The sequence below is a fragment of the Phyllopteryx taeniolatus genome, unplaced genomic scaffold, assembly GCF_024500385.1.
Source record: "Phyllopteryx taeniolatus isolate TA_2022b unplaced genomic scaffold, UOR_Ptae_1.2 contig_24, whole genome shotgun sequence".
Taxonomy (NCBI): Eukaryota; Metazoa; Chordata; class Actinopteri; order Syngnathiformes; family Syngnathidae; genus Phyllopteryx; species Phyllopteryx taeniolatus.
Window position 1 is genome coordinate 1504252 of NW_026903162.1, and position 142970 is coordinate 1647221.

The following is a 142970-nucleotide window of genomic DNA, read 5'->3' on the forward strand; positions in this document are numbered from 1 at the left end:
ATCCTCCTCTCTTAATTACCAACAAACTCACCTCATGTCTTCCCTCACTACATCTATCAACCTTCTCTTTGGTCTTCCTCTAGCTCTCTTGCCTGGCAGCTCCATCCTCATCATCCTTCTACCAATATACTCACTATTTCTCCTCTGGACGTGTCCAAACCATTGAAGTCTGCTCTCTCTAACTTTGTCTCCAAAACATCAAACCTCGGCTGTCCCTCTGATGAGCTCATTTCTAATTTTATCCAACCTGGTCACTCTGGTACAGCTGCCGCCAAGCCAAGCAAACACAGTATGTAGTAGTGTACATGTGTTGTGTTTTAAAATGTTTCAAAATGTGTGGAAGAGATGAACCCCGCAATTTGGTTACGTGGATGTGATTGAATGGGACCCGCTTCTCAAAATATCCTCTGTCATGATCCATGCCCTGCAGTTCCTCCTTCGGCGCTTGGGTGGCGCCTTATCTCTCTCTTTCTCAGAATCAGAATCATCTTTATTTGCCAAGTATGTCCAAAAAAAAAAACACAAGGAATTTGTCTCCGGTAGTTGGAGCCGCTCTAGTATGACAACAGACAGTCAATTGACAGAGAACACTTTTGAGACATAAAGACATTGACAAAAAAAAAACAGTCACTGAGCAATAAAGGGATAATAGTTATCTGGTAATGCCGGTACATTTTTATTTTATTTTTTTGACAATTGTGCAAAAGATCAGAATCAGAATCATCTTTATTTGCCAAGTATGTCCAAAAAACACACAAGGAATTTGTCTCCGGTAGTTGGAGCCGCTCTAGTACGACAACAGACAGTCAATTGACAGAGAACACTTTTGAGACATAAAGACATTGACAAAAAAAAAACAGTCACTGAGCAATAAAGGGATAATAGTTATCTGGTAATGCCGGTACATTTTTATTTTATTTTTTTGACAATTGTGCAAAAGATCAGAATCAGAATCATCTTTATTTGCCAAGTATGTCCAAAAAACACACAAGGAATTTGTCTCCGGTAGTTGGAGCCGCTCTAGTACGACAACAGACAGTCAATTGACAGAGAACACTTTTGAGACATAAAGACATTGACAAAAAAAAAACAGTCACTGAGCAATAAAGGGATAATAGTTATCTGGTAATGCCGGTACATTTTTTTTTTTTTTTACAATTGTGCAAAAAGATGCAGAGTCCTCTAGCACTGAGAGCAGTTCGAATGACTAATATTGCAATAGTCCGGTGCAATGATCATTGTGCAAAGGGCGCCGAGACTTCAAGGAGTGTATGCGGTTTAAAGTGACGAGTAGTGCAATAATCTGGGACAATGTTGGTTGTGCAAATGTTACAGATACTCCTCAATCAGTGTGCAAATGGAGCAGATGCTGCTCTGGCATGAGTGGCCAGTATATGCAAATAGTGCAGCATGGCGAAACAACTACAGTGAGTGCACGAGTAATACATAATTGGCCCCACAGAAATGTGACAACGAACTCAAGTCAAAAAATTGCCAGCATGTTGTAATGGAATTGTAGGTCAGGCGTTTAAGAAGTTGATCGCAAGAGGGAAGAAGCTGTTGGAATGTCTACTAGTTCTAGTTTGCATTGATCGGTAGCGCCTACCTGAAGGAAGGAGCTGGAAGAGCTGGTGACCGGGGTGGGGAGGGCCCGAGAGGATTTTGCACGCCCTTGTCTTAGTTCTGGCAGTGTGCAAGTCCTCAATGGTGGGTAAGGGGGTACCGACAATCCTTTCAGCAGTTTTGATTGTCCGTTGCAGTCGGAGTTTGTCCTTTTTTGTAGCAGCACCAAACCAGACTGTGATGGAAGAACACAGGACTGATTTGATGACCGCTGTGTAGAACTGTCTCAGCAGCTCCGGTGGCAGGCCATGCTTTCTCAGAAGCCGCAGGAAGTACATCCTCTGCTGGGCCTTTTTGAGGACGGAGTTGATGTTGGTCACCCACTTCAGGTCCTGGGAGATTGTAATTCCCAGGAACTTGAAGGTCTCGACGGTTGACACAAGGCAGCTGGACAACGTGAGGGGCAGCTGTGGCGAAGGATGCCTCCTGAAGTCCACGATCATCTCTACAGTCTTGAGCGTGTTCAGCTCCAGGTTGTGTCGGCCGCACCACAGCTCCAGCCGCTCCGCTTCCTGTCGATATGCAGACCCGTCCTTGATGAGGCCGATGACAGTGGTGTCATCTGCAAACTTCAGGAGTTTGACAGTCGGGTTCGCTGAGGTGCAGTCGTTCGTGTAGAGAGAGAAGAGCAGAGAAGAGCCCCCTCTCTTCCCAGCAATCAGCATCACCTGGGCCGCGCATCTGTCTTCAAGCGGCACTCATTACTGCCTGCATTTAAGCCTGTCAAGTCCAGCAAGCCATCGCCTGAGTATTGACACTTGATTGTGGTACACCGGCCGACTCTCGTACCTCCAGGTTTTTGCTTTATACAAGTAACTATCCGATGACCCGCATCTGTACTCACCCGATCATGTTCTTCTTCGTCTCCGGTGCACCTCCCGTGCCCACCGCCTCGCCGTCCGCTACCCCACCTGCTCACGTCCCCGCTTCCTGCTCGCTCCTTGTCCCGACGGTCCACCATCTCGCCTTGGATATCCTTACCCTGGCCCAACCTTCAATAAACCCTCCTAAACCTATTCCCACCGCTTCAGTCTGCTTTTGGATGCAGTCTAAGCTGACACGATTAGTATCGTGACATACTCCCCTCTTTTACTTCACCCACATCCCTCCTCTTTGGGGTTGTGAGTAGAGACGAACAGTCCCATGCTTGGTGAATTCTGCTTCACTATGATAGCGAGACTCCACATTGAATGATCCCAACGTGAGTGTCATGGTCTGTGTTTTGGTTTGGGTTGTGTTTAGTTTTGTTCCATGTTTTCCTGTGTTCCATGTTTGTCGTGTGCTCATTGAGTTATTGTGTCCCCCTGTTAACGTCAACCTTCTACCTTGTGTCGACCAATCAGCTCTCTCCAGCCACTCGTGTCTTGTCCTGGTGTTCCTCATTGTCTCGTCAATCTGTTTGTATTTAGTTCCCTGGTTTCTTTCAGTTCTTGTCGGGTCATTGTAGGATGTCATTGTCTCCGTCTGTGCCACGTGTTAGTTATACAGTTTGTTTCCATTTTTGGTTTATTCAAGTCTTTCTTTGTTACTTTGGTTTTCTGTTGTGGGACTTTGTTAAGTTTTCTTTATCCATGTTCCTTGTTTGCCCTTTTTTGGAGATTAAATATTATTTTTTGAGACTCCTGCACTCCTGCCTTGCCTCTCTGCTTCCCTGCACTTGGGTCCTCCACGTTTTTGCCTTGCCTTCCTCGCCTTCAAATAACCTAATCGTGAGAGTGAGGTCGCTCTGTACACTTGTCAACCGAGATATCTCCAATAAGAGCGAAGGTTTTTTTCATATTTACATTGAGAACATGAGCGAGCCAATCAGAGCAAAGCTTATTTACATGTCGCATATTAATGAGATATCTGGCCATCTCCACCCTTGCTCTCTTTTCTCCCTGTAGCCTCACTCTTCCCCACCACCCCTCTCATTCATGCACATATATTGTCTTACTTCAGCTAATCTTCATTGTTCTCCTTTCCAGTGCATGCATCCACCTTTCTAACTGTTCTTCCACCTGCTCCCTGCTCTCACTGCAGATCACAATGTCACCTGCAAACATCATGGTCCACGGGGATTCCAGTCTAACCTCATCTGTCAGCCTATCCATCACCACTGCAAACAGGAAGGGGCTCAGGGCTGATCCCTGATGCAGTCCCACCTCCACCTTAAATTCGTCTCTCACACCTACAGCACACCTCACCACTTTTCTGCTGCCCTCGTACATGTCCTGTATTATTCTAACATACTTCTCTGCCACTCCAGACTTCCGCATGCAGTACCACAGTTCCTCTCTGGGTACTCTGTCATATGCTTTCTCTAGATTACAAAGACACAATGTAGCTCCTTCTGACCTTCTCTGTACTTTTCCATCAACATTCTCAAGGCAAATAATGCATCGGTGGTACTCTTTCTAGGCATGAAACCATACTGTTGCTCGCAAATACTCACTTCTGTCCTCAGCCGAGTTTCCACTACTCTTTCCCATAACTTCATTGTGTGGCTCATCAACTTTATTCCTCTATAGTTCCCACAGCTCTGCACATCACCCTTGTTCTTAAAAAATGGGAACCAGCACACTTTTCCTCCATTCCTCAGGCATCTTCTCACGCGGTAGAATTCTATTGAACAAGCTGGTCAAAAACTCCACAGTCACCTCTCCTAGATGCTTTCATACTTCCACAGGAATGTCATCAGGACCAACTGCCTTTCCATTTTTCATCCTCTTTAATGCCTTTCTAACTTCCCCCTTACTCATCATTGCCACTTCCTGGTCCACCACACTTGCATCTTCTACTCTTTTATTTTCCTCATTCATCAACTCCTCAAAGTATTCTTTCCATCTATCTAGCACACTACTGGCACGAGTGAACATATTTCCATCTCTATCCTTAATCACCCTAACCTGCTTCACATCCTTACGATCTCTATCCCTCTGTCTGGCCAACCTGTATAGATCCGTTTCTCCTTCTTTAGTGTCCAACCTGGCATACATGTCATCATATGCCTCCTCTACCTTTTTCCTATGTCGCATCTCAATGTACTCCTTTCGCCTCTCCTCGGTCCTTTGAGTGTCCCACTTCTTCTTAGCTAACCTTTTTCCTTGTATGATTTCCTATTCTGTACTTCCTGCCAGAAGATACACCAACTACTCTCCTGCCTGCCTCTCTGTTCACCTTGGCTGCAGTGGTCCAGTCTTCTGGAAGCTCATGCTGTCCACAGAGAGCCTGTCTCACCTTTTCCCGAAAAGCTGCACAACACTCGTCCTGTCTCAGTTTCCACCACATGGTTCTCTGGTCTGCCTTTGTCTTCCTAATCTTCCTCCCCACCACCAGAGTCGTTTTACACACCACCAGCGTTGATTAGCTTACCGCAGGACAAAACGACAAAAAACCTCATGGAAAAATCTTTTTCTGAAGGCGTTTCCACAGTTATTTATAGAATTAGTTCTTGATTACAGAGGCCAATATCTTGACTCAAAACACACACAGAACAAAATAGGATGTTTAATATCGAGAAATTTTAATGGCAACTACAGGTGAATTTGGGGACAAATGCAGAGGGACTTTACTACAAAAGTCAAAAGCAAACACACGTAACACAACAGGCTATACCATGATGGGCTGAACTTCTGAGATGAGCGTGAATGAATTGAAGCATGTTGAGAGAGAATAAAGTTGGGACTTGTGTGAGATCTGTACCTTGTTTGTTTTGTGTTGGTCTGTGTTTTATCCTGTAAAAGCCCCTTTTTATTATTACATTTTCTATCAAATTCACCACTTGCATTGATTGTGTGTGTGTTTGGGTTCGGAACGAAACCTCTGGAAAGTCTAGAACTCAAAGTTTCTAAAATGTGGCCACCTTCCGATAAGAGACTGATTAATTATCGTCATTTCACCTCAAGTTAAACTTGTGAAAATATGACATGGTGCCCCTCATATATATCAAATACTTTGATTTATAATGCTGTAATTTAAAATTACGATAACGACGCTCACTTTGTTGGCATAGTTCCTGCTCCCGCCCACTCCCGATGACCTTCGCTTCCACTCCTGCCGAATCCCGTGATTAATAGTTAAATTTACTCCCATCCTGCAGGAATCCCGCGTGACCAATGGGACCCGGTGGGAATCCCAAAAAATCTCAGCCCTCAATGGAAGCTCTGAATGTTAGGGCAAGTGAGCAGGATGTGACAAACGCAGTTGGCATATAGGTTGGAGGGCACAGTTTAATGTGCTAAATATATTAGCTATTGTCAATTTTCCATCTTCGAGTCCAGGAAATTAATCGTCAGCCTCTGGGTTCCAAGTAGCTTGTGTGCTAATGAGCTCCATACTGCGCTCTCCAAAACATGCATCCATCTCTCTGGTTTCGGTTTAGTATCCAGTTTTGCAGAGGACACTGTTTGAGTTTTCAACCACTTGCGTATTTGCACAATAATTATCAAAAATACTTGCAGATTCACTTCGAAAATTGTGCGGGACTGTTCCACAGCAACATGTAGGCCTATGCAGTACGCACCGGCCAAACTCTTTTTTTTTTTTTTTTTCAGTCAGGCCGTGATAGGCTGTTGCAGATTAGGTTCCTATCAATAAAAAAAATAAAAAATAAAAAAACTCTGCATTAATATTTCTGAAACAAACATAGCTACTAAGATGAAATAAAAGACAAATAAAATAAAATGTTTTTTTTACATATCTGTGTCTCAACTGGGGGGCACAAGCATCTTGGTGGGCAGGCAGGCAGGCCCCCCTACGGATTCGGAGAAGATATTCCCCATCCAAGGCCTTGTTGAAGAATGGATTGATGTGGTCTTCTACAAGAATGATTCGTGGCTTATGTGTTGTACCTGCCTAATAAACCACCAGCCTAATAAACCATTAACTGATGGTTAAGTAGGGCCGGTGCAATGTGACTCAGTTTTGAAATCAAACGTCTTTGTTTAAAAATCAAAGCCCTCAGGTATAGTATGGCACTGCAGGACAAGAGTAAGCTAAATAGATGCTCTCCCTTACTGATTAAAATTGTAATATATATATATATATATATATATATATATATATATATATGTATATGTATATGTATATGATCTGATATGAGTCCCTGGATGCACATGTTATGGAAACAAAGAGTCCCAGCACGGGAACAATGAGTCCCTGCAATTTATCATCACGGAATACAGATACAGTAATGCTCAACTACGTCACAGTTCTTGCTCCGCCGTCCCGCTTTGTTGCAGATTTTTATTGCAGTTGTTACGCTTTTTTATACTGCTTGTACAATATTCTTGCTCTCCCTCAATATATTGTTTAGGCCTGCCAAGAGAGCAGTTTTTTAAAGAAAAATACAGTATATTTTCCGAAAAACCTTCACAATAAATGATAGTATTGTTGATGTATGACCCCATGACCCTATGGTGTGCACAGGAGTCTAAAATAAGAAGATATGATTTGGTCATATTATATTACATTTCTGTGTGACATTCTTTCCCAGGCAGAAAAGAATCAAGTTTCATTTTAATGAAAGGTGACCAGTTTTTCTTAAAGTTATGCATTTGGTTTTTACATTTAGCAGAGATATTTTCTACTGTTATATACTCTAGACAAGATTTTGCCATTGGTTAATGTTGTTAGCTTTTTTATCTTTCCACTTTTTAATAATGCTGTTTTTTTAGCGATTGCTAAAATTACAAGCATTGGTTGAGCGTGTTTATTTGGAAGATCTATGCCTTTTATTCACCCAATAGACAAAGATTAGGAGAAATTAGAACCCTACAGTTCAAAAGTGAGGAGAGTTTCTGTGTAACTAATGACCAGAAGTGCTGCACAGGTGTACAATGCCAAAGAGCGTGAAAGTAAGTGTCTGGAGTGTTTTCAGTAACCCTAACCCTGTTACATTTTGAATAGTCCATTTTATGCATACTATATTGCGTAATGTGTGATCAGTACAGACAAGGGCAGTACTACATAATACTTTGAACTTGATTAGCTGTAAATTAACTGTTTTATGTCATTGAGATTATATTTCTGCAGATTTGCTCCCAGTATTCATTGTCAGTAGGCACTGAGAAGTCTTTTTCCCATTTTGCAATTGGTAAGTATATTGAATTAGTACTTGAGATTAATTTGTGTACTTTTGAAAGGAGTTTTTTTGTTTTATGGGAGTAGTTCAACTATTTTCTGAGCAAAGACGGGTAGTTGTAAAGTATTCATGTGTTGGGAATCTTTTTAGGATTGCTTTTTTTCATATTGCAGTGGGATGCGTCACCAGAGATCTTAAGTTTGAGAGAACAGCTACAGACACGGGAGAAGCAGTACGCTTACTAGCTGGTACTTCCCAGGTCTTTATCTCTCCAACTCAAGATCTCTGGTTCCTCGGGTTGACCGCGCAATAGTGCGATGTCCTGTCCCGCTCATAGCCGTCCATGCCGACGACCCTCCTTCCCCCGCTGATGGTATTTTGATAAACATGGAAACTTTGCTTCACCCGAACATATGCAATCCCAACATGTAGAAAGTCAGCCTTTATAAAGTGGGAGGCATAAACACAAACTGTTGTAATTCCTACACCGTTTTACTGATTTGGATGTAAATACCTTCAAATTAAAGCTGAAAGTCTGCAGCAAGCCCATCTTGTTTGTTTCATTTCAAATCCATTGTGGTGGTGTTTTAGCCAAAAAGATGACAATTGTGTTGGTGTCCCAATACTTATGGACCTGACTTGTAGCATATATCAATGCTGCTAGTAACATAAAGATGAAGGTTATAGAGTGAACTTTATGCATAAGCCAAGCTCATTCACGTATGATCAGTAGACGTTTGAGCCAAAGCACCTATTTTACATTTGAAAAATCTCATGGTTAACCACCAAACAAAAATGTATGAATACTGAAAGTTTAGTCACAAATGTACTTTACTCATTGTGAAATCTGGGCTTGTTTCGTTGAACACAATGCTGCTGATATATTTGCAGAAAGCCAACTTATTCTGTTGTATGAATAGCAACAGGTTGATACAGAGCTTTATTGTACCTCAATGGAAGAGTATTTGATTGTTCTGCTTGTTTCTAAAGGCCGCTTTCATGGATAGATGAACCAAGATATATTACTGAATATTTAAAAATTTAATTATAATAATAACAAATATACAAGACATAATTAACTTTCTTTCATTTTTTTTTTAACTTTCTGCGTGTCACGCACATGCACACACACACACACACACACACACACACACACACACACACACAGAGTCTGTCCGCTGCAACTCAGCGTGTTGTGGGTGGTCATTGTAGCCTACAATGAAGGCAATGAAACCCGGCGTGGAAGTTGAGTTAAAGGTGGAGAAAGGCCATTATGAAACAAAACATAAAGGTTTTGACCAAACATAAACTCTAAAACGTTTCAGTTGTTAATATTTGTTCAATTCAAATATGTCAAATTGTTTCAGACTTAACTGCTGTGTCAAGATGCCAAACGGAAAAGGGGAAACTCAAACGTTTTAATTTTTCTGAAGTTAAGCACTTTATTTGAAGACGAAAACTTTATTTTTATTTACTTACTCTTATTGTGAAATGCAGCCCGACTTTTATTTAGTAATTGGGAGAACCAGGGGCGTTGCTTGGCATAACGTTCTACTGGGGCACAGGCCCCCGACTATCGTATATGGGTCATTCTACTGAGGTGGTACGCAGTTTTTGACAATCATTTTGTTGAAAATATGTTAGTACAATTGCTTTGAAGTATACCAGTTACATTGAGGGGTTCATGGGATAAAAACATACATAGTTTACTTAATATGACCATTATTGACCAGTGGTCGCTTGGAACACTGACTCTAGATATGAACATGGAAAGCTGTTTATTTTATGAAAACCTTTGGAATTTTTCACACAAATACTAGGGTTAGAGTAGGTTCACAAACCAAATTATGTCCAACTTAACTAACTTAATGCACCGCAAAGTATCGTGTAAAACATTTACTTAAGGCAAATATAGATGTGTATAACATTGAGTAAAAATACAACATGAAAAATGAAGGACCTGAATATTAATAGGTATAAGTGAACGAATTCAGTGGATATCCGAACATAATAGGACTAGTGAATTTTTCAATATCACTTTCCTTACTTGGTATGATACCCTTCACAGTTAGACCATCAACTTGAAGCTTGAACGTTGACATGTTCCATCACTTGCCATTTTTAACTTCCAATTCAATCATTTGACCAACTATGTTTATGTAATTGTTTGTACATGATAAACAATGTAAAGTCAACATTTTAGATCATAGGGAACATTAAGGTTGTTTATATTTTAATTTTTATTCAGGTTTAACTATTGCCATTTTTGACTGCTAAAACCAGAGATGTACCTTTTCAGTGTTATGCAATGAATCTTTTTCTATTTGTGTAGCTGTAGCAATAGATTAGAAACATACTTCTTGTTATTCAGCTGAAGTGCACCCTTCTGTTGTAAGTGTTGTGAGCTTTGTAAAGGTAGACTACTTGTAAATAATAAAAATTATATTTAATACTTGTCTTAGCTTGTTTTTACTTCTGCATGTTTGCATTATTGTTTCTCACTAGTACATTTGCATTGTGTATGTCATAACTGTTTTGTGTGATAAGAATGTTTGCATGTGTGCATATATTGTTAGTAAACGATAATACGGCCATTTAGACCTGTGCGTAATTGTAACACCAGCGGTCTTTGCCAGTGCCCATGTCATGTTACAAGTACCAGTAAAAATCCACAATAAAGCATAAAGCAGGTACATCTCAATTAGTGACAAAAGCTTAATTCATTCAGGTACCGGTAGTTCAATTAAAAAACTAATTCCATACCGGATCGGTCGTGGCCGAGGTTAACAACGTCCGCCACCGGCGCCGTCAACCTGCAAGGTGCCGCTGCTGTGGGTCAAAGTCGAAGAAGAAGAGGTGGAAAGCGGGTTCTTCTGCAGAAAGAGAAGTGGAAAGCACAGAGCCTAGAACTGAATGTGGGGACTTTGAATGTTGGGACTATGACAGGAAAATCCCGGGAGTTGGTTGACATGATGATTAGGAGAAAGGTTGATATATTATGTGTCCAGGAGACCAGGTGGAAAGGCAGTAAGGCTAGAAGTTTAGGGGCAGGGTTTAAATTATTTTACCATGGTGCAGATGGGAAGAGAAATGGAGTCTGGGTTATTTTAAAAGAAGTGTTGGCTAAGAATGTCTTGGAGGTGAAAAGAGTATCAGATCGAGTGATGAGGCTGAAATTTGAAATTGAGGGTGTTATTTGTAATGTGATTAGTAGCTATGCCCCACAGGTAGGATGTGACCTAGAGGTGAAAGAGAAATTCTGGAAGGAGCTAGACGTAGTAGTTCTGAGCATCCCAGACAGAGAGAGAGTTGTAATTGGTGCAGATTGTAATGGACATGTTGGTGAAGGAAATAGGGGTGATGAAGAAGTGATGGGTAAGTTCGGCATCCAGGAAAGGAACTTGGAGGGACAGACTTTGCAAAAAGGATGCAAATGGCTGTAGTGAACACTTTTTTCCAGAAGAGGCAGGAACATAGGGTGATTTACAAGAGCGGCGGTAGAAGCACGCAGGTGGATTACATCTTGTGCAGACGATGTAATCTGAAGGAGGTTACCGACTGTAAGGTAGTGGTCGGTGAGAGTGTGGCTAGACAGCATAGGATGGTGGTGTGTAAAATGACTCTGGTGGTGGGGAGGAAGATTAGGAAGACAAAGGCAGAGCAGAGAACCATGTGGTGGAAGCTAAGACAGGAAGAGTGTTGTGCAGCTTTTCGTTAAGAGGTGAGACAGGCTCTTGGTGGACATGAGGAGCTTCCAGAAGACTGGACCACTGCAGCCAAGGTGATCAGAGAGGCAGAGGAGAGTACTTGATGTATCTTCTGGCAGGAAAGGAGAGAACAAGACTTGGTGGTGGAACCTCACAGTACAGGAAATACAGTACAGGAAATACAAGGAAAAGTTAGCTAAGAAAAAGTGGGACACTGAGAGGACCGAGGAGAGGCGAAAGGAATACATTGAGATCCGACATAGGGCAAAAGTAGAGGTGGAAAAGTCCAAACAAGAGGCATACGATGACATGTATGGCAGGTTGGACACTAAAGAAGGAGAAAAGGATCTATACAGGTTGGCCAGACAGGGATAGAGATGGGAAGGACGTGCAGCAGGTTAGGGTGATTAAGGATAGAGATGGAAATATGTTGACTGATGCCAGCAGTGTGCTAGCTAGATGGAAAGAATACTTCGAGGAGTTGATGAATGAGGAAAATGAGAGAGAAGGGAGAGTAGAAGAGGCAAGTGTGGTAGACCAGGAAGTGGCAATGATTAGTAAGGGGGAAGTTAGAAAGGCATTAGAGAGGATGAAAAATGGAAAGGCAGTTGGTCCTGATGACATTCCTGTGGAGGTATGGAAGCATCTAGGAGAGGTGACTGTGGAGTTTTTGACCAGCTTGTTCAATAGCGCGGGGTTTGTGGTGCTGTGTTCCGCTGGGGCAGCTGGTCATTGATTTTGGCGGGGGTGGGGTACGCTTTTGTTCGCTGCCGTTGGGCGCGGGCGCGTCTTTGTGCGTGTACTTCTTCGTTGGTTTTCGCCGCTTCTTCGTTGGTTTTCACCGCTTCTTCTTCGGGGTGGGTGGACTGTTGGCGTCAGGGCCGGGGTTTTGGGGTTTGGGCGGTTCTGGGGGGGCTGGGGCGTTGGTCCTGGTTCCAGTCGGTTCTCGATTCTCGATGCCCAACCCTACTCACGACGAGCGCTTAACTTGGGCTTGCTTAAGCGGGCTATGACGTTTTTTTTTTTTTTTTTTTAATTAAAAAATCAGGTCAGCAATCACTTATAACAACACAGGTTATATTAACATATCAACTCACAGGTTCTTACAGTTGTTCAGACACTAAAAAAGAATCCCACTGCACCACTCGACAGTAGCACTGCCTTGCTCATTTTCCCACAACCTATCCTGCCCTTTTCTGTCCTCTCTTGTCTGTTTCTCTTGGTTAGTTATTGCATGTCTCCCCCCCAATCTACAAATAACTGTTGTAATGTTACTTATGTTCAAATATCTAGACTGTCTCACTATTGTTCTGCTGTGGTTTGCACCCCTATTCTCCTTGTCCACTCTGTCCCTCTGTCTGTCCCCTAAAACCCTTTTCTGTCCGGCTGCCTTTTCAATAAACGTCACAATCCATCCATCCATCCATTTTCTTCTCCTCACTAGGGTCACGGGCGTGTTGGAGCCTATCCCAGCTATCATCGGGCAGGAGGCGGAGTACACCCTGAACTGGTTGCCAGCCAATTGCAGGGCACATACAAACAAACAACCATTCGCACTCACTTGCACACCTACGGGCAATTTAGAGTTGTCAATTAACCTAGCATACATGTTTTTGGGATGTGGGAAGAAACCGGAGTGCCCAGAGAAAACCCACGCAGGCACGGGGAGAACATGCAAACTCCACACAGGTGGGGCCGGGGATTGAACCCCGGTCCTCAGAACTGTGAGGCAGATGCTCTAACCAGTCGTCCACCGTGCTAAGCATCACAATAATTAAAACAATTAAAAATAAGCAGAGGGAGTATTTCAAACTCCCCTGTTGCAAAGCAAAACTGTTCCAGCACAAAGGCATACAGATCCACCATTCTGCAAGGCTATGCAGCTGAACAGGACAGCTTTAAAGGTGGGGGCAGGGGGGTCGTTATCGAATCGCAACCTAAAGAATCCAAATCGTTTCGAATCCTCAGGTTCTTAATAATGCCCAGCCTGAATATAAATGTATACATACATACATTTCATGGACTTGTATTTCAGCTTTTTTTGTTTGTTTATTTTTTGTGCTTTTATTTCCAGAGTGTTTTTCTGTGCAAAGATCACGAGAGTTACTCCTTCTCATTAATGGGGACAAATCAGACTTGGAAGACCTTTCTGACAATTTACAACACTTGACAGGTAAACGTTCGTAATATGAGACAATGCCAGATGCCACACTCCCAGACGTTGCTGCCAGCAGATTGAGACTGATGGGTCAAATGATGACCCAGAAGAGCCAACATCAGGGCTAAGAACTCAGGGACAATCCAGTTAAGGTAACTGTTCTTATTTTGGCACACCTTGAAGGTAAATCTTCAAATTTCATAAAAACATTCACTCAGATTCTACTATGTTATGCACCAATACACTTCAGTAAAACTGCTTGCATGAGTAATTGTGTGAGTGACTTTGCCATAATTTTATTTTTATTATATCCCTGATTTTGCAGGACGTGGAATGCGTTGGAGGATTTCTCCATTGGAATCAGACCTTGCCAAGTTTGAGCCTAAGGACGAAAATGAGCAGGACAGACATGGCTGGACTCCACTAAACTATTTTAAACAGTACATACTGTAGATAGAGATTTGATGAAACGTACAGTATTTCGGATTGCTCAAATGCCATGACACTGAAAATACAGTGGGTACGGAAAGTTTTCAGACCCCCTTAGATTTTTCCACTCTTTGTTATATTGCAGCCATTTGTTAAAATCCATCCATCCATCCATCCATTTTCTGGGCCGCTTCTCCTCACGAGGGTCGCGGGCGTGCTGGAGCCTATCCCAGCTGTCATCGGGCAGGAGGCGGGGTACACCCTCAACTGGTTGCCAGCCAATCGCAGGGCACATAGAAACAAACAACCATTCGCACTCACAGTCATGCCTACGGGCAATTTAGAGTCTCCAATTAATGCATTTTTTTGGGATGTGGGAGGAAACCAGAATGCCCGGAGAAAACCCATGCAGGCACGGGGAGAACATGCAAACTCCACACAGGCGGGGATGGGGAATGAACCCGGGTCCTCAGAACTGTGAGGCTGACGCTCTAACCAGTCAGCCACCGTGCCGCCTTTGTTAAAATCATTTAAGTTTATTTGTCCTCATTATTGTGCACACAGCACCCCATATAATTTTAGTGTTGAAATTATAGCTGATTTATTAAAAAAGAAAAAATGAAATATCACATGGCCATAAGTATTCAGACACTTTGCTGTAACACTCATATTTAACTCAGGTGCTGTCCATTTTCTTCTGATCATTCTTGAAAATGGTCCAGGTGTGTTTGATTATACTGATTGGACTTGATTAGGAAAGCCACACCCCTGTCTATATAACACCTTACAGCTCACAGTGCATGTCAGAGCAAATGAGAATCATGAGGTCAAAGGAACTGCCTGAAGAGCTCAGAGACAGAATTGTGGCAAGGCAAAGATCTGGCCAAGGTTACAAAAAAAAAAAAAAAAAATTATCTGCTGCACTTACAGTTCCTAAATGCACAGTGGCCTCCATAATCCTGAAATGGAAGACGCTTGGGACGATCAGAACCCTTCCTAGAGCTGGCCGTCTGGCCAAACTGAGCAATCGGGGGAGAAGAGCCTTAGTGAGAGAGGTAAAGAAGAACCCAAAGATCACTGTGGCTGAGCTCCAGAGATGCAGTCGGGAGATGGGAGAAAGTTCTAGAAAGTCAACCATCACTGCAGTCCCAACAGTGAAGCATGGTGGTGGCAGCATCATGCTGTGGGTGTGTTTTACAGCTGCAGGGACATGGAGACTGGTTGCAATCGAAGAAGAGATGAATGCGGCCAAGTACAGGGATATCCTGGACGAAAACCTTCTCCAGAGTGCTCAGAACATCAGACTTGGCCAAAGGTTAACCTTCAAAAAAGACAATGACCCTAAGCACACAGCTAAAATACCAAAGGAGTGTCTTCAGAACAACTCCGTGACTGTTTTAGAATGGCCCAGCCAGAGCCCTGACTTAAACCCAATTGAGCATCTCTGGAAAGACCTGAAAATGGCTGCCCACCAACGTTCACTATCCAACCTGACAGAACTGGAGAGGATCTGCAAGGAGGAAAGGCAGATGATCTGTCACGTGTGGGGAGTAGCTGGAACCAAGAGCAGGCGGAGGCCGCAAGGTGCTGAAAGCGGTTTTCCATTCATCCCCCTCTCGGATATGGATGAGGTGTTAGGCGTTCCGTAGATCCCACTTGGTGAATATCTGGGCGTCACAGAGGGGTTCAAACGAGGGGTCGATGAGGGGAAGCGGAGATTCATTTTTGACGGTGATGTCATTGAGACCTCGGTCGATAAACATGGGCGGCGAGTGGTGTCTTTCTTCTCACCAAAAAAGAAGCCGGCACCTACAGGAGAAGAGGAAGGTCGTATGAGTCCGGAAGCCAGAGAGTCCCATTAAAAAGTGAACGAGGAGTTATTTGGCTTACTTGAGTACGGTACGCCATGGTACCGCGAGTAGAGGCTGCAATACTTTGGCGAGGATTTCTGGGAACAGGCAAGCTTATATACACTGGTGGTGATGAGGCTGATTGAAGACAGGTGCTGAAAACAGCGAGAGGAGGGGGGAGAGAGAGGAGGAAAAGCGCCCTCCTGGCTCCAATAATGGAACTGCAGGGCAGTATATGACATGATCCTCAAATCCAGGTGTGAAAAGCTTGTTGCATCATTCCCAAAAAGACTCATGGCTGTATTAGCTCAAAAGGGTGTTTCTACGAAATACTGAGCAAATGCTCTGTATACTTATGGCTGTGTGATATTTCAGTTTTTCTTTTTTAATAAATTGGCAAAAATAATGTCAATAATTCCGTTTTTTTCTGTCAATATGGGGTGCCATGTTAATGTGGGGAAAAAATGAACTTAAATGATTTTAGCAAATGGCTGCAGTATAACAAAGAGTGAAAAATTTGAGGGTGTCTGAATACTTTCCTTACCCACTGTAAGTGGGGCCCTACTCAACACAACAGTAGATGAGGTTTAATAAATTTTGGGTGCTTGTAAATGCACATCTTTCAGGGATGGCCAGGCTAAACAACGTACTGCAAAGTAGTAGGCTGCACTGGGAGAACCCGAGTGCGTTGTGTGACCTGCAAGGTCTTCTTGTGCTTGTAAACTGATCGGAACTGATCACAACCTTTCACATAAAATGTGTGTACATAAAATGCTGTAAAATGCTGTCAATGTTACTGTGAATTTTCCAATATAATTCTGGATTTTCTTTACTACGATGACAAATCTTGTTCAAATATGTGTAATTATATCGTTTGTATTTCTTACTAACACATATAGTACAATGTGTGTGCATATTGGAAATAATGTTTTGCACCCAATAACATAACATCCCATACAGACCATTAGTCCGCACCACATACAGTATGTGGACATAATTTTTTCTCTATAACTACATCATGTCAAAAGATGATCCTTTATACTTATTGGGTTCCAACAAGCCCAAAAGGCAAAGACAAATTTAAAAAATGCATATCAAACCAGAGCTCTGGGTCTTAGGAGGGTAATTATTTCATGGAGTGTCGTTTATGTAAACGTATTGAACTGGTGCGTGGTGTTGGTGTTGGGCGAAACACTGCCACCTAGCGTTGTGCTGGGAAACCAAGATTTTTGATTTCTTTCCAGTTCCTCGTCGTCTTTTGTTTTAGCTTGTTCTTGTGACAAACCGTGTGAGTCGTTACTCGCTCTGTCCACCCGTAGCTGTTTTCGTCCACCGTGGTGGAGCTGCCCGGTGGCGCGGCTGCGGTCGTAGCTCAGCTCCCTGCGTGGTTTCCGGTGTTCATCCGTCTGCAGGAGGATGGCGTCTGGTTTCTACCGCATCCCCTCTCCCGCCGGTCCTCCGACCCCCACTCACGGCCGAATGTTGTCGGTTCCGGTCCGAAGACAGCAGTGAAAAACATCATTAAGCGACACGGGTACGTTTTGGCTAATGAGTGTTTGCAGAATGTGACCTATGCAGATGTGAGAAGCTCGGTCTGCAAACGACGAGTTTCCCCCCGCGGCTCGGCGGAGGCCTAGTTTAGATTCGGGGTCAGTTCTCCATGGAGGCTCCCATCCGACGTTAGACCATGCAATCTTATTGTGGCCTTTCATAAAACGCTATATCGGGCAAAGCGACGAGAGCTTTTCGGCGTCGAAACTGTCGCTCTTATGCTATGCCGTAAAGGACAATGAATTGTTACGAAACGGTAACTAGTGAACAGACGGAAGAAAGCGGTAGTTATTTGAAGATAGCATGTGATAAGAGAGAAGGAGGTTCACTTGTTAAGTAACGTTAAGGGTGCATACTAGCGGTTAGCTGTTAGCTGCCGCAGCTATTAGCTACAGCTATCTACGGCTTGCTTCAAAATGGTGTAGATTACGATTCCTAATCGTTAGCAGTTTTGTATGTGCAGCGAGTCTGCTAGAGAAATGTAGTTGTGTTTAAAAAAGCGCACATGATTTACATGCTAATACATTTTAGGTGCATGAAGACTGAGTTCAGGAAATAGACTGCGCCCGGCTTGGTCAGAAACGCTGCTGGTTTACAGCTGCATTTTAGCGACGTTCTCCGATGTATAAATTCGCCATCCTTTCATACCACCAACATAACAATACACCATCGGTAAGTTATATTTTCTAAAAGAGTATGTTGTCTATGCATTAATTGTTAAGTATTGTGTGAAGAAAACATGATTTAAAGTCCTTTACACTTTTTGATGTTTAGGTGCTTTACTTTTTACTTTTATTCAGGCCAAAACTGTGTTATTATTCATGCATTCATATATTATAAGTCTATTTATGTGCAATGTGATGAGTATGGGCAGTTGAGCAGCATGCATCCCACATCTATTCAACAATCATGTTTGTATCCTAATTCTTTGGTTGTTTTGTGTCCCTCCAGGTGTTCATGTTTAGCACTAAGAACGTGTATAACCTACACAGAGCTCACCATCCGGATTACCATTTCATAAACTCCATCAATCTGCTGTGTGTGGCATTAAAAACCTCATCTCCTGAGTTCTGATTCCTAAAGTGGAAGAATGACGGAGGCGTGGCAGCAGCAGCAGCAGCACACAGTGGCTCCACCTTCTGTAGTGCACACACTTCCCCAGACCACGGACACTCTGTCCTGCACTGTGTATGGTGTTGTCCTACAACCAGATTCCTCTCTGCAGCAGCAGCTGGGCCAGCAGCATGTTGTGCAAACTCAGCAGGCGTCCATACAGCTAGGAGGTGAAAGAGTGCACAAGTGTGGCGCCTGTGGACATGACATATCTCACCTGGCCAACCCCCACGAACACCAGTGCATGGTGACCCAAGACAGGTCTTTCCAGTGCACACAGTGCATGAAAATCTTCAGCCAAGCCACAGACCTCCTGGAGCATCAGTGTGTGCAGGTGGAGCAGAAGCCTTTTGTGTGTGGCGTGTGTAAGATGGGTTTCTCGTTGCTCACTTCCTTGGCCCAGCATCACAATTCCCACGGCAATGGAAACAACCCAATGAAGTGTTCCATTTGTGAGAAAACATACCGTCCCGGATCCGGAAATGTCACTCCCACCTCGTCTGCGGCCAATCCTCAGCAGCCCTCCACCGGAGAGACATCAGGTGGCGGCGCAGCAATGAGTGCCTCATCCCCACCTGCTTTTGAGGCGTCTGCACCAGATAGGCCATACAAGTGCTCAGTGTGCCATAAGTCCTTCCGGCATTTGTCCGAGCTAACCCGCCACGAAAGGGTACACACAGGTGAGAAGCCGTACAAATGCGACACATGCGATAAAAGCTTCAGCCAGTCTTCCCATCTGGCTCACCACCAGCGCACACACAGCTCTGAGCGGCCTTATAAGTGTGCTGTGTGTGAGAAGAGCTTTAAGCACCGTTCTCACCTTGTGCGCCACATGTACGCCCATTCGGGCGAGCACCTATTCAAGTGCAACTTGTGTGAAATGCACTTTAAGGAGTCATCAGAGCTCCTGCACCATCAGTGCCAGCCAGAAGGAGAAAGGCCTTTCCGATGTGGTTCGTGCGGGAAGAGCTTCAAGCGGCCGTCGGACCTGCGACAGCACGAACGCACTCATTCCGAGGAGCGCCCGTTTCAGTGCGAGGAGTGCCAGATGAGCTTCAAGCAGCAGTACGCTCTCGTACGACACCGTCGCACTCATAAAAATCCGGCTGACCGACCTTTCAAGTGTAATCTCTGCGATAAAGGTTTTCTTCAGCCGTCACACCTGCTTTACCATCAGCAGGTGCATGGTATGGAAAGCTTGTTCAAGTGTGCATCTTGCCAGAAGTCTTTTAGCCAATCCGGAGAACTGCTGAGGCACAAATGTGGAGGGGAAGTAGAAAAGCCGTACAAGTGTGATGTGTGCGGCAAAGGTTACAAAAAGAACTCCACGCTGCAGCGCCACCAAAACACTCACTGCACAGAGAAGCCGCTGAAATGCTCTCTGTGTGACAAGCGCTTTGTGTCATCCTCAGAGTTTGTCCAGCACCGCTGCGACCCGACACGCGAGAAACCGCTGAAATGTCCCGACTGTGAGAAACGCTTCAGGTACTCGTCCGAGCTACAGCGCCATCGCCGTGTCCACACTGGGGAGAAACCTTTCAAGTGCGCCAGCTGCGACAAGAGCTTCAAACAACGCGAGCACCTGGCCAAGCACCAAAGTGTGCACTCGCGGGAGACGCAGTTTAAATGCGTGTGGTGCGGCGAGCGTTTTGTCGACCTTGCTGCTCTGCAGGAACACACGGTCCAGCACACCGCCGAAGGGGAGAGTTTCCCGGAAGCGCCCTGTATCCCGTGACCGCTGTCATTCTGCAGGCTTTTGGACAGCAAACAGCAATGTTTTGCAGCCTCCTCACTCACCTTTGTTGCTTCAAACACGCACCCATTAAAGAAGATCCCTGATTTGTAGTAAAGTATACATTGTGTTAACACTCAATTATCCTTCCTTGAGTAAAAGGTCAAACTCAGGATCAGGAATCCTTTCGTAAGTTTATATTTGAGGTAAAGCGGAAAAAAAGGGTTGTGATGTAAAAAGTGGAGAGAGCTCGTGGGACTTTTTCTTTTCTGATGTTGCATGTGATGTGATTGCATCTATTTTTTAATTGTTTACTCTGTTGTGGATCGCAAGACTGCTGTCATGTGTGCTCATGTATATTGCTCCTGACATCTATGTGCCTTTTTTTTTTTTTTTTTTTTTAACAGATCTTGTTTTATTGAGTTGTAGACCAGTAATAGCTGACTCACTCCCATCCATGCAGTGTCTGCCCTGTGCAGCAGTATATGTCCACATAATACACATTAGATAGTATTATCTGTGCATGAATATTTATCACAATATCACTGTTGTATTATAGGTTTGTTTTATTTAGAAAAATACCATAAGAAGAAAAAAAAATGAGTAGATTTGTGAAAAGTGTATAGCTTATGTCCTATAAAATGTGTTATTGCATCTTTGTATTAAACAAATGACATTTGGTAACTTAACATACCTATCATGTCACGAGAAGACTTGACGTGCAATAGAAATGCACAATGTAATATAACTACTGAGTCATTGCAGTTCTACCCTGTTATAGATGGTGTGTATGCTCATGTAAACATTGAAAATGTGTAGTGCTTCTGTTACCTTTTGTTTTTACGATTAAGCTTGCTAATACTTTGCAAGGATTTAAGTTTCTGTTTGACTTATGACATTCTAATGAACTATCAAATATTATAATGTTCACTTGTAAAAAAAATAGCTAATTACTGTGGTAGATAAAAATGAAGTCATGGGGCCTGTTAAATCCTCCCAGGATTCCTCATCTGTACTTGAGTACTTGACTCACAACAGCTTCACGCTGCAACATGTACATTTGTTTGTACTGAGGATAAAGTGGGAAAATGTATGAGTTAGTTTACAGTGTGATATTTCTATATTATGTCAAACTTTTTGCAGTATATTTAAAAGAAATGGTTTGAGAAATTCTGCAATCTTGGACACAGGGACTTGCAGAGCGTAATCACTTCACACTGAATTTGGCTTAAAAACTACACACACACATATATATATATATATATATATATATATATATATATATTAGACTCCTGTATACAGGCAAGTAAAATAAACCACCTTGAGGAATATCCAAGTGTATATGGATTTTATAAATTGTAATTATTTCCTTTTTTAATCACAAATTGAGTATACTTTTGTGGTGTGTAGTTTTACAATGAATAGTTCTAAATCCAGAGGCACATCTTGCCACAGATAAATTTGACCATTTACAACCCCAATTCCAATGAAGTTGGGATGTTGTGTTACACATAAATAAAAACAATACAATGATTTGCAAATCATGTTCATCCTATATTTAATTGAATACACTACGAAGGCATTTAATGTTAATACTGATAAACTTGATTGTTTTTAGCAAAAAATTAACTTAAATTTTATGGCTGCAACACGTTCCAAAAAAGCTGGGACAGGGTCATGTTTACCACTGTGTAGCATCACCTTTTCTTTTAACAACATTCAATAAATGTTTGGGAACTGAGGACATTAATTGTTGAAGCTCTGCAGGTGGAATTCTTTCCCATTCTTGCTTGATGTACAGCTTTAGCTGTTCAATAGTCCGGGGTCTTCGTTGTTGTATTTCATAATGTAGCACACATTTTCAATGGGAGACAGGTCTGGACTGCAGGCAGGCCAGTCTAGTACCCGCACTCCTTTACTACGAAGCCACGCTGTTGTAACGTGCAGAGTGCGGTTTGGCATTGTTTTGCTGAAATAAGCAGGGGTGTCCATGAAAAAGACATTGCTTGGATGGCACCATATGTTTTCTCCAAAACAGTAGTAGTGTACTTTTCAGCATCAGTGGTTACTTCACAGATGTGTAAGTTACCCATGCCATTGGCACTAACAAAGCCCCATACCATCACAGATGCTGGCTTTTGAACTTTGCGTCCATAACAGTCCGGATCGTTCTTTTCCTCTTTTGCCCGGAGGACACGACGTCCACAATTTCCAAAAACAATTTGAAATGTGGACTCGTCTGATCACAGAACACTTTTCCACTTTGCATCAGTCCATCTTAGATGAGCTCAAGCCCAGAGAAGCCGGCAGCGTTTCTGGGTGTTGTTGATAAATGGCTTTTGCTTTGCATAGTAGAGTTTTAAGTTGCACTTAGGGATGTAGCGCCGAACTGTATTTACTGACATTGGTTTTCTGAAGTGTTCCTGAGCCCATGTGGTGATATCCTTTACACATTGATGTCGGTTTTTGATGCAGTGGGAGGGATCGAAGTTCACGGGCATTCAATTTTGGTTTTCGCCCCTGCCGCTTACGTGCAGTGATTTCTCCAGATTCTCTGAACCTTTTAATAATATTATGGACTGTCAATGATTATATCCCTAAATTGCTTCAATTGTACGTTGAGAAACATTGTCCTTAAACTGTTCGACTATTTTATCACACACTTGTTCACAAAGAGGTGAACCTCGCCCCATCTTTGTGAATGAGCAATTCAGGGAAGCTCCTTTTATACGCAATCATGGCACCCACCTATTCCCAATTATCCTGTTCACCTGTGGGATGGTCCAAACAGGTGTTTGATGAGCATTCCGTCTACTTTCTCAGTCTTTTTTGCCACCTGTCCCAGCTTTTTTGGAAAGTGTTGCAGCCGTAAAATTCTAAATTCATGATTATTTGCTAAAACAATAAAGTTGATCAGTTTGAACATTAAACATTATCTTGTCTTTGTAGTGTATTCAATTAAGTATAGGTTGAACATGATTTGCAAATCATTGTATTCTGTTTTTATTTTTGTTTAACACAACATCCCAAACGGCATGGTGGGCGACTGGTTAGAGCAGCTGCCTCACAGTTCTGAGGACCGGTGTTCAATCCCCGCCCCCGCCTGTGTGGAGTTTGCATATTTCTCCCTGTGGCTGGGACGGGGTTTTTTTCCGGGCACTCCGGTTTCCTCCCACATCCCAAAAACATGCATAGTAGGTTAATTGAGCACTCTAAATTACCTGTCGGTGTGAATGTGATTGCAAATGGTTGTTTGTTTATGTATGCCCTGCGATTGGCTGGCAACCAGTTCAGGGTGTACCCCGCCTCCTGCCCGATGACAGCTGGGATAGGCTCTATGTGAGGATAAGCGGCTCAGAGAATGGATGGATGGACGTCCCAAATTCATTGGAATTGGGGTTGTACAATTCTCACTTGCTTTGATGCATAGATTCCACAGCTGTGTATTTTGTCTTGTAAATCACACAAGACAAATAAGCAATATACTGAAGAGTGGCTCAATGGTCTTTCTACCCCATGAGAGCTTTGGGGTTCGATGCCTTGCTCTGGAGCACCTCAGCAGTGTTTGTGTATACAGTAAAATTCCTTTTGGGGTTTTAGAAGGTACTGAATGTCAGAGTGTTGTTATTTGATGGCCTTAGAGGAGTTGAGGTTGCACAACAAAAGGGTTGCTTTTTTTAATCAGTAGCTCATAATCTGCAGAGGGGGCAATGCTGTTGATGCTGCCCTGTGGGCGGCGTGGCGCAAAGGGTAAGGTGTACGCCTGCAACCAGAGGGTTGCTGGTTTTTCTACCTGCCTGAGCCCCATGTGTTTATTGTGTCCCTGGGCAAGACTCTTAACCCACATTGCCTATGAATGGCTGTGGTTGGGTTTATCGTGGTGGTGGTGGTGATCGGAGGGGCCATAGGCTCAGAATGGAAGCCATCCTTCAGCAACGACGATATATAGGTATAAGAGCGAAGGGAATGGAGGGAAAAGGGACAATCCTTTTGAGGTAGTAGGTACAAAAAAAAGCAAAGGATGACAAGGAATTCTGAGGTGGGAAAAAATGTGGTGGGGAGGAAATTTAAAGTAATCAGTAAGTTGTTTTTTTCTCTCATGATTAATTACGTTTTTGCTGAAATAGATCTACATATAGGAAAGTGACTTTTTGCAGATGATAGAGCTTTATGGAGGAGAGGCAAAAATAAATGTATTCAAAAAGCAGTAGGGCTGGTTGAGAAATGGTCATGGAGAGGTAATTCAAGTTTTATGTTGAAAAGACAAAGGTAGTGTTGTTTACTAGGAAATGGACAAAAGATGTGTTTATAAAGATATATGGAAAACAATTAGAAGTTCAGTTTTTTTCATTTTCAGGCGTTATATTTGCAGAGCTTCCAACCTATACAAATTAACTTCCAGAACAATCTGTCCAAATTTGTCTGAATTTCCATATTTTCAAAATCTTGTGAAGAACATGAGCGGACAACAGTTATTCCAGTATATTATATAATAGGATAAAAGTAATTCTGCATACTGTTCAATTGCACAACATAATTATTACGCTATAATCATAATCGTTAATACATTACGGCTTCAATATTTGTTATTTAAACATTTCTCGTGCATCAACCTTGCAATGGCGGTCGCAGTTGCCGCCCGAATCAACATTTATGAGATTTTGACGTGCCATCGTCAAAAATATCTGTATGTATTAATTCGCCTTTACAATTTTGTTTTCAACCGTAGTTTAAAAGAAAAAGCCTATTAAATCAAGAACTCAAAGTCAATTCAAACTTAGCATTCTGTTTTGCAAACAAACAAATAACTTAGATAGATAGATAGATTGAACTGGATTGTTTATGCATGGATAATAGTTTAGATCTCTAAGTTTGGGAATGTACTTGTAGATGTCTTCTCTTGCATGCTATTTATATTATACATTTATATTTCCTACATCCACTATTGCTGCTTATATGATGGAAATTTCCCCATTATGGGACTAATAAATGTTATCTTATAATACAAATATTTATTATTAATAATAATACTTTTAACCTGACCCCGTTCTCAGATGACGTCAGAGGGCGTCTTGTGAGGCTGTAAAGTATTTTACATTGATATCTCCACACGCGTATTAATGGGCTTATTTTGTTGTTCAAGCTTGGTTACTTTCTGCTATAGTGCGGTTCCACCCAGACGTATGTGTAATGTATCACCCAATCACTTATTTCGGTGTTTTGCAACTTCATGACACAAAAGCTTAGCCATTAGCATCATGCTTTTGCGTCTTTTCCTACTCATTCCGCGCCCTCCCTTTGTGATAACGTAAACAATACGTGTAAGAAGTGTAGTTTATTCGCTACCATGGAGGCGAGGATTACTGACTTACAATGCGTTGACACCGGAAACAAAAAGAACGTTAGCCTCTGCGGTTTGGCAGCCGGGGGCCTAATAAAATAGTGTACCCCCAAGCAGCATTTTTTTGTTTGTTTTAAACAATACAGTGCTTATTTCATCGAATTAATTTATGAAATGTTCGTCACGGTGGCCGGACACAGCGCCGTATTGACCGGTAATGTCGGACGCTTGATTTCCCCACGTTCCTTAACAACTGGCAGCTCTGTATTTGACTCAAAGATGACATGGAGTTAACTTGTAAAAAAAGGTTGATGGGGGGGGGGATGCAACATTTTCATAAATATGTCTCGCGGGGTCAAATTGTGGTGCAAGTAAAAATGCTTTAAAGAACATTTATGTTAGTTTAATACGATCAGTATTGGACTATGGAAACTTAGTCTATAGATGGGCATCAAAAACATTTGAAAAAAAATAGACATCATGCAGAACTATGCATTAATATTACAGTATATAAAGATTTCTCCAACTAATGCAGTACAGATTGGAGAAATGCCTTTGCAACTAAGAAATAAACAGCTTATGATGAACTACTGGGCAAAATTACAGAGCCACGAAGAAAAGCAGCATCCAACTCTGAAGGTTCTTCCACCATGCTCGGAGAGTGGCAAATCAAAATCATGGTTATGTATGGACAGCAAATAAGATGGCAAATCAAATGGGACTAATAACAAAAACATACAGTTCAGCAGTTTATTGTTCAGCAACACCTTTTTGGCTATACCCACCTGTGGAAATAGATCTTCATATACAAGAGAGATTACACAGTGATAAAGGAAAAGGAACCAGGGCAGAAGTAGTAAATATCCAATGTCATGGGTGAGGCCAAGGCCTATGTTAAACACAACAACAACAAAAACAATCAAAACGGAATGGCAACAACTTTGGAATGGAGTTTACACAGGACGGCATCTCTATCAAATACAGCAGCAGGTGGGAGGCATGAAGGCAGTGGGTGGAGACAGAAGGGAACAAACAATTAAAACAAGATTAAGATTAGGACATAAAGGGCTAAATGGAACAATGCATTTTATTGGGAAACATGGAACAGGTTTGTGTGAATGTAGAGTAGAGGAGGAGAGTGTTGAACATGTTATTTGTCATTGTCAAACGTAAAAAAAAAAAAGTAAACGATCACTAAGTGATAAAGAGTTAAAGAAAAGTGGGGGTTGCAGTATTTACATTTAAAAACGTATTGAACGCTGATGAAATTAAGTTCAAAGCGCTGTTTCAGTTTTCAAGAGAAACAGGATTGATAAAGAGAATCTAGTTTCTTTTGTTTGTTTTTTTGTTTTGCTCCTTAGTACTGTACATAGGTACATACTGTATGTACTCTGACCTACACTCCAGCACAGCAGGTGGCGGCAAAGCACCGTAAATGTTAGATGTCACCAGCCAACCAACAAAAAGAAGAAGGTTTACTTCTGGTAAAGAGAAAAAGGGGTTTTTGTTTGTTTGTTTTTTAATTGAACAATTGCATACAAGTAGGTTCTGGTACATTCAAAATTAAAGAAATTAAAGAAACAAAAATGAATTAAAAAATATATAATAAAATTGGCTAGCGCTTTTCACATAATATATTTTTCAATTATACAAGAAAGATTAATAGCATTTCTATGTTTTATCACTCTGAAGGCTTTGGAAAAAGAAACAAAATCATTGTGAAATTGTGTTTTTCACCTTTAAAACTTTGCCTTTATGTAGAAAAAAAAATACAGAGAACAGCAATAGCATTTACCAAACAGTCATTATTTATTAATATTATTAGTCATTAGTATTGCATATAATGTGACCAAAAGAAATGTCCTCAAGAGAAAAAGTTTAAGTTGGAAAACCTTTGGGTAAAGCCAGTCATGTATATCAGCCCATAAGGCTTTGGCCCACATACATACATTCAAAGAAGAGATGGACAGTAGTTTCAACATCGTCACAAATAGTGCATTTATTAGTTTCAATACCAAATCATCTTACAAAATCATTGGATTGATACACCCCATTCATATCTTTAAAGTGAATTTTTCTGTCTTTGGGAATAACAGGAAATTTCAAGTATTTGTCTTTGGAAAATGATTGTGAGATTGGATTTCCATATGAGTGGATTAGAGCTGTTGTTAAATAAAGTTTTAATTACATTGTTAGAAATCTTGACAGCACTAAAATTATGCCTTCCAACCAAAAGAAGCGGAATATGGGGGCTAGTTATAACAGGGCCACCTACAATGCCTTTAATCAAACCAATACAAGAGTTGCGGATTACTTTAGTTATGCATTTAAATAGTTTGTGATTATCATACAAATTATACTTAAGACAGAAAAAGCACTGACCGAATCCTATTTTTAGAAAAAGAAAAGACACTTGGACATGTCAGCCTGGAATGGACCGGCCATTCGGCAGTTGTCACAAAATTCCCAATTGCCACCCTACCCCTGGTATATGTTAACTTTTCTGAATAAAAAAGAAGGGGGTGGGGGGAAGGATGTACACAGGGCCTCTATATTTATCCAAAGATATTTTTGCTTTTATTTCACATTTCCTTTGACAACCTGAACTCCTTTTTCCCATACCAAAAAAGCTATTTAGAATGTGACTTATTGATATATATATATTTTTTCATTTTATTTAGTTTATGGTGTGCATCTAGTACTATTTCCAGTACCAAGGATCAATTCTAGTTCAATACCATTCAAGTTCAATACAAAAAAAAAAAAAAAGAACATTATTGATAATAGGAACACGTTGGTGGAAACATATTTGTCCCATTTGTTTTACTTTTTTTTCCTTTTACTTATCCTAGCGTTTATTTTTTTTATTGTACTTGTCATAGTCTGCTTAAGTTTTGATTATATTTAGTTTTGTTTCATTTTTCCCTGTGTCCCATGTTGTTCATCTCTTGTGTGCTTGTTTGGTTATTGGTTTGGTTTGGCTACGCTACCCTGTGCCAACCAATCAGCTCCCTCCAGCCACGCATGTCTTGTCCAGGTGTGCCTCGTTGTCTTGTCAATTTGTATTTAGTTCCCTGCTTTCTTTCGGTCTGTGTTGCTGCATTGTCGATTGTTGTTGTTGTTGAAATCCCAACATGAAGTCAAAACATTTACCATTATATTATGTTATATGGTGGCACGGTGGCCGACTGGTTAGAGCGTCAGCCTCACAGTTCTGAGGACCCGGGTTCAATCCCCGGCCCCGCCTGTGTGGAGTTTGCATGTTCTCCCCGTGCCTGCGTGGGTTTTCTCCGGGTACTCCGGTTTCCTCCCACATCCCAAAAACATGCATGAATTGGAGACTCTAAATTGCCCGTAGGCATGACTGTGAGTGCGAATGGTTGTTTGTTCCTATGTGCCCTGCGATTGGCTGGCAACCGGTTCAGGGTGTACCCCGCCTCCTGCCCGATGACAGCTGGGATAGGCTCCAGCACGCCCGCGACCCTAGTGAGGAGAAGCGGCTCAGAAAATGGATGGATGGATGGATTATGTTATATAATTTAAGAACCTCATTACAAGTTAACTTTAACAGCTGGTTTAACAGCAGGTCCCAACCCTGTACATAGCATAGAAAGCCTTTCGGTAGGATGTGGAAAACCTGCTCCATGTAGCAACACCTTCGGAAAACAAATTGTGAACCAAAAATATTTACATTTCCACAGAGCTGGTAAAAACACGCTTAGGCAGCTTAACATTGTGTAAACACTACCAGTCAGAGCTTCCCCTGATAGCTGGAATACAACTGTTCATCTAATGTAGCAGGAAAACACAACATGCATTTTGAGTGTATGTGTAATTTCTGGTTACATTTTGAATAAATGCAGCTCCAGAAACATTCATGTGTTGAAAATATGAATTGAAAAGGAGTCAGAAACGTAACGTTAAGTCAAACAGTAACTTTTAACTGTGTAACTTTTGGCTCTCAAGTCATTAAGGTAGTAGTCTGACTATCGTAAGTGTCTTTCGATAATGATAGCTAATGATAGATGTATTCGTAAAATTCGTCCATGTTTTCTCATAAGAACTACAATTCCCATCCTGCAAAATGGACCGACCACAGTGTTCTGCGACATCAGTGTCAGCCAATCATGTAACCAACGTCATAAATACGTGAAAGACCCGGATCTAATCTTGCTGCCAGATCGCTTCTGGTGCGGACACCGGCCGTTTGATAAATTTTGCTACATTTTTTTAAATTAATAATTTACAATTTTATTTATATATTTTTTTTATTTCGCCAATCCTGAAGTTTTGTTCCTCGTGTCCGCCTGGTGGTAAAATATTGCCTCGTGAAGGGAAAAGTTCTTCTGTTCTTCACAAGCTAATGTAGATGTCGGTTGGAATCGACACTTCCTTGACGAGGTTAGCCGGCTAACTTTAGCTCTGTTGCAGATTTTACTTTGGACAAATAGTCAGCGGGTGTGTTAACACCTCAACATCCTAAACGAGGCGTAAACAATATAAAGTAACCCACTAAACCCCCCCCCCCCCCCTAAATAAAGTAAATTTATCTCTCTCAAAGCATGTGTGATGATCATAAAAAAAAAGAAAAATCAAAACCACACACACACGCAAACATTGTAACGTCATCTTTCAGCTAAATACAAACATTCATTTTGATCGGTGAAAAGAAATGCTGATGAGTATCCAAGAATTTTTAGCGACGTTGGTTTCTTCTGCCAAACGTTGTAGTCAGTGTTATTCAATTAATTTAAAATTAAAAACGTCAGTGTTAAATTACGTTTTAGTTTGGTATCCAGTTGTGAGGGATCTGGTCTTGTTTTAAATGGTAAAAATCAATGAGATTGTCAAGTTACACTTTGTTTTGATGGAAAGGAATCAATTCTATTGGTTCTCTAATAGAATCTGGATGCATTTGTTACATTGTAGGTCGTTTTCAGGAGATATGCTCATTTTTCTTATATAGTCACATGAAAGGAAGAACAGGATCGCTGTGAGCACAATTCTATTCATTTTTTTGTGATATTGTGTCAACTGTCTTTTTAAAAAAATATATATATTTTTTTAGCATAACCAAAACGTTATTTATTGCAACTAACATTTAATGCCTGTCGTTTATATGCCGTTCTAGTTTCAATTTTATCCCATGTGCCTATGCAGCTGGCGGCTCTTCATCACATACTGCCCAACATCCTGCTCAGAGGTGCCACACATTCTGTCATCGTAGCGCTCTCCTTCTGCACAACAGCTGTGATAGGTCAGCCCGGCACTTCACAATCAGTCAAAACCAATGGTAAAGCCAATAAAGAGGTCTCAAAGCCACTTATTCTGGAGAATCGGTGCGCTGCCTTCCAGTACCGGGGCAACCAAAATTCAGCGGAAAGTCTGCACCACCGAGCATCAAAGCTTGCAATGCCTGCATCCTCGCCGGTCAGCAGCAAGGCTCGGGTGTACACGGGTGTCAACACGTGGAAGAACAGAGATTATTGGGATTATGACACGCATGTGGCAAACTGGAGGTACTATTTTACACCAAACATTCTATGATAAACTGAGTGAGATGTGAGACTTTATGGACTTATGCACAGTGGAACCTCCCAAGTTCCTCTCAAAATGCCGTGAGGCTTGTACAATTTGGAAACTGAACACATTTTCTGGCGGCACGGTGGCCGACTGGTTAGAGCGTCAGCCTCACAGTTCTGAGGTGCGGGGTTCAATCCCCGTCCCCGCCTGTGTGGAGTTTGCATGTTCTCCCCGTGCCTGCGTGGGTTTTCTCCGGGCACTCCGGTTTCCTCCCACATCCCAAAAACATGCATTCATTGGAGACTCTAAATTGCCCGTAGGCATGACTGTGAGTGTGAATGGTTGTTAGTTTCTATGTGCCCTGCGATTGGCTGGCAACCAGTTCAGGGTGTACCCCGCCTTCTGCCCGATGACAGCTGGGATAGGCTCCAGCACGCCCGCGACCCTAGTGAGGAGAAGCGGCTCAGAAAATGGATGGATGGATGGAACACATTTTCTGTGGGTAATATACCACTCTCAATGCACTAAATCTCAGATGTCGAACAGTCTTCATGTGCGACGTCATGCAAGACTTCTGTAGGACTTCAGATAAGCGAGCATCAAAGCAGGAGTGTTGAACTCATAGTAGTTAAGGGGCCATATAATGTGATGTCAAGTGGGCCGGACCAGTAAAATAATTGTATAATATATTGTACTGTATACAACAAAGTGTTTCCTTTGTTTTAATGCAAATGAATACATGTACATTAGGAACTTTTTTATGCAGTATTTAATGAACTGTTCTTCTATAAAATGTTAAAAACAACCTCAGTTTTTGAGGAAAAACGGCCATATTCTCCCATATGCTTAAATCAGAAAATGTGCGCAGCTCCGCACTTTTCTGACTGCGCCCATTCCGCAGTCCACTTAATTATATCATTTGCGCACCTTCTGGCCATTTGTGCACTGTGGGATGAGTAACCCTGAAGTGTGGGCATTCCTTCTCATAAGCGCATTTCCTCATCTACACTCCTGAGGCATGTAGTAATCTAGCGCCCGGGGAAGATGAAACATCAATTGCACGTTTACATTTTTATTTAGTTAACTGCTCCCATGCTCCGACAGCCAGTGCGGCAGCTAACCCACACCTGGTCCACTCACAAATCGCTCAACGGCCATAATGGGTCCCTACCACATTATGCCGAATGTCGACAATTTATCAGTATTATAAGAAAATCAGTATTAGCTGACTTTTTCTTTTCACCTGCGAGCAGCATTTACGTTTCATTGCAGCTTGCATGTTGGAGTTTGTCTGAAAGCACCCCTCATAAAAAATACAAAAATACTGCAGTCATCTTAATGGCGCGATGATGAGTTACTTTGAATCTTTTTTTTTTTTTTGTTATCTATCATTGTCGGTCTTGTGATCAGTTTAAGTGATGCCAGCATGGTTGCTGGGCAACACTGATCAACAAAAGATGGTTTCACTCGCTTTTCTATTGATGAGACGGCTCGAAACATGCGTTCAGTCATGAGCACAGTAATCTGATTCATTACTAAATTGCTTTTATTGGATTTATTAAAAACAGAATTGAAAACCATATGCTTCTTCAAAATATCCTGTTACATGAGCGGTGGCCACGTCTCACTTGATCGATCCAGGAATTCCTGCAAGCCTCAGACTTCAACGAGTCACGCCTTTTGTGTCAGTGTGCACATTTTCGTTGGGTATACACGGTGGGTCTGTCATTAGTCACTAAAGGAGAATCAGCGTACATTGACTGCGTACAAGCCAGGTACGTAAAATACAGACTTACGCACCAATGGGAGAATATGGTCCTTAATGAATTAGATCAAGTTACAAAGATCTAAGAAATGTTTAACTCCATTTCCTACGTGTGCATCATAATTCTCAAAGCCTAAATTCATTCCCAAACTGTAAAAAACAGTGAGAACTATTTTGAATGAAAATGTAATGTTTTAAATGTAAAAGTGGTCACCTGCCCTGTAAATGTATAAACTTTATACATTGAACGTACATAAAAAAAATAACTATATCTTATGCCAATGCATGAATAAGAGAATTCCACTGTACCAAATTCTTGTAGTGAAGCTCTTGACTAACATTTAATTGCACATTTTATTGCAAGTTTTATAACAGCAAGAATTCATTTTCACAGAAGTCTATTCTTTAGAATGCAAAAAAGTGTCTTAAGCAGAATTCTACAGGAGGAGTACTAGTAGGCTAGTCTTAGACTACTTTGTTTTTGCTCCTAAACCCTGGCCATCTTTAACCTGCATGTGTGCTTTAATATCAGAACGTCATTTAAGTGACAGTTTTGAGAGTTTGTGTATCATCTTTATCCCCCATTTTCAACGGGAGTAAAACATGTTTCTATTTTCACAATGCGTTTTATGTATTGTAGCGTCTGACCAGACATGGATGACAAAAGAGTTGGTCGATCAACAATCTCTTTTATACACGCAAGGATGGGTCACAGTCGGCTGTAACCACGACAAAATAACAAAGAGGAACTTGGCTTTCTCTTCAACCTTCTGCTTTCTTCCATACACATAGGCTCTCTGTACCCTACCTCGCATTTACACCGTTGGTTTTCTCATCAATTCACAAGTCAAGACTCTACCTCACAGTCGGAAATTTTACACTTGTATGGTAGTTAATTGTGTTAGATTGGAACTTAAACCGTTGCGTGCACAGTTTTAATGGTTGTCTGGTGATGACATTTTGACAGTGTTGCCATAGTTGCATTGAAAAAGTAACTTAGTTACTTTACTGATTACTTGAGCTTAAAGGTAACTTAGTTACTTTACAGAGTACTTGATTTCAAAAGTAACTAAGTTAGAAAAAAGTAACGTTTTAGTTACGTTCAGCAGCTGCTAAGTGTCAGGAACATCACTTATCCACAGTACTGTCACGTACGTGGTTAGGGCGAAGGAGAGGAACGCAAGGCAAGAACATGGTGGACCCAATTGCAGGGAAGCAGGGAGGCAAGGCAGGAGTGCGGGAATCTCAAAATAATAATATTTAATTCCAAAAACAAAGGAAAACAAAGATCATGAAGAAGTCTAAATGCTAAATTAACAAAGTCCAAAATCTAAACACAAAGTAACAAAGAAACACTTGAGTGAACCCAAAACAAGAAACAAGACATGACTGGTGAAATACCTGAGCGACAATGACATGGCAAGACATGTGACAATGACAATAAACCGACGAGAACTGAAAGAAACCAGGGAACTAAATACAAACAAATTGACGAGACAACGAGGAACACCTGGACAAGACGAGTGGCTAGAGAGAGCTGATTGGTCGACACAAAGTAGACGAGAACAGGTGGACACAATAACCTAATGAGCACACGACAAACATGGAACACATTGAACAAAACTAAACACAACCCAAACCAAAACACAGACCATGACAAGTACAAAACAAAAAAAAAGCACAAGCTTAACCGTACTCATTACTTGGTAATGTACGCCACTTAAGTTACATAATGATGTCATCAACATGAACCAGTAACTTAGTGTAGTTGAAGCCACATTAATCAGAATCAGAATCATCTTTATTTGCAAAGTATGTCCAAAAAACACACAATGAATTTGTCTCCGGTAGTTGGAGCCGCTCTAGTACGACAACAGACAGTCAATTGACAGAGAACACTTTTGAGACATAAAGACATTGACAAAAAAAACAGTCACTGAGCAATAAAGGGATAATAGTTATCTGGTAATGCCGGTAAAAACAATTTTGGGACAATTGTGCAAAAAGATGCAGAGTCCTCTAGCACTTAGAGCAGTTCGAATGACTGATATTGCAATAGTCCGGTGCCAATGACCATTGTGCAAAGGGCGCCGAGACTTCAAGGAGTGTATGATGCAGTAGTATAAAGTGACGAGTAGCGCGATAATCTGGGACAATGTTGGTTGTGCAAATGTTGCAGATACTCCTCAATCAGTGTGCAAATGGAGCAGATGCTACTCTGGCATGAGTGGCCAGTATTGGTCAACAACAGATATGCAAATAGTGCAGCGTGGCGAGACTACTACAGTGAGTGCACGAGTAATATATAATTGGCCCCACAGAAATGTGACAACAAACTCAAGACAGGCCGATCAGATCGGTCTAAAGTCTAGTATAAGTAAAAAAGTAACAATCAAATACAGTTTTTACTAAGGAAAATAACAAAAATAGTGTGGTGACACTTTTATGGTACTGCACCGTCACTGTACATTGTGTAATAAACAATCACTTCCCAATGGCGTTCTTCTATTTGTTTAAAAAAATTAAATAAAAAAACAGCGGTCTCGCTGACCTTGAAGAAGTAACTGTAGTCTAATTACTTTTCCGGGAAAAGTAATGTGTTACTTTGCTCGTTACTAAAATGGTGGTATTTTGGGGTAACGCGTTACTTACCGGCATCAGTGCATTTTGACTCAGATTCTTTTTTTCGATTGTTTTCTGTGGAAATTTTTTTTAATTCAGAGGTATCATAGGTCAAGCAGCATCCCAGAATGGATTCTGTTTGACATTAACGCTTCCACTCTATCTATAAAGCAGATGATGGCATGATATTTTTTCTTTTTCTTTTTCCCCAGCAATCAAGACAACTACCAATTGCTGCGCAAATTAGGTAGAGGGAAGTACAGTGAAGTTTTTGAAGCCGTTAATGTGACCAGCAGTGAAAAAGTAGTGGTAAAAATCCTCAAGGTGAGTCTTATTTTCCTGAGCCTCTCGCCTCACTCCTTTTTGTTGTTTACCATCCATACAGCGCCTTCTCTGTTTTGATGTCAACAGAATAAAGGCTGTAACGATTCTGAATTGAAACCGAAAATCGCGGTCCTCAAATACACGACTTTGAAAGTGCAGAACCGCGATACACCCTTACAACTGTGTGCCTCCGTTGCACATACTGTACAACCACTTGAGCTGACTTGACCTACCAAACTGAATATATGAGGACATCCCGATCCGATCACCTCGAAAATCAGGGTCGATCACGTGACTTTAAGTTTTCTTCATTTTCTGACATTTTAGATGTCACAAAGAGGCAAAATAATTCCAAGGTGCGAAGATCTTGCGAAATGGAACAGTAATAGCTTAATTTGTATAGTACACAATGTGCCAGTACACAATGTAGCTTTTTGTTTTTTTTTAGTACGTGTTCAGTGTCTGTGAAAGAGACAAGCTCCGTGTGTGCGCAGACAGTCTGCCTTGATTCTATTGGCCCGTTGCACTAAAGATTAATAAAAAGCCACCGCGCTGAACGCCGTCGTCAACAAGTTGAGAGAACGTCAGACAGGTTAGCAATTGTGACACATTCAAGCAACTTCAAATAGAAGTTTAACAAGTGTGAATCATTTTGTTATTGTTTGTTTGTTTAATTTTTGAGAAAACGTGTGGTCATAAATCAGTAATTTTGTTGGAAGATTAGTGCAATGATGCACGTGACGTATACCACAAACTCTGTAGCTACCTGGATGGTAATTATAACCTAAGAGACACACTAAACTAATAAATAATGACGTGAATATATTGTTTACCATGCACTCAGACCAATCCCCCATACTATGTTAAAGTTTATATGCCATTCCACATGTAAATAATCCTTATCGTTATGTTTGTGCATTTTCTGCACTCTCAATAAGAAATCCATCCATCCATTTTCTTTACCGCTTATCTACACTAGGCTTGTGGGCAACTGGAGCCTATCCCAGGTATTTTCGGGCGGGAGGCGGGTTACACCCTGAACCGGTCGCCAGCCAATCTCAGGGCACATAGAAACAAACAACCATTCACACTCACATTTGCACCTATGGGCAATTTATAGTCTTCAATTAACCTATCCTGCATGTTTTTGGGATGTAGGAGGAAACCGGAGTGCCCGGAGAAAACCCACCCAGGCGATGGGAGAACATGCAAACTCCATACAGGCGGGGCCGGGATTAGAACCCCGGTCCCCAGAACTGTGAGGCAGATGTGCTAACCAGTCGCTCACTGTGCCGACTCAATAAGAAATACATAAGAAATATGTACATACAAGAATAACAGCAAAAACCTTTGTTGTGTATGCCAAGATTCCCAGTAGGTGGTGCTATGACTAAAAAAAATTGTTTGTAGATGTGTTCCGACCTGGATTCTCATCAAGTGTGTGACATTTTGGAAAGATATGAGCCATCTGTGGTCAAGTTAAAATGGTTTGTTGCATCGCCATGGCAACAGCATTCAGGAAAATAAAAAGCTTTTAATTTCGTTTCACCTTCAACATCCTCTGAGCAAATATAAGGTAGATATGATTATCCTGCTAGCAGGAGAACATCAAAGCTGGTAGCGCTATGACTACGATGAATTTTTTTCCATAGATATCTGACTGCCATTGAGTTTTGAAATTTTGAAAGGATTATGACTATCTGAAGTCAAATTCCAACAGCTTTTGTTGTCATGGCGAATCATCAGGATTCGACCTGCCACGACGGCCACACCCTCTGCCGAAACGTCACGATTTTTAGTATAAAATAGTGTTGTGCGATATGGCCTAAATTTTATATCACGATTCCCCCGCCCCCCTAATGTCGATATTCGCTATGACTCCATATTTATTGTATTAAACTTCATAAATGTATAAAACCGGAACAGACCAAATTTATTTACAGTGTAAAGCAGGTTCATTTAATAATTATAAACATCACAAAGAAATAAATTATTTTTCGCTGCAAGTATTTGAAAACATAATCTCAAAATTTGTGATGCACGGAAACGGATGACCGAAACACAAAAACGAAAAATGAGAAACCCAAGGCTGAAAGCCGAAAACTATGAGTAAAACTGCATTTATTGCTATGACTGTAGAGCTGCCACCCTATAGAAATTAAATTCCAGAACAATTTGTCTGAATTTCCGTATTTCCTAAATTATGTCCAGAACATTACCGCTGGACAGTTATTGTATTGTCATTATCCATCCATCCATCCATTCTCAATACCGCTTATCCTGTTCAGGGTCGCGGGAGCCTATCACAGCTGACTTCTGGCGATAGGCAAACTACACCCTCAACTGGTTGCCAGTCAGTTGCAGGGCACATATAGACATGGACAACCACTTGCACTCACATTCACACCGTCACTGAGTGGGAACTGAACCCATGCTGCCTGCACCGAAGTCGGGCGAATGCACCACTACACCATAAGCGACTCGCAGTATATTATGTAATAGGATAAAAATTAAATCAGATGTTCAATTGCACAACATACTTATTAGGGCTACTCTATAATTGTAATTCTTAATAAATTATGGGGGCAGCATGGTGGAAGACTGGTTACCACATCTGCCTCACAGTTCTGAGGACTGGGCTACAAATCCTTTCTTTCTCCATACTTTGCCCTTTTTATCACTTTGATAGAGGTTAATCTTGGTCTCATCAGTCCTTAAAACTTAGTTCCAAAACCTTTGTGGCACATCCCCATACTACTTTGCAAAATCCAATCTGGCCTTCGGATTCTTTTTGCTGGTGAGTGGTTTGCATCTTGTGTTATGTCCTGTATATTTCTTCTCTCAAGGTTTTCTTCGAACAGTGGATTGTGATACATTCACCCCTGCCCTGTGGAGGTTGGCAGTGATGTCACTGACTTGTCTTTGGGTGTTTCTTCACAGCTCTCATAATGTTTCTGTCATGTCCCCGGGCGCTTCAGCTGTCCTCTGCTCCAGTGTGTTCCACTAACGTGTGTATGTGTTCACTGTGATGGGTAAAATGCAGAGAACAAATTTCGTGTGCATGCATGCATGTTCATGGCAATAAAGGTGATTCTTCTATCAACTGCTGTTGATACTCTTGGCCGACCTGTTGAATTTCTGTTCTTTAGTACACAAGTAGTTTGTTTTTCATGACATTTCAAATTGTTGTATTGGCTATGCCCAATGTTTGTGCAATAACTCTGATTGATTTTTCCTCTTCTGTCAGCGTCAAAATAGTTTGCTTTTCTCCCATAGGCAGCTCTCTGGTGTTCATGTTTGCTAACACCCAATCCAGTTTTCACAGGTGAAAGCCAAAAACAAGCACTATCTATAATGTTTAAGCAATCAATCTAAAAGGCAACACCTGAGCAATTAGAAACACCCGTCAATCACATGTTCCGATACTTTTGCTCACTTGAAAATTGGGTGGGTTCAAACAAAAGGTGCTCTGTCCTGAGTTGTTTAACTCATCTAGATGTAAATACCATGAAAAGCTGGAATTCTGAACTTTTGTCTCATATTCATCTTTTGATCTGAAGCCCAATTGTCTTCAGTATACAACAAAAACAAAGGAATTGACCTTGCTGTTGCAATACTTTTGGAGGGGACTATATGTGATCATGTGGCGCGAATAGTTCAATGTCTGGTGTTTCGCTTGTTTGCATGATTCACATCGTGTCACGTCTTTCTTGTCGCCCGGTGCCATTTTGCGCCAACACACGCCGTTTGCATTGACTTCACTGTAATGAAACTGAAACATCCAATTTGTGTCCTGTGTGAATGCAGCCTAAAGGTGCTACACATGCCTCCCAAGGGCTTCACTGAACATCTGTAGGAGGCGCTACAGAGCCAATTTTTTTGTCAACATACGTGACAATTTTAAAATATCGAATTATTCGCTATGCACCAGGTGCGTGCAAAGTTTTGTTCGTTTTAGTGCATGTTTAGGCCCACTAAAATGCGATTCATTCTGCGTAACAATAATAATGTAAAATAAGAATTTCTACAGATACAAGAGGGACCTCACAGCGGTCGCTGCTTGGGCCATAAAAATAATGGAAAGAAAACCTGAAAAAAATCCTGTCAGGCTCCCATGAGTCAAGTCGGTGGTGGCCCTGTGAGAACTTGTACTGGCCCCGTATATTCATGATATATTGTGTGTGTTTGTGTGTAAGTATGTATGTATATCCATCTATCCATCCATTTTCTGAGCCGCTTCTCCTCACTAGGGTTGCGGGCGTGCTGGAGCCTATCCCAGCTATCATCGGACAGGAGGCAGGGTACACCCTGAACTGGTTGCCAGCCAATCGCAGGGCACATATAAACAAACAACCATACGCACTCACATTCACACCTACGGGCAATTTAGAGTATTCAATTAACCTACCATGCATGTTTTTGGGATGTGGGAGGAAACCGGAGTGCTCGGAGAAAACCCACGCAGGCACAAGGAGAACATGCAACTCCACACAGGTGGAGTCGGGGATTGAACCACAGACCTCAGAACTGTGAGGCATATATATATATATATATATATATATATATATATGATTAGTTTTTTGCGCCGTTATACTGTATTTATGTCAGACCCTTTAAGAAATGATTAGTACAATTGAATTCCTGGCAATGACTCTTTTCCAACCTCACTAAAATCAAGGCATTGTAATCACACAATGAATAATAATGCTTCAAAGAATAAATCTATTACAAAATTATTCAAATATTTACTTAGCACTGACATTCCAACAGTGCTTTATCTTGTATTGATGTTGTGCACACTATGTTTAATTAGGGGTGCTCCGATCAGGGTTTTCTGTTGCCGATTCCGGTACCGGTAATCCATTCGTGAGATCTGACGATCACTGCCGATACCGATCATACAGATTAGCTGAAAATTTTCAATGTATTTATGGTGAGTGCTATTGACTTTATGATCTCTCATGTTTGTTTGCGTTTGGTGTGCAGCTTTTGCACACTTGCAAAGTGTGAAGGAGGGAGGGGAGGCCACACTAGGGCTGTGCGATTCCGGAAAGAATAATCATTGTTGCATCGATTGCGATGCGATGATTGTTTTGATTTGTATTGAAATCATGATTTATGAACATTATTCATTGATTTTCATTGAACATGATTATTCATTGATTTTCAATTATTTATTTATTAATTGTTTATTGATTATTTATTGAATTACCAAAACTCAACTTTAAATATAACTTAAAAGAACAACCAGAAAATAAAGTGGTAACAAGTAAAATAATAGCATATTGAAATAATAGAAATTGAAAAAAAACAACAAAGGAAAAAATAAAAGAAAAGCTGTCGGTGACTTGCAGCGGGAGAGGTTTACCTGTTTAGCCGACTTTACAAGGTAGATGCGGGTTAGCTAGCTTGCGCACTAGTAGTTCATATGAGTTGAGGGCTCACACTTGTCACTTAAAATGAATAAGTAGCGGGCCAGCGTCAATGTACTGTAGGTATGTGGTGGCCACTCTACTGTATGCGACAGTGCCGTTGTAATAGCGCACCCTATCTGGAAGAAGCAGTTAATTATGTTGCCGCAGGCAGCCAATTTTATTGCAGCGGGCAAGATTAATTTTTTTAATCGCACAAGCTGAAAAAAAGGTTGCGTATGTGACTAATTTGGTCGCAGTCTCGAGCCCTGATTTGGAACGCTAGTATTTTTTGCAGTAAACAGCACTTAAGACCTTAACATGTGCCAAAGTGTTATGCTCTGATACTTTGATGTCTTTCTTCTATTTTAAAACACACTAAAACATTTAAAGCATTTTATGTCAGAAGTTTTTCTCTTAAAGAACTGGCAATTTTCATTTCATTTTTTTAAATTAATGATGGACCAGGCCAACACCAGTTGCAAGATAACCAAAAATCACTTTTGACAAATTCTGGCGAAATGTCTTTTGTTTGTTGTCTCAGAGCTGCTTTAATCAATCACTTAAAAACAGTTGTTTTGAACACAGCCTGTCAAGTGGAAGAAGATCAAACGGGAAATTAAGATACTTGAAAATCTGCGTGGGGGAACCAACATCATCCGCCTGATTGACACAGTTAAAGACCCAGTGGTATGTTTGATTTCTGCATTCTTCGCTGCACGGCGGCCTACTTGCAGTCGTAATGCAATGCAGGTTGCGCTTGCAGTGTGTTCATATAATGGTGTATTGTATGTGTTTATGTAGTGACTACTTGATGCTCTTCTCATTTACGGTGGATATAAAAAGTCTGCACACCATTGTTGAAATATGTTTTTTTATAAGACCAAGATAAGTCATTTAAAAACTTTTTCCACCATTATTGTGACCTATAACCTCTACAACTGAACTACAACTGGGAAAAAAAAAAATTCTGGAGGAAAAGTAACAATAAAGAGGTGAGGTAGTAGTTCAACTATATGCACACAAGTTAAGAGATGTGACTTTAGTTCAGAATCAACCCTTCACATTAAAACTCATGATAAATGGGAGTCAGCACACACCTCAAATAACATTTAGCTGTTCTAGTAGGCTTTTCTTGAATTTTTTTTGGCTTTCTAGCAGAAGCCTGAAGATTATGTGCTAAGTGACTGGGATTTGGAACTGATCGTAATTCCCTCCACCTTGACTAAGGCCCCAGTTCTAGTTGAAGAAAAACAGCCCCAAAGCATGATTATGCTACCACTATGGTGTGATGAGGAGCCAGAATTAAGGCTTAAAAGTTCAACATTGGTTTCACCGGACCATAGCCCATTTTCCCACAAGCGTTTTGGGAGATTTCAAGTGTTGTTATTTATTTATTTATTTTTTCTCCTTCAGAATGTAGTCAGCCTTGGATGTTTTTCTCTGTAAGATAAGACCTAATTAGGTCTTGCCAGCCTACCCCATAGCCCAGACATATGAAGGTGACAGAGAAGTTGATCTAGACCTTGGCAAGCCTCCCTGACCAGGTTTCTTCTTGTCTTTTCATCAATTTTGAAGCGCCGTCCAGTTTTTGGTCATGTCACTGACACCGTTGTCCCATATTTTCTCCACTTGATGACGACAGTCTTCACTGTGTTCCATGATATACAAACCCTAATTCCAATGAAGTTGGGACGTTGTGTAAAACATAAATTAAAACAGAATAGAATGATTAGTTGGAAATCCTTAGCAAGCTACATTCAATTGAATACACGAAAGACAAGGTATTTGTTTTAACTGATTTACTTTGTTTTTATGTGAATAATCACTCATTTTGAATTTAATGACTGCAACACGTTCCAAAAAAACTGGGACCACCATGTTTGCCACTGTGTTACATCAGCTTTTCTTTTAACAACGCAATAAGCATTTTGGAATTGAGGACACTACCGGTAATTGTTGAAGCTTTGTAGGTGGAATTCTTTCCCATTCTTGCTTTATGTGCAACTTCAATTGCTCAACTTTCCGAGGTCTCTTGTATGTCATAATATGCCACACATTTTCAATGGGAGACAGGTCTGGACTGCTGGCAGGCCACTCTAGTATCCATACTCTTTTACCACGAAGCTATGCTGTTGTAACACGTAGAATGTGGCTTTGCATTGTCTTACTGAAATAAGCAGGAACGTCCCTAAAAAAGATGTTGGATGGCAGCGTATGTTGCTCCAAAACCTTTCAGCATTAATGTTGCCTTCACAGATGGTCAAGTTACCCATGCCATGAGCACTAACACACTCCCATACATCACAGTTGCTGGCTTTTGAACTTTGTGCTGATAATAATCCAGATGGCCCTTTTCCTCTTTGGCCTAGAGGACACGGCGTCTATGATTTCCAAAAATGATTTGAAATGTGGACTCGTCAGACACAGCACACATTTTCACTTTGAGTCAGACTATCTCAGATGAGCTCTGGCCCGGAGAAGCTGGTGGCGTTTTTGGGTGTTGTTGATATACAGCTTTTGCTTTGCATCGTAGAGTTTTAACTTGCATTTGTAGATGTAGCGACAAACTGTGTTAAACTGTGATAAAAGCTTTCTGAAGTGTTCCTGAGCCCACGTGGCAATGTCTTTTAAGGGATCGAAGGTCACAGGTATTCAGTGTCGGTTTTCAGCCTTGCCGCTTACGTGCAGTGATTTCTCCAGATTCTCCAAATCATTTGATCATATTAAGGACTGTCGATGATGAAATCCCTGAATTCCTTACAATTGTATTTTGAGAAATGTTCTTAAACTATTGGACTATTTGCTCACACATTTGTCCACAAAGAGGTGAACCTCCCCCCTTTCTTGCTTGTTAACAACTGAGCCTTTCCTGGATACACTGGCCATGTGTCTCACAGTGGTTAAATCACTGAGCAAAACTTTTGCCAGTGTTCTCTTTTCTGCTCAGTCTGAAATTATCACACACTTTGGGAATTGTGTCTTCTTTTCTCGCATTTGTTTTCTGATGTCATCACCATCTTCTTCTTTTGTTGTGTTTAACGGCGGCTTGCGAAATACCGCGTAGTCCCCATTTATTTTGTGCTCCTTGAATCAAAACACCCACAGTATGCCCCGCTTCTGCCACCTTCACTCGCGTTGATGATGTAACCATGTTGCGCTAGTCTGTTACTTCACAATTTACTGGCAGCTACTGTATATACTAATAGTATCAAACTGGGAGATTTCAATGCAGCCCTATGGGGGGGCTACCAAGCCCGGATAAATGCAGAGGTTTGAGTCAGAAAGGGCATCCAGCTTAAAACTTTGCCAAACAAATGTGAGCGTTCATTCAAAAATTCCATACTGGATCGGTTGTGGCCCAGGTTAACAACATCCGCCCCTGGCGCCATTAACCTTCAGGGTGCCGGTGGAAATTTTGCTACTCTGGATCGAAGTCGAAGGAGAGGTGGAAAGCGGGTTCTTTCACAGAAAGAGAAGAGGAAAGCACAGATCCGAGAATTGAATGTGGGGACTTTGAATGTTGGGACTGACAGGAAAAGCTTGGGAGTTGCTTGACATGATGATGAGAAGAAAGGTTAATATATGTTGTGTCCAGGAGACCAGGTGTAAAGGCAGTAAGGCTAGACGTTTAGGGTCAAGGTTCAAATTATTTCACCATGGTGTAGATGGGAAGATGAATGGAGTAGGGGTTATTTTAAAGGAATATTTAGCTAAGAATGTTTTGGAGGTAAAAAGTTATCAGATTGATTTTTATGTATAATGTGATTATTGGCTAAGCCCCACTGGTAGGATGTGACCTCGAGGTGAAAGAGAAATTCTGGAAGAAGCTGGATGAAATAGTTCTGAGCATCACAGACAGGGAGAGAGTCGTGATTGGTGCAGATTTTAATGGACATGTTGGTGAAAGAAACAGGGGTGATGAAGAAGTAATGGGTAAGTTTGGCATCCAGGAAATGAACTTGGAGGGACAGATGGTGGTAGACTTTGCAAAAAGGATGGAAATGGCTGAAGTGAACACTTTCTTCCAGCTGAGGCAGGAACATAGGGTGACCTACAAGAGCGGTGGTAGAAGCACGAAGGAGGATTACATCTTGTGCAGACGATGTCGAGACGATGAGGTTACTGACTCTAAGGTAGTGGTAGGGGAGAGTGTGGCTAGACAGCATAGGATGGTGGTGTGTCAGATGTCTCTGGTGATGGGGAGGAAGATGAAGAAGACAAAGGCATAAATGTAAAGAGGTTAGCTAAGAAGAAGTGGGACAATGAAAGGACTGAGGAGAGGAGAAAGGAATGCATGGAGATGCGACGTAGGGCAAAGATAGAGGTGGCAAAGGCTAAACAAGAGGCATATGATGACATGTGTCCCAGATTGGACACTAAAGAAGGAGAAAATGATCTATACAAGTTGGCCAGACAGACGGATAGAGATGGGAAGGATGTGCAGCAGGTTAGGGGGCTTAAGAATAGAGATGGAAATGTGTTGAATGGTGCCAGTAGTGTGCTGGATAGATGGAAAGAATACTTTGAGGAGTTGATGAATGAGGAAAATCAGAGAGAAAATAGAGTAGAAGAGTGTGGTGGACCAGGAAGTAGCAATGATTCGTAAGGGGGCAGTTAGAAAGGGACTAAAGAGGATGAAACATGGAAAGGCAGTTGGTCCTGATGACATACCTGTGGAGGTATGGAAGCATCTAGGAGAGGTGGCTGTGGAGTTTTTGACCAGCTTGTTCAACAGAATTCTAGCGGGTGAGAAGATGCCTGAGGAATGGAGGAAAAGTGTACTGGTGCCCATTTTTAAGAACAAAGGTGATGTGCAGAGCTGTGGGAACTATAGAGGAATGAAGTTGATGAGCCACACAATGAAGTTATGGGAAAGAGTAGTGGAGGCTTGACTCAGAACAGAAGTGAGTATTTGCGAGCAGCAGTATGGTTTCATGCCTAGAAGGAGTACCACAGATGCATTATTTGTATTGAGGATGTTGATGGTGAAGGACAGAGAAGGTCAGAAGTAGCTACATTGTGTCTTTGTAGATCAAGAGAAAGCCTCTGGCAGAGTACCTCGAGAGGAACTGTGGTACTGCATGCGGAAGTCTGTAGTGGCAGAGAAGTATGTTAGAATAGTACAGGACATGTATGAGGGCAGCAGAACAGTGGTGAGGTGTGCTGTAGGTGTGACAAAGGAGTTTAAGGTGGAGGTGGGACTTCATCAGGGATCAGCCCTAAGCCCCTTCCTGTTTGCAGTGGTGATGGATAGGCTGACAGATGAGGTTAGACTGGATGGTCCCCATGGACCATGATGTTGAAATTGAGGATTTTATGTATAATGTGATTAGTGGCTATGCCCCACAAGCAGGATGTGACCTAGAGGTGAAAGACAAATTCTGGATGGAGCTAGATGAAGTAGTTCTCAGCATCCCAGACAGAGAGATAGTCGTGATTGGTGCAGATTGTAATGGATATGTTGGTGAAGGAAACAGTGGTGATGAATAAGTGATATGTAAGTTAGGCAACTAGGAAAGGAACTTGGAGGGACAGATGGTGGTTGACTGCAAAAAAGATGGATATGGCTGTAGTGAACACTTTCTTCCAGAAGAGGCAGGAACATAGGGCGACCTACAAAAGCGGAGGAAGAAGCACGCAGGTGGATTACATCTTGTGGAGACGATGTAAACTGAAAGAGGTTACTGACTGTAAGGTAGTGGTCGGGGAGAGTGGCGAGACAGCATAGGATGGTGACGTGTAAGATGACTCTGGTGGTGGGGAGGAATATTAACAAGACAAAGGCAGAGCAAAGAACCATGTGGTGGAAGCTGAGAAAGGAAGAGTATTGTGCGGCTTTTCAAGAAAAGGTTGGACAGGAAATCATTGGTAGTGGGACGCTGAGAGGACTGTGGAAAGGAGAAAGGAATACATGGGGATGTGACTTAGGGCGAAGAATATAGAGGAATAAAGTCACATAATGAAGTTCTGGGAAAGAGTAGTGGAGGCTAGACTCAGGACAGAAGTATTTATGAGCAACAGTATGGTTTCATGCCTAGAAAAAGTACCACAGATGCATTATTTGCCTTGAGGGTATTGATCAGAAGGATCTATATTGTGTCTCTATAGATCTAGAGAAAGCCTATGAGAGGAACTGTGGTACTGCATCCGGAAGTCTGGAGTGGCAGAGAAGTATGTTAGAATAGTACAGGACATATATGAGGGCAACAGAACAGCGGTGAGGTGTGCTGTAGGCGTGACAGAGAACTTTATGGTGGAAGTGGGACTGCATTCCTGTTTGCAGTGGTGTTGGATAGGCTGACAGAGGAGGTTTGACTGGAATCCCCAAGGACCATGATGTTCACAGATGACATTGTGATCTGCAATGAGAGCAGGGAGCAGGTGGAGGAGTTAGAAAGGTGGAGGCATACACCGGAAAGGAGAGGAATGAAGGTTCGCTGAAGTAAGACAGAATATATGTGCATAAATGAGAGGGGTGCAGGAGAAAGAGTGAGGCTACTGGGAGAAGAGAGAGTGAGGTTGGAGGACTTTAAATACTTGGGGTCAACAGTCCAGAGCAATGGTGAGTTTGGTAAGGAAGTGAAAAAATGGATCCAAGCAGGTTGGAACGGGTGAAGGAAGGTGCCAGGTCTGTTATGTGACAGAAGTCTCTGCTAGTATGAAGGGCCAAGTTTATAAGACTGAGGTGACTCCAGCCATGATGTACGGATTAGAGACAGTGGCACTGAAAAGACAACAGGAAGCAGAGCTGGAGGTGGCAGAAATGAAGATGTTTTAGGTTCTCTCTTGGAGTGACCTGGAGACAAAGTTAGAAAGAGCAGACTTCGATGGTTTGAACACGTCCAGAGGAGATATAGTTGAGTATATTGATAGAAGGATGATGAGGATGGAGCTGGCAGGCAAGAGAGAGCTGGAGGAAGACCAAAGAGAAGGTTGATGGATGTAGTGAAGAGAAGACATGAGGGCTGTTGGTGTTAGAGAGGAGGATGCAGGAGGTAGGCTTATATGGAAAAGGATGACACCCTGTGGCATCCATAACAGGACAAGCTAAAAGGAAAAGAAGCTCAAACTGGGAGGTCTGGCAGTGAATGAATTAAATAATCATATCCCCGAGGAAGAAAAAAATCCTCAAGCATTTTTTTTCTACTGAAAATACTCGATACATTTACTCTAGTGATGGGCACGGCAGTTCTTTTGAGTGTACTGAATAATTCGGATCAGAATGATTTTAAAGGTGGGGAGATTATTAAAAAAAAAAAAAAACTTCGGCTAAATGATCACCTACCTATCGCTCTATCAGCAAGTTTTTGAACACCCGGCTTCGGTTGTGAGTCGTGAGCATGCGTGCAGCGAGCTCAGCTACTGACCATCCTTCCACATCCCCTGACGTTCCAGTGGGGCCGGCATGACTTTTCTGCATTCCACCGCGGTGGACGTCGTCGCTGACACTGGCCCCCGCCAGGCGGGCTTCCTGCTCACTCACCTTACTGTTTATTGTCATCTGATTAGTGGAAAGCGGCTTTGAGTGGCTTGAGAAGCGCTATCGACGTTCGTGTTGTTTTTATTAATATTATTAAATAAAAAGCTTTAATAATGGCATTAGAGAGACAGAGGGAAGGATATGTATGTGTACGTAAAAACATATTATTAATTTACATTTATTTTAAATATGTGCTTGTTTTCATGTGCTTGACTGACTCAACATTAGCCTTTAGTTTGAAGAAACGGCTGCTCATGAAAGCTAACCCCACGAGGATGTCAGGACTTGGGGTTAAAATCACTCATGAGTACATTCACTGCGTAGTATGTCGTTCCTTGCGCAAACGAATCAATCATCGTACTAGTACATCGCTCCTTTGCGGATCACAAACGAAGAAGTTCCACGAACGAATCACTCGTGTCTAATGGATCGTGAACGCTAAGTTCCACGAACAAATCACTCTTCAGTTCTTCAGTTCCTCAGTACACCAGTTGACTGTATGAATCACTCTGTTCACTTAAGACCCTCCCCTGAACAAATCACTCTTCAGTTCTTCACCTCCTCAGTACACCAATTCACTGAACAAATCACTCAGTTCACTTAAGTCCCTCCCTGAACGAATCACTCTTCAGCTCCTCAGTACACCAGTTCACTGAACGTATCACTCAGTTCACTTAAGTCCCTCCCTGAACGAAACACTCTTCAGTTCCTCAGTACACCAGTTCACTGAACGAATCACTCTTCAGTTCCTCAGTACACCAATTCACTGAACGAATCACTCAGTTCACTTAAGTCCCTCCCCCGCCTGCATGGCGCTGCCTGACGCTGGCTGCTCATTGGTCACGCGCCGAAGTGAGTGACAATGCTGGGGAATTGCAAATCACATGGCAGTATGTTTAATGAAGTCCCGCCCCCGCCTGCACAGTGGCTGCTCATTGGTCATTCGCCGAAGATTTAGAAGTGAGTGACAGAACGCTTCAGCAGTTCCGTTTCCGCTCCCAGCCGACACGCTTGCCTGGCGGCGGGTGGTGGCCAAGATAAAAGAACGAATCATTTCATAAACTGATTCGGTTCAGTTCGTTCACTAAAAATATTCGTTCTTCTGAACGAAACAACACTAGAGTACTCGTCGTAGACCTAGTGAGAACACTACCTGATTCACATTTAACGTGTTTAAATGTTAATTTTGAACACAGCCACATCACGAGTTGTAAAAGGGTGGGCACACTTGTGCAACCACATTATCTCAGTTATTTTTACCTCTCCTCCTAAAGAGTTTTCTTTTTTTCCCAATTTGAGCAGGTTATAGGTCACATTAATGGTGGAATGAGTTTTAAAATATTTTATTTTGTTTTCATTTTTTTATATCACAAAACTGACATTTGAACAATGGTGTGTATACTTGAAATATGTCGTTCTCTCTTTTCAGTCCAGAACACCAGCACTCGTCTTTGAATGCATCAACAATACACATTTTAAGGTACTTACTTACTCTTGGCTTTATAAATATATGCTCTCTTTGATGACCATTATTAATAGCATACATGGCTCCCCAGGTACAGTAAGTTTGACACCTAAATTGCTGACTTTGTCCATGTTCCACAGGAGCTTTACCACAAGCTGACGGACTATGATATTCGTTACTATGTGTATGAGCTTCTCAAGGTAAGCTCTTGTTGTCTCAAACAACACATTGACCAGACTAAGTAATGTATTTGAAGGTCCCATATTTGGGCTATTTAGACCTCCATATAGTGAATCTCTAACATGGACTTGGTATAAAAGTGTGAATTTCATTTAAAAACAAAACAAAACCTTGGTTTTGTCATACGAGTGTCCAGAAAAGGCCCCTCTGACAGCTACTTCTTTTTGACCCAGTTTTATACCCGCTTTCTCCATATTTGGCTAAGACCGCCCCCTCTCCTCTGATTGGTTGCTTCCGTGTCGAAGAGCCAACCGTCACTACTTGTGAGAGCACGTGTTCATGTCGTGGATGATTTTAATTCATACAAACCCAATACCAATGAAGTTGGGACGTTGTGTTAAACATATAAATAAAAACAGAATACAATGATTTGCAAATAATGTTCAACCTATATTTAATTGAATACACTACAAAGAAAATATATTTAATGCTCAAACTGATAAACTTTATTGTTTTTAGCAAATAACCATTAACTTACAATTTTATAGCTGCAACACGTTCCAAAAAAAAAAGACTGAGAAAGTTGAGGAATGGTCATCAAACACCTACTTGGAACATCCCAGAGGTGAACAGGCTAATCGGGAACAGGTGGGTGCCATGATTGGGTATAAAAGGAGCTTCCCTGAATTACTCAGTCATTCGCACGCAAAGATGGGGCGAGCTTCACCTCTTTGTGAACAAGTGCGTGAGAAAATAGTTGAACAGTTTAAGGACAATGTTCCTCAACGTACCATTGCAAGGAATTTAGGGATTTCGTCATCTACGGTCCATAATATCATCAAAAGGTTCAAAGAATCTGGAGAAATCACTGCATGTAAGCGGCAAGGCTGAAAACCAACATTGAATGCCCGTGACCTTCGATCTCTCAGGCGGCGCTGCATCAAAAACCGACATCAATGTGTAAAGGATATCACCACATGGGCTCAGGAACACTTCAGAAAACCAGTGTCAGTAAATACAGTGCAGCGCTACATCCGTAAGTGCAACTTAAAACTCTACTACGCAAAGCAAAAGCCATTTATCAACAACACCCAGAAACGCCGCTGGCTTCTCTGGGCCCGAGCTCATCTAAGATGGACTGATCCATCCATCCATCCATTTTCTGAGCCGCTTCTCCTCACTTGGGTCGCGGGAGTGCTGGAGCCTCTCCCAGCTATCATCGGGCAGGAGGTGGGGTACACCCTGAACTGGTTGCCAGCCAATCGCAGGGCACGTACAAACAAACAACCATTTGCACTCACATTCACACCTACGGTCAATTTAGAGTCCCCAATTAATGCATGTTTTTGGGATGTCGGAGGAAACCGGAGTGCCCGGAGAAAACCCACGCAAGAGTGCGGGTACCACACTGGCCTGCCTGCAGTCCAGACCTGTCTCCCATTGAAAATGTGTGGCGCATTATGAAGCGTAAAATACGACAATGGAGACCCCAGACTGTTGAACAGCTGAAGCTGTACATCAAGCAAGAGTGGGAAAGAATTCCACTTACAAAGCTTCAACAATGAGTGTCCTCAGTTCCCAAACGTTTATTGAATGTTGTTAAAAGAAAAGGTGATGTAACACATTGGTAAACATGACCCTGTCCCAGCTTTTTTGGAACATGTTGCAGCCATAAAATTCTAAGTTAATGATTATTTACTAAAAACAATAAACTTGATCAGTTTGAACATTAAATATCTTGGGTTTGTAGTGTATTCAATTAAATAAAGGTTGAACATGATTTGCAAATCATTGTATTCTGTTTTTATTTGTTTAACACAACGTCCCAACGTCATTGGAATTGGGTTTGTATTTCAAGTTTACTGAGGCACCATAGAGGCAATATAACATCCAAAATACTAGAAGTTGGTTTGATAAAATATGGGATCTTTAAGTGTTAACAATGCTACAAATCAAAGACTACAGGTAGAAGTACAGTGATGTGAAAAAGTGTTTGCCCCATGCGTGATTTACTGTATTTCTTTAAGTGTTTGTCACACTTAAATGTTTCCCATCATCAAACAAATTTAAATATTAGTCAAAGATGACACCAGTAAACACAAAATGCAGTTTTTAAATGGTTTTTTTTATTATTAAGGGAGAAAAAGAATTCCAAACCTACAATGTTATGAAAAAATGTTTGCCCCCTTTCTGTTGTTTTTTTATTTTTATTTTATTTGTAAATTTTTTCTTTAACCTGTCCTCTGCAGCTGCATGGCTATGCAGAATGGTGGATCTGTATGCCTTTTGTGCTGGAACAGTTTTGCTGTGCAAAAGGGGAGTTTGAAATACTTCCTCCGTTTGTTTGTTTATTTATTTATTTATATTAATCATTCGGATGTTTATTGCAAATGCAGCTGGACAGAAAAAGGTTTTAAGGGACAGAACAGACAAGGGAAATAAGGGTGCAAACCACAGCTGAACAATAGTTAAGATAGTCTAGACATTTGACTACAAGTATCGTGACAAAGTCAAATCATGTTCTTATTTGTGGACGGGGGGCACATAACTAACCAATAGCACAAGATGAGAGAGGCCAGAAAAGGGCAGGCCAGAACAGCATGTGGAAAATGAGCAAGACAGTGCTACTGATGAGTGGTGCGGTGGGATGCTTTTATAGTGTCGAAAAACCTGTAAGAACCTGTGAATTTATATCTTAATACAACCTGTGTTATGGTTAGTTGTCAGCATAAGAAATTCAAGCTTATAGCATGTCTAAGGTTTTTATTATTAACCCTCCTGTTATGTTCATTTGTCAGGGACATCAATGATGTTCCCGGGTCAATTTTACCCGGTGCATGTTTAATTATCCAAAAGATGTCCGAAACCCAAAAATTCCCAACAAGCGTTGTCAATATTTCATTACTAACTCCATTACTAACTATTCTATCAATATTAAATGCAATCGTGTTCCTTACCGCTCACAGCTATCAGTTTAATTAGGATAATTCACTCATTTTTCATTAAAAAAAACATTTTCAAACTTTTTTTATTGTTTCACCACTATATTACTTTTGAAAGACCAACATATAAAACACAATAGTTTTACATAAAATTGAAATATAACATTTAAATTTAGTTTGACAGACATGCACTGTTTGTGAACCAGAAATGAACAATATAACAAGCAATAGCAATATAACAAGGTGTGTGTGTGTCTGTCTGTACATCTACACAGCACACGAGTGACATGTCATCACAATGTGTTTTGTGCAAACTCATTTTGCACAGGTCATGCTTGTCTTGACATCATCAGATGGCCTGCAGACATGGCACCTATTCCTCTTCCTTTTCCCCCCCAGCAGCAACCTAGAAACAAGAGGACCATGATTACTTTACTATGGTGTCTTTTTGGTGATCCCAAGACACACACAACACACTCTCATACACTTATACACACACGCACACTTACCTCACCTTCTGGTGTACTAGGTGCAGTCCTCCGGATCTCCCTCAATGTGGCTGCAGCGGCTACGGTCCTTGGAAAGTGCTGCCTCCGTTGGATGGGCGGTGTCACAGGTGCCTTCCTCAGCTCATCGAGAAAGATGCGCCTCTTGTACAGCTTTGAGACATTCCAGTCAGGAAAGATCTCAGTCCAGATGACAAACCCATCATACGCTGATACATTGATCATGTTATGAAAGATGACCAATGGCCAGCGCGCAGTCATTCGCTTGGTGCTGTAGGACCGTGTTACTTTGTTCAAGTAATCCAGGATCATGCTTGGTTTTTTGGTCCTCTCGTGCTGATTTCAGCAGTTTTTTGCAGTGCTCATGAGCACAACATCTTTTCCCTTTTTGGGGCAGTAAGACACTAGGGCTGTGGTTTCTGTGAAGGCAAACATGGAAGATTGACTGACATATTTGGGGATGAAGACCACTCTATTTCACCATTTTTTTGTCTTGCTTGGAGGAATAGGAATATCAATTCCCTCATCTGGTTCAAAATCAGAATCATTCGAATCAGAATTTAGCTCAAGATAGTCTGCATCTTCAGGCACATCCTCCTATATTTCACTGTCATGATCAAAGATGACTTCCAGAGCCTTCTGGACCGTCATCCTTTTGCTTCTGTTGCTCATTTTGGAAAGGTCTGCCTGATAGAGTGTAATGTTGGTAGGACTCCCATGCAGAGAATCTTTTATATGTTTTGCCCCTCCCCTGTTGTGTCCACTGAATGTGGGTGGAGAACATAAATGGTTCCCGTCAAAAGTCATCGCACTTGTGTGTGTGTGTGTGTGTGTGTGAGTGAGTGACACTAAGTCTCACAGTTACAAAGAAAGAAATAGTCTGACATTTCTGACACCCTTCAAATTGACCCGAACAGTATCTATGTGATATAAACATGCAGGGGGTGGTTACAAATATGTGAGATGAACCATTTTCATTTTATATGTTGATTGCACTAATTAAGGCAAGCAGAAGAAGTTTCATCCTGCAAAAATATTTTTAACTACAACCCCAATTCCAATGAAGTTGGGACGTTGTGTTAAACATAAATAAAAACAGAATACAATGATTTGCAAATCATGTTCAACCTATATTTAATTGAATACACTACAAAGACAAGATGTTTAATGTTCAAACTGATAAACTTGATTGTTTTTAGCAAATAATCATTAACTTAGAATTTTATGGCTGTTTACCACTGTGTTACATCACCTTTTCTTTTAACAACATTCAATAAATGTTTGGGAACTGAGGACACTAATTGTTGAAGCTTTGTAGGTGTAACTCTTTCCCATTCTTGCTTGATGTACAGCTTCAGCTGTTCAACAGTCTGGGGTCTCCATTGTCGTATTTTACGCTTCATAATGCGCCACACATTTTCAATGGGAGACAGGTCTGGACTGCAGGCAGGCCAGTTTAGTACCCGCACTCTTTTACTACGAAGCCACACTGTTGTAACACGTGTAGAATGTGGTTTGGCATTGTCTTGCTGAAATAAGCAGGGGCGTCCATGAATAAGACGTTGGTTGGATGGCAGCATATGTTGCTCCAAAACCTGTATGTACCTTTCAGCATTAAGGGTGCCTTCACAGATGTGTAAGTTACCAATGCCATTGGCACTAACACAGCCCCATACCATCACAGATGGTGGCTTTTGAACTTTGTGTCCATAACAGTCCGGATGGTTCTTTTCCTCTTTGGCCTAGAGGACTCGACGTCCACAATTTCCAAAAACAATTTGAAATGTGGACTCGTCGGAACACAGAACACTTTTCGACTTTGCATCAGTCCATCTTAGATGAGCTCGCGCCCAGAGAAGCCGGTGGCGTTTCTGGGTGTTGTTGATAAATGGCTTTTGCTTTGCATAGTAGAGTTTCAAGTTGCACTTAGGGATGTAGCGCCGAACTGTATTTACTGACATTGGTTTTCTGAAGTGTTCCTGAACCCATGTGGTGATATCCTTTACACATTGATGTCGGTTTTTGATGCAGTGCCACCTGAGGGATCGACGGTCACGAGCATTCAATGTTGGTTTCCGGCCTTGCCGCTTACATGCAGTGATTTCTCCAGATTCTCTGAACCTTTTGATGATATTATGGACCGTATATGATGAAATCCCTAAATTCCTTGCAATTGTACCTTGAGGAACATTCTCCTTAAACTGTTCGACTATTTTCTCACGCACTTGTTCACAAAGAGGTGAAGCTCTTTGTGAACAAGTGCCCCATCTTTGCTTTTGAATGACTGAGCAATTCAGGGAAGCTCCTTTTGTACCCAATCATGGCACCCACCTGTTCCCAATTAGCCTGGTCACCTGTGGGATGTTCCAATCAGGTGTTTGATGAGCATTCCTCAACTTTCTCAGTCTTTTTTGCCACCTGTCCCAGCTTTTTTGGAACGTGTTGCAGCCATATTCTAAGTTAATGATTATTTGCTAAAAACAATCAAGTTTATCAATTTAAACATTAAATATCTTGTCTTTGTAGTGTATTCAATTAAATATATGTTGAACATGATTTGCAAATCATTGTATTCTGTTTTTATTTGTTTAACACAACGTCCCAACTTCATTGGAATTAGGGTTGTATGTGTCCTCGATCTTCAAACCTTAAAATGGGTCAATTTGACCCGTAACATAACAGGCGGTTTAAGGGAGGGAACAAAAATACAAACCAACATGGCCCTGTGTGAAAAGTGATTGCCCCCTAAACATAATAACTGGTTGGGCCACCCTTAGCAGCAACAACTGCAAGTGTTTGCGGTAACTTGCAGTGAGTCTCTTAGAGCGCTGTGGCGGAATTTTGTCCCACCGTTCTTGGCAGAATTGTTGTAATTCAGCCACATTGGAGGGTTTTCGAGCATGAGCCATCTTTTTAAGGTCATGCCACAGAATCTCAATAGGATTCAGGTCAGGACTTTGAATAGGCCGCTCCAAAGTCTTCATTTTGTTTTTCTTCAGCCATTCAGAGGTGAACTTGCTGGTGTGTTTTGGCAAATCTTTTTCTGACAGAATGTGTAAGGAAGCAATCTTGGCTTTGTGGGATTTTATTACAAAAAAAATAATCTTTGCAAAGAGAGGAAAATGTACAACTCGTCAAAAGTTGTTACCCCATACTAAAGTGCAAGCAAACAAACACCGTTATATAGAAGTGAGCGAGACAGAGAAGAAAAGAAAAATACAGCTCCTCATTCCCACAACATTCTCACGTAATTATCTTTGTCCAACTGCACTCGAACCTATCTTAATGTGTACATGCAGAGACTGAGAAATAAAAGCTAGTTGTCGCAACATGACACACACAAGTACTGTGCTGACTAAGAGCAATGGAACAATAAAACGTGAAGGTTGTATAAAACTAATAGAAGTAATATTTGGTATATATGAAACATACATTTTCCAACTCATTTGGGTCATTGTCCTGCTGCAGAACCCAAGTTTGTTTTAGCTTGAGCCATCACGAACTGATGGCTGGACATTCTCCTAAAAGGATTTTTTGGTAGACAACAGAATTCATGGTTCCATTTATCACAGCATGTTTTCCAGGTCCTGAAGTAGCAAAACAACCCCAGACCATCACACTACCACCACCATATTTGACTGTTGGTATAATGTTCTTTTTCTGAAATGCGTTGTTACTTTTACGCCAGATGTAATGGGACACACACCTTCAGACCACAGATTAGTTTCCCAAAAGTCTTGGGGATCATCAAGATGTTTTCTGGCAAAATTTAGACGAGCCTTAATGATCTTTTTGCTCAGCAATGGTTTTCGTCTTCGGAACTCTGCCATGCAGGCCATTTTTGCCAAATCTGACACTAACACTGACCTTAACTTAGGCAAGCGAGGCCTGCAGTTCTTTGGATGTTGTTGTGCGGTCTTTTGTGACCTCTTGGATGAGTCCGCGCTGCGCTCTTGGGGTAATTTTGGTCGGCCGGCCACTCCTGGGAAGGTTCACCACTGTTCTATGTATTTGCCATTTGTACATAATGGCTCTCACTGTGGTTCGCTCGAGTTCTCCAAAGCTTTAGAAATGGCTTTGTAACCTTTTCCAGACGGATAGAGCTCAGTTACTTTCTTTCTCATTTGTTCCTGAATTTTTCAGATCTCGGCATGATCTCTAGCTTTTGAGGATCCTTTGATCTACTTCACTTGTCAGGCAGGTCCTATTTAAGTGATTTCTTGATTGAGAACAGGTGTGGCAGTGTCAGGTCTGGGTTTGGCTCGAGAAATTGAACTCAGGTGTGATAAACCACGGTTATGTTTTAACGGGGGGTCACTTTTACACAATTACAACAAATATGAGTAGGTCAAAACGCGTGATTGCAGTTGTTGCTGCTAAGGGTGGCCCAACAAGTTATTAGGTTTAGGGGGCAATTTTTTTTAATGATGGGAAATATTTAAGCATGACAAAAGTAAAAAAATAAGAAATCAGGAAGGGCACTTTTTTACACCACTGTACATTGTGTTCCAATTTATAAGGCCATATGTTGTTTTTGTTCATTTTCGTATAAAGTCAGTGATATTTACGGTGAATAAAATTGTTTGATCAATAATTATTGCACAATTAATTCCCCCCCTCCGGTGGCACAGTGGCCGACTGGTTAGAGCGTCAGCCTCACAGTTCTGAGGACACGGTTTCAATCCCCGGTCCCGCCTGTGTGGAGTTTGCATGTTCTCCACGTATCTGCGTGGGTTTTCTCCGGGCACTCCGGTTTCCTCCCACATCCCAAAAACATGCATTAATTGGAGACTCTAAATTGCCCATAGGTGTGACTGTGAGTGCGACTGGTTGTTTGTTTGTATGTGCCCTGCGATTGGCTGGCAACCAGTTCAGGGTGTACCCCGCCTCCTGCCCGATAACAGCTGGGATAGGCTCCAGCACGCCCGCGACCCTAGTGAGGAGAAGCGGCTCAGAAAATGGATGGATGGATGGATGGATGGATAATTCCCCCCCCCCCCCCCCCCCCCCAAATTATTGAAAATACAATGTTCCAATTATGCATAATTACAAAACAAACTGACAATCCTTGTTCTGACATTGCATACACTTTAAAAAAAAAAAAGATAAAACAAATGCTGTATTCACCAAAAACATCTGCCGATCCTGTTACCTACTAACATAAGAGCGCCCTCTTCGAAATCACCTTAACAACTCTCGCCGTTTGGAGGTACACTATGCTGTTCACTCTCCTAGATGAGAAAATGTTGGCCACCCCATGAGTTTTTCTCTCCATTTATACAAACCGTAATTTCTCGTTTATAACGCGCATTTTTTCCGCCCAAAAATTGTCAAAAGTTAATAGTGCGCATTACAAATAGGTATAGGAGAAAATGAAAAAGACTTTCACATTTTATAAATGTATGCCGAGAGCTAGCGGTTATGAAAAAGCTGTACACTTTCATTCCACTATGCCACCGCTCCCTAGAGGTTATGAAAAAGTTGTACACTTTCATTCTAGTATACCACCTAGAGGTTATGAAAAAGGGGTAGCTTACACTTTCATTCCAATGACTGCATACATGTACAGTTGTGCTCATAAGTTTACATACCCTGGCAGAATTTGTGAGGAAAAAAAATAAAAAAAAATATATATATATGTATAGTTTTTTAAATACGACTGATGACTGAACAACAATCATAATTAATTTCTTCATGGTTATGTTTTGTTTCGTGGTAATGTTTTTTCTGAAATGCTTGACAGCTTAATTTGAATCCCATTAAAATAAAATGTGTTACGGCTGCTCCTTCATGTTTTTTTTTAAATAATTGTACACATCTTACAAATTCTGCCTGGGCAAGCAAACATATGAGCACAATGGTGTGTTTTCTCAATTACTAAGTAAAAGTAGGGCTGTGAATTAAAAAATAAGAGCAAGTAAATAAAAAGAATGTATTGTGTTAAAATAAAGTGCTTAACTTCAGAATAATTATTTGAAAAAACTAACAAAATACAGATAATACTTCATGTTTTGATCATATGGGTTGAAGCAAAATCATGCATTGTAAAAATGCATTATACATAGGTAGAAGGGTTTTCCAGAATTTTTAGGTCAACTTTGGGGGTGCGCATCATACATGGGTGCGCATTATACACGAGAAATTACGGTATAACAGCCACAGCTCTCAATGGTATTTTCTACAGCATGGGTTGGTGCATTGTCTTGCATGAGAATTATTTTACTGCTGAAGTTCCGGTTCTTCTTTTTATAGCATGGCAGGAAATAGTCAGTTAGTATCAAGACGTTCTTGGGACTCCAAAGAAACACCAGCAGCTTTAAATTCCTGTTTGCTGTTCATGTGACTTTTCAACAGCTGCGTTCTGAATTCGATGCATTTGCCTGCCAAAAACTTTCCTTAATACGCCTTAATCGGAACCCTGGCTGTCTGAGTCACATACAAATTATTAAACAGTACGATACTTGTAAAAATGTCCTGTTTTTTTTTTCATTTCGCAAGGCATTGGTTTACTCCTCATTTTTCCTCAGCAGACAAATCCTTCTTTTCCCCCCAATATGCATAAAAACGGACTTGCTTAGAAATGTGGATCACCCAATACAATAGTAAGTTATTACGTTTCGTGTCTGACTATGGCTTCTCGGTTCTGAGATCTGTGGCCTAGTAAAAAAAAAAAAAAAAAAAAAAAAAAAAAAAAGATTGACAATGTGCACACAGCTGGTGGACTGGCTTACATACAATCTCGACCTGTTGCCAATAGTGTTGTGATTATGTAATTATGTGGTGCCTTTTTTAAAAGAAATGTCAACACTAAATGTATATTTTATGACTGCATATATGTGTCTTGTGTGTCCAAGGCTCTAGACTACTGTCACAGTATGGGCATCATGCACAGAGACGTAAAGCCTCACAATGTGATGATCGACCACCAGCTGAGAAAGGTGCTTGTGTATCTGCTTATTGCAATTACAGTGGTGCCTTGATAAGAGTTTAATTTGTTCCCTGACCATGCTTTTATCTCAAAACACTCGTATCTCCAAACATATTTCTCCATTATAATGATTAGAAATTCAATTAATCTGTTCCAGACCCCCGAAAAACATCAAACTATTTTTTAAGCATGTTTTTTTTTTTTTTACTTTAAATAAGAGTATATTTGTATACTTTTTTCTGTACAATGGCAACAAAACAAACCTTACATCCCACACGGGCAAACACATATACAGTCCCCTCCAAAAGTATTGGATTGGCAAGGTCAACCCCTTTGTTTTCGTTGTATACTATAGACATTTGGGTTTCACATCAAAAGATGAGTATGAGACAAAAGTTCAAACTTCCAGCTTTTATATCATCCATCCATCCATCAATTCTCCTCACGAGGGTTGCGGGTGTGCTGGAGCCCATCCCAGCTATCATCGGGCAGGAGGCGGGGTACACCCTGAACTGGTTGCCAGCCAATCGCAGGGCACATACAAACAAACAACCATTCGCACTCACAGTCACACCTATGGCCAATTTTAGAGTCTCCAATTAATGCATGTTTTTGGGATGTGGGAGGAAACCGGAGTGCCCGGAGAAAACCCACGCAGGCACGGCCTCACGTGTATATATATATATATGTATATATATATATATATATATATGTGTGTGTATATATATATATATATATATATATATATATATGCCCTGCAATTGGCTGGCAACCAGTTCAGGGTGTACCCCACCTCCTGCCCGATGATAGCTGGGATAGGCTCCAGCACGCCCGCGACCCTAGTGAGGAGAAGCGGCTCAGAAAATGGATGGATATATATATATATATGTATACACCAAAACACTTGTTGCCATTAGAATTCATATGGTTCTTAAAGATGCAGATACCTGTAGTTTAGGAAATGAAAAGCCCAAAATGTGTGAAGTCAGTGTGATAAGATTGTGACAATTGTAAGTGAACGTTAACTTTTCTGTTCCTGGTACAGTTGCGTCTTATAGATTGGGGCTTGGCAGAATTTTACCATCCTGCTCAGGAATACAACGTCAGGGTGGCCTCCCGCTATTTCAAAAGCCCAGAGCTGCTTGTGGATTACAAGGTACAGTACATACTTTTAGGGATTCATACTGCACAAAGCCTGAGTTTGCTTTAAATGCTTGATTTAAGTTGTGATGTTTGAGTATTTCCTCCCCACTGATTTTTTTTCCCCCAATTCCCAGATGTATGACTATAGTTTGGATATGTGGAGTCTTGGGTGTATGTTGGCCAGCATGATCTTTCTGAAGGAGCCATTTTTTCATGGCCAGGACAACTATGATCAGGTAACCTCACCAAACTAATAAGCATGTTTATTTTCCACCCAGCCTTGGTACTAACAACTCAGCTAAACAACCATGATTACATTTCAGCGGCCAAACGCTATTCTTAAGGCAGCCAAAGAGAGATGTCTACGCACTTTCACACTGTGCAAGCAACAACTTAATAAAACCTGTCTGTTTCGCATTGAACAGTCACACAGAGAAAAACAGTAACATTTTAATCTTTTTTTTTTTTTTTTAAGTATCTTAAAGTTGATCTGAAGTCATTGTCGTGTTTTGTTTCTAAATACATTAAATATGTTTGAAGTGCTGAAAACGTGCAAAGAGAGCAATTTTGTATGAATAGTTGAGATATAGCTTAAAACATTTTTTGGCTGCATTTTTGGATGGTGCTAAAAACTAGCCCCATGACAGCAGGCTAGGGCACATACAGTACTTTCTGGCATTAGGCCTTCCCCAATATTAGTCAAAGACAACACAAGTAAACACAAAACACAGTTTTGAAATGGTTTTAATTATTAAGGGAGAAAAAACATCTGAACCTACATGAAAAAGTGAAAAAGGTGATTGCCCCCTAAATCTAATAACTGGGCGGGCCAACCTTAACAGCTACATCTGCAGTTAGGCGTTTCCAATAACTTGTAATGAATCTCTTACAGCGCTCTGGATCATTTTTGGCCCGCTCATCTTTGCAGAATCGTTGTAATTCAGCCATATTTGAGGGTTTTGAAACATGAGCTACATTTTTAAGGTCATGCCACAGCATCTCGGAAGGATTCAAGACATGAATGTGACTAGGAAACTCCAAAGTCTTCATTTTGTTTTTCTTCAGCCATTCAGAGGTGGAGTTGCTGGTGTGTTTTGGATCATTGTCCTGCTGCAGAACCCAAGTTCGTTTCAGCTTGAGGTCACAAACAGATGGCCGGACATTCTCCTTCAATATTTTTTTGTTGTTGTGGCCTATTGGATGAGTCGTCGCTGCGCTCTTGGGTTAATTTTGGTTGGCCAGCCACTCTTGGGAAGGTTCACCACTGATCTACTGTGTTTTTGCTATTTGTGGGTAATGGTTGTCACTGTGGTTTGGTGGAGTCCCAAAGATTTGGAAATGGCTTTATAACCTTTTACACACCGATAGATCTCAACTACTTTCTTTCTTATTTGTTCCTGAATTTCTTTAGATCTCTGGATGATGTCTACCTTTTGAGGATCTTTTGGTCTAAGAAATCAGGAAGGGGGCAAACACTTTTTCACATCACTGTACATTAGTACCTTGCTCACAGTGTGTAGCTCCCCACGAGGGATGAAATGTTTTTTGGACGGTTCGATTACTTTTTTGGTTCGCTCCGCATGTGTGCCGTTCGGTACGGCACGGGCAACTTTAATTTTTAATTTTTGTTTTTTTTTTTGGGGGGGAGAGACTAATTTACTATTAAGACTAAGACGACGTCAGTGTGCAGTTGTGGCAATGCTAGCAAAGATGGTGACGTGCGTGTTTCCAGCGTCCCGTTGACTCCCTTGAGTAGTAGTACTTGAGTAGTTGACGAGGCAGGACACATCAGGTGCGTTCAGAAATTCAATTTGGCGCCATCCCTCTACTCTGACAGTTCCGCACATTACAACAACGTTTTGAGTTTCCAAATGTTCCATAGTGTAGCAGAGAAGCGCCGGAACGCACCCATTCTTTACGTCATGCTCTTCCTGAAAGCCAGCAGCCAATCATCTCGCAGCAGGGCGCGTCCTGATTAGTGCTGTACTCGAGTGGGAGTTATAATGATGCTGCAGCGGCATTTGGCGCTCCTCTGCGGTGTACTATTTGTACTATTTACCAGCTTGTTTATGCACTATCGGTTCTGTGAACATTTGCTGCACCCGCCAGGACCTTTCAAGAGACTGACAACCTGCACCAGGTACCTGTTTCAAGTCAACTCGCATAACATCCCAGACGAACGCGAGACAAGTGTAGCGTGTCTGTATCTCTCCAGTGCAAGATTTCTGGTGCATAAAATGGGAACTTCCAAGTCGCCATAGATCAACTGGCTTGAAATTGCTTTGTTTGTATAAAGATGTCAGTCTGTGTGCATCATATAAGACTTATTTAATAACTTGAGCTTTTATTTAGAAGAGGTATGATTAGATCAGTGCTTTGCAAAATTTGTTGAGCCAACGCACCAATTTTTTATGAGGAAAAACCTCACGGAAAACCACCAAACAAAAATTGGTAAAGTAAATTTAAATGCATTACTGGAATTCTCAAGCAAACCAAACATAACCTTATTAAAATCGACCAATTGGCACATTTAAACATGAACACTGTTCAAAACCTTTGGTCAAATAAGAACAATGCACAGATCTCGTTTGGTGTGCATCACGCTTCTGAGATGCACAAAAATGATCAGGGACATGCAAAGCATGGTGAATCTGCATCCACAGACGCACAACATTGCTTAACTAAATATGTGTGCAAGGCTCGAATTAAGTGGTCTCGCATCGCAGTTTATGGGTCAAAATTCACATTTTGCACATCAAAAAACGAATTGGAAAAACAAAACTGCAAATCAGCTTTATCGCGGAGACTGTCACGAAGACTGAAGCAGGCAGGGGCTTACAGTAGGTGACACAACGCGCTTACGTCACCGATGTATGGACGTGGAAGTGAAGTTATTCGGTTGTTGAGCGGGAACACAATGGTTGCAAAATGCGACACTGAATTGAGAAGCGAGAGAGAAGGCAATTGATGAAAGTGTGCTAGAATTTCATTGCGAAATTCAAGGCGAGCACCCGTTCATTGTAACACGGACATTTCTCCCTGCCGAGTATGGCGCCGCATTGAGGGACCTGAGAGAAGTTAACATCGCGCAAATCAGTAAGCTTCACGTTGGTGTATTAACATAACGTTAGCCCTGCGGGCCGTGGAGTTTCTCTTTTAATTATGAGTACCGTCGAATGTGTGGATTATTATTATTATTTTTTTTTTACCTTGACAAGGAAAGTATAATGCAACCATAGTGGTACATACAGTTTAGTGTGCTTTATGCTCAGTGTAGTCACTGTGTGACGTACAGTGCATCCGAAAAGTATTCACAGCGCTTCACTTTTGTTACAGCCTCATTCCAAAATGAAATACATATTTTGTTTTCCCTCAAAACTCTACACACAACACCCCATAAGGATGTGATTTTTTTTTTTTTTTAAGTTTTGGAAATTTATTACAAATAAAAACGAAGAAACCACATGTACATACGCATTCACAGTCTTTGCCACGAAGCTTAAAATTGAGCTCAGGTGATCCTGATCCTCCTTGAGAGGTTCCAACAGATTAATTGGAGTCCACCTGTGGTAAATTCAGTTGATTGGACATCATTTGGAAAGGCACACACCTGTCTCTATAAGGTCCCACAGTTGACAGTGAATGTCAGAGCACAAACCAAGCATAAAGTCAAAGGAGCTACCTGTAGACCTCCGAGACAGGATTGTCTCATGGCACAAAACTTGGGAAGGTATATAGAAACATTTCTGGTGCTTTGAATGTTCCAATGAGAACAGTGGCCTCTGTCATCCATAAATGGCAGAAGTTCCGAACCACCAGGACTCTTCCTAGAGCTGGCCGCCTGTCTAAACTGAGCAATTGGGGGATTAGGGCTTTAGTCAGAGAGGTGACTAAAAACCCAATGGTCACTCTGTCAGAGCTTAAGAAGGACAACCATCTCTGCAGCACTCCATCAATCAGGCCTGTATGGTAGAGTGGCCAGACAGAAAAGATTAAAAGGCACATGGCAGCCTGCCTAGAGTTTGCCAAAAGACACCTGAAGGACTCTCAAACCATGAGAGAGAAAATTCTTTGGTCTGATGAGACAAAGATTGAACTCTTTGGCGTGAATGCCAGGCATCATGTTTGGAGGAAACCAGGCACCTCTAATCACCTGACCAGTACCATCCCTACTGTGAAGCATGTTGGTGGCAGCATCATGCTGTGGGGATGTTTTTATGCGCTAGAAACTGGGAGACTAGTTAGGATTGAGGGAAAGATGAATGCAGCAATGTACAGTGACATCTGAGATGAAAACCTGCTTCAAGGTGCTCAGGACCTCAGACTGGAGTGTGAAGGTTTACCTTCCAACAGGACAATGACCCTAAGCACATAGCCAAGACAACGAAGGAGTGGCTTCAGGACAACTCTGTGAATGTTGTTGAGAGGCCCAGCCAGAGCCCAGACTTTAATCCGAGCAAACGTCTCTGGAGAGATCTGAAAATGGCAGTGTACCAACGCTCCCCTTCCAAGCTGATGGCGCTTGAGAGGTGCTGCAAAGAGGAATGGGCAAAACGGCGCAAAGTTAGGTGTGCCAAGCTTGGGTACTAGTGACGTCTTTTTTATTATTATTATTATTATTAATGAATTTGCGCAAGTTTCAAAAAAACCTTTTCCACATTGTCACTATGGGGTGTTGAGAAAAAATGAATTTATTCCATTTTGGGATGAGGCTGTAACATAACAAAATGTGGAAAAAGTGAAACGCTGTGAGTACTTTCCAGAAGCACTCTCGCCAATCTGATGATCTCAAAGTGGCAAAACTTTGAGTCTAGTAGGTGAAAATTTGGCAAGTGTGGCCACAGAGGAGTAAGAGTAAAATGGATCATCATCACGTATCGAAACAGAAGAGGGTTGTGGTGAAGGGAGATGATGGAAATATTTTTCGCTTGTGGTTTCTTCATTTTAATTTAAACAAATAGAACACTTCCAAAACTAGTAGTAGTACAAAGAATAGTTTTCTTATTCCTAGTCAGCTGGTCTAAGCTCATGAATGCAGAGCTGTCAACCTAATTTATTATTATGTCACAAAATGCTAAAATGCTAGCTGCTTAAGTGAAGATGAAAGGCTGCTAATGCTTTAAAATAATAATAATCATAATAATGCAATATCTTTTATGCACAATTAGAATTCAAGAATTAGAAACTGTTGATTATATACAGCGGCTGAAATAAGTATTTAACACATCACCATTTTTCTCACTAAAATATTTTCAAAGATGCTATTGACCTGGACGTTTCACCAGTAATCCATACATAAAAAGAAAGTAGAACAAATAAGCTCAGAAATTAGGTTGTGTGTAAAAAGGTGAAATGAGACATGGAAAAAGTATTGAACACATGAAGAAAGGGGGGTGCAAAAAGGCATGAAAACACCTACTAAACACCTAAAATCTAGCCATAACACTGGGTAACAATTTTTAAAAATAAAAATCTGTTGAGTTAGATTTTTATGCTGATTAAAACTAAAATTGTCATGCTGATTCCAAAATTGCAGTCAGTTTTTTTCTCTACAGCTTACCCTCCAGATAAGCAACATTCCACTTATTAGCTGTAGTAAGACTTGCCAACTGATTACGATTGCACTACAGCTATGTGACAACTTGTTTGTGCAGTCACAATTGAGACAGTGTGGTGAGTCATGTGCAGCTCCCAATAGGTCAGTACTGTCAATATGTGCAAACAGAAAGCTAGCATAGTAGGAATTAAGAGGATTTGTGCCATATCCTTTGTAAAACATAGTGTTAAATAAACATTGCAGTCATGCCTGTTTCTTTCATATTTCATTGTATGTCAATTTTTGAAAAGTTTTATAAAACAAGCACATATCTGTTCAGTACAGTATTTTAATATTGTTTTAAGAAAATGGGGATCTAAAGTTCAAAAACTTGACGTGATAGAGAAAAACAGACCAGTTTGGGATTCCGCACCCAAAAATTTGTTATAAACAGCTGTCAGACCTAACTCAACAAAAATTATGTTCCCCAGTGTAATCAAACAGCAATCCAGCCCCTTGTCAGTGCAAATGAATCTCAGCTGGTTCAGTCCTAATTGATGGCCTACAAAAAGCTCTCATTGCCAAGGTGGGAGTAAAGACACATCTCATGATGGTTAAGAGCAAAGAGCTATCTCAAGACCATCGCAGACTAATTGTTGCAAAACATAACGATGGCATTGGTTACATATCTAAGCTTCTGAACGTTCCAGAGAGCACAGTTGGGGCCATAATACGTAAGTGTAGAGCCAATCTTAGCACCATAAATTTGCCTCGATCAGGTGCTCCTCGCAACATTTCTGACAGAGGAGTACAAAGAATAATCAGAAGAGTTGTCCTAGAGCCAATGACCACCTGTGGAGAGCTTCAAAAAGATATGGAATTTGCAGGTACTGTTGTCACAAGGAAAACAGTGAGTAATGTACTCTACCGCCATGGCCTGAATGCATGCTCAAAAAAAAAAAAGCATCTCAAAGCTCGTTTGCTGAACAACATTTGGACAAGCCAGTTAAATACTGGGAGAATATAGTCTGGTCGGATAGGAGCAGAATTGAAATGTTTGTATGCCATAATGCACACCATGTTTGGAGGAGAAATTGCATTGCACATCACCCTAATAACACCATACCAACAGTGAAGTTTGGATGTGGGAACCTGATGGTGTGTGGCTGCTTTTCAGAAAATGCTACTAGTGAACTTCACATTATTGAAGGAAGGATGAATGGGCAAATGACCAAGACATTCTTGACAGAAATTTGCTGCCATCTACGAGCATGATGAAAGTGAAACGAGGGTGGACATGTCAGCAGGATAATGATCCAAAACATACTGCCAAGGAAACTCTCAATTGGTTTCAAAGAAAAAAAATTAAGCTACTAGAATGGCCCAGCCAATCACCTGACTTGAATCCAATTGAAATTCTATGGCAAGAACTGAAACTCAAGGTCCATAAAAGAAGCCCACGGAACCTTCAAGATTTGAAGACTGCTTGTGTGGAGGAATGGGCCAAAATCACACCCGAGCAATGCATGCGACTAGTTCCTCCATACAGGAGGCTGTCATTGCAAACAAAGACTTTAGTACAAAGTATTAAATAAATACCAGTTGGCGTATTCAATACTTTCTCCTTGCGTTATTTCACATTATTACACATAATTTCTGAGTTTATTTGTGCTACTTTTTTATGCATGGATTACTTGGGTTGTTCCCAACATCTGGTGAAATTTTCTTGTCAATAGCATTTTGGGAAATATATTTAATGAGAAAAATGGTGACGTGTTAAAATACTTATTTCAGCCGCTGTAAGAAAGGCATTCAATTAGTCGTATGTTAAGTGAAAGGTCTTATTTTCTCGTATGTATTCATAATCAATTCATAATGCTTTAACCAAGCAAAAATATAGTTTATCCCAATAATCGATTGTTTGATAGAATACCCTATTTTCACAACCACGAGGCGCACCGTATTAAAATGCGGAGTCTCAGTTACGGGATCTGTTTCTGTATTTAACACATACATAAGGCGCACCGTATTATTGGGCGCAGGCACGGTAAAACATACGCTAGCTTAAAACATACGGTAGCATGCATGCACGCTAGCATATGTTTTTAAAAAGGCTGCGGGAGCAAAACTAAGAAGAAGAAGAATCACCTTTTATTGTCGTGAACATGCATGCATTCATGCACACGAAATTTGTTCTCTGCATTTAACCGATCACAGTGAACACATACACATGTTAGTGGAACACACTGGAGCAGGGGGCAGCTGAAGTGCCCGGGGAGCATTTTTTGGGGTATCAGTGTCTTGCTCAAGGACACCCCAAATGTTGGCGAATGGTCCAGTCGGGGTCTTGAACCTAGGTCCCCCACGGTGGCAGGCGATGATCTTAACCATTGGGCCACGCCTGCCAGGTTCGGTTGTACTTTTTGATCAATCCTCATCATCTGTATCCGAAATAAACGGGCAAGTTCTCCATCAAACATGCCGGGTTCCCTCTCGTCATTGTCGGAGTCAGTCTCGGTGCCGGGGGGCTGTTCAGCAATGATGCCGGTTTTCGCAAAAGCTCGGACAACAGTCAAAGCAGATACCTTAGCCCAGGCATCCACAATCCATTCACATATGGTGGCGTAACTCGCCCGGCGCTTCGTCTTCTTGACTTGGCGAAGCTCGTTTTCTTGCTTCCTCCACTTGCGAACCATGGATTCGTTGATCTTGAATTCTCTCGCGGCTGCTCGATTCACATGTTCCTCTGCGTAACTGATAATTTTCAGTTTAAACTGTGCTTCGTCTCTTCGTAGGTGTCAATTTCGGGGGTCCTTAGCCAAACCGATGTTGTTTTGCACAATGCACATACCGGCGCTATATACCTACTGGGGGCGTGCCTTTAGGGTCCTCTTTCATGCGCACCCATCCCCCTTAAACGTCCGTATGCGGTCCTCAGTCACGTCCGCCTTTCCTCTATATAAGCAGCGTGTCGGCAGGAAATGCTCCCAGTCAGTCAAGCGGAGCGCTCATCAAAGTCACACAACATTTACAGATTTTGGAACTCTGTGCACACATAAGGGATTATAAGGCGCCCCGTCCATTTTGGATAAAATGTAAGACTTTTAAGTGCGCCTTATGGTCGTGAAAGTACGGTATTCAGTATGATACTCGAGTACTAAAATATTCATTCGAGGCAGCCCTACATTCAACTCCCCCATTATATTGTCATATTTTTATTGTTTCATAAAATCCTTGCTTTGGGTCCCTGTGCAATTAAGATGCAAAAAAATTGTTCCTCAAAATTAGAAAGTTGCTCCATTAAGAAATGATTAGCAAAACTGCTCTTCAAAGAAAAAAATATATATTTCGAGCCGTGTGTGTGTTTGTGTGTGTTGCTCAAGTGCTTCAGCAAATCATCCACTAAAAGTACAAGTCCCGTCCGTCTTGGTGCTAGCCAATCAGAAGAAGAGTAGGGCAGGTTATCGTCTTGTATGTCTTCCATTTTCTAATAATTGCTAAAAATTGCTTAAAAATATGACGTGATTTTTCTGGAATTGTTTTTCTCCTTTTGTCTCTCTTAGGTAAGGTATACCTAGGATGAAAATTAGAGGCCTCTCTCATCTTTTTAAGTGGGAGAACTTGCACAATTGGTAGCTGACTAAATACTTTTTTTGACCCACTATATGTACTTTTGTGTCTTACCCATCCTTTGGAGCGGGTATCAGTGATGGTCTTCTGGCCAGTTGTGAAGTCTGCAGTCTTCGCCATATTGAACCCAACTGAGACAATTGTACCAAACTGAAGCAATTTAATGAGACCTGGGGAAACCTGTTCAGGTGCTTTGAGTTTATTAGATGATGTCTGTGACACTCCATTTAAAACATTTATGGCCTGCAAAATTTGGGCTGATTTCGTCACAGTATTCAAATTTTTTGAATTCCTGATTTCGTGGGTTTTATGAGCTGGAAGCCCAAATTTTGTAAAAATAAACAAATACTTGAAATTGTGGGCCCTGAATCTATAATCTATGAAAGTTTAACTTTTTGAATGGAATTATGAAAATAAATAAACTTCCATGATATTAATTTTTTTTGGAAAGGGTCTGTATACCTTAACTGAACTTGTATAACAGATTGTTAAAAAGCAAACACACATGCTTCATGCCTCCCTGGAATTTTTGCTAAGTGATCACAATCTGCACAGCTCAACACTTCGCTCTTGTTTAGAGACTAGAAATGTATTTTTTAATTGAAAAATACAAATTTTTTGGGAGACCGTCCGCTTACTTTATAAATTCCCCGCTGTGTGGGAAGTACGTACGTGACTGCGTCTCTTCCTCGTTGCTACCAACATCGGATGTTTGTCATTGGCCGCCTTCAGCTGTCATTTCACGGCTAACATAAAATGAGGTTCGTGATTGGCTTGCGTCAGTGTTGCATTTAAGAGCAAGCATAAAATGAGTTGTTCATGCAGTTACAAACGGGAAATCTACACGTGGATAATTATTGGTACCCCTCTGTTAATGAAAGAAAAACCCACAGTGATCACAGAAAGAGTGAGTCTGTGAGTGGATGGGAGTGGCCATACAGTGCCACCAGAAAGTATTCACACCACTTCACCTTTTGCTATGTTACAGAGTTATTCTAAACCTCATTTGAGGATAGTTTTCTTTAAAGAAAAAAAATCTACATAAAATATCCTAAAATGACAAAAAAAAACTTTTTTCAGACATTCATTCATTCATTCATCTTCCGTTCCGCTTATCCTCACTAGGGTTGCAGTCGTGCAGTCGTGCCTATCCCAGCTATCTTCGGGCGAGAGGCGGGGTACACCCTGAACTGGTTGCCAGCCAATCGCAGGGCACATATAAACAAACAACCATTCACATTCACACCTACGGGCAATTTAGAGTCTTCAATTAACCTACCCTTTATGTTTTTGGGATGTGGGAGAAAACCGGAGTGCCCGGAGAAAACCCTCGCAGGCACGGGGAGAACATGCAAACTCCACACAGGTGGGGCCGGGATTTGAACGCCGGTCCTTAGAACTGTGAGGCAGATGTGCTAACCAGATGTGCTAACCAGTCGCCCACCGTGCAGCACATTTTCAGAATTGTTTTTTTTTTGTTTGTTTGGTTTTTTTCCACAAAAAATGTAATAGGTACATAAGTATTCACACCCTTTGCTATGACACTCAAACTTAAGCTCAGTTGCATCTGATTTCCACTGATCATCCTTGCGATGCTTCTAAAACTTAAATTAAGTCCACCTCTGGTAAATTCAGTTGATTGAACATCATTTGGAATGGCACACACCAGTCAATATAAGGTCTCATAGTTGGCAGTGCATATCAGAGCCGAAACCAAGCAGTGAAGTCTAAGTAATTGTCCGTAAATCTCAGAGACCGGATTGTGACAAGGCACAAATCTTGGGAAGAATACAAAAGAATTTCAACAGCATTGAAGGTCCCAAAAAGCACTGTGGTCTCGATTGTTCGGAAATGGAAGAAGTTTGGAACCACCAGGACCCTTTCTAGATCTGGCCGTCCGACCAAGCTGAGTAACCGGGGAAGAAGGGCCTTGGTCGGAGAGGTGAATAAGAACCATATGGTCACTAAGGTGGAGCTCCAGTGTTCCCTTGCAAAGATCCATCCAGAAGGTCAACCATTGCTAACATACTCCACCAATCAGGCCTTTAGGGGAGAGTGGCCAGACGCAAGCCACTTCTCACTACAAGGCACATGGCAACCTGCTTGGTGTTTGCCAAAAGACACCTTAAGGATTCTCAGACCTGCAGAAACAAAGTTCTCTTGTCTGATGAAACCAAAATAGAACCTTTTGGCCTGAATTGCAAGTGTCATATCTGGACACTGCTCATCACCTGTCTAACAACAATCCGTACTATGACGCATGGTGGTGGCAGCATCATGGTGTGGGGCTGTTTTTCTGCTGCAGGAACTGGGCGACTAGTCCGCAGAGAGGGTAAGATGACAGCTGCCAAATATAGAGAAATTCTTCGAGAACTTACTACAGTGCTCTGGAACTCAGACTAGGGCGTTGATTCACCTTCCAACACGACAATGAACCAAAGCACACAGCCAAGATAACAAAGGAGTTTCTTCAGGAGCAGCCTGTGAATGTCCTTGAGTGGCCCACCCAGAGCCCGGACTTGAATCCAATCGAACATATCTGGAAAGATCTAAAAATGGCTGGCCACAGATGCTGCCCATACAACTTGACTGACTTTGAGAAGATCTGCAGAGAAAAATGCGAGAAAATGCATCAAAACAGGTGTGCCAAGCTTGTAGAGACATACCCAAGTAGACTTGAGGCTGTGATTACTGTCAAAGGTGCTTCAACAAAATATGAAGCCAAGGGTGTGAATACTTATTATATCATCCATCCATCCATTTTCTGAGCCGCTTCTCCTCACGAGGGTTGTGGGCGCGCTGGAGCCTATCCCAGCTATCATCGGGCAGAAGGCGGGGTACACCCTGAACTGGTTGTATTATATCATTATATAATTATTATTCCAGTGGGGGGCCCCGGTGACCCACGTCCGGGCAAGGGAAAACGAAGTCCATTGTTTGTCGTCATCATTAGGGGTCTTTGAGCCGTGCTTTGTTTGGTCCCTCACCTAGGACCTATTTGTCATGGGTGACCCTGCCAGGGGCATAAAGCCCCAGCCAACTTAGCTCCTAGGATCACTGGGACACACAAACCCCTCCACCACGACAAGGTGATGCCTCAAGGAGCTTTAGAATATTCCTGATGGTGGGGCTCGAAGACGAGCGCCTGGTGGCCGGGCCTGCACCCATGGGGCCTGGCCGGGCACAGCCCGAAAGGGTAACGTGGGTCCCCCTTCCCATGGGCTCACCACCTGTGGGAGGGGCCATAGGGGTCAGGTGCAGTGTGAGCTGGGCGGTGGCCGAAGGCGGGGACCTTGGCGATCCGATCCCCGGCTACAGAAGCTGGCTCTAGGGACGTGGAATGTCACCTCTCTGGCAGGGAAGGAGCCCGAGCTGGTGTGTGAGTTTGAGAAGTTCCGACTAGATATAGTCGGACTCGCCTCCACACACAGCTTGGGCTCTGGTACCAGTCCTCTCGAGAGGAGTTGGACTCTCTTCCACTCTGGAGTTGCCCATGGTGAGAGGCACCGAGCAGGTGTGGGTATACTTATTGCACCCCGGCTCGGCGCCTGTACGTTGGGGTTCACCCCGGTGGACGAGAGGGTAGCCTCCCTCCGCCTTCGGGTGGGGGGACGGGTCCTGACTGTTGTTTGTGCCTATGCACCAAACAGCAGTTCAGAGTACCCACCCTTTTTGGAGTCCTTGGAGGGGGTGCTGGAGAGCGCTCGCACTGGGGACTGCTGGGGGACTTCAATGCTCACGTGGGCAATGACAGTGAGACCTGGAAGGGCGTGATTGGGAGGAACGGCCCCCCCGATCAGAACCCAAGCGGTGTTCTGTTATTGGACTTCTGTGCTCGTCACGGATTGTCCATAACGAACACCATGTTCAAGCATAAGGGTGTCCACACGTCCACTTGGCACCAGGATACCCGAGGTCGCAGTTCGATGATCGACTTTGTGGTCGTGTCATCGGACTTGCGGCCGCATGTCTTGGACACTCGGGTGAAGAGAGGGGCGGACCTGTCAACTGATCACCACCTAGTGGTGAGTTGGCTCCGATGGTGGGGGAAGCTGCCGGTCCGACGTGGCAGGCCCAAACGTATTGTGAGGGTCTGCTGGGAACGTCTGGCAGAATCCCCTGTCAGAAGGAGTTTCAACTCCCACCTCCGACAGAACTTTGCTCATGTTCCGGGGGAAGTGGGGGACATCGAGTCCGAGTGGACCATGTTCCGCGCCTCCATTGCTGAAGCGGCCGACCGGAGCTGTGGCCGTGAGGTGGTCGGTGCCTGTCGTGGCGGCAATCCCCGAACCCGTTGGTGGACACCAACGGTGAGGGATGCCGTCAAGCTGAAGAAGGAGTCCTATGGGGCCTTTTTGGCCTGTGGGACTCCTGAGGCAGCTGATGGGTACCGGCTGGCCAAGCGGAATGCAGCTCTGGTGGTCGCTGAAGCAAAAACTCGGAGGAGTTCAGTGAGGCCATGGAGAAAGACTTCCGGATGGCTCCGAGGAAATTCTGGTCCACCATCCGCCGTCTCAGGAGAGGAAAGCAGTGCACCATCAACACTGTGTATAGTGGGGATGGGGCGCTGCTGACCTCAACTCGGGACGTTGTGAGTCGGTTGGGAGAATTCTCAATTCTCAAACTCCTCAATTCCACCGACACGCCTTCCCATGAGGAAACAGAGTGTGGGTTCTCTGAGGCGGGCTCTCCTATCTCTGGGTTTGAGGTCACCGAGGTAGTTAAAAAGCTCCTCGGTTGCAGGGCCCCGGGGGTGGATGAGATTCGCCCGGAGTTCCTAAAGGCTCTGGATGTTGTGGGGCTGTCCTGGTTGACACGTCTTTGCAACATTGCGGGGACATCGGGGACAGTGCCTCTGGATTGGCAGACTGGGGTGGTGGTCCCCCTTTTTAAGAAGGGGGACCGGAGGGTCTGTTCCAACTACAGGGTGATCACACTCCTCAGCCTCCCTGGTAAGGTCTATTCAGGGGTGCTGGAGAGGAGGGTCCGTCGGGAAGTGGAATCTCAGATTCAGGAGGAGCAGTGTGGTTTTCTTCCTGGCCGTGTAACAGTGGACCAGCTCTACACCCTCGGCAGGGTCCTCGAGGGTGCATGGGAGTTCGCCCAACCAGTCTACATGTGTTTTGTGGACTTGGAGAAGGCGTTCGACCGTGTCCCTTGGGGAGTCCTGTGGAGGGTGCTTCGGGAGTATGGGGTACCGAACCCCCTGATACGGGCTGTTCGGTCCCTGTACGACCGGAGTCAGAGTTTGGTCCGCATATCTGGCAGTAAGTGGGACTCGTTCCCGGTGAGGGTTGGACACCGCCAAGGCTGCCCTTTGTCACCGATTCTGTTTCTAACTTTTATGGACAGAATTTCTAGGCACAGCCGAGGAGTAGAGGGGATCCGGTTTGGTGGCCTCAGTATTGCATCTCTGCTTTTTGCAGATGATGTGGTTCTGTTGGCTTCATCAAGCCGTGACCTCCAACTCTCACTGGAGCAGTTCACAGCCGAGTGTGAAGCGGCTGGGATGAGAATCAGCACCTCAAAATCTGAGACCATGGTCCTCAGTCGGAAAAGGGTGGCATGCCCTCTCCAGGTCGGGGATGAGATCCTGCCCCAAGTGGAGGAGTTCAAGTAGCTTGGGGTCTTGTTCACGAATGAGGGAAGAATGGAACGGGAGATCGACAGGCGGATCTGTGCAGCGTCTGCAGTGATGCGGACTTTGTATCGGTCCGTTGTGGTAAAGAAGGAGCTAAGCCGAAAGGCGAAGCTCTCAATTTACCGGTCTATCTACGTTCCTACCCTCACCTATGGTTACAGAAGATGAATGAATGAATAAATATAAATATGCAACACTTTATTTCCATTAATTTCTGCCAGGGTTTACATTTTAAAATTATCACTTCTTAAATGTTTCGAGAAAATCACAATATCCCGTCTCTGGGGAGCTATTTTCATCCTAGTTCAGCAATTTTAATGCTTTTCTTTCCTCTAGGGAGAGGTTGGAGGTTGGGGCTTTGGCATTCGAAAGTGCTGCAGACCCTTTTAACCTGATTTGTTCACCTTAGGTTTCTGTTAATTCATCAACTATTGGAAGTTGTTGTGGTCACAGCAAAATTCAAACCTTTGGCCAACACCTCCTTCTGATTGGGTAAATTCTCTGTCTGACAAGGTTTTTACCCATGTATTGTGTAATTCATTATAAGCTGAGTTCCCATTTTTTTGCCTCCACGTGAGAAATTGTGAAGTGGAGGTGTTATGGTTCGGTTGTAATTTCTGAAACTTTCTTGTTGGTCTTGTTTTGGTTTTGTTATGCTGAGTAAGCTGGGCTTTGGTTGTAAATGTGATTACCTTTTCACAGACCTCTTTGGGCAGAAATGTTTGCAATTTGAGGAGTGGTTCCTCTACTTTCACCTTGAGGCTTTCAATGGAAAAATTGACTTGACTTGACCATGTTCATGATTGGTGGACAACTGGTTAGCACATCTGCTTCACAGTTCTGAGGACCCGGGTTCAAATCCGGCCTCGCCTGTGTGGAGTTTGCATGTTCTCCCCATGTCTCTGTGGGTTTTCTCCGGGTACTCAGGTTTCCTCCCACATCCCAAAATGATGCATGGTAGGTTAATTGAAGATGGTAAATTGCCCATAAGTGTGAATGTGAGTGTGAATGGTTGTTTGTTTATATGTGCTCTGCGGTTGGCTGGCGACCAGTTCAGGGTGTACCCCGCCTCTCGCCCAGAGTTAGCTGGGATAGGCTCCAGCACGCCCGCGACCCTATTGAGGAGAAGCGGTACAGAAGATGAATGAATGAATAAATATCAATATGCAACACTTTATTTTCATTAATTTCTGCCAGGGTTTACATTTTAAAATTATCACTGCTTAAATATTTCAAGAAAATCACAATATCCCGTCTCTGGGGAGCTATTTTCAGAACAAGCCCCCGACCTACTCATGTGGTCCATGGGAGCTACATGGTGCCCATGGGCACCAAGTTAGTGACCCGTGGATTAGACTCCAAATTGGCTGACTCCTGACTCCAATTAGCTCTCTGAGAAGTAATTGGCCAAGTGCACTGCGAATGTTTGCATGGTGTGTCCAATAAAAACCAGATCACCTTTTATGACTAATTCATGCAGAAATCCAGTTAGTTATTGGTATTTTTATTGCACCTTATCATAAACTGCCTAGAAATGTCGGTGTAGGTAAACTTAGTAATATTTATTGTAACTGAAATAAGTGTAGTTTGTGGAAATAAAAAAAAATCCAATTGCTTTATTTTTTTTTTTTCCAGTTGGTTCGCATTGCTAAGGTTCTTGGCACTGACGAGCTTTTCAGCTACCTGCACAAGTACCACATAGAACTGAACACTCACTTCAAAGATCTGCTGGGACGGTAAGTTTTGGCATAATTCTCATTGGTTTGTTAGATCGATTTATTGTCATTGTAATAACAAATGTGGAAAGTGTAATTATTATTATATACAACATTTCCCATGCTATTGTAGTTTGTCATTTAAGCTTTTCTGTTTCAGCAAACTCAAAATGTATGTTTACTATTGCAGTAGCAGCTGGCCTCAGTTCAATTCTCACTCAGTGCTCTTCACAGTTGCCTTGTGATTGCCTGGTGATTAGTCCAACCTGCAGCTTCCTGTGTGACACTGAATAGGATTAATATTATAGCTGCATGTGTTTTATTATTCTTTGGTTTCTCCGAAGATAAGTCATATAGAGTAGGGTGCTCGGTACGACCTAGACATGCTGGTCAAAGGCTACCACCACAATGTACACTGCTTCTCGCTCTCGTACAGTGCAGACGCTTTCCTGCTCGCTATGCTTGCTACGCCTCTGTTTGCATTTTTTCTTGCTGATAAGCTTGTTTTTCTTCATCCAAAGAAATTGGAAGAAGCGACTCCTGGATATTTTTAGACTTTTGTGACTTTACATTTTTTGAAGATGCAGTCAGTTGTTGCCATATTCCAATATTTGTTTTTGATACCCCCTTACGCGTGAGCGTGGCCTGCAAATTAGCGCAGGCCTGCTATTGGCAATGAGACCAGCAACAAGATGCCTCTCTATTCCACTGAGGACCACCACGGACTGCTAGAAAGGATCTCTGTTCTGGAAACGAAACTCCACCGTCTTGAAGTGTATGCGGATGTAAATGGACAGTCGGGGAATGAAACCACTCTACGGATGTCTTAAAACGGTGAGCAGAAGTGTGCTTACAGACAGCCACTTAGCGCAACAAAGAGGACGGATGTGGACTGTGGAAACCCTAATGGATCATCCAGCTGTTCTCCCTGGAATTTACGGGGAGCAAAGCCCAAAGATATAGGACAACATTTAAAAGGGAGGACACAACACCAGCAGATTACCGAGGAATCCGGCTGCCCTGCGTTGCGTGCTTCTTCAACCACGAGTAAGCGGCCGTGGACGCTACAGCGAAGGGCAAGAAAAGAGGACGCAAGTCAATGCAAAAGTTTGACATCAGACTTACAAATTGATTTTAGCCACTTTTACAGTATTAGAATCCAGCACACACCACGACAAGATCTTCCTCCCAGCGAGAGCGCTCTCCAGCACCCCCTCTGAGGACTCCAAAAAGGGTGGGTACTCTGAACTGCTGTTTGGTGCACAAACAACAGTCAGGAACCATCCCCCCACCCGAAGGTGGAGGGAGGCTACCCTCTCGTCCACCGGGGTGAACCCCAACGTACAGGCGCCGAGCCGGGGAGCAATAAGTATACCCACAACTGCTCTGCGCCTCTCACCGTGGGCAACTCCAGAGTGGAAGAGAGTCCAACCCCTCTCGAGAGGACTGGTACCAGAGCCCAAGCTGTGCGTGGAGGCGAGTCCGACTATATCTAGTCGGAACTTCTCGACCTCACACACCAGCTCGGGCTCCTTCCCTGCCCTGCCAGAGAGGTGACATTCCACGTCCCTAGAGCCAGCTTCTGTAGCTGGGGATCGGCTCACCAAGGTCCCCGCCTTCGTCCACCGCCCAGCTCGCACTGCACCCGACCCCTATGGCCCCTCCCACAGGTGGTGAGCCCATGGGAAGGTGGACCCACGTTACCCTTTCGGGCTGCGCCCGGCCGGGCCCCATGGGTGCAGGCCCGGCCACCATGCACTCGGCTTCAAGCCCCACCTCCAGGCCTGGCTCCAGAGGGGGTCCCCGGTGACCCGCGTTCGGGCAAGGGAAACCTGAATCCATTTATTGTACTCGTCATAGGGGTTTTTGGAGCCGTGCTTTGTCTGGTCCCTCACCTTGGACCTGTTTGCCATGGTTCTTTTTTTATTTTTATTTTTATTTATTTATTTATTTTTTGGGTCACCTTTTTCATGCCTTTGGTGTTTGCATGTCTGGTTTCTGCATCCCTCCCAACGCAGCTTTTTTGTCACGTGGGCCAGTCAGCCAATCAATGTACTTTTTATTTTATTTTTTTTTGTTTGACGTGCCCTAATGGTCACATGGGTTACGCGTCCAATCGGGTGCGTTTATACTCTTAATGAGGAAGTGGAGCGCTGTAGTCTGGCTGCAGCAGCCTTGCTAAGTGGTGTGGCTACGTATAGCCGGCCCAAAATTTAATTTTAAATACAACAGCCTATTATATAGACAAGACCACGGCGATATCGAGGCACTTTTAATTTCACGATTTCTGTGTATGTTTGTACAGTGGGTACGGAAAGCATTCAGACCCCCTTAAATATTTCACTCTGTTGCATTGCAGCCATTTGCTGAAATCATTTTTCATTTTTTTCCACATTTACACACACCACCCCATATAGACAGAAACAATTTAATTGTTGAAATCTTTGCAGATTTATTAAAAAAGAACAACTGAAATATCACACAGCCATAGGTATTCAGACCTTTTCTGTGACACTCATATATTTAACTCAGGTCCCGTCCATTTGTTCTGATCATCTTTGAGATGGTTCCACACCTTCATTGGAGTCCAGCTTTGTTTCATTATACTGATTGGACTTGATTAGGAAAGCCACACACCTGTCTATAGAATACCTTACAGCTCACAGTGCATGTCAGAGCAAATGAGAATCATGAGGTCAAAGGAACTGCCTGAAGAGCTCACAGACAGAATTGTGGCAAGGCATAGATCTGGCCACGGTTACAAAAAAATGTCTGCTGCACTTAAGGTTCCGAAAAGCACAGTAGCCTCCATAATCCTTAAATGGAAGACGTTTGGGACGATGAGAACCCTTCCTAGAGCTGGCCGTCCGGCCAAACTGAGCAATCGGAGGAGAAGAGCCTTGGTGAGAGAGGTGAAGGAGAACTCAAAGATCAAAGTTCCCGAGATGCAGTCGGGAGAAAGTTCTAGAAAGTCAACCATCACTACAGCCCTCTACCAGTCGGGGCTTTATGGCAGAGTGGCCCCGACTGGTAGAGGGCTGTATATATGTATGTATATGTATATATATATATATGTATATATATATATATGTATATATATGTATATATATATATATATATATATATATATATATGTATATATATATATATATATAGCCATTATCTATCTTCTTCACGTTTCCAACTACTACGACATTTTGCAATTTGTTGCCAGTGTATTCCGGTGTGTTTAATGATTTCATCTATCCATTTACTTTTACTTCTTTGCCGTGGTCGCTTTGTGTCCAGTGGTATCCAATTGATATTTTCTGTGGTCCACGTTTTGTCAGCTCTTCGGGCAACGTTGCCAGCCCATTTCCATTTAAGGTTTTTATTTTTTGAATGATGCCGGTAACTCGCGACTGCTGTATTATCCAACTGCATCTTTTCTTGTCCCGAATGCTTATTTTCAACATTTGGCGTTCCATGTTCCTTCGGGTTACACGTAGTCTTTGTATAACTTTGGCATTCGTAGTCCCAAGTTTCACTACCGTAAGTGAGGACTGGTAAAATACATTGATCGAAAACTTTTCTTTTCAAGCAAATGGGAAGATTGTTCTTGAATATAACACTAAGCCTTCCATAAGCCAGCCAGGCAAACTTTAAGCGGCGCTAAACTTCAGTGCTTATATTTCCATCCATTGTTACAAGTTGGCCTAAATAGATGTAGTTGTCCACGGCGTCTAGGACATAGTCCTCAATTTGATACCTTTTTGTGGACAGTAACAATTGAACATGGCCTTCCTTTTGCTTTTGTTCATTTTCAGACCTGAGCGACGGCTTTCTAACTCTATTTCCTGAATACGACACTATAGTTGTTCAGCATCGTAGGAGAATAAAATGTCATCTGCAAAACGGAGATGGCTCAAATAAGCACTGTTAATTTTTAGTCCTTCTCATTCCCAATTGAGCTTTTTAAATATTTCCTTAAGGCAAGCTGTAAATAGCTTCGGAGACAGTGTGTTGACTTGCCGGACCCCTTTTCCTGGAGTTATTCGCATTCTTTCATCATCAATTCGTATTGAACCTGAAGAATCGTATATTGATTGTAGAATGTTGATATAGGTCGGCTCTATCCCTTGATTTTCCGCCTGCAGTATCGAAGTGGTAAGTCAAACGCTTTTTCATAGTGGATGAACGCTACACACAGAGGCATTTCGTATTTGTGTCGTTCGATTATTTGTTGAACTGTCTATGTGTGGTCCATAGTATTAAAACCGCTACGAAACCCCGCTTGAGTTTGATTCCAATTTGTTTGTCCACTATCTTTGCAAAGACTATAAATACTTGAGAGCAGGCTTATTGGGCGAAAATTTCTTAGTTCCATTTCATCGCCTAATTTATGTAGCAAAAGGATTTCTACGTCTTTCCATGATGCCGGTGTTACTTGCAAGTCCAAGCAGCGTTGAAATAGTTTTACAAGGATCTTATTAAGTTCGTTCGCTCCTGCTTTAAGCATTTCAACAGAAATTTCATCCAGACCACAAGCTTTGAACTAATAGCATTTTCAACCTCTTCATTCAGGATACATGGAACTGGGTCTGCTTCTAGCTTTCCAGTAATCATTCGGTGAAGGTCACTGTATATGTTTGTATAATAATCTTTAACTCGTTGTACGATTTCTTGGCGGCTGTGACTTATCGTTCCATCTTCCATTTTCAAACCAAAAATTATTTTCTTGTGGCGAATTAATGCACGTTTTACGTTTTTTATTCCATATCCAGTTTCAAGCGTTTTATGAACAAGCTAAACGTTTTAAGTTCTCAATTCTTATTTTTCCGAATCGTTTTGCACAATTCAACATATTAAATTTTGTTGATAATGCTGCCCCTTTTCTTCATTTCTCGTTGCTTTTTCATTAAGTCGAGAGTAGCTTTAGATATTCTGGATGTTGTCGTCTTTCTCGTTGATGGGGCTACTTTGTGTGCAGTTTGAACAATCCCGTTTACAATTTCGTCATTGTGTGTTGTCAGATCTGTCTTCCAGTGTTAGAAGAGCTTTAAAGGAATTAGCCAAACGTATTTGAAACTGGTCACTTCTTTCTTGAATTGAGTTTAATTTGGTAAGCTTACTCTTTAGAAGTTTCTTCCGTTCAAGTTGGCAGTTGATTTGCACTTTGACCCAAACCAATCTGTGCTCAGTTCCAATGTCAAATTTGTTTAGGGTGGTGCAATCCGTAAATACCCCTTTGTCGTTGGACAGGAAGTAATCTCTGATGCTCGTGTTACCTTTGGGGCTTATCCATGTCCACTTTCGGTTCCTTCTTCTTCTTTTCCTTTCGGCTTGTCCCGTTAGGGGTCGCCACAGCGCGTCATCCTTTTCCATGTAAGCCTATCTCCTGCATCCTCCTCTCGAACACTAACTGCCCTCATGTCTTCCCTCACAACATCCATCAACCTTCTCTTTGGTTTTCCTCTAGCTCTCTTGCCTGGCAGCTCCATCCTCATCATCCTTCTACCAATATACTCACAATTTCTCCTCTGGACGTGTCCAAACCATTGAAGTCTGCTCTCTCTAACTTAGTCTCCAAAACATCGAACCTTGGCTGTCCCTTTGATGAGCTCATTTCTAATTTTATCCAACCTGATCACTCCGAGAGCAAACCTCAACATCTTCATTTCCGCCACCTCCAACTCTGCTTCCTGTTGTCTCTTCAGTGCCACTTTCTCTAATCCGTACATCATGGCTGGCCTCACCACTGTTTTATAAACTTTGCCCTTCACCCTTGCAGAGACTCTTCTGTCACATAACACACCTGACACCTTCCTCCACCAGTTCCAACCTGCTTGGACCCGTTTCTTCACTTCCTGACCACACTCACCATTGCTCTGGACGGTTGACCCCAAGTATTTAAAGTCCTCCACCCTTGCTATCTCTTCTCACTGTAACCTCACTCTTCCCACACCACCCTTCTCATTCATGCACATATATTCTGTTTTACTTCGGCTAATCTTCATTCCTCTTCTTTCCAGTGCATGCCTCCATCTTTCTAACTGTTCCTCCAGCTGCTCCCTGCTTTCACTTTCCACTTTCAGTTCCATTTCTTGTTAAAGAATGAATTGATAAAATATAAGCCTTCTTGTTCAGCAAATTCTATTAAGCGTTCTCCTCTTTTGTCTCTTGATCCTATTCCGTAGGATCCAATTGATTTCTCGCCAGAGTTAAGGCCAATCCTGGCATTAAAAGTCACCCATGACTAGTCGAAATTGGGCTTAATGATTTAATCTATCCGAAATTTGTGCTTCGATTGACTATAAAGACGGGATAAATCCTCGTAAAATGCTTCCACCTAATCGCCGGTGTGGCTGATGGTCGGCGCATATATTTGAAGCGAGTAATTGAAGTGAGTAACGGTTTCTAATAGAGAGGGTACATGTGGCGATTCTATCGGAAATACTTTTGTTGCTGGCAACGTAATTGCCGATACTTTTAATAATAATGAAACCAACTCCACCATTGCTTCTGCTTTCTGATCCTCTGTAATACAAAAGATGGCCATTATCAAGAGTCAGCATAGCTTCATCTTTCCGACGTATTTCACCAAGTCCAATTATATCCCATTTGATGGCTTCTAGCTCATGTCGTAGCTCTTCTAATCGACAATCGTCCTTTAGCGTTCGCACGTTGAGCGTCCCATAAGTAAGATTTCATGCGTTATGTCTTTTTTGCTTCTCTCTTGCTACTTCTAAAGATTGTCCTTTGGTTTGACTTAAAATGTTTTTAGGAGTAACCGTATTCTGGTCTAGCATAGGCAAGTCCGTTGTCCGTAAGCAGCCATAATAATCCTCACTAGGGTCGCGGGCATGCTGGAGCCTATCCCAGCTATCATCGGGCAGGAGGTGGGTACACCCTGAACTGGTTGCCAGCCAATCGCAGGGCACATATAAACAAACAACCATTTGCACTCACTTTCACACCTATGGGCAATTTAGAGTTGTCAATTAACCTACCGTGCATGTTTTTGGGATGTGGGAGGAAATCGGAGTGCCCGGAAAAAACCCACGCAGGCACGGGGAGAACATGCAAACTCCACACAGGCGGGGCCGGGTATTGAACCCCGGTCCTCAGAACTGTGAGGCAGACGCTCTAACCAGTCGTTCATCGTGCCGATATATACATATATATTAGTAAGCCACTGTAGCATTATGCATGGGTTATCCACACCATTTATTTCATTGATTAGTTCATGTACCACTTAAAGGAGCCCACATACCACTAGTGGTACTTGTACGACACTTTTGGAGCCACTGTCCAATACCACTTATGCTTTTGAGGCTCACGGCAGGTTGGGGTCTATCCTACCTGGCTGAGGGCAAAGTGCACCCTGGACTGATTACCAGTCAGCTACACATCCGTTGCACCTAAGTCAATTCTGTTCAGCTTTTGCCACCATAATATTAAGAACATCATTTGTTTTGTGTGTTCAGGCAAACACAGAAGCATTGGGAGCAGTTCGTCCAGACAGAGAACCAACACCTCGTGAGCCCTGAGGCTCTGGACCTGCTGGACAAACTCCTGCGCTATGACCACCAGCAAAGACTAACAGCATTGGAGGCCATGAAGCACCCATATTTCTGTTAGTGGTAACTTGGAGAGGTCAATTAGATGATGTGGTAACGTGCAATAAAAATCTGATTTTAATAAATTTGAAATATATAAATATACTGTATGCAATTATAGTAACATCATTGCTTGTTAACTTCCAACATTGCCGCCTTTCAGTGAACATGAAAGTTTGAAAGTTGAAAGTTTGTGAATCCTCCTGCCATGGTCACTCTTTATAAAAAGAAAAAAAAATTAGAACTAACTAGCACGGTCCATAAAGACATGGATGAGAGACTTTGGTGTGGATGAAGTTGACTGGCCAGTACAGAGTCTTGACCTTAACCCAAAGAACACCTTTGAGATAAATTAGACTTCTCGTCCAACATCAGTGTGTGACATCACAAATGCACTTCTGGAAGAATGGTCAAAAATTCCCATAAACACACTCCTAAGTCCAAGTACACAGTGGCAAAGTTGAAAGGGGCAGATTTGTTCCTATTTTAGAGCCGATGCTCCCTTCCAGAAACCCTCCCATGTCACGGCTATTGTTTTCGTCTAATGGTAGACGCATGCACATTTCTCCCAGTTGCTACCATAGAGTTCTGCAACTCTCTGGAGCTGATGTGTGGCTCTGCTTTTACTTATTTATTGTGGGTGATAGTTTTGATGGGCATCCAATTTTGCCAGAGTTGCTGTCATGTTGAAGACTGTCCATTTGTAGATGATTTGTTTTACAGTGGATAGATTGACCTGGAATCTTTGGAGAATGGTCTGACAGCTCTCCCCAGATGGATGGGCTGTCAGTACCCTCTTATGTCCTCGGCTATCTTCTTTGCTCTCGGTTTTGTTGATTTGTATTGCCACAGTTGGTTTGGTTGCATTTATCGCTCGATTAAATAGTGCAGGCCAATCCCTTTCCCAAGGAAGTCTTTTATTTTTTTGGTCTGCTTAAATGAGTTAATAAGTGCCGAAATGTTAAGCCTGTGTTATCTGCTTGATTTAACCAATGCAGCTGGGGGTTCACTTAGTTTTGCACATACACTGATTGCTTGTTTCTTGTAATTTTTGGGCTACTTAAACAAGTCCCACTAAACACACACACACACAATTGTTAAACATATATCTGACAATTCATACATAAAAACTGGTGATGATAAAATAACACAATCATGCTAAAACATCAGAAACAACTGCACCGCTTAAAGGGATTACATACTTAAAAGCAGCACTCTATGTGCCTCTAAATGGTGTCAGGTTAAATTGAACTGAAGTGACTGTGGTTTTTTTGTTTTTTTCTTAGATCCTGTGGTGAAACTGTCCAATACTAATGTGAATACAGTCAGCACAAAGGCAGTAGGCACCTCCATTGCATCGTGATAGACAGCAGACAGGTAAATATATAGGTCAACATATAGTTGTGGAATAAATGTACCTGTCCTCTTTAAGTATCTCACAAAGATACAATGGGTTAATAGCTGTCTGTCGCCACCCAATGTATTTTTGTGTGAAAAATTCAGGTCAGGGTTTTACAAACCCCCAATTCCAATGAAGTTGGGACGTTGTGGAAAACGTAAATAAGAGAATACAATGATTTTACAAATCCTTTTTCAACCTATATTTAATTAAATACATAACACATACAGGCGGCACGGTGGACGACTGTTTGGACCGTCTGCCTCACAGTTCTGAGGACCGGGGTTCAATCCCCGGCCGCGCCTGTGTGGAGTTTGCATGTTCTCCACATGCGTGGTAGGTTAATTGACAACTCTAAATTGCCCGTAGGTGTGAATGTGAGTGCAAATGGTTGTTTGTTTCTATGTGCCCTGCGATTGGCTGGCGACCAGTTCAGGGTGTATCCCGCCTCCTGCCCGATAATTAGCTGGGATAGGCTCCAGCACGCCCGCGACCCTAGTGAGGAGAAGCGGCTCAGAAAATGAATGGATGGATATATATATCTCAACGTGTTGTCGTCGCTTAGGGGCTTAACTGTAGGTAAACTACGGGACTAAGTTTGGGCAATCTGCCAAGACGCACTGGGCCACCGTAGCAGATTAGAGCCTATTCCTTCTTCATGGCAGTACAACAAAAAACACGGACCTCATTCCCCGGAGGCCAAAGAGCGGGCAGGCAAGCTTGGCGGCAGAGGGTGCTAAGAATCACCGGGTTAATTATGGCTGCTTACGGGCAACGGACTTGGCTATGCTAGACCAGAATACAGTTACTCCGGCTTCCCCCTGCATCCCAAAAACATGCATGGTAGGTTAATTGAAGACTCTAAATTGCCCGTAGGTGTGAATGTGAGTGCAGATGGTTGTTTGTTTATATGTGCCCTGCGATTGGCAGGGTGTACCCCGCCTCCTGCCCGAAGATAACTGGGATAGGCTCCAGCACTCCTGCGACCCTTGTGAGGATCGGGCGGATTGCCCTGGGTTCCTCGGTGTGGGACGTGACCCATCCACCGGGCTACTCTCTGTTGTGCTCCTTCCAGAATTTCTCTTTCACCTCTAGGTCGCATCCTACCTGTGGGGCATAGCCACTAATAACATTATACATAACACCCTCAATTTCAAGTTTCAGCCTCATCACTCGATCTGATCTCATCACTTTTCACCTCCAAGACATTCTTAGCCAACTCTTCTTTTAAAATAACCCCGACTCCATTTCTCTTCCCATCTACACCATGGTAAAATAATTTAAATCCTGCCCCTCAACTTCTAGCCTTACTGCCTTTCCACCTGCTCTCCTGGTCACACAATATATAAACATTTCTTCAAATCATCATGTCAACCAACTCCCGAGCTTTTCCTGTCATAGTCCCAACATTCAAAGTCCCCACAGTCAATTCTAGGCTTTGTGCTGTTCTCTTTCTGCCTGTAAACCCACTTTCCACCTCTCCTTCGTCTTTGACCCACAGAAGCTGAATTTCCACCTGGGCCCTGTAGGTTAACTGTGCCGGGGGCGGACGTTGTTAACCCGGGCCACGACCGAACCCGTTATGGAATTCTTTAGATGAACGCTCATATTTGTTTGGCAAAGTTTTAAACCGAATGCCCTTCCTGACACAACCCTCTGCATTTATACGGGCTTGGGAACCGCCTACAGTTTGCACTGGCTTGTGCCCCCCATAGGGCTGGATTATTTTCTTTGTCGTGTGTTCAATTGAAAATACAGCGGCTGAAATAAGTATTTAACACGTCACCAATTTTCTCACTAAATATACTTCCAAAGGTGCCATTGACCTGAAAATTTCACCAGATGTTGGGAACAACCCAAGTAATTCATATATACAGAGAGGCTGGGAGAGGCCACCTCATCCACACGCAGCATCAGCACCGGGGCCCCCCAAGGTTGTGTCCTCTCTCTGCTGCTTTTCTCTCTCTACACAAACGACTGCACCTCAACGCCCCCGGCTGTCAAACTCCTGAAGTTTGCAGATGACACCACAGTCATCGATCTCATCAAAGACGGTGACGAGTCTGCGTATCGACAGGAAGTGGACTGGTTGGAGTTGTGGTGCGGCCGACACAACCTGGAGCTGAACACGTTCAAGACTGTAGAGATAATCGTGGACTTAAGGAGGCATCCTTCGCCACAGCTGCCCCTCACGCTGTCCAGCTGCCTTGTGTCGACCGTCGAGACCTTCACGTTCCTGGGAATTAAAGTCTCTCAGGACCTGAAATGGGAGATCAACAGCAACTCCGTCCTCAAAAAGGCCCAGCAGAGGATGTACTTCCTGCGGCTTCTGAGAAAGCACGGTCTGCCACCGGAGCTGTTGAGGCAGTTCTACACAGCGGTCATCGAATCAGTACTGTGTTCTTCCATCACAGTCTGGTTTGGTGCTGCTACAAAAAAGGACAAACACCGACTGCAACGGACAATCAAAACTGCTGAAAGGATTGTCGGTACCCTCCTACCCACCCTTGAGGACTTGCACGCTGCCAGAACTAAGACAAGAGCGTGCAAAATCCTCTCGGACCCTCCACATCCCGGTCACCAGCTCTTCCAACTCCTTCCCTCAGGTAGGCGCTATCGAACAATGCAAACTAAAACTAGCAGACATTCCAACAGCTTCTTCCCTCTTGCAATCAATTTCTTAAACACCTATCCTACAATTCCATTGCAACATGCTGGCAATTTTTTTGTCTTGAGTTGTCACATTTCTGTCGGGCCAATTATATATTACTCGTGCACTCACTCTAGTAGTCTCACCACACTGCACTATTTGCATATCTGTTGTTGACCAATAGTGGCCACTCACGTGCCTGAGTAGCATCTGCACCATTTGCACAATCGACATTGTCCCAGATTATCGCACTACTAGTCACTTTGAAATGCATACATTTCTTGAAGTCTCGGCACGCTTTGCACAACGGTCATTGCACCGGACTATTGCAATATTAGTCATTCAAACTGCTCTCATTGCTAGAGAACTCTGCATCTTTTTGCACAATTGTCAAAAAAATAATAATAATTGTACCGGCATGACCAGATTATAGCAACCTTTTATTGCTCAGTGTCTTTATTTCTCAAAAGTATTCTGTCAATTGAGTGTCTGTTGTCGTACTAGAGCGGCTCCAACTACCGGAGACAAATTCCTTGTGTGTTTTTGACATACTTGGTGAAATAAAGATGATTCTGATTTCTTTGTATGTATGGATTACTTGGGTTGTTCCCAACGTGGTGAAATTTTCATGTCAATAGCACCTTTGGAAATATATTGGGTTGAAAAGGATTTGCAAATCATTGTGTATGTTTTTATTTACATTTTACACAATGTCCCAACTTCATTGGAATTGGGGTTTGTACTTGTGGTTTTGTATGTATGTTATTGTCAAAGCGTTGACTGAACTAAAATTCAGAACTCTGACCCAGCAACATTCAGTTATACATCAATAATTATTTAGTTAAATAGTGTTTTTGTTCTTCACCTCTATAGGAAGAACGTGATCTCTGCCTCCATGTCACCAGCCATACTGGAGCAAGCACTCACTGCAACTCCAGATCCATGGAACGTTTGCTGCTTGGATTTGCATTATTCGAGGCCAAGCCTTCATGTCTCCAACTCCAACCTGTTGTACAGTTTGAGCAAAAGACTGTTCGATTAGGATGTAGCCAGTATTGTGCAGTAAGGCTTTGCTTGTCATCTGCTGTGACCAGAGATCTAGTTCCAATATTAGCCCTGAGTGGTATAAAAGCTCTTTTTGTGATGAAGAGAATATATTGAAAGAGAATAAAGCCTTTTTGGTAAACATTTGTGTTGGGATCTCGTGAATGTACTGTTTGGGAAACATCCATCCATCTGTCGATTTCCCATACAGCTGATCCTCACTAGGGTCGCGGGCGTGCTGGGGTATAACTCAGCTGACTCTGGGCGAGAGGCAGGGTACACAAACCCTGAACTGGTCGCCAGCCAATCAAAGGGCACATATAGACAAACAACCATGCAAACTCACATTCACACCTAAATTTAGAGTCCTCAATCAACCTACCATGCATTTTCTTTGGGATGTGGGAGGAAACCGGAGGACGGGGAGAACATGCAAACTCCACACAGACGAGGCCGGACTTGAGCCCGGGTCCTCAGAACTGTGAGGCAGGTGTGCTAACCAGTCGGTCACTGTGTCGCACTGTTCGGGAAAGAATGTTTAGTTAAAAAAAAAAAACACAAGCTAGTTCACAAATCTTTAAGGAAACATACCTTCAAGACTGCCAAGTTTGCTGCAGGCGTATGCTGTAAACAAAACATTTATGCAGGACAATTTATTACCAGGTGAGTTAGTTAACAAACACCAGGCTTTCCTCAAGTCACATGACTGACACATTAATGCCTATAGACAATTTAAGCAGGTGTTTTAACATTTCTACCTTTTCCAGTAATAAAAATATATTTTGTCTCTTTAATCCTTTATTGTAATGCCCTGATGCATGCCATGTTTAATTTTATTTCTAGACTGTCATGGAGTAATGAAAAGTAGTTACAGGTTGGACTTTGGACACCTGTTTGAGTCTAAGATGAATGATTGTTGAAGGAGCTGGAGTGAACCCATGCGAAGAGCAAGGCGTAGATGTAAACATTACATAAAAGGGCCCAAGTTTTCAAATCTGGCTGGGATGTAACAGTGTTGACTATGTTTTTTAAGAACAAACACAACACCAGCGTGTTCATTTAGGGGTTAAAAAAATAGGCCAGAGAAAGTCTCGTTTTTTTTATTTTTTAATAAATAAATTGTAAATTCAAGTTCATGTTCTCCAGTGAGTTGATGAGACTGGAGGTCGATTTTTTTCCCTTTTTCTTTTCTTTGGGAGGGGAGGCACAATGTCAAATCTGTTTGCCAAACACATGGAAATTAAATGGCTGGTTTACTGTAGAGCAGGCCTGACTGATACCATCCCCAACCTGTTTGTAGTGTCCTGGTTTACTTGCCAGACTGTCCAGGGATTGTTTGAATCAAAATGAATTGACCTGACAGTTATATGAAATGTAGTGTCAGTAACAGTAGAAAGCAGTGGAAACATATGACAAGCTCGAGCAGGAGATATCCACCAAAGGCACGACAAACAATAGCCCCCTTCTCACTCAGCCAGTAATGACGAATCAATAGCTGCTGATTAAAAAACAAACAAAAAAAAAACACTACTGTGAAAGCGCTGGTTTGAGATCATGGTGTTTTGCTAAAAGGTAGCTGAGCGCATGGATGCACTGCTTGTGTCTCAAGTGTTAAGATAGCAGTGTGATCGTTCCTGCCATCTTGTTTTAGGGCCGGTGTCCTGTCCATCTTGTTGGGTACTGGTAGAGCTGCCAGAGATTTGGGGCCCCAATGAAAAATTATCACTTAGGGCCCCACCACTTCTGTGTCATGATTGAAAATCACACCCCTGTCAGACATGGGCTCTTTGAATAATCAATACTCCCACCCACCCCTGGTTGCTTAACATATCAAATTGAGTTCTGTATTATTTATTGCACTGAACCCCAGTCTACAGTTGTGAAGTGTAATTTAGTCGAACATTTTTTAGCCACAAATCTATAATCCTACAATTTATTTTATGCACCATAACAAAGTGTCTTTTTATTATTATTATTTTATAGACCCCAAAGTCGGTGATCCAGGCAATAAGAGACACCATTCTCTTTACTCCAGTTTGGACACATCAAAATGATTTGGAATAAACGTTTGAAATTAATTCTCTAATAGTGTGGTGTAATAAAGACAAGAACTTATTAAAATGGGCATTAAAAAAGCTTGGGGTCCATCTGCTGACAGAAGAGGCTGCACCCTGCACAGTACTAACATATGCATTCCTTTCAAGATTTGTTTGTACAACCCTTTAACGGCATTTTCCTTTCCTTGTTGTTAATCTCACTGTGTAAAAATGGCATCATGCCTCTCACCTACAGTTTTCTTAGAAGGTTGAACTTTGAGCTTGGTGTTGTATTGTTGTCTAGCGAGGATCACATCACAGTAGCTTATTGATAAGAACACCAAAACCAATGCTGAGACAAAGCATCCTCTAAATAACACTGACACTGTAACTCCTCCCCGAGGCCACTGGCACTTGATTTTATAAGATTCATGGCCTCCCAAGGATTTCAAAGTGATGTCCATTTAGAATATAAAGATGCTCTGAGGGAAAATAAAAAAACATCTGAAAAATAATGTTTAAAGCTAATGGCAGTAACATTCAGTTTGAGTCCTCAAAAACAATTGTATAAATACATGTGATTGTTTAAATCAATTTGCAGCAATTTGTCTTGTACAGGCATCGGTTTCAACGATAAATATTCTACATTTATATGTTGGTTATGGTATATATTGAGGTAACATCTTGGCAAGAGGGAGTGAAGGTGAGTGAGAGAGCTCTTGAAAGTACACTTGGCTGTGTGTAAAAGCCTTACAAACATGCATTAGACAAAAGTGAGAATAAGCTACACGTGCTAGTGTGTACATCCCTTTTTGTTTGTACCATTCAGTTTAAAAAATAAATAAATAAATAAAAAATGCTCAGAGCATTGTAAATACTGGATCATGAAGTGCTATTCAGGCCATTGCACGAGGCCTCCGCGCGGCTCCTCCAGCTACAGGTGGTGCAACGAGGTTATGGAAGCAGTTCCTGCAACGTTAAATCGTCAACTTTGTTCACAGCGACGATGTGCTCCAGATGTTGAAGGTACCGATCCTGGTCTCGCATGAAATGTGGAATTCTGGGGTTGTTGATGACTGTCAAGTGCCGCAGCTTCTCCACATCTTCATAGGACACCTGCAGGGGTGAATGTTGTCAGTCCATACACCCAGGTTCAGGTTTTGGTTTTGGATTGTGGGAGGAAACCGGAATGCCTGGAGAAAACCAACGCAGGCACGGGGAGAACATGCACACTCCATATAGGCGGGGCCAGGATTTGAAACCCGGTCCCCAGAACTGTGTGGCGGATGTGCTAACCAGTCGTCCACCATGCCGGCAGAATTTGATATCAACATCAGTGAAATACATTGGCTAAATATGTGGAGAATACATAAAACAACTACCTGCTCTCGGATGTGGAAGGAATTTGCCTGGAAGAATCTTGTAAGGTTTTTTATTACCTCAAAGTTAAAAAGCAAGCAACTAAAAACACATCAAAGATGTTGGTGTGATTGTGGGGAATTAAATGTGGATCATTCACATATATTTTGGAAATGTACAAATATGATTGGGTTTTGGAAGAAAAAAAAAGAAGAAGAAATTAGGCGAAGGAGACTATTCCATCAAAGGCCTCCAATCTTTCAAATGGAAAAATTGACTCACAGACCTCGACTACAAGAACCACAGTTGAACACGTGGGGAAACTTGACTATTTATACATATAAAAGCGATTGCTAATACGCAGGTTTTTGTTTACATTTGAACCATGTTTTTGTTTTGTTTTGCTTTTAAATTTGTGTACAATTTTGTTCAAACTAAATAAAAATGTAAGCGAATGTTTGCTCAGTTGTTCACAAGCAAAGATGGGGCGATATTCACCACTTTGTGAACAAATGCACAAGCAAATAGTCCAACACTTTAAGAACAACCTCTCTCAGTGTACAATTGCAAGTAATTTAGGGATTTCATCATCAAACGATTCAGATAATTGGGAGAAATCTCTACTCATAAGCGGCAAGGCCAAAAACCAACGTTACATGCCTGTGACCTTTGATCCCTCAGGAGGCACTGCATTACAAACCGGAAATCATTGCGTAAAGGTTTTGCGCAATTTTGGGGGGAAATCATGTCGTGTAGTATCTTAATATTTACAGTACATACGAGAGAAGTGGACGCAGATTTCCCAGCATGCCTAGCAGCATGTTGTACATACTGTAGTTGTGGTAATTGCATATCAATTGTAATGTTGGACATTTTTCTGTGTTTCCCCATAATAAGTGTGTGTTTTACTGACGTTGGTTTTCGTTTTTGTTGTGTTGTACCGTACGTAAGTGTAAGCTGTGCTCTGTATGACTCTTTGCACATTTTCATAGTGTAGCAAGTGCATAGCATGAGTTGCTGATGCTGGCGTCTTACTACAGTACTATGGAGTAAATGTACGGTGTATTACTTGCGTAATAGTGGGTCTGTGTATGTTTGCATTTATGATCATAAGATTTATGATCATTCATGACTAAGACTCTTTGTTCAAACCACACGAGGAAAATTATAGCTGTTCCAAACAGTAACATGTGGTGACATGTCGGCAATGAGGTAGATAGCTAAAGTATTTCATTCGTCATTATTATTCGTGCCCTGCGATTGGCTGGCAACCAGTTCAGGGTATACCCAGCCTCTCGCGCGAAGATAGCTGGGATAGGCTCCAGCACTCCCGTGACCCTTGTGAGGATAAGTGGTATGGAAAATGGATGGATGGATAATTATTATTCCTAATCCTCAGAGTAAAGCTGGAGGTCAAGGTTATTTCTTTAGTCTTTGTTGTGTTGGCACAGTTTAAAGGTTTGTATAGAGCAAACATTCTACAACCCCAATTCCAATGAAGTTGGGACGTTTTGTTAAACATAAATAAAAACAGAATACAATGATTTGTAAATCATGTTCAACCTATATTTAATTGAATACACGACAAAGACAACATATTTAATGTTCAAACTGATAAACTATTGTTTTTAGCAAATCATCATTAACTTGGAATTTTATGGCTGCAACACATTCCAAAAAAGCTGGGACAGGGTCATGTTTACCACTGTGTTACATCAACATTCAATAAACATTTGGGAAGGCCAGTCTAGAACCCGCACTCTTCTACTACGAAGCCACGCTGTTGTAACACGTGCAGAATGCGGTTTGGCATTGTCTTGCTGAAATAAGCAGGGGTGTCCATGAAAAAGACGTTGCTTGGATGGCAGCATATGTTTCTCCAAAACCTGTATGTACCTTTCAACATTAATGGTGCCTTCACAGATGTGTATGTTACCCATGCCATTGGCACTAACACAGCCCCATACCATCACAGATGGTGGCTTTTGAACTTTGCGTCCATAACAGTCCGGATGGTTCTTTTCCTCTTTGGCCTAGAGGACTCGACGTCCACAATTTCCAAAAACAATTTGTAATGTGGACTCGTCGGACCACAGGACACCTTTCCACTTTGCATCAGTCCATCTTAGATGAGCTCGGGCCCAGAGAAGCCGGCGGCATTTCTGGGTGTTGTTGAGAAATGGCTTTTGCTTTGCGTAGTAGAGTTTCAAGTTGCACTTACCGATGTAGCGCCAAACTGTATTTACTGACATTGGTTTTCTGATGTGTTCCTGAGCCCATGTGGTGATATCCTTTACACATTGATGTCGGTTTTTGATGCAGTGCCGCCTGAGGGATCGAAGGTCACGGGTATTCAATGTTGGTTTTCGGCCATGCCGCTTACATACAGTGATTTCTCCAGATTCTCTGAACCTTTTGATGATGATATGGAGCGTAGATGATGAAATCCCTAAATTCCTTGCAATTCTACATTGAGGAACATTGTCCTTGAAGTTTTCGATTATTTTCTCACGCACTTGTTCACAAAGAGGTGAACCACGCCCCATCTTTGCTTGCGAATGACTGAGCAATTCAGGGAAGCTCATTTTGTACCCAATCGTGGCACTCACCTGTTCCCAATTAGCCTGTTCACCTGTGGGATGTATAAAAGTGACACAGACCTTTCCTAACGAAGTCAACATCTTGAAGTCAATGTCCCTTCGATGCCGAAGTATCCGCAGGATCCCGTCTAAATAAACCTGGTCTTTACTGAAGCAGCCTGCAAATTAACGCACAGCATACAGGGTGCATAAAAATAAAGGCCTTAGAAATCAACAACTTAATGATGGTCTCACTTAACATATACAATATCTATCTTATTCGATACAGTCAGTGGTGAGAAGTAACAAAGTACACTACAAACACTAGTAGATTTTTTTAAGGTATCTGTACTTTACTTGAGTATTTATTTTTCTTACGGCTTCACTTTTACTCCCTCCATTTAAAAACGGATACATCTGTACTTTCTATTCCTTACTTTGTGACTCAATACCTTTTTTCAGTCTACGCGGGTAATGATACGATGTAACAAAAAGACACAACTAGAGCGAGGTAAAGTTTACCTCCGTTGAGATCTGGATTGACAGAGATTTTAGAGGCTTAAGGCGGAAAAAAGATAAGATGCAGTATTTTTCACCCATGGCTTATTTAAGACAATTGTTTGACGTTATCGGCCACAAGAATGATTCGAGTCGAATGCTTTGTCTTGTGCCAGCCTAAAAATCACCAACTTCTCTCTGTTTAAGATGAGAGAAAACAGACTGTTTTTTTTTTTTTTTTTATGAATAGCAAATGGAACATTTTTTTCTTCGTCAGTTCACATTAGCAAAGCTATTTTTGAGCTAGTTTTGATCACGTGTCCAGGGATTTTTTTTTCTTCTTCAGTATGTGCATTATGTAAGTTAATAAAAGAGGGAAACTGTTTTTTTTTTTGCAAGAAGGTTTTTTTTGTTGTTGTTGTGCAAAGTTATCAAAATGGGTTGTGTTTATAATTGAGAGTAAAAATTACGTACACTTCAAAGTCCGAACCTTAACTTTTACTCTCTAGTAAAGGAGACTTTTACCAGTATGTGAGTACACGACTTTCGCCACCTCTGACTACAGCAGCGCTGTGTGTGTGCATGTGCGCGCTCTCACCAGGTTGCGAAGTGTCCGTCTGTCCCCTTTTGGCACGCAGGCAGTATTCCCAGCGGACGTCCGGATGCTGAACAAAGCGAGCAACGTGACTGAAGAGCTGGCTGAAGCTCATGCTGCCGGCATGGAAAACCGTATAGTAAAGAAGAGCTGCGCGCCACAGGTATGGCTGCTTCCGTAGCAACACGCTGTGCAGGCTGGCCAGCCCCTCCTCAGTGGGGTTAGCAGGCTTGAGGCCAAACTGCTTCCTGCCCTCTGCCGTGGCCCATGGCTGAAAACTATTGTTGACCCCTCGCAGATAATGTGTGCCTGACGTGGAGCAAACATTTGCAACTGAAAGAGGTTACATTCTTGGTCTGCAATACAAATACTGTAATAACTAGAATAGCACAGAGAGAAAACCTTTGCTAAGACCAAACAATAATGCCATTTAGCGGTAGATTAATTTCGCTTAGCAGAAAACAGCCAAGAATATCGCCCGTTGTTATCTTGTTCTACTAACACTGAACTGGAAAGACGAAACTTTTTGGTCAGAAAAATTCAAGTTTGCGTGTAAACAGTGTTTTAAGTAGGCTGTGTGGTTTCCATCCGACAATTTACAAAAATTTAGATTAAACCATATGAATTACTATTAAAGCTATAATATGGAGCTTTTTAGCTATGTATCTATCTACAACGGCTGAAATTATTTAACACGTCACCGTTTTTCTCACTAAATATACTTCCACTCTTCCCCCCACCCCTGCCCCCTCATTTACTAATGTGACGAAGCAATAAACAGTAGCTCTAACAGCGGTAATGCAAGCCAAGATGGCGGCGCATATGGTTGCGGTGCGTTCGGAAATTCAATCGGACACCCCAACGCTGCTCTGAGTGTACACATTCCAACAGCGCTCAGAGTATCCAAACCATGCCGAGTGAAGCTGAGCGCGCTTGAAGTTTATTTTCGAATGCACCCGACAACGTGCTTGAGCCAGTGTTGAATTCTGGGTAACGTGGTTAAGCTGTCCGTTTGCGGCACTGTCAATGTGTTGTGATCTTACGTAGAAAACTAGATTGTGCAACACCTTTAAGTTCGGCGCAAAGATACTTGTTATTAGCATTTCTTTGGCTCCCAGGCAGCATTGTAGTGTAAGAAAACCCATATTTGATATGAATTATGAAAAAAAGTCCATCGATGTCATATGACTTTTATTTAGGACATTTATTTATGAGAATTAGATCCGTGTTTTCCCAACCTTTGTTGAGCCAAGGCACCTGTTTTACATTCGAAAAACCTCAAGGTAAACCACCCCCCCAAAAAAATTATCAAAAATATCAAAGCTGTTTTACTGAACACGAAGCTGATATTGTTGGAGGAAGCCGTGACCTATTCTGTTGTATGAATGGCAACAAGTGGATACACAGCTTTATTGTATCTTTTGCCATCCAATGGAAGACCATTTATTTTTCGGCCTGTCACTAAATGCCGCTGGCATAGATAGAACAGCAAATATATATTTGATTAATAATCAATGATTTCAATAATAATACAATAATAGACATTTATAACATTGCTATGACGGTATCCTTTCAGTTTCAACCTAACTATACAAGAATAATTGATTTTCATAAGAGTCAACGTCTACTGAACCGAAAGGAAAACCATGACGAAGTAGTAACCATTTTTCAGCCAAGACAATTTGACAAATTGTTTTTTCACAAGTTTGAAGCCTCATTTATTCATTAGTTTCCCTTTACAGGGACTTTAACAGGTAGCTCTATAGTAGTGCTAAAATACAAGAAATTCACAATTGGCAACAAATAACAGGAGGGGAAAAAAATGAAAATGACGGAAACCCGACATTTATTCAGATGTGAGCGTGTGTAAGCTCACCTATTTCGTGTCTCAGCATCCCCTCCAGCCAGTGCTGACGGGCTCCGGCCAGGTTGATGGTCAGAGTGGGACGACAGCTCTCCACCATCATGACTGCCTGAGATAGCAGCTCGTCAGAGAGACGCACCACAACCTAAAGACACATTTTTTTGGTTGTTTACCATATAGGTGTGATTGAGAAAAATGTCAATTTATTATTAAAAATCCATCCATCTTCTATACCACTTATCCTCATTAGGGTCACGGGTGTGAATATACTGTATATTATTATTTTTTAACATTATGAGAAGTATAGGAATTTTGAAGAGACATTTCCGTCACATTCACTTCAAAAATGCATTGAATTTATCATATTAAGTTTCAAGCAGCATTTTTGTTAGAACTAGGACACAACAGTCAAATCTGACCGACTGTGCAAATTCTTACCGATGGTCACCGTCTGCCCAACGGCCGTGATAATGTGTCCCGGCCACATTACGCCGATCGCCGACTTAACGTGTCCGTACTTCTATGTCGCCACACGTTGTAACGACTTCCACAAAGCTAGCAGGTTGCGATATTAAACAAAGAAATATAATAATGAGCCGATCATAGAAGCGTTGAGTGACGGCTATTACGGCGTTTTAGTAGTCATTATTTATTACAGAAAACTATCGGACCAATGGAGCTTTTGTGCTTCAAACATGCTGTTGGCAGCTTAACTTATTTTTTTTATTTTTTTTTGTGCAACTGGAAAGTGCAGGGTTCCCACGATTACGACAACCAAGCTACAGTCATTGTAATGGTGCAAAGGTGAATTCGATATTTAATAGTTTGTTTAAATGTGGTTTTATTATGTCGGTCGCCAAACAATAATCAAAAATATTATCCAATCACCACTTTTAAAAAATTCCCCAATCTTTTTTTTTTTTTTTTAGGTAATTAGAATACATACATGTTGGGAAACTGAACCTTAATGGCCATCAGTACCTGCAAAAAATACCACAAAGTGTGCATAAGAACAGGTTTTATCATCAGCATTAACTGGGCATCGTCACTTGTTTTTATTTTGCTTCGTTGTGCTTATTTGATGTGATACTTCAAAAACCAATTCCCCTTTTTGGAACATTTAGTCCAGCCCGTTCATCTCCATGCCAAATGACTGGATTATTTACAAAATCACTGTCACTGAACGAGTTGAGTTGTATCATTAAAGCAAATTCATCCACTCAATACTTGAGTTAAATATGGACCTATCATCTAATGCCGGGGTGGGAAAACATTTTGGCTCAGGGGCCACATTGACTTTTAAAATTTGACAGGTGGGCCAAGCCAGGATCAGATGCTTACATATCAAAAATACACACGAAAAAAGGCATTGAAGTGTGAATACTTAAGATTTACTTTTAATGGGAACAGTGTTGTTTTGTTGATCGCCTTTTTTGTTTTTGCCAGTGCATCAAAGTCTGGTGTTAGTTTTGTTGTGGCAATTCTAAGAACACAGCTGGGATCTGTAGGATGTTTTCTTGGTGTTCATCACACGAAAAGTCTGTTCACACAAACACCACCGGCATCCTCTATGCCATCTTCCGGATTTTGGGAAATGTGTCTGCGCTTAATGAAGCATAAAACTCATCCAGTTTGAGAGTTGAACTTCTCTTTTAAGACAGTATCACATTGGAGATCAATCAGTTCCATCTGCAGCTTCCGTGGCCCTGTTTCAGGGTCTTGTGTGACCGAATCTTGGATGGCAGTTGGTCAGATAAAGGTGTTTTGCCGAGCCTGCAAGCTTGATTTTAACCGCTGAGCCGTAGCCATCAGTTCCTGCGTTGATTGGCTGTTAGCATAATCAGCATGCTTGGTAGAAAAGTGACAGCTGATGTTATATTCCTCTAAAAGCGCAATGGTTTCTTAACAAAATAGACATACAGCTTTTGACCGAACGTCAGTGAAAAAGTATTTAGTAGTTCATACTATATTAAACACTCGGCACTCACTGTCGACTTTTCTTTTTTTTGGCCCACGCATGGTTGAAGAAGGGTTCAGAGCAGTAGCAGAGTAAAAACAGAACAGCCAAAGTCAAGTCAATGTATCACTGTAGCTACTGCGCTACCTGGAGGAACCACTGGCCATTACAGGACAACCTGGTGGAACTACCGTATTAAAAGGCGCAGTCTCAGTTACGGGGTCTATTTCTGTATTTAACACATACAAGGCACGCATGGAGTCACAGATCATTCAGGCACGGTGACGCGTGGAAAAAAACATCCGGTCTCTTTACGTACACCTCACTCAGCCACTCTCATTTTCTCCTCGTCCATCCAGCCCTTTTGATTGGCCTTAACGATGACTTCGGCTGGAAACCTTTCTTTCGGCAGTGTCTTCCTTTTAAAAATCACCATAGGTGGCAGTTTCTGTCCATTACCATGGCAACCAAGCACAAGAGTAAAAGCCGATTTCTCGTAACCCGTTGTGCGTATCGCTACCATGTTGGTCCCCCTCTTCTCCACAGTGTGGTTCACCGGGATGTCGAAAGTGAGCGGCACCTCGTCCATGTTGGTGGTGTGGTTGGGCTGGATGTGTCTGTCGGCAATATTTTTACTGCAGTAGGAGCGGAAGATGGCCAGCTTTCCCTTGTAATCCGCCAGAAATTGCTGCGCCACGGTAGTCCTTGTCCGGATGGATAGATGGCACCGTTTCATAAAACGAAAGCACCGAGACGGACCTCCTTGCAAATGTTCGATTTTCATTTCTTCTGCAAGCGTTATTGCCCTCAGTCGAATGGTGACTGTGGAGACGCTTCTCCCGGCTGTTCTTTGCTCATTAATCCATTGCTGGAGTTGGTCTTCCAACTCGGGCCACCTCGCCTCGATTCCGCGGAAACTCAGCTTCGTCTTCTTGAATTGGCGAAGCTCGTTTTCCTGCTTCCTCCACTTGCGAACCATGGATTCGTTGATCTTGAATTCTCTGCGTAACTGATAGCTTGCAGCTTAAACTGTGCTTCGTAAACTTGTCTCTTCGTAGGTGTCATTTTCAGGGGTCCTTAGCCAAACCGATGCACATACCGTAACTATATACCTACTGGGGGCGTGCCTTTAGCGTCCTTTCACGCGCACCCTTCCCCCATTTACGTCTGCGTGCTCTCCTCCGTCACGTCCGCCTTCCTCTATATAAGCAGTGTGTTGGCAGGAAATGCTCCCAGTCAGTCAAGCGGAGGGCTCATTAAAGTCACACAACCACATTTACAGATTTGGGAACTCGGTGGACACATAAGGCGTGCCGCATTATAAGGCACCCCGTCCATTTGGGAGAAAATGTAAGACTTTTAAGCAACCACGAGGAAGTTGTAAAATGTCTGTACACCTGTGTTTATTCTAGGCGTGTTTGTGACTCCTCTTCCGTGCCTTGATTGCTCTGTGCTGAGGAGGTGCTTTTAGGACATTTCAGTCGAGCAAATGCCACATTTAACCATCAGAAATAAAATGAATCATTTTAATTATAGTTACTTTCAAATGGATTTAAATTCTGATAGATCAAGCGGAAACTGAGAGTAACAGGATGAAACAAGGAAATGAAAACAAACACAGCACCTTATTTGCTGATACTATTGGGGGGGATATAAGACCAAAATGGTCCCACACGGGGAAAACCTTTCCTTTTCTTTAGGGCTCTATATCACAATGGCTTGAAGGGAACAATTGTGCTTCAATAGATCTGTAAATTTTTGGGGGGCCAGAAACACATCCCGTTGACAGATGTGCGTCCTTATAAAGGGTTGGGAGAGTTACTTCAATGTATTCCAATACTGTTACTAGTTACCTGTTAAACAAATGTAGTCAGTAATGTAATCCAAGTACCACAATATTAAAGTAATGTAACTTGATTACTTTCCATTACTTTTGGATTACTACAACAGCAAATATGACCAAAAAAATTCATTATCAATAAAATATATATACATATATATTTTCTGTCTTTTTCTATAAATGTTTAATATGCATGTTTTGAAATGCGAGAGTGGGCACAAGGCTGAGCACCCAGGATTCAAATCCGAATTTCCGCGCAAGTCGGATTTTACGGTGAAATACTTCTGTTACGGGTATTGTCCCACGTGATTGTGACAGCAAGCTCAGTGTGTGTGGGCGTGGGCGTCGATGTGTGAGTGAGACGGGACTGCGAAGGAGGAAGGAGTGCGCGCCGGTGCGAGTGTGTACAGTAGCAAGTGTAGTGACAGCAACCGGGGAAGACTAGCGATTAGTGGAGGACCCGTTGAAGTTGAATGTGCAGAGGAGCTAATAAAGCCATTAAAGCAGCAAATCGGTGCTTCGTGCCTTTATTGTTGCCGCCACCCAGCTCAGCTGTGCAACGAGAGAAAGGAGTTAACCCCTGCGTCTCCCGACCACGGTCAGGTGTCCGTAGCGGGAAAGGTTAACACTTCGTATAAAGAAATTAAAATAAAAAAATAAGATGTTGTACTTAGCATTACTGCTGAGAGTGTGAAAAAAGGAGGGCGAAAAAGGCAAAGATACTCCCGGCGCACAAACACAGACGAGCACTATGCACTAGCTAAGCAGAAACACTATGGTGCTGGAACAAAATGGCGGACGAGGCACGGGCGTCGTAAAGTCGAAACGTCGTAGGTCGAGTGCTTCGTAACTCGAGGACTTCCTGTACTTGAATGTAAACACTTGTATTCATACTCGGTCTCAAATAAATGTGGTCATTGCATCCCAAGTGGTAAAGGTTAAAAGTCGATAGCTTTACTAAAAAGTTTGGTTTCATGAATTCCGCCATGCCATAAAAGATACAGTCGTTAAGTAGTTTTCATCTATATTTAATGTTTATACAATTAAAGCAGGTCACTGATGGTGTAGTGGTACACTCGCCTGACTTTGGTGCAGGCAGCGTGGGTTCAGTTCCCACTCAGTGACGGTGTGAATGTGAGTGCGAATGGTTGTCCGTGTCTATATGTGCCCTGCGACTGACTGGCGACCAGTTCAGGGTGTAGTCTGCCTTTCGCCTGAAGTCAGCTGGGATAGGCTCCAGCGTCCCGCGACCCTAACCAGGATAAGCGGTGTTGAAAATGGATGGATGGACAATTAAAGCACAGGTGATCCTGTGTTTCAAAAAAGTGTGTGGTTGCGACACAGGTGATCTTTGCACTTACCTCACCCACACAGCCTTCCTTTTGCAAATATTTCCGCACGGTGGCCCACACCTGACTCTTGGGAAGCACAGTGCCACCTGTGACCTCCTCAAAATTCTCATAGGAGCCAAACTTCTTCAGGACGCACTCCATGATTCCAACAGCCTGCAGTCACACACAAACAGCCCGAGGCTAACGTACACTTATCAATCAGTCATTTGTAAGCTTGTGATGTACCTGCTCGAGAAAGAGGCCTGAGCCCTCGCTGTATTTGTCTAGCACAGACTTCGGTTCCGGCTGAGCATACTCAAATTGGGGTTCATACTTGTAGTCACACTGGAAGAACTTTTGCTTCTCCTGCTCAAGGTTCAGAGGCCTGAGGGCAATAAGCAGACACGGCCTGGTGGATGGGGACAGCGTGCTGCTTCTCACAGCTTTAGCGATGTGTGGTAGAGACGTGGCTGGTCGCAATGTCCCCTTTTTAGCACGCAGCCCCAGGGATTGGTTGACTGAACATGTGCTCTCACTGCGGCGCATCCAACCACCAGCACCCAGGCTGAGGCTAGTCAGGCTGCGCGCAGGGGGCGACGGGGCAGCTGAACCGCTGCGCCAAGGTGGTTGCATAAGCCGCCTGTCTGCCATCTGCTCCTGAGACCTTTGCAGGCACTGAGATGTCATGTCTAGGCTGAGAGGGTGACGGAGTGGAGGTCTGGCTGTGGCACACGTTTGTGACACTAATTTGCTCTCTACCACATGGTCAGTGTCTTTCTGAGCCAAGAACCCGTTTGGGGGGGCTTTCTTCTGCTTGGAAACATTGCTCCTTCCAGCCTGAGGTCTCAGCATGGTTTTAGTGTTGCTGCTGGTTTTGGCAGTTTTGGAGTTGTTCAGGTCCAAGAGGTCGCTACTGCCTTCAGAGTTGTCACCCTTGACATGATCCATGAAGACCACACCTGTGTCCAACACCATCACCACAGCCACCAGCTCTGCCTCACTCGGGCTAGGGCAGACATAACAGAGAGATTAATGTTGGCTTTTTTAGTGTGAAAATGGGAGCTATTGATGAGAGGATGAAGTCAGTCTGTGTCAGGGATATAATCACAATTTTCTTAACCTGTCCCATCTGTCCCCCGTACACTTCTATTGTCATTAAAACAATTCAATTCCTTTTTAACATGTCGCTGAACAGTCGATGCGCAGATGACCAATCACATAGACAGCAGATGAGACACATATATGCTAAAGAAAATGTTGCGCAATCCAGCCTACGAGAGGGGGAAACATTTTTTGCACAGGAGCATTTTAATTCACTATACAGACCCTTTCCAAATAAATTGAATATCATGGAAAAGTGCATTTATTTCCATAGTTCCATTCAAAAAGTTAAACTTTCATAGATTAAAGATTCACGGCCCACAATTTAAACAATTTCAAGTACTTATTTGTTTATTTTCCACATAATTTGGGCTTCCAGGTCATAAAAGCCACAAAATCAGGAATTCAAAAATTTTTAATACTGTGAAGAAATCAGCCCAAATTTTGCAGGCCATAAATGTTTTAAACGGAGTGCCATACACTAATCATTTACTAAACTCAAAGCACCTGCACAGGTTTCCCCAGGTGTCATTAAATTAATTCAATTTGGTTCAATTGTCTCAGTTGGGTTCAATATGGGGAAGACTGCAGACTTGACAACTGGCCAGAAGACCATCATTGATACCCTCCATAGGGATGGGTGAGCCACAAAAGTTAACCGCTAAAGAGGCTGGCTGTTCACAGAGTGCTGTGTCCAAAAATATCAATGGAAAGTTTAGTGTAAAGAAAAAATGTGGCAGGAGAAGTTGCACCAGCAAAAGAATTGACTGTGGGCTTCAGCGGATTGTCAAACAGAGAAGATTCAAGAGTCTAGCAGAGATCCAGAAAGAGTGGAATGAGGCGGGAGTCACAGTTTTAAAAAACACCACATTTAGACGCATCCGGGAGATGGGCTACAACTGTCGGGTTCCTGGGGTCAATCCACTTCTGAGCCCGAGCCGACGTAGGTAGCGTCACAACTGGGCCAAGGAGAAGAAGGACTGGACTGTTGGCCAGTGGCCCAAGGTCCTCTTTTCCGATGAAAGTAAAGTGTGCCTTTCATTTGGGAATCGAGGTCCAAGGGTTTGGAGGAAGACGGGTGAAGAACAGAACCCAAGCTGCTTGAGGTCCAGTGTGAAATATCCACAATCAGTCATGACTTGGGGTACAAAGTCAAGTGCAGATGTTGGTAAACTCTGCTTTCTTAAATCCAAGGTCACCGTGACGGTCTACCAGAATGTTTTAGAGGACTTCAGGATTCCTTCCGCTGAGGATCTGTATGGAGATTTAATCTTTCAGCAGGACCTGGCCCCTGCCCATACTGCCAGAAGCACCAAAACCTGGTTTGGTGCCCATGCCATCACAGTGCTTGACTGGCCAGCCAACTTGCCAGATCTAAACCCCATTGAGAATCTATAGGGCATTATCAAGAGGAAAATGAGGGCTACTGGATCCAAAAACAATGAAAAACTGACAGCAAGTATCAAGGAAAACTGGGCTTCCATAACTCCCAGGCAATACCACAAGCTGATTGCCTCAATGCCATGGCGCATCAAGGCAGTGATTAAAGCAAAAGGATTCCCAGCCAAGTATTAAAGGTTAACATATTGTTTTGAAAGTTTTGATGTATTTAATGTGACCCTAATCTCTTTCTTTTTTCTTCAAAAACTGAGAATGGTGATTTCTTCACAGTATTCAAATGTTTTGAATTCCTGATTTAGTGGGTTTTAGGAGCTGGAAGCCCAAATTATGTAAAATATAAACAAATAAATACTTAAAATTGTTTAAATTGTGGGCCCTGAATCTATAATCTATGAAAGTTTCACTTTTTGAATGGAATTATGGAAATAAATAAACTTTTTCATGATATTCTAATTTTTGGGAAAGGGTCTGTATGTGTCAAAAGTAAAAATTGTAATCTGTGAGGCTGCTGTGGACTGCTTTTTTTTTTTTTTTTTTTTTAGTTTGTGTGTTAACAATAGTGTAAATCAGACCTGAAGGCTTGAATACAGTATTATTACCTACACTACAGAGTATGTTAGCTTGCTTGCTAGCTACAATATTTTAATGCTAGAAACAAATCCAATCCTTAGTTTCTGCTCAGAATTTGTGCTCACTGCTCTGCACTTATTTTTTGTTCAAACTTCCATCCTACAATACAAAGCGCACTTGTGCATTGCTCATTACCTAAACACATGGACAAAATTGTCAGTACCCTTTTGTTAATGAAAGAAAAACCCACAGTGGTCACAGAAATAACTTGAATCTGACAAGAGTAGTAGTAATAATAATAATAATAATAATAATAACAATAATAATAAAGAAGAAAATGAACTAATTTAAATCAGACGTTGCTTTTGAATTGTGCTTCAACAGAATTATTTAAAAAAAACAAACTCATGAAACAGGCCTAGACAAAAATGATGGTACCCTTAATATTTTGGTGCACAACCTTTTGAAGCATTCACTGCAATCAAACTATTTATGGGTCAGGGCTCATAGAAGGTCACTGCAGAATAATCCAATGTCTTGCTTTTAACCATTCTTGAGTTTTTTTAGCTGTGTGTTTTGGGTCATTATCGTGTTGCAAGACCCATGACCTGCGACTGAGACCAAGATTTCTCACTTTGGGCAGCGGATTTCTCTCTTGAATACTTCGATAATCTTGAGACCCTGCACAGGTTCAAGACACCCTGTGCCAGATTTAGCAAAGTATCCCCAGAACATAACAGAGCCTTCTCCATGTTTCACAGTAGGGACAGTGTTCTTTTCTTGGCATGCGTCATTTTTGCATCTGTGAACATGGAGCTGATGTGCCTTGCAAAACGTTCCTGTTTTGTCTCGTCTGTCCATAGGACATTCTCCCAGAAGCTTTGTGGCTCATCAACATGCAGTTTGGGAAATTCCAGTCTTGCTTTTTTTAGGGATTTATTTTCAACAGTGGTGTCCTCCTTGGGGTGGCACAATGGCCGACTGGTTAGCACATCGGCCTCACAGTTCTGAGGACCCGGGGTCAAATCCGGCCTCGCCCATATGGAGCTTGCATGTTCTCCCCGTGCCTGCGTGGGTTTTCCTCCCACATCCCCAAAACATTAGGTTAATTCAGTGCTTCTCAATTGTTTTCTGTCACGACCCCCCATTGAAGAAGAAAAAAAATTGCGCCCACCCGCAGCCCCCGCGAGCACACCTCTATATAACATTGTATATAAAGGATAATCTAATCTTATGCTTATAAACATTGAAGAAAGTACAAAAGAGATATATACTGCCATCTATTGCAGTGGATGTGCAATTACACTTTATTCTAGTACGACAAATCATGTTCTTCAGGGTCTCACGGATATTGCCCCACTATTTGAGAAGCAGTGGGTTAATTGAAGACTAAATTGCCCGTAGGTGTGAATGTGCGTGTGAATGGTTGGTTGTTTATACTGTATGTGCCCTGCAATTGGCTGGCGACTAGTTCAGGGTGTACCCCGCCTCTCGCCCGAAGATAGGTGGGATAGGCTCCGGCACGCCCGCGACCCTCATGAGAATAAGCGGTACGGAAAATGGATGGCTGGATTGGTGTCCTCCTTGGTCATCTCCCATGAGGTCCTCTTTGGTTCAAACAACAACAGATGGTGCGATCTGACACTGCTGTACAATGAACTTGGAGTTCAACTTTAATTTCTTTGGAGGTTGTTCTTGGCTCTTTTGTTACCATTCATATTATCCATCTCTTCAATTTGTCATCAATTTTCTTCCTGCGGCAATGTACAGGAGGGTTTGGCGCCAGTCCAATGGATCTTACATTTTTTAATGGGCAATTGTCGTCACAGGAACATCAAGTTGCTTGGAAATGGTCTTATACCCTTTACTTTTAACGTGCCGGTCTATAATTTTATTTTTAATATCCTGAGAAAACGCTCTCCTTCGCATCCTTGGTCTATGTTTAATGTGGTACACACCATGTCACCAAACAGCACAGTGATTACTTGTCACCCTTTTAAAAGGCCGACTGACTGATTACAAGTTTGAAGAAACTTGTGATGGTAATTCGAGGACACACCTTGTTTGAACATGATGCCCCTATGGTCAAATTATTATTATTACTATAATTTCTAGGGGTACCATAATTTTATTTTTATTTGTTTTAATACTGTAATTCTTTTGAATCACAATTCAAAAGCAATGTCTGATTTTCATTGGTTAATTTTCATTTATTATTACTTTTGTCAGATTCAACTTATTTCTGTGACCACTGTAGGTTTTTCTGTCATTAACAGAGGGGAACCAACTATTTTGTCCACGTGTATCTAGGAATCGTAAAGCTTTTGAGTGATTGCAGTACAGTATATTAAATCCATTTTTTAGAAATATATGTAGTAAGATTTGATTTCATGTTCATATTTTGTTGTCTATACTGTATATCAATACTTTATGTTGATGGGTAAAAGCATGTGTACACAAAGTTAAGAACAAGTGAATTGACTTATTATTATTTTATTTTTCTGTAGATTAATTTAAGACTCTAAATTGCCCGTAGGTGTGAATGTGACTGTGAATGGTTGTTTGTTTATATGTGCCCTGCGATTGGCTGGTGACCAGTTCAGGGTGTACCCCGCCTCTCGCCCAGAGTCAGCTGGGATAGGCTCCAGCACGTCCGCAACCCTGGTGAGGATGAGCAGTATGGAAGATGGATGGATATATCTCCATTTTCACATACATTTATGCTTGTTATGAAAGCTATACTGAACAAAAATAAAATTGCAATAATTTTGCTTGATTTTCTCTTATTTTTCATGAGCTGAACTTGAGGATCTGATACATCAAGTACTTAAAAGGCCTATTTCTCTCAAATACTGTACACGAGATTTAAAAAAAAAAAAAAAAAAAAAAAGATACTGATTAGACAGCATGTCTATGAAGGTTTTTGTTTTTAGTGTTGCCTGAGCTGACAAAAGTACTCACACTCTGTAGGCAACTTAAGTACAGCTACTGTACTTGTATAAAAGAAAAAATACAGGTAAAGTCCAAGTACTGATTGAATTCTTCAACTCTGGTAAAAAAATAGAGACTCCTAAAACAAAATTTTACTCGCAATTATATACACTACATTACCTGTTTTGATAACTTGGTACAAATGAAAAAAACTGCACACACAAACGTTTTGGTGCATGTTGCCGTTCAAGAGCTAGGCAGCATCATAGGTTGTGAACTGAGTAAGAAAAATTAAGAATGATAACAACTGGAAAAAAAAGTTACTTTTATGTGCTTTTTTTCAGATTAGGTCAATTTATTGACAGCCAGAAGCTGATAGTTTTTAGGCAGGCATAAGACACAAAGCATACGCCACAGAGGATTCTTTTAGCCAACATACAGTGGGTACGGAAAGTATTCCGACTCCCTTAAATTTTTCACTCTGTTATTTTGCAGTCATTTGCTAAAATCATTTAAGTTAATTTTGTTTCCTCATTAATGTACACACACCACCCCATATTGACAGGAAAAACAGAATTGTTCAAATTTTTGCAGATTTATTAAAAAAGAAAAACTGAAATATCACACAACCATAAGTATTCCGACCCTTTTCTGTGACAATCATATATTTAACTCCAGCTGTGTTTGATTATACTGATTGGACTTGATTAGGAAAGCCACACCCTTGTCTATATAAGACCTTACAACTCACAGTGCATGTCAGAGCAAATGAGAATCATGAGGTCAAAGGAACTGCCTGAAGAGCTCAAAGACAGAATTGTGGCAAGGCACAGATCTGGCCAAGGTTACAAAAAAAATGTCTGCTGCACTTAAGGTTCCCAAGACCACAGTGGCCTCCATAATCCTTAAATGGAAAACGTTTGGGATGACCAGAACCTAGAGCTGGCCGTCCAGTCGAATTGAGCAATCGGGGGAGAAGAGCCTCGGTGAGAGAGGTAAAGAAGAATCCAAAAATCACTGTGGCTGAGCTCCAGAGATGCAGTCGGGAGATGGGACTGCAGCCCTCCACCAGTCGGGGCTTTATGACAGAGTGGCCCGACGGAAGCCTCTCCTCAGTGCAAGACACATGAAAGCCCGCAAAGGAGTTTGCTTAAAAAAACAAAAAAACACAAAAAAAAGACTTGAAGGACTCCAAGATGGTGAGAAATAAGATTCTCTGGTCTGATAAGACCAAGATAGATCTTTTTGGCCGTAATTCTAAGCGGTATGTGTGGACAAAACCAGGCACTGCTCATCACCTGTCCAATACAGTCCCAACAGTGAAGCATGGTGGTGGCAGCATCATGCTGTGGGGGTGTTTATCAGTTGCAGGGACAGGACGACTGGTTGCAGACGAAGGAAAGATAAATGTGGCCAAGTGCAGGGATATCCTGGACAAAAACCTTCTCCAGAGTGCTCAGGACCTCAGACTGGGCCCAAGGTTCACCTTAGAACAAGACAATGACCCTAAGCACACAGCTAAAATAACGAAGGAGTGGCTTCAGAACAACTCGGTGACTGTTCTTGAATGGACCAGCCAGAGCCCTGACTTAAACCCAATTGATCATCTCTGGAGAGACCTGAAAATGGCTGTCTCCCAACGTTCACCATCCAACCTGACAGAACTGGAGAGGATCTGCAAGGAGAAATGGCAGAGGATCCCGAAATCCAGGTGTGAAAAACTTGTTGCATCATTCCCAAAAAGACTCATGGCTGTATTAGCTCAAAAGGATGCTTCTACTAAATACTGAGCAAAGGCTTTGACTACTTATGGCTGTGTGATATTTCACTTTTTCCTTTTTAATAAATCTGCAAAAATTTCAACAATTCCGTTTTTTTCTGTCAATATGGGGTGCTGTGTGTACATTAACTCATTCACTGCAAGCCTTCCCAATTAACATGGATATTGAATGTGTTCATGAGGGGAAAATGAACTTTAATGATTTCAGCAAATGGCTGCAATAAAACAAAGAGTGAGAAATGTAAGGGGGTCTGAATATTTTCCGTACCCACTGTAAGTAGCGTACATTGGTTTGGAGAAAAGCGTAATTAATTTTGAAAGGTGGGGGGGGGTCAAAGAGTAAACGCTTGCGTTTATAGTTAATAGGCTCCAGCAAGCCTGCGACCCTAGTGAGGATAAGCAGTACGGAAAAATTGATGGATGGTTCTCGCATACTACTTACACCTATTTACAACACATTTTCTTATTTTTGGAGATATTTCTCAACATCCTAAATATACTTAAAATGCAGATGCAAATGCAGTTAAAGCACCTCATTACTAAAGACAAATGTAAGGAATGAAATTTCCTGATGTCAAACTACTGAATACTAAAATAAAAATAAAAAAGAACAAAGGAAAATGTTTCTTCCAGATCCAGATGAAATCTTCCACCATTGAATCAATCTCTTTCAAGTGGTAAAGGTGCACATTAGGGCCGGAGAAAATAATCGAATAACTTCAAAAATAAGTCGACACAGAATTTCTGCCTCAAGATCCACCGGGACCAAAATAAAAAAAGTTCCCCCCGGAACTATGCCCGCGCCACCGGAATTTATTGCAGACCGAAGCAGTGTTGGGTCAATGACAAACCTTGCCAAACATAACAAAGGAGCGTCTGTGTTTTTAAGACAGTTAGACGTGTAATGTACATATAGCATAAGTATGAGTGAGCTGAATGGTAGTTGAGCGTTTTTTGACCTAAAATGGTAATCGCTAGCATGCTAATGCAAATCGCGATTGCTAACCGCTTAGCATTTTGCTGTCTCAAGTTCTGTACACCAAGTTTATACCATACACCCAGTACCAACATATGCAGTTTAGGGATTGAAATCCATGCCTCATAAATGAGAACAAAATGCATGTTAGTAGTAGAAACAAATGAATTTTTTTGTAATAGTGGGGGGTTCGATTATATTCAATCAATTTGAGAATTGATTCAAAAAAGATTTGATAGTGATAGCCCTACTGTACATGTTTGCAATAACTTGACAACTAACTTTTAACGTGGAAAACATATTCAAATTTAAAGAAATGCCCAATATGATTACAAATGATAATAACAAATACTCCCTCATCTGACTGATTGGTATACTGCTCGCTCTCTGCTGGGATAGTGGCAAATTTACTGATGTGACCCTCGAGAACTCTGGAAACAGCTGTCCAGAACACAGGGAAGAAAAAAAGAGGGGCAAAATAGGACAAACTTGCTACTTATGGTATGTCGCATGAGATATTGGAACTGGGGCTGCGTGATATTTTATTTGAGCATCGCAATAGTCACATCGGGGGGTCTGCTCCAGTGTTGGTGTTCTGTAATATACAGTGACCAGCGGAGGGACCCCGTTTGGACATGCTAATAAAAAGAATGTGCATGTTGCATTTCCTATTTCGGTCTTCAGCATGAGACTATTGTAGGCAGGAACGCCGCAGCTGTGTGAGTGTGCGAGTAAATGGGAGTGAATGCGTTCTTTTGTAATCCAGTATATAACTGTAAAATTGATTACGAAGAAAATTATTATTTGTATCAGAATGCTTTTGTTAACACTGTACGATCACACTGTGATAATACGAAATTAATTTGGTTTTGTAATATAAGAGTAGAAAAGACAAAATATTTTGTAAATATACTCAGCCAGAGCTGCGAGGAATGCAAAGTTAATAATGTCCTTTCACCATCGTTCCTGTGTTTTTGTTTGCACATTAAGGACAAAAGTTCTGTTTTTGTTTTAATTCCTTGATTTAAAAAACACCATTCAAGCTTTTTCCTCACGTTTTTGAGATTGTAGAGTGAAAGCTGCAGCTGGCTACAAGTGTGGACTAAATTGGTGTCAACAATGGGGAAATGAAGTGCCAGTAATTTGAGGGTAACAGCCCATCAGCATCATATTGGAAAAAAAAAAAAAAAAAAGAACTATACTGAACAAAAATATAAACCCAACACTTTTGTTTTTGCTCCCAGTTTTTGTGAGTTGGACTCCAAGATCTAAAACTTCACCCCCCCCCCCCAAAAAAAAGCCATTTCCCTCAAATATTCAGAATCTGAATCATCTTCATTTTGCCAAGTATGTCCAAAAAACACACAAGGAATTTGTCTCTGGTACTTGGAGCCGCTCTAGTACAACAACAGACAGGCAATTGACAGAGAACCTTTTGAGACATAAAGACATTGAGAAAAAAAGTCACTGAGCAATAAAGGGTTGCTTGTTATCTGGTAATGCCGGTACAATTTTTGTTCCCAAAGCTGTCTAAATCTGTGTTAGTGAGCATTTTTCCTTTGTCAAGATAATCCATCCCATCTCACAGGTGTGGCATATCAAGATGCTGATTAGACAGCATGATTATTGCACAGGTGTACCTTAGGCTGGCCACAATAAAAGGCCACTCTGAAATATGCCCTTTGCTTTATTGTGGGGGTCAGAAAACCAGTCAGTATCTGGTGTGACCACCATTTTCCTCACGCAGTGATACACACCCCCTTCGCATAGAGTTGATCAGGTTGTTGATTGTGGCCTGTGGAATGTTGGTCCACTCCTCTTGGAGGCTGTGCGGAGTTGCTGGATATTGGCAGGAACTGGAACACTGTTGTATACGCTGATCAAGAGCATCCCGAACATCCTCAATGGGTGACATGTCCGGGGAGTATGCTGGCCATGCAAGAACTGGGATGTTTTCAGCTTCCAGGAATTGTGTACAGATCCTTGCAACATGGGGCCGTGCATTGTCATGCTGCAACATGAGGTGATGGTCGTGGATGAATGGCACAACAATGGGCCTCAGGATCTTGTCACAGTATCTCGGTGCATTCAAAATGCCATCAATAAAATGCACCTGTTCGTTGCCCATAACACACGCCTGCCCATACCATAACCCAAGGTTACTGCATGAACACATCTGTTGTGAGTTATGAAAATACATGGTATTTTTACCTTGGGAGTAATCAGAGTCTGCCATGTGCTCCCACCACCAGAAAGATTAGTGTCACCCATGATCGCAGCGATTGTCTCCTCGAACGGCGTGAGGCCCTCCGCGCCGGTTCTTCCGCCTTTTTTTGGCCACACTTTGGCGGTGGGCAGCTGTCCTCCGCTTCCCATCCACCTTAATGTCTGACCACTTCCTTTTTAGTTCAAAGTGTGCGCGCTGTTCTGTCTCCACAGCATTGACAGCCGCACACGCGCTGTCCCACTCACTCCTCTTTCGCGAGTTGTTAACACCAGAGCACAGCATGCCAAAGAGGATTTTCTTCACTCCACTCCACTTCATTGAGCAAAAAGATTTTTCTTAATTACCTTGCTCATTGTCCTTTTTTCCTGATCATGCAGAGATCGGGATCTTAGGTGCAGGGTTCATTTAAATATGATTTGCATATTTAAACGTGGGTGTGGACGAGGAGGAGTCGGCTACTCCAACATGTGCGCTCATTTCCACGTTGATTGGAAGAAAATGTGCTTGGATTCATGAGTACGTAGAGTTTCATACATCTGAATATTTTTGTGTGTACGACGTTTTCTGGATTTGAGCGTACGCCTTGTTTCAGTAAGAAATCCACGCAAGTCTTTGTACACGAGGCCAACAGCTCACGAAAAATGGGAGTAAAAACAAAAGTGTTTATATTTTTTAAAAAAATTTAATTTTATTATTTTTGTTCAGTTTAGTTAGTTTTTGGACAGGTCAACTGAGTTAAAAATTTTGAATTAAGAACTATGACCTGAACTAGTTCGTTTTTGGAACGATGAACTGAACTTTGGACTAGTTTGTGTCGAAAATGTAGAAAATTTCCCAAGCACTGATCTTGTATTATTTCCCATCACAATATATATATCGCAGGTTTAAAACAAAAAACAAACAAAAAAACAAAAAAATCGCAGTCGTTTTTGCCCCCCAATATCCTGCAGCCCTAGTTGTAACAGCAAGTGACTCGCATTATATGTATGGCAGTAACGATACAGAAATGAAATGAAGAAAATGTTCTATTTTATATTTTGAATTGTGTGGCATGTTATCTTTTGAATTTAAGGCAATGTTTGAAAAAAAAAAACCTATTGGTATTTGACTTTTTTGTAAGCTTATTTAAATCGTTGTGGAGGGGTCGGGGGCTGTATGAAATCGAACCGAGGGCGCCACATTGGCTAGGGCCGGCCCTGCCTGAATCCTTGCCGCCTGCACCGAAGTCAGACGAATGTACCACTACACCATCGTTCATTCATCTTCTGTACTGCTTCTCCTCCCTGGGGTCGCGGGCATGCTGGAGCCAATCCTCGCTGCCTCTGGGCGAGAGGCGGGGTATACCCTGAACTGGTCGCCAGCCAACCGCAGAGCACATATAAACAAACGGCCCTGCCTGAACCAATGCCGCCTGCACCGAAGTCAGGCGAATGTACCACTACACCGTCGTTCATTCATCTTCTGTACTGCTTCTCCTCCCTGGGGTCACGGGCATGCTGGAGCCAATCCCCGCTGCCTCTGGGCGAGAGGCGGGATACACCCTGAACTGGTCGCCAGCCAATCGCAAGGCACATAGAAACAAACAACCAGTGACGAACCAAAATCACAATCAACCCAGGTTGCCTTCACTTCTTTCTATTCACTTCTTTTTACTAAGTGTCATCATCGGGTTGGAAAAAGTAATATTCATAATTTGGCAAAGTAATAAGGAGAACGCACACACAAACATCTGTTTTCAGATGTAGGGAGTAAAATGAAAAAGTCGTCTGAAAAACGAATACTTAAGTACTGAAAAATCTACACAGTTGCGTTACTTCCCATCACTGCTTCTGAGTAAAATCTCCCCAGGAGCAAAAAAAAATAATCTTATAGCTCCCAATAATGGAACACATTTCAATGATTGAAATGAAACTAGAGTTTGGATTAAATTCCCAATACAAACACGCAGAAAAACAGTTCATAGATTGATTCTAGAGATACTACAAATAAATGATCTTACCATCAACATTTCCTCCACAAACTACTACCAACCAAACAGCCGAACAGGTTTTTCCACTCTTCCCGCGGTTCACTCGCCCATTCCGTCCGCAGCTCCTCAGCAGCAGGCAGCAACCCGGTTCTGGAGCAGCAGAGGACAAAACAAGGCGAATAACGGTCCGGTGTGAAGCGGGCCTTGAGGCGCCTCCCTGCCTGCGTGCCTGGACCGGCCAGGAAGCAGCGTTGGAACATATGACGTTGTGTGACCACGGAAGAGTAACACTACTATATTCCGGTTCAAGGGTCAATAAAATGTCACGCTTTACATCAACTTGGTTTGAAAAATATCAATTGCGATAAATATATATATTTTTTTATTTTATTTAGTTTTTTATTTATTTTTGTTCAGTGATGATTAGCAATAGGGAAGCATTTGACACCGTAGATATTATAAGACTAGAAACGCCAGCGCCTTGTGGTAGCACGGCTAACTGACATGCAAACGTCGTGGCCATGTTGGGAGGGTCAACGTTCCCATCAAACGCAATACAAGGACATTGTAAGTCGTAACTTGCTAATTTTTTCCCCACGCCAAAGCCTGTGCTATCAATACAGAACATTTGAAAAATCTGTGAAAGGTTATTCCCAGTTCTCTTGTTGTGATTGTACGGCGTTGTGTGCAACCATAGGCAGCACAATGTGCCGGTGTTGTAAAAAAAGTGAGACACGAAAAAAATCTGAGACCAGGGGCCGCATGTACAAAAGGTGCGTACCCACAAAAACGTGGCGTACGTTCTTTTTCATGGCAAAGGTCAGATGTATCAAGAGTGAAATGACAGTGGAAATGTGCGGTGCCTGATGTCAACTTCACGGCTGGCGTACGCACATTTATGCAGCTGTTGGTCCTTTGGCGACACTTAGAGGTGATGCTGGGAAACTGTTATAATAAATAAATATGTACATCAGAGGCACATGAACAATTTGCCCCGATGAACAATTAATGCGTGGCAACATATGAGTTCAACAATGCAAAAAGAGGCAAGGACTCAGAATTGATTTGTTAACCAGTGTATTTAATGAATCACTGATATTTGTGGGCACACCTATTAATTGATACCTTGATCATTTATGCCACCTATCGCCCTCACTTACTTAATTTGAACATGTACATTGATTGCACATGATTAAAATGTGTTAAAATGACATATTGTGTCATTACATATATACATATATACAATTACATATATGTCATTTTAACACATTTTAATCATGTGCAACCAATGTAAATTCAAAGGGCTCTTTTTATCAGTGTGCACGGCTGAGGACACGGCCAGTAGGACAGGCAGCAGCAGTCGGTTGTTGGAGCGTAATCGAATCCTCCGCGTCTGTGACACCAGAGACACCGGGGACAGTGGACGAATCCCCGAACATGTAGTGCGTGGCTGCGACTGGACACCCAGTCTCCTGTGTATTAAAATAATAAATTGAGTAATCAGTCAAAGTTTTTGATTTCCTCTTTAATATGCTGACTTGCTTCTATTTGAATTCAAAAGATTTCTTACAAATACCATACATACAACATTTACGCATGAACCTTTATCTCATAGGGCCGAGTGTAGGTTACTGTATGAACACATTTGTTGTGAGTTATACAAATACATGGTATTGTGGGGTGATCAGAGTCAGCCAAATGTGCTCCCACCACCCCTGAGATAGCGAGCAGTGTCACCCATGATCGCAGCGACTCTCTCCTCAAACGGGGTGAGGCCCTCCGAGCTGGTTCTTCCGTGTTTTTTTGGCCACACTTTGGCGGTGGGCAGCTGTCCTCCGCTTCACATCCACCTTAATGTCTGACCACTTCCTTTTTAGTTCAACGTGTGTGCGCTGTGTGCCGACCCCACAGCATTGACAGCTGCACACACGCTATCCCAGTCACTCCTCTTTCACTTGTTGTTAAAGCCAGAGGACAGCGTGCCAATTAGGATTTTTTTGCACACCACTTAATTGAGCAGCGTCTCAACTTCACATTCAGATTTTTTTTTTCTTCATTACTTTTTTCATTTTCTTTTTTCTGTTCATGCAGAGATTGGGATCCCAGGTGCAGGGGTCATTTAAATATCCATCCATCCATTTCTCAAGCCGCTTATCCTCACAAGGTGCTGGAGCCTATCCCAGCTATCTTTGGGCAGGAGGCGGGGTACACCCTGAACTGGTTGCCAGCCAATCGCAGGGCACACACAAACAAACAACCATTCGCACTCACATTCACAACTAGGGGCAATTTAGAGACTTCAATTAAGCTACCATTCATGTTTTTTGGGGGGGGGATGTGGGAGCAAACCGGAGTGCCTGGAGAAAACCCACACAGGCACGGGGAGAACATGCAAACTCCACACAGGCGGGGCCGGGGATTGAACCCCGGTCCTCAGGACTGTGAGGCAGAAGCTCTAACCCACCGTGCCGCCATTTAGATATAATATGCAAATTAAAATGTAGGCGTGTACAGGCCCCTCCTTGAGCCGTCACCTTATTGTGGTGATGGGTTTGTGTGTCCCAATGATCCTAGGAGCTAAGTTGTCTGGGGCTTTATGCCCCTGGCAGGGTCACCCATGGCAAACAGGTCCTAGGTGAGTGACCAGACAAAGTACAACTCAAAGACCCCTTATGATGATGGAAACATTTTATCTCGTTTTCCCTCGCCCGGACGCGTGTCACCGGGGCCCCCCTCTGGAGCCAGGCCTGAAGGTGGGGCTCGAAGGTGAGCACCTGGTGGCCGGGCCTGCACCCATGGGGCCCGGCCGGGCACAGCCCGAAAGGTTACGTGGGTCCCCCTTCCCATGGGCTCACCACCTGTGGGAGGGGCCATAGGGGTCGGGTGAAATGTGAGCTGGGCGATGGCCTAAGGCAGGGACCATGGCGATCCGATCCCCGGTTACAGAAGCTGGATCTCGGGACGTGAAATGTCACCTCTCTGGCGGGGAAGGAGCCCAAGGTGGTGTGCGAGGTCGAGAAGTTCTGACGAGATATAGTCGGGCTCGCCTCCACACACGGCTTGGGCTCTTGTACCAGTCCTCTTGAGAGGGGTTGGACTCCCTTCCACTCTGGAGTTGCCCACGGTGAGAGGCGCCAAGCAGGAGTGGGTATACTTATTGGCCCCCCGGCTCAGCACCTGTACATTGGGGTTCAGCGCGGTGGACGAGAGGGTAGCTTCCCTCTGCCTTCAGGTGGGGTGATGGGTCCTGACTGTTGTTTGTGCCTACGCACCAAACAGCAGTTCAGAGTACCAACCCTTTTTGAAATCCTTGGAGGAGGTGCTGGAGAGCGCGCCCGCTGGGGACTTCATCGTTCTGCTGGGGGACTTCAATGTTCACGTGGGCAATGACAGTGAGACCTGGAATGGCAGGATTTGGAGGAACGGCCCCCCGATCAGAATCCGAGCGGTGTTCTGTTATTGAACGTCTGTGCTCATCACGGATTGTCCATAACAAACATCATGTTCAAGCATAAGGGAGTCCACAGGTGCACTTGGCACCAGGACACCCAAGGCCGCAGTTCAATGATCGACTTTGTGGTCATGTCATCGGACTTGCGGCCGCATGTCTTGGACACTCGGGTGAAGAGAGGGACGGAGCTGTAAACTGATCACCACCTGGTGTTGTGTTGGGTCCGATGGTGGGGGAAGATGGTGGTCTGACCAGCCAGACCCAAACGTGTGAGGGTCTGCTGGGAACGTCTGGCAGAATCCCCTGTCAGAAGGAGTTTCAACTCCCACCTCCGGCAGAACTTCACCCACGTTCTAGGGGAGGCAGGGGACATTGAGTCTGAGTGGGCCATTTTCTGCGCCTCCATTGCTGAGGTGGCTGACGAGAGCTGTGGGCGTAAGGTTGTCAGTGCCTGTCGTGGCGGCAACCCCCTTACCTGTTGGTGGACACCAACAGTGAGGGATGCCGTCAAGCTGCAGAAGGAGTCCTATCGGGCCTTTTTGGTCTGTGGGACTCCTGAGGCAGCTGATGGGTACCGGCTGGTCAAGCGGAATGCAGCTTTGGTGGTCACTGAGGCAAAAACTCGAGCGTGGGTGGAGTTCGGTGAGGCCATGGAGAAAGACTTCCTGACAGCTTCGAGGAAATTCTGGTCCACCATCCGGCCTGTCAGGAGGGGGAAGCAGTGCACCATCAACACTGTGTATAGTGGGGATGGGGCGCTGCTGACCTCGACTCGAGACGTTGTGAGTAGTTGGGGAGAATACTTCGAAGACCTCCTCAATTCCACCAACATGCCTTCCCATGAGGAAGCAGAGTCTGAGTTCTCTGAGGCGGGCTCTCCTATCTCTGGGGTTGAGGTCACTGAGGTGATTAAAAAGCTCCTTGGTGGAAAGGCCCCAAGGGTTGATGAGAGCCGCCCGGAGTTTGTAAAGGCTCTGGATGTTGTGGGGCTGTCCTGGTTGACACGCCTCTGTAACATCGTGTGGACATCGGGGGCAGTGCCTCTGGATTGGCAGACTGGGATGGTGGTCCCCCTTTTTAAGAAGGGGGATGGGAGGGTGTGTTCCAACTACAGGGGGATCACACTCCTCAGCCTCCCTGGTAAGGTCTATTCAGGGGTACTGGAGAGGAGGGTCCGTCGGGAAGTCTTGGAGGAGGAGCAGTGTGGTTTTCGTCCTGGCCATGGAAAAGTGAGCCAGCTCTACACCCTCAGTACGGTCCTTGAGGGTGCATGGGAGTTCACACAACCAGTCTACATGTGTTTTGTGTACTTGTAGAACCCATTCAACCGTGTCCCTCGGAGAGTCCTGTGGGGGGTACTTTGAAAGTATGGGGTACCGAACCCACTGATACGGGCTGTTCGGTCCTTGTACGACCGGTGTCAGAGTTTGGTTCGCTTTGCTGGCAGTATGTCAGATTCATTTCCAGTGAGGGTTGGTCTCTGCCAAGGCTGCCCTTTGTCACCAATTCTGTTCATAACTTTTATGGACAGAATTTCTTTGCATAGAAGGGGTGTGGTTTTGGAATTGAATCTCTGCTTTTTACAGATGATGTGGTTCTGTTGGCTTCATCAAACCATGATCTCCAACTCTCACTGGAGGTGTTTGCAGCCGAGTGTGAAGCGGTTGGGATGAAAATCAACACCTCCAAATCGGAGACCATGGTCCTCAGGCGGAAAAGGGTGGCGTGCCCTCTGCAGGTCGGGGATGAGATCCTTCCCCAAGTGGAGGAGTTCAAGTATCTTGGGTCTTGATCACGAGTGAGGGAAGAATGGAACGGGAGATCGACAGGCGAATCTGTGCAGCATCTGCAGTGATGCAGACTTTGTATCAGTCCGTTGTGGTGAAGAAGGAGCTAAGCCAAAAGGCGAAGCTCTCAATTTACTGGTCGATCTCCATTCCTACCCACCTATGGTCATAAGCTGTGGGTCGTGACCGAAAGAACAAGATCCCGGCTACCAGCGGTTGAAATGAGTTTTCTCCCTTCAAGATTGGGTGAGAAGCTCGGTCAACCGGGAGGAGCTCAGAGTAGAGCCGCTGCTCCTCCGCATTGAGAGGAGCCAGATGAGGTGGCTCGGGCATCTGATTAGGATGCCTCCTGGACGCCTCCCTGGTGAGGTGTTCCAGGCACATTCCACCGGGAGGAGACACCGGGGATGACACAGGACATGCTGGAGAGACTATGTCTCCTGGCTGGCCTGGGAATGCCTCGGGATACCCCTGGAAGAGCTGGTTGAAGTGGTTGGGTAGAGGGAAGTCTGCTTCCCTATTAAAGCTACTGCTCCCGCGACCCGACCTCGGATAAGCGGAAGAAAATGGATTCGATGGCATGGACAGGGAGGAGTCGACTACTCCAACATGTGCGCTCAATTCTAAATGATGTGCTTGGATTCATGCGTACGCACAGATTCATACATCTGGATATTTTTGTGTTTATGTTTTCTGGATTTGCGCGTACGCCATGTTTCAGTAGGAAATCCACACAAGTCTTTCTACATGAGCCCCCGTGACGTTTGCTGCAGGCTATCCAGGGGGCGATGTCAATCATGGCCAGCGTTTGATAGTTCGACAGCCAAAGAGAAGAATACCTACGTCAGTTCTTACATTAAAAGTGTAAACTTGAGCTATTGTAAACCTGCGTGTCTGCATTAATAAATTGCTGAACGTGGAAGTCAAAGACTTTCTGTCAGTCACACGCACACACAGAATAAAATAAAACATGCATGAACACATAACTATCTATAGATAGATGTAGTCATGAAAAGGTATGTTCTATAATTTTTGCACATTATAAAGCCATTGAAAAGTGCAGTGTCTAGTGTTGAAACTGCCAGTAAGATTTTAATACAGCCGCACTTCACTACTCCCTCGCCCTCCCCTCTTGCGAATCAAAGCGAATCACAGGCGTGCACCCGTAACTCACCAGCTGGCTTTACCGTGGTCACCTTGTAGTAGGGATGGAGGAACTGAGGCTTTCTGAAGCAATTAATTACTTTGAAACAATTGGCCTACAATGATTCGTTGCTTCGAAGCACTTAAAATGGAGCTCTATCTGTTGGCTAAATGTGTACTGCATTTCAAGGGAAGCGATAAAAAAGATTCTTTCATGGCTATCATGAGTCTCACTGCTTACATGTGTTCAATAAAAACCTAGTTGTCTATAATTGTAATTGTGTTCTTCAGTAGATAAATGTTCCAATGTACCTATTACCATTATGTGATGTCTCATAACAGATGCCTCCAGATTATAGCAACATCAAATTTATTTACATAGCACTTTTCTTCCATGTCTTCCCCAACTGTTTTGAGTGAGCTGACATAGCCTTTTAAAAAGTAATATGGAAGTTAAATGCTTGTGAAACAGGGATATGAGTGTGTTGTTATTGTCAATGGCAACTGAGGCAAACGCGTGATGATGAACAACTGTTTTGTTTTTATAAAATCGGTGCGTGTCCTGTTTGGCACGCAATTGTGGCAAGATCAAGTATGTGTTTGTAAACTTTAAAGCCAACATGCCACTACTTTGAGTAACTGTGGTGATCCCAGACGGTCCAACCACATATGGGCTCGATCACACGGCGTCACCTTCCTCACAGATTGCAGATCGAACCGAATTTCATGTTTTCAAAGGATTGCTCCAGTAGAAATGTTCATCCATTCATCAGTCCATTTTCCAAGCCGCTTACAAGGGTCGCGGGCGTGCTGGAGCCTATCCCAGCTCTTCGGGCAGGAGGCGGGGTACGCCCCAAACTGGTTACCAGCCAATTGCACTCAAAGTCACTGATGCTGTAGTGGTACACTCGCCTGACTTTGGAGCGGCCAGCGTGGGTTCAGTTCCCACTCAGTGGCGGTGTGAATTAGCGAAATATATGGTAACAATTCCAGCTCGCCAGTAGACCTGAGAAAACAATGGAGACAAAGAGGTACGTAATCAACAACAACAGTTATGCAAATAATGCAGAGTGACAAAGCCACAACAGCGAGTTTCGGGAAAGAACAAGTATGTCGAGGTCAAAAATCTATTTAAAAAAATATTTTTGGCTACGATTGGCTGGTGATAAGTTCAGGGCGTACCCCACCTCTTGGCCAGTCAGCTGGGATAGGCTCCAGTACACCCGCGACCCGAGTGAGGCTAAGCAGTACGGAAAATGGATGCATGGATATTTTTGGTCAGCTAACGAGTTTGCTGGCTTGCTATAAAACACCTATCCACACCAAACGTCTGTATTTTTTTATTGTCTATTGGCAAAAGTAATTCACTATTTGGCAGCATGTCAAAAACACATAAGGAATTTGTCTCCAGTAGTTGGAGCCACTCTCGTACGACAACAGACAGCCACTGTGACAAAGCACAGCAAGTGAGGCTGGGGGACACCACCTCATCCACACGCACTATTAGCACCGGGGCGCCCCAAGGATGTGTCCTCTCTCCATTGCTCCTCTCGCTCTACACAAACGACTGAATATATGCACGATTTCGGACTCACCGACATATGAGGAATTAAAAAAAAGGGAATAGGCCTGCATCAAATGGTCCTGTGGACCATAATTTTTTGGGAACTTTTTAATATTTCTTCATCAATTTCATTGAGGATCATTTGGTCTAATCAAACAGGATGCATGTGTTTCCCTTCATCACCCTGTATTGTCCAAAACATCGCCTTCCTAATTAGACCAGTTGACGCACTGTATAATTAACCTACCATGTATGAGTAGGTAAATTTTTTATTATCTTCTACTTCTGTGATAAGCTGCAAGGCTGCAACAGGGCTTTTCCAATGTTTAACGGTGGTTTGTCTGGGATATCGATTGTGTAATAGAATGTAATTTCTCTGCTTTCCAGTGTCACATAGAGGTCCTCTCTTTTTAATTCATGTTTTCGTTTCACTACAATATTTCCATTTAATGATGGAATGAGTACAAGTCCTAGTTGGAATAAGCCATCTCTTCCCAACAAATTCACAGGGCACTCCGGGACTTCAAAAATGGGCATTCTACAAGTTCTCCCCTGTGGGTCTCTAATCCACACAGGCTCAAGTTCCATGGCAAAAGTAATTTGCCCATTTGCAGATCTAACTATTGCCTTATGTCCCGATAGTTTGGAACCTGGAATCTTTTCCCGACATGCAATCCTACATGCTCCTGTATCGCAAAGAAATTTCATTTCTTTCCCATTTACTGACAAGGTTATTTCAGGTTTTTCAGTGTCCAAACTCAGAATGTCCTGTAAATTGAAATCCACCTCCTCATTCTCTGTAATGATTACACAAGAGGATTTGTTGAGTTGGGAAGCAGGCTGGCTTAGTCATGCGGTAGTTTGTCCGTATTCTCTTTTATTTTATATAATTTGATTCCTGCAACGCGGCTATTTTTTGTGTATTTAACCAACCATTAAAGCCGTGTTCAGTTATCCCTGTCTCTAAATATTACATTTTATCAGGATCCAGTTTTTTTTTTTTTATTTAATTTAATGAACTTCCAACCTTTACACTGCAGTGTATCCCTGTTTTTCCTTCCTTTCCCCATTTGAAAGAATTTGGTTCAGTGTAATACTACCTAGGGTAGTCTAGAACACTGTTTCTTTTCAGTAGGACGGTGATTCAAATTTACTTTCTGTGGTAATTCTCACTTCAACTCTTTCGAGTGGAGAATTCTTGCCTTTGCATCCACAAAAGTCCACCGTTTACTTTCCCACTGTTTTGGTATGGAATGAAAAACCTAGTGGTTTCCCATTTCCCATTTACACTCTGATTCAAACAGTTTTCATTCACACTGGCTCGTCAGAGGACTCCGCCGTCCTATACGGAATTTAACTACGTCTGTCAACAGCTCGTTAGAGGACTCCGCCGTCCTATACGGAATTTAACTACGACGCCACGAAACTTTCCTAGTTTCTTTATTTTACCCGCCATTGACTAGTATTCACAGGGTTTATTAAACACGGAATTTAAGTACGTACAGGACTCCGCCGTCCTCGTGGAATTTGTCGGACTCCGCCGTCCTTTTTCCTAAAAAAATTTAAAATTGAACTCGCCAAAATCGTCTTCAATCCTGTGGATTGTCGTCAACCTTCAGATCCCAGTTGAGGAGAATGAAGACCAGTCCCGTACATTATCCCAACAGTCCCAACATTATAAAAAATAGACACAAAAGGAATGAAGACGCTGGTTTCTTTTTCTCATGAGGAGGGCGTATGGGAGATTGTTCAGATTACAGCCTCTCAATACGCTCTAAACAATCTCTCCCGTCGCTCCTGTATTTATTTGAAATAGGGAGGTTTCTAAGTTTACAAGACATAACGTACTAAGCTACAAGACACAACACACTAAGGGTAAGGTTTCAAGGTGAAAACATAGGACCAACACCTGCCACGTCCCGGCCACGTCCTTCTCTCTGATGATTCCTGCTGAGTCATCTTCTTGAAGGCGAGACATGTTCCTTTCTCAAAATGGTCCATAATACTAATGCAAGCTAAGCAAATAAATGATAACTTCTACAATATATTTAACACTTTCTTTCTTCAGTACACCGCTCCTTCTCTAGAATTTACTACTTTCTTACAAATAACTCAGTTGATCAAAACATCCATCCATTTTCTACCGCTTATCTGAGGTCGGGTTGCGGGGTCAGTCGCTTTAGCAGGGACGCCCAGACTTCCCTCTCCCCAGCCACTTCATCCAGCGCTTCCAAGGGGGATCCCGAGGCCAGCGTGTCCTGGGTCCTTCCCCGGGGTCTCCTCCCGGTGGGACGTGCCCGGAACACTCAAAACAGTACTTCCAAAATACATCCAATAATAATCATGCTCCAATTTCGTTCTGCCCCAAACATGAATCAAACATGATACAGTCTCCAAGCTGGCACTTTAATACTTCTCTACTGAAAGACCCAGAGTTTGATATATTTGTAAGAAAGGAATGGAAAGATTTTCTAGATATGAATTATTCCACAACTATATCCACATCCTTACTTTGGGAAACAGGGAAAACTGTAATTAGAGGCAAAATCATGTCATACTGTTAAAACAAGGACAAAAATTAGACAGCGAATTGGAGATGAAAATAAAACAACTCACAGAAGAATATCCAATAAATCCGACAGACCTACTGAGGAACCAACTTTATAATGCTAAACAATTTGATTGTATATTATCAAAAAGAACTACTCCTACTACCAAAGCTAAGCTATACCAATTTTGAGCACAATAATAAATTAGGAACATTTCTCACGAACCAACTTCAATGTAACAAAGAAAAAACACTAATTACAATCATAAAAGATTCAAATTGCAAATTTACTCAATCAACACAGGATATTAATGATATATTCTACAACCCCAATTCCAATGAAGTTGGGACGTTGTGTCAAACATAGATAAAAACAGAATACAATGATTTGCAAATCATGTTCAACCTATATTTAATTGAATACACTACAAAGACAATATATTTTATGTTCAAACTGATAAACTTTATTGTTTTTAGCAAATAATTATGAACTTAGAATTTTATGGCTGCAACGCGTACCAAAAAAGCTGGGACAGGTGGCAAAAAAGACTGAGAAAGTTGAGGAATGCTCATCAAACACCTGTTTGGAACATCCCACAGGTGAACAGGCTAATTGGGAACAGGTGGGTGTTATGATTGGGTATGAAATGAGCTTCCCTGAATTGCTCAGTCAGTCACAAGCAAAGATGGGGCGTGGTTCACCTCTTTGTGAAGTGCGTGAGAAAATAGTCGAACAGTTTAAGAACAATGTTCCTCAACCTACAATTGGAAGTAATTTAGGGATTTCATCATCTACGGTCCATAATTCAGTTCAGAGAATCTGGAGAAATTACTGCATGTAAGCGGCAAGGCCGAAAACCAACATTGAATGCCCGTGACCTTCGATCCCTCAGGCGGAACTGCATCAAAAACCGACATCAATGTGTAAACGATATCACCATATGGGCTCAGGAACACTTCAGAAAACCAATGTCAGTAAATACTGTTCGGCGCTACACCCGTATGTGCCACTTGAAACTCTACTATGCCAAGCAAAAGCCATTTATCAACAAGACCCAGAAACGCCGCCAGCTTCTCTGGGCCCGAGTTCATCTAAGACGGGCTGATGCAAAATGGAAAAGTGTTCTGTGGTCCAACGAGTCCACATTTCAAATTGCTTTTGGAAATTGTGGACGTCGTGTCCTCTGGGCCAAGAGGAAAATGAATCATCCGGACTTCTATGGACGCAAAGTTCAAAAGCCAGCATCTGTGATGGTATGGGGCTGTGTTAGTGCCAATGGCATGGGTAACATACACATCTGTGAAGGCACCATTCATTCTGAAAGGTACATACAGTGTCTTTTTCATGGACGCCCCTGCTTATTTCAGCAAGACAATGCCAAACCACATTCTGCACGTGTTACAACAGCGTGGCTTCGTAGTAAAAGAGTGCGGGTACTAGACTGGCCTGCCTGCAGTCCAGACCTGTCTCCCATTGAAAATGTGTGGCGCATTATGAAGCGTAAAATACGACAACGGAGACCCCGGACTGTTGAACAGCTGAAGCTGTACATCAACCAAGAATGGGAAAGAATTCCACCTACAAAGCTTCAGCAATTAGTGTCCTCAGTTCCCAAACGTTTATTGAATGTTGTTAAAAGAAAAGATGATGTAGCACAGTGGTAAACATGACCCTGTCCCACATTTTTTGGAATGTGTTGCAGCCATAAAATTCGAATTTAATGATTTTGTGCTAAAAACAATAAGGTTTATCAGTTTGAACATTAAATACATTGTCTTTGTAGTGTATTCAATTAAATATTAATTTAACAGGTCGAACATGAACATTAACACAACGTCCCAACTTCATTGGAATTGGGGTTGTACAACTACTACAGTAGCTTATATTCATCCCACAATAAGCCGAATAAAAACGACATTGAAACGTTTTTCAATAACAAAAACATCCCTCAATTAACTTCAGAAAGTAAAGTTTTAAAAGTAAAGAAAGTATAGTTTTTAGACACCCAATTAACCCTCGCAGAGTTGCATAAGGCGGTAAACGATAACCCAACAGGTAGAGCTTCAGGCAATGATGGATTTTCCACAGAGTTCTATGAACATTTCTGGTCTATACTAGAACCACTATTTTTCAGAACTGTGATGGAGATAAAAGATAAAGGCCTAATTAGAAGCCATATGAACAAAGCCGCAATAAAACTACAACTGAAACCAGGGAAAGACCCCACTCATCCATCTTAATTACCGACCGCTGTCACTCATTAATACGGTCATCAAAATCGTTTCTAAGACTAGAAAAACATTCTCCCGTCGATAATACACTGTGACCAAACAGGTTTTATGAAAGGACAGAGCTCCACCAACAATGTCAGGCGACTGATAAAACTAATAAGTATGTCTCAGCGTAATAATCTAAAAACAATTGTTTTGTCACTAGATGCAGAAAAAGCTTTTGACAAAGTTAACTGGTCTTTCCTTTTTGCTGAATTTCACAAATTTGGCTTCGGTGATTCAAATATTCACTGGATGGCAACGTTATACAACTCACCCAAAGCAAGTGTCACCACAAATGGGGTCACATCACAAAGTTGCACTTCACAAAGAGGAACTAGACAAGGATGCCCACTTTCGCCCCTGCTATTCGCATTATTTATCGAACCACTGGCAATAGCAATACGGCAGAACACTAGCATTAAAGATGTCTGTACTCCTGTGTCAGAACACAAAATCAATCTTTACGCAGATGATATTCTTCTTTATTTACAAGAACCCAAGGCATCTCTTCAAACAGTTTTTAACCTCATTAAGACATTTTCGCAATTAGCAGAATATGCTATCAATTGATCGAAATCAATAATATTCCCTATAACGACTAACACATGGAATGCCGCGGACCAAAATCCAAACTTTCCTATTCCGACAGGGACTATCAAATATCTATGCATTGATATCTCAGCAAAACTTACAGAGTAAGTAAATCACATACCTTGTGATGATTTAAAACGTTGGAACAGCCTACCTAGCTCACTTTTAGAGCGTGAAGAAAAAAATGTAACTACAGTAAAAGTAAAGTAATAATGAAAACATTACCAGAAATTAACAATTTATTTTCAATGATCCCATTCGAACCCACATTCAAATGGTTCCAAATGCTAGACTCTGCCATTTTAAACAATTACTCTTAAAAATAAGAAAAACTAGAATTAGCCTAGCTCCCCTTCAGAAAGGTAAAACAGAAGGGGGACTTGACGCACCAAACTTCAAACACTATTACTTAGCTAGCCAAAATACAGTACCTCATTAAATGGTTACATCCACATGTAAAACAACAATCTTGGTTGGAAGTAGAACAGATAGACCGCAATAGCACCAAACTTTCAGACCTCCCATTTATCAGCACTAGACGCCACAATTGTTTTAAGAATCCGATTATTGCAGCCACTTTATCAGCTTGGTGGAAAAGTCTAGAAACGACACAATCTCAGTCAGCACCATATCATTCCTTCCCAATCTGGCACAAACCCGATTTTGAGATAAACAAAGCATCCCTTTACTGCAGCACATGGGAACAAAATGGAATTGACCGCATCACTTATTCAAATGTAATGCATTCATGTCACGTGAAAGCTTATTCCAAGACTTTCAAATTAGAGGTGGCAACTTCATTCAATACTATAAAATAAGAACAACAATGCAAAAAAAGATTCTCAACACACGTGAATACTAAACTACCCGTTTTTGTTCAGAAAATTGTAGAACTACTCCCACAAAACAAAAAACTCCTTTCAAAAGTATCCAAATTAATCTCAAGTACTATTTCAATACACTGAACAATCGCAAAATGGGAAAAAGACCTCTCAATTTCTACTGACAATGATTACTGTGCACAAATCTGTAGAAATACATTCCCAATGACAAAAACAAAAAAAAAACAGTAATTTCCAGCTAATCCAGTTCAAAATATTCCATAGATCACACATTATGCAAAATAGTATGCATAAAATGGGCTATTCAAAATCAAACATATGCACTCATTGTATTGAAAAGGCTCCAGACACTTATTTTCATGCTCTTTGGCAATGTACACCCGTACAGAAACTTTCCTCAGTTTTTAACAGTAGGATTCTGATTTCTCCTAATCTTTGTCTGCTGGGTGAATATAAAAGGTATAGATCTTCCAAATAAACACGCTCAAACGATACTTGTAATTCCAGCAATCACCAAAAAAAAAATAATAAAAAATATTGTTAAACTGGAAATATAAACAAGCTATCAACATTAACCAATGGCAAAATCTTGTCATAGAATATATAACACAAGAAAATATCTCTGCCAAACATAATTAGCAAATGGATAACTTTAAGAAAAATTGGTCACCTTTAATTAAAATGGTAAACCTTGAAGCTTGATTCTATTTGCCTGGGAAAGTATGTCATACAGAAATGTAATGTAATGTAATGTGTCATCTAAATGTAATGTAATGTGACCAAATCCAATCTTCTCATTTTAGACCCCTGTGCACGCACGCCCATATTTGGATCTATTTGACGTTCATGCACCGAATAAAATTGCATAATGAAATACAAGTTACTCTCCAGTTACTCAGTGCTTGAGTTGTTGTTTTTTTCATACTGAATACATAAGATCACATGTATTTATTTTAAAATTAAAATTACATTGTCACAGCATCAGTTTTAAACATATACACACATGGAATGATAATACAGAAACTGCAATAGTTAGATTAAAAGATTTCCACATAAACACAGTTAACAGAACTTTAAGCTTTTTGTAAGTAATAAAGAGACTCCAGCAATATTTGTACAATTAGTACAAAGTATGAAATAATTAAGAGAGATTAATTAAGAGTCTGAAATTCTGGTGACAAGCATATCTATGTGTTGTGTGTGATCAATAATTCCTGGACATGTACAGTACAAAGAGACTTTAATAGGTCACATTCATCAATGTTATTTCGAGTAGGATTCTCTACGGCGCAACAGCATTTGAAATTTAAGAGAAGAAGGACAAAGAGTAGTCCTCCAAATAAATACTTAGACAGTTGTCAGTGAGAAAAAAAACTACTCGAGTACTGAATAATTGGTGAGTAACATATTTCAAAACATTGGACCAACACCTGTCACGACCCGACCACATCCGATCACGTCCTTGGTCCAGGCGCCCTTCCATCGGATGATGGTGAGTCTTCTTTTTGAAGGCGAGACATCTAAAATCGTCCATTATACTAATGCAAGTTAAGCAAATAAATGATAACTTCTATAATATATTTAACATTTCCCTCCTGTTTATCATGTATTTGCACAAATTCTCATATCATCTTACAGTCACTTCATTTCGATTTTTAACTGTAGAATCATTTTTATGAAACAAATACATTTACACTCAGAGTAAACTTGTCATATATGAATGTTGTAGTTTAAACATCGTAATCATCTGTATCAGGAAACAAATCAGTTAAAGCAAAATCATCATTATCATCATTATCATCTTACAGTAATGGATACATCAGCTCCATACGATTCCATGTGGGTTATGGCTGTGGTGATTAATTTACTGATTAATGCCCGAATGCATGGGATACAACAACATCCACATAATGTCAGAATGGCTGCAAAAACAGCAATTGATATCAATATTGGTGAAATTAGGGTTTTATATTTACCAAAAACGTCCATCCAGCTGTTCCACAAGGAGGTGTCCACCCCAGAGTGGTTCTTCATCTTGTGATTGAGGGTCCGTAGACCATCGATGGCTCTGGTCAAGCTGCCATCCGAAGCAGTATTGTTTGGAATGTATGTACAACATTGTTCTCCAAACATACCGCAAACACCTCCCTCTCTTGCGAGGAGCATGTCGACAGCTATGCGGTTCTGGAACGTCATTAAAGAGGTAGCCTTGAGGTGCTCATGCACAGCTTCCAAGCCACTCTGAGTCCAATTTCCTAATCTCTGTACATTAAAGTGGATGTAGTTTATCCTATCAACATTTTTATTAATCGTACACCACCAGCATATGAAAGACTCAAATCCTCCTGCAACTTGGTCAGCCAATTTGTATTGATTCGGCACCCCACGAGGAACACCTATGGCGTCGATGTATGTTGGATTATTTTGCCCCTTCCAGGACAAATCTCTTTTTTGTCTATGTTCTAGATTGGACAAAAACATTGGTGCCCTTTCCATTAAATCTTGAACAGGCATAGGGTATACTGACACATGCAATATCAAAGTGATAATAGCGCATAATCCAGATATGTCTTTAGGTAATCTATCAAACAGTCTATCATCTCCGCACCACCACCAGATGTCGCTCCGTGACACTGGCACAAAATTTGGTCCGACTTTTAAGATTACTTTACACTGTGTGTCGTTCAGTGGTCCTAATTTTTTCCCTTTACTAATCATGTTTATACAAGTGAAATTATTTGGTGCCACTAAAGTAGAAAACATCGGTTTGTGTTTATCTGCTTCTGTTACGGGATATATAGGATCCCATGATTTACACCTCTTAGTTGGTACAGTAGCGTTCATTAATGGAATAATACAATCTTGTGATAATTGTGTGAACTATACGCAACAAAGGCCTGGGACCCATGCAAACTACACAATCTTTTCTCGTTACATTTGCTGCTTGTTCCACCAATAGTAACCAATTATTATTTTGTCCTGAAACTCCTGTGACAACAAGGAACCAATCCTGTAATAATTGTTTAAGTAATTCAGCATGTGTTACTGGCTTCCCTGTTGACGTAATCATTCCTCTGTTATCCCAATATTGCGCAAACACATGAACTGTGGAATAAGCATTTTGGCTATCAGTATAGATTGTAACATCTTTATTTATCATTAGTTTGCATGCTTCGGTTAATGCTACTAATTCAGCAGCTTGGGCAGAGTAATGTGATGGTAGTGACTCAGCTTTTAGTACAATAGTATCAGTTACCACCGCGTATCCTGTTTTTGTCTTACCTAGTTCATCTTTTTTCGAAGAACCATCTACATATAGAACTTGTCCATCACTTAATGGTTGATCTTTCAAATCACATCTACATTTAGCAGTTTGTTCAGCCAATTCCTGACAATCATGCTGTGTGCCTTCATTAGGTAAGGGTATTAGTGTGGCTGGATTTAAGGTTGTGCATCGCTCAACAGTCAAATGTGGTTGTGACAGCAAGATGGCCATGCAAGATAAATGTCTTGCAGGTGATAAAAATGCCATATTGGTTTGCAATAGGAGAGCAGACACTGTATGCGGCACTTTAAGAGTTAATGGATGAAATAACACAATTGTGGAACTGCTCTCAACTGCCATCGAGGCTGCCACAACTGCTCTGACACAATGAGGTAATGCACATGTCACGTTGTCTAATTTAGTCGAAAAATAAGCCCATGGTCTTAGCTTATCACTGTATTGTTGTGTAAGTACGGAGGTCATGTAATAGTTTTTACAATCTACCATTTGAATGAATGGTTTATCATAATTTGGAAGGGCCAGTGCAGTGCTGGACACCAAATGTTGTTTAATGTCACAGAAGGCCTTTTCTGCCTCTGTATTCCATTGAATAGGTGATGTCATTTTAAGGTTTGTTTCATACATCAATTTTGACAATGGTGCAACAATTTCTGCATAGTTTGGAATCCATGCTCTACAATAATTTGTCACACCTAAAAATGACATCATATGTTTCTTTGTCTGTGGTTTAGGGGCTTTTAAGACTATAGCTTTTCTGTCTTCTAATATAGTCCTTCCTCCTACACTTAAATTATGGCCTAGATATTTGACTTGTTTTTTACACCATTGTAATTTATTTTTGTTAACTTTATGTCCCTCTTCTGCTAGATGATGCAGTAAGGCCAATGAATCTGTGATGCATGTCTCTTTATCTAGAGATGCCAGCAGCATATCATCTACATAAAGTAAAATTTGGCTCCCTCCTGGGGGAGTGAATTTAGACATGCTTGTTTTCATTATTTGTGAATAAATGGTTGGACTTTCACAGTAACCTTGTGGCAATCTAGTAAATTTTCCTTCAAATGTGAATGCAAACCAAAATTGACTGTTCTTTTCTACTGGTATAGAAAAGAAAGCATTACTTATGTCTACCACTGTAAACACTTTAGCGCTTGGTTTCAATGAATTTAACAATGTGTGTGGATCTGGTACGCATGCTGCTCTCTGTATTACTGCAGAATTTACTGCCTGTAAATCTTGCACCATTCGCCAACCAATTGAAGGTGGGGCCTTTTTTATGGGAAAAATGGGTGTGTTACATGGTGAATCTGGACAATCCACTATAACTCCTGCCTTAATTAGTGCTTCAATTACTGGTTTGATTCCTTCATGTGCATCTGGTTTTAACGGATATTGACGAATCCCTGGTCTATATTCTGTTTTGGGTCTAATTTGTACTGGTAAAGCCCCTTTAATAAGGCCTATATCAAATGGTCCCGTGGACCATAATTTTTTAGGAACTTTTTCTCAATATTTCTTCATCAATTTCAGTGAGAATCATTTGGTCTAATCAAACAGGTTGCATGTGTTTCCCTTCATCAACCTGTATTGTCCAAAACACCGCCTTTCTAATTAGACCAGTTGATGCACTGTATTCCAGTTTGTTTTCTATTTGCTGCCAATCATCTGTCTCTTGTCCTTGTTTTACTAATGTTCCCATATGTTTCCACTGTGACTCATAATCTTTGCACAATGAAACATGTGGGACACTTGTATTTTTATACAGTTCCTTTAATTTGTCTGGTAAAATAATTCCTGCCGCGACTTTTGCTTCATTATCTGAGTATAGATAATCTACAGTAATCTCATTAGGTGTCGCATGTCGTAACTTGTTTTCATATTCTAGGTCTGGCCCTTGTGTGTTATTGTACCACAGAATTATATGCAGCTGATCACATTGTTTTTTATCTTCAAATTCTGTGATAAGCTGCAAGGCTGCAGACACTAGGGCCTTCCCCATGTTTAACGGTGGTTTGTTTGTGATATCGATTGTGTAATAGAATGTATTTTCTTTGTTTTCCAGTGTTAAATAGAGGTCCTCTCTCTTTAATTCATGTTTTCGTTTCACTACAATATTTCCATTTGATGATGGAATGAGTACAAGTCCTAATTGGAATAAGCCATCTCTTCCCAACAAATTGACAGGGCACTCCGGGACTTTGCAAATGGGCATTCTACAAGTTCTCCCCTGTGGGTCTCTAATCCACACAGGCTCAAGTTCCATGGCAAAAGTAATTTGTCCATTTGCAGATCTCACTATTGCCTTATGTCCCGATAGTCTGGAACCTGGAATCTTTTCCTGACATGCAGTCCTACATGCTCCTGTATCGCAAAGAAATGTCATTTCTTTACCATTTACTGATAACGTTTTTTCAGGTTTTTGCAGTGTCCAAACTCAGAATGTCCTGTAAATTAAAATCCACCTCCTCATTATCTGTAATGTTTACACAAGAGGATTTGTTGAGTTGGGAAGCAGGCTGGCTTAGTCATGCGGTAGTTTGTCCGTATTCTCTTTTATTTTTATTAGGGCAATCACGCGCAATCTGGCCTTTGTTTCCACAGCACCAACAGATGGTATTATCATAATAATTTCGATTTCTATCATATGTTACTCTCCAACGGCCTCTGCCGCGTCCTCTAAAATTATCTCTCTCTCTGCCTTGATAGTATATTTCTGCTCTTTCGTCGAGGAAGACATCTATTTTTTTTTTCTTTTTGTCTAACACTCTTTCTGCGTGGAGGGCATGATTAACATATTCCTCCAGAGGGCCAGTTGCTAGGTTTATCCAATGTTTATCTACCCATCTGTTAATGTGTTCTTTCGAATTCGCATGTAAAGCATTTTTAACTGCTGTTGATAAGGGCCCTGAGGATTGGCATCCTCATTCAAGCCGCTGTTTGCTTTAAAACAAGCAGTCTTCTAACTCTATATTCTTCAAAAAGTTCGTCATCCTTTTGTTTCACCCTATTAATTTCCGTGTAATTTGCTCTTTTGCGGAACCTGGCTGTGGTTCTCTCTATCAAACCCCTAACTCTATGTTGTAATTCTCTGTCATCATGTGGCATTATAACACCATGGTGTCTTGGGTCCCAATCCCCTCGGCAAAGATGCCATTGCAGTCATCCAAATTTGTTGAGTTTCTGTCCCATTTAAATGATAAGATTGTCTAAGATTTTCCATTTCCTCAACAAACTGGACAATGTCTACTTTGTAAGGTGTGATGCCGGCTACGGCCTTTTTCACATCCTCATTAGTCCAGGTCCTATAGACCAAAAGAGTTTCTTTGCGGTCTTCTTGTACATTTGGATTTGCCACCTCAATCATCGGATATAAATCCATGTCTCCCTCGTCTGAGGTTATATTTGTTATTTTGGGAATGGGAGAAAATGTTTCTCCCATAGTTTTAGGCCAATTCATTTGTACCCCTCCCGATCGTAAAATTCGTTGTGTTTGTGCCTCTTGAGTTGGAGGAAGTTCATGAGGTGGCAAAACCGGGTACAAGGGTGCTGATGCTTTTGTTTCCTCATTATTTTTACATCTTTCTTCAATTATCTTTTTCTCGCTAATTCTTATTATTGGTCCTGTCTCGTCATCTTCCTGTCTTTGAAACAACATATTTTTATGCCTACCTTCCTGCTCTTTTTGTTCATTTGTTAAGTGTTTCTTATTCTCCCTTCCTTTTTCTCTTTGAGACGCCATGTTTAACCAGAAGAGTAAGTCGTCAAATCCATCTTTTTGTATTTGTGATATATCATTTTTGTGTCGACACTTTATTTCGTTTTGAAGTTGAACTATTTTTTGCGAATTTAGCTGGCCAGCGAAACCGTATTTGGTTATCCACGTGTTTAAATGTTCTATTTTGGAAGGGTTTTGGAGTTGAACATATTTCCAATCTTTACACGTTAGGCCTATTTTTGGATCCGGTTTACTGTTATTATTTCCCATTTTTGTGAATTTGGAAGTCAGTTCATTTGCACCTAGAGTGACCTAAATACTGACTTTATTCAAAAATGACAGGGTGACAATAAATGTCTGAGTTTTGGTAATTCTCAAGCTTCTACCCCAGTCGGGGCGGAGAATTCTTGCCTTTGCTTCCAAACCCAGTTGTCACTTACAATCCAGTCTTATACATTCATACTTTTACACATACACACGATATTAGTAATGTTTTTATAAACACACGAAAACACGGAAACACAGAAACACGGAATTTAAGTACGTACAGGACCCCGCCGTCCTCGCGGAATTTGTCGGACTCCGCCGTCCTTCTGACCACTTGCCAGTGACTAGTGTTAGTGTTTATTCTGCCGCAGACTTCTTCGTCGCGCAATTCACTCACTCTTTAATCCTTTTTTCCTAAATTTTTTTTAAAAAAATTTAACTCACCACTCGTCTTCAATCCTGATTGTCGTCAACCTTCAGATCCCAGTTGAGGAGAACGAAGACCAGTCCCGTAAAGGGTCTTACTTGCCGTGGCCACGGTCTCTTAACTGGAAGTCGGCTCCACAACTGGAATCCTCGGGTGTGTTGACATCCGGCTCGAAGGACCAATTTAATGTTGGATTTATCTTACCCAACATTATAAAAAATAGACACAAAAGGAATGAAGACGCTGGTTTCTTTTTCTCATGAGGAGGGCGTATGGGAGATTGTTCAGATCACAGCCTCTCAACACGCTCTAAACAATCCCCCCCCTCGCTCCTGCATTTATTTGAAATAGGAGGGATTTACAAATCATAATGTTCTAAGCAATAAGACACAACACAAAATATTTGATAATAAGAGGGTTTTTCCCAGACATAGTATTCTAAACAATAAGACACGACACAAAATATTTGATAATAAGAGGGTTTTTCCCAGACATAGTATTCTAAGCAATAAGACACAACACATAATATTGGACCAACACCTGTCACGACCCGACCACAGCCGATCACGTCCTTGGTCCAGGCGCCCTTCCATGGATGATACTGAGTCTTCTTTTTGAAGGCGAAACATCTAAAATTGTCCATTATACTAATGCAAGCTAAGCAAATAAATTATAACTTCTACAATTTATCTAACACACCCACAGACCAACAGCGAGACAGAGCAGACAAATCAGTCCCTGGAATCGGTCCTCCGCTATGTTGCTGCACACAACCCCTCCTGGAGCTCGTACCTCCCATGGATCAAATACACCCACAATTCCCTTACCAGTTCCGCTACCGGTATGTCCCCGTTCACGGCTTGCTACGGGTTCCAACCCCCATTATTCAAAGAACAGGAGCAGGCGGTGGCGGTTCCCGCGGTTTAAGATCACCTCAAAAGGGTCCAGGCCATGTGGAAGGACGTCTGGGCGGGTTTGACCCGGTCTGCGGAACCAAACAAATGGCTCGCGGACCGTCAGCGCTCCCCTATGCCTGAATACAAGGTGGGTCAGTCCGTTTGGCTTTCTTCCCATGACCTCCCACTCCAGACAGAATCCTGCAAGCTCACTCTGCGCTTTATTGGTCCCTTCCCTATTACTAAAATTGTCAATCCCACTTCTGTTCAACTGAAACTTCCGTTGTCTCTGAAGATTCACCCTACATTGCACGTATCGCTACTCAAGCCTGTCTCCTCCTGCGCTCTTAGCCCTCCGACCGTGCCCCCTCCACCTCCCCGCATTATCGACAACCACTCAGCTCGTTACCACCTACATTTAAGCCCGCCATATCCCGGAAACTCTCGCCAGAGTATTGCAGCTTCTACGGCGGGAGCACGGCTCCTCAGTCTCAAAGTAAGCCTACTCAATTGCTTGTGTCCTTTCTGACCTCCGTGTCTCTCCTGTGATTGTGATTGGCTGGTTGCCAGCCAATCACAGGGCACACATAAACAAACAACCATTCGCTCTCACAGTCACACCTACGGGCAATTTAGAGTCATCAATTAACCTACCATGCATGTTTTTGGGATGTGGGAGGAAACCGGAGTGCCCGGAGAAAACCCACGCAGGCACGGTGAGAACATGCAAACTCCACACAGGAGGGGCCGGGGATTGAACCCCGGTCCTGAGAACTGTGAGGCAGACGCTCTAACCAGTCGGTCACCGTGCCGCTGTTATTATTATTATTTATTTATTTGTTTGTTTATTTTTTTACTTTACATATGTATCTGTACTTCCACTTAAGTGCAGAGTGTAAGTACTTTTTCCACCAATCTGCATACAGTACTTCGGTCCCACGGACTTGAAAGTTGCGTGCTCTCTTCATGGAGCGAATTCCTTGTTTGGGCCATATCACTGTTACACTGTTAGAGGGACCGCATAGGAAACAATTGCTTCTAGCCGCTCATTTGTTTGCCACAAAACGACGCGCTCACAAGTCAATGAGTTTTCTGCGGACACTCCGGTTCCCTCCCACATCCCAAAAACATGCATGAATTGGAGACTCTAAATTACCCGTGTGAATGTGAGTGCGAATGGTTGTTTGTTTGTATGTGCCCTGCGATTGGCTGGCAACCACTTCGGGGTGTACCCCACCTCCTGCCCGATGATAGCTGGGATAGGCTCCAGCAAGCCCGCGACCCGAATGAGGATTAGCGGCTCAGAAAATGGATGGATGGACAAGCCAATGCCTGTTCCCTCCAAGCTGCGCGTGTGCGCAATTGCGCACTGCTGATGTGTTTTCCGCGCACAGACATTCTGCATTGCGCACAAAAACTAAATATTCAACCTGAATTGAAAGTATAACATACAACTATTCAGTTTGTGCTATTTTGCAATGTGATTCAACGAGTGAGGGCCGACTGGCTGCTCCATCCAATGGCACAATTCACATACGTACTTACGCAGCCTGTCAACGTTGTTGACAATGACAGCGTCCTTATGTGCCGCCCGCCACCAGTGTTTTAGCTTGCAAAGCGATCTGGTCAACGTAGAGCGAAGACGAGCTAGACACGGTGCTTATGTTTACCCTCGATAATAATAGCGAAATGAACGGGCAGTGACATATCCTCAAACCAAGCCAAAGTAAAAAAGAGATGCTGTTCTTTTAAGATGGAATGGCTGTCGGAGTATGTGCAAATAGAAGGAAAAGCGGTGAAACTGGACAAGGTTTTCTCTTTTTTGAGCGAGAAAGGTCTGGTCTGCAAAATGTGTTTCGAAGCCAAAGTAGCAAGCGAGTTTTTGGAAGGAAAATGTGGACAGAATGGAAGCTGGACTACCACATTCAGCTGGACTACCACATTCAGCACAAAAGTCATTTGAAAGCAGTCGGAATTGTACGCAGATGTAAGATTGGAATGGGGATCGGTACCTTGTTTGGGGGAGAGCGCCAAAGACAGAGAAGAGGGATGAGCTGACACTGGTAAACAAATCGAACCCAGAGCAAGTTAA

General features: G+C 42.2%; 3 protein-coding genes and 1 long non-coding RNA gene across 19 annotated transcripts; 2 read left to right on the plus strand and 2 right to left on the minus strand.

Moving 5' to 3' along the window:
- The first annotated feature begins 17050 nt into the window (after positions 1 to 17050).
- On the plus strand, positions 17051 to 21320 carry LOC133473316 (zinc finger protein 319). 4 transcript variants are annotated; one of them, XM_061764955.1, is made up of 3 exons: positions 17051 to 17365; positions 18334 to 19175; positions 19908 to 21320. In XM_061764955.1, exons 2-3 carry the CDS (start codon positions 18473 to 18475, stop codon positions 20228 to 20230), a joined length of 1026 nt encoding a protein of 341 aa, XP_061620939.1. In that variant the 5' UTR covers positions 17051 to 17365; positions 18334 to 18472; the 3' UTR covers positions 20231 to 21320. The 4 variants fall into 4 exon arrangements, with proteins under 4 accessions (XP_061620939.1, XP_061620937.1, XP_061620936.1 ...); XM_061764953.1 differs by adding an exon at positions 17914 to 18054 and having other exon boundaries at positions 17053 to 17365; positions 18334 to 21320; XM_061764954.1 differs by lacking the exon at positions 17051 to 17365 and adding exons at positions 17466 to 17480; positions 17914 to 18054 and having other exon boundaries at positions 18334 to 21320.
- An 8402-nt stretch (positions 21321 to 29722) lies between these two features.
- Positions 29723 to 91219, plus strand: LOC133473227 (casein kinase II subunit alpha'-like). 6 transcript variants are annotated; one of them, XR_009787006.1, is made up of 14 exons: positions 29723 to 29969; positions 30729 to 31087; positions 35691 to 35802; positions 41802 to 41903; positions 50126 to 50176; positions 50302 to 50361; positions 60644 to 60727; positions 61763 to 61873; positions 61995 to 62096; positions 78303 to 78403; positions 85849 to 86034; positions 87267 to 87357; positions 89195 to 89985; positions 90903 to 91219. XR_009787006.1 is itself a non-coding variant. In XM_061764797.1 (13 exons), the coding sequence occupies exons 2-12, from the start codon at positions 30981 to 30983 to the stop codon at positions 87341 to 87343; spliced, it is 1056 nt and encodes a 351-aa protein (XP_061620781.1). In that variant the 5' UTR covers positions 29726 to 29969; positions 30729 to 30980; the 3' UTR covers positions 87344 to 87357; positions 90903 to 91219. The 6 variants fall into 6 exon arrangements, 3 of the variants coding, with proteins under 3 accessions (XP_061620783.1, XP_061620782.1, XP_061620781.1); XR_009787005.1 differs by having other exon boundaries at positions 29724 to 29969; positions 85849 to 85997; XR_009787007.1 differs by lacking the exon at positions 89195 to 89985.
- On the minus strand, positions 53261 to 57796 carry LOC133473228 (uncharacterized). The gene is made up of 3 exons (XR_009787008.1): positions 57657 to 57796; positions 53798 to 54208; positions 53261 to 53689 (listed from the first exon to the last, which is right to left on the minus strand). It is a non-coding gene; the product is annotated as an uncharacterized LOC133473228 (long non-coding RNA).
- Positions 91220 to 92157: 938 nt separating the features above from the next.
- kiaa0895l lies at positions 92158 to 118352 on the minus strand. Of its 8 annotated transcripts, none has more exons than XM_061764793.1 (7): positions 118118 to 118352; positions 105379 to 106138; positions 105163 to 105306; positions 100017 to 100149; positions 98144 to 98449; positions 97129 to 97226; positions 92158 to 94225 (listed from the first exon to the last, which is right to left on the minus strand). In XM_061764793.1, exons 2-7 carry the CDS (start codon positions 106105 to 106107, stop codon positions 94064 to 94066), a joined length of 1572 nt encoding a protein of 523 aa, XP_061620777.1. In that variant the 5' UTR covers positions 106108 to 106138; positions 118118 to 118352; the 3' UTR covers positions 92158 to 94063. The 8 variants fall into 8 exon arrangements, with proteins under 8 accessions (XP_061620777.1, XP_061620776.1, XP_061620780.1 ...); XM_061764792.1 differs by having other exon boundaries at positions 97078 to 97226; XM_061764789.1 differs by having other exon boundaries at positions 94083 to 94225; positions 96690 to 97226.
- Between the last annotated feature and the right edge of the window lie 24618 nt (positions 118353 to 142970).

Coding starts and splice junctions, on each gene's coding strand:
- LOC133473227 (XM_061764797.1), top strand. CDS start 30,981: ATGCCTGCATCCTCGCCGGTCAGCAGCAAGGCTCGGGTGTACACGGGT. Junction 50,177..50,301: donor TCAACAATACACATTTTAAG/GTACTTACTTAC, acceptor CATGTTCCACAG/GAGCTTTACCACAAGCTGAC. Junction 60,728..61,762: donor TCGACCACCAGCTGAGAAAG/GTGCTTGTGTAT, acceptor TTCCTGGTACAG/TTGCGTCTTATAGATTGGGG.
- kiaa0895l (XM_061764788.1), bottom strand. CDS start 106,107: ATGGTGTTGGACACAGGTGTGGTCTTCATGGATCATGTCAAGGGTGAC. Junction 100,150..105,162: donor AGGAAGGCTGTGTGGGTGAG/GTAAGTGCAAAG, acceptor ATGTGTCTTTAG/GTTGTGGTGCGTCTCTCTGA. Junction 97,227..98,143: donor GACGGACACTTCGCAACCTG/GTGAGAGCGCGC, acceptor GTTAATTTGCAG/GCTGCTTCAGTAAAGACCAG.
- LOC133473316 (XM_061764953.1), top strand. CDS start 18,473: ATGACGGAGGCGTGGCAGCAGCAGCAGCAGCACACAGTGGCTCCACCT.